The following is a 144179-nucleotide window of genomic DNA, read 5'->3' on the forward strand; positions in this document are numbered from 1 at the left end:
ACAGGATGCTAAATTTGATGCAGTTTGTGGCTTTGAAAATGAAATTTAACCTAAGCCAATGAAAGGATAAAAAAAATAAACGCCATTGCTATCGTCTCGGTAACAGTGCAGCCTCGACTAGCTGCAGTATGTTCATTGTTTCCATAAAACTTGACCTTGTGCATAGTTTTGCTTTTTGATGATTGCCTCAAACGATCTTAGTTTGATCATTTGTTCTTGTTTACAGATATTGACACAATTTCTGATAGGAACTCCAGAGAATCACTTAATGCAGCTTACAAGATACCTAGAGAAGTTATAGAAGCGAAACTAGTTGATCCGATCATGATATACGACCCCTACGTGAAAGTGCCCGCTTCAAAAGACAAATCAAGCACTAATACATCCGTGATGACTTCCACAAAAGCTAGCAATCCCAACAAGCTCAGTCTAATCGCTCTGCTTCAAATGAAACGAGATAATGTCCCACAACCGATCATAAGCAGCTTAATGGCTGATGGTAAGACTCATATCGATCTATCACTGCTGATAAATATACAGGGCCGTTGAGAGGAAATTTCGGGCCCGGTACTTATGAGATCTTTGAGCCCTAAATCAAGTCATAAGAAAAACGCACCATATCCAACAAACACGCTGTGATTTTTTCGTGTTTCACGGCCCCTTGAAAAGGTTTCAGGCCCGGATCCAAAAGTGTTCCCTGAACCTCCCTACCAATGCTACTGTAAACATATGTTTGAGTGAAGACATAACAATAAATTTAGAGTGAACTAAAATTTTTATTGATTAGCCTATACTGGTTTAATCAACTTTACATTTTTTTTTCAGCAATTCCAAATGGTGAATTTTTATATGCATTAAGTGATGGGACGTTGGACGCAAACGAAATTATCAAATTATCAACAGGTGAAGGAAGAATTCATTCATTTTTTGTTGCTTTACAAGTTATTACTAAACTTATCTTATAAATTACTTAAATTTTTTAGGCTCCGGCATGGAATTCAACCCTGTTCTTGTTCAGTACTTATCACCATCTGGACGAAAGAAAATCCTGTATGAAAAGCTAGCTCAGGCTTATAGTAAGAGGCTGCTTGGATCTTCTCACATTCGTTTTAACCTGTTAAGTGCGCATCACTACCATAGTTAATTGTTCAAACCATTCGTTTTCATCGCGCACAACACGACTTTTTCACTATCACAACCAGTCAATTTCACTATCACAACCTTTCAAGAAGCATTTAATTTCGCTTCATGCTTTTCGCGTTTATTTGAACGGTGTTATGATTATGAAGAAACCGAGAAACATTATTTATAATTGCAATTGCAGTCTGACAGAAATAATGTAGTAATAATGCGACTACATCAAAAAGGATAGTTCAACATTGACTTTCCCGGAATATTCAAGACAACAAAGTGAAGCAATAGGACAAATTAAACAAAAGCATGTTGCGCTGCGGCCTTGAGACTGCCCAATACGCTATAAGTCTGGAAAGTAATACATAATGCGACAAAGAAAGCTGCAAGTCGCCTAATTGAATACGCACAGCAAGGCGAGCTGCGAAAATTTAGTTATACACCTAAGTGGTTATGTTTAAGAACATTGCCATTACCAACCATGTATTGTTTTCGTTGTGATGGTCAGATACAGTGGCCACCTAACTGAGGATTCTCATTCACAGTTTATCAAATGAAGCTTTTTCCAGGTATTGACCCAATTGCTGTTCAGCTGATAATGACCAACAACAAAGACTCGGTGATGAAGCATTTGGCTTCTCAACTCTCAGGTAGGCAAGATAGGCTAATTGTTTGAAACATCAATAAATCAGTTTTAAAAGTTTTTCTAATTGTTAAGTGCTTGGTAGCCTACACATTTGCTAATAATTTTATATCAGTGGAGCAATTGAACGAAAGATACGTCCAGTAAGATTAACAGAAGTGTCTAGGAATTTTTTTATTGTATCGGGTGTGGGCCCCTGAAACTTTGTAAGTATTGTAGGGACCTGGACACTTTCCAAGGAACTTTAAAACATGAAAAAACAACTCGTGTTCTTTCACAATATCGCCACTGGATTTAAGCCATTTTTTAGAAAAACTATTTTTTTAAAGAAAACTATCTCTTTCCCAGATGATTTTATTACAGTTTTCGATTGTCTCCTTCTTTGAAGCAGTTTTTAGTTTTAATGGGTGACTTTTTTAGAGACATTTTGTTTTTTTGGGGCCCTGGGATTTTATTGATACCGGATCAAACTATTCTCGCAACGGCCTTGGATATATCACACAATTGCATATCCTACTGGAACAACTGACGTCAGTATCTACAGTACAATGATGCGGCAACATGGTGGCCTACTTATACATAAAAAAAATCGAACACGTTAGAGATTTTAGATATAGCAAGTTAGGTCATGATTTTGCTTAAACTTTCGTCGTAAACTACTCTGACTACAAGCAACGTTGGCTGGAAAGACGTTAAAAGAACAGTTGGTGAAGTTCAAAATACTCTTGTTGTATTCTAACTCAGCAAAGAACAACCTTGACCCAACGTCGTTGTTCGTTCTGACTGCTGTGACGTCAGGAGGTGTGACGAAAGATCTTAAAACTAGCTTCATAGTGGAACAGATTTTTAAAAAGGGTAAGTTGATAATTGTTGATGTTTGTGATGCATCTTCTTTGTTCTTTAATATTTATCATCTAACACATGCTCAAAAATTAAAACTAGGTTAAGAGTGACAGATTTAATCAGCAAACGTGTAACCGAAACAAGCATATGTGTTATTTATGTGCCGACATTGGTTTCGTTATTATGATCAAAAATCGTACTCAACAGTTACAGTAGCTTTGGTGTAATCCATCAGAAGTTAAATTTTTTCCCCGTGCTACTGTGTAGTATAATCAAATTTAATGGCATTTAAAAAAAAAAGGATTTGCAACGGCTTTTTTATGCTATCTCGATGCTTGATAAAGTGGTTTGTTTTTGATTGCATGAATCATAGAAAGTGCCTATTCACGAGAAGCTTTGAAAGCAATATTGCTGGGAGACAAAAACAAAGCAAGGAAATGGGCATTTTTGGCTTCAACTGAAAGATACATGCGTAAGTTGCCTTTTCACGATGGAACATGTGTAGAAAAATTCCTAAAGTGCAAACCAGTCTGAATAGTCGAAGCATTGTTTGAAAAATTTTAAATTTGCATAAACAGCAAAAAAATTTTACAGTGAAAAAAACTAACTTTATTCTAACATAGCTGCACTAAGTAATTATATGAATTCGTTGCTACAGTTTATGCTCATTTGGAAGTAAAGTAAATGGAAGTAAATAAATTGGAAGTAAATGGAAGTAAATAAACAATGCTTATCTTTTTCAGCTTTAAAGAAGTATTACCCCAAGAATGAAGCTTTGTTTGCTTATCTGGTAGACTCCCAAAAAAAATTTCCTGGAAAAATTAGCCCTTCAATCATTTTAGCTTTGGCACAAAACTACTCCATTAAAGCTTTAGGAAACCGAACTTTTTCAAGCATATTTGGAATGAAAGCAAACAGTAAGTCACTTACTTTGATACCTACGATGTCGGCTATTTATTAGGTAGGTAGGCCTACACCTATTTGTATGAAAGAAGTAAAACAATTACATAGATTTTACATTCGTCCAATAGGGAACAAGATAGATTTTACAATGGATGTCACCGCTGATATAACTTCAGGTTTATGTCAGGAAGCAATAGTAGCCGACTGAAATGGCTCTCTAGTAACTGTCAAATACCTTATTTTAGGCCCAAAATGTAGGAGAAAGAGAAAATGCTATTACATTTCAAGTCTCTCCTATATTGTTTTTTTTTTTCAGATAGACGGAAAGCTGCTTTTTAAAAAACAAAGACACACGACTTGTGATTACTATTTTAGTTCACAAAATATGAAGCAGTCAGATTAAATATTCAGTCTATGTTGATCCAATCTCAATGACATTGCAACGTTTTTGTTTATTGAGTGCTGGTATCTCACAGGATCAATAATAAAGGATTGAGTTTTGATTGGTTTTTACAGGTCTCTTTGTGAGACACTTTTTTAGACTTTTTTAATTTTTAGATTACGTGTGCCTGGCATTGGATTATCATTTGAAAGTAAGTTGCCAAGCATTGAAGGGCCAACTTTATCCATCATCGTTAGATTGCATCAATGCTGGATGTTGCTTGCATACCTCTTACCAATCCTCTCAAGACATTGAATGCCATCAAAACATCTTTGGAGACATTGGTAAGCAGCAAAAAAGAATTAGGGATCAGATGTGGTATGTTAATGAAAATAGCCTACTATATTGTGCTACCTTTTAAAAATAAGCCAAGATTTTCATTTGAAGATTACAAATGGGCTATATGGTACAGATTGAAAAACGTAGCCTTCGTCTATGGATTGTAACATTACTACTAATTGTTACATACGGAATGCCACTCTGACTTATCATTTTAGGCCTCGGAATCGCAGAACAAGTATGGGATGAGTCGTACATCGCCGATACATTATTTGGAGGAGCGTTACCGACACTGACAAACTTTTATCCAAGCGGGGTGCCGTGTGAGTGTGATACTGTGGAGCTCGATTGAGTGAACTGTATCAACCTTTGGTCTAAAAACATCCATTTGAAAGTTAAATTCAAGCAAATTTTCGCACTTGTAAAATTAATTCTTTGCGCCACTGGCACATGCTCGGTCACTACGACGAAAGTTTTCGAGTGATTTCAATTTACAAGCCAGGGCTTTGAGAAGTTAGGCTTAATTGTATTCAATTTCGTTTGGGAAGAATAAAGCATTTTGTGGACCATTGATAATATTTAAATTTATCGACGGTTGAAGAAGCTAACTTATATTGATGTTGTAATCACCATAAAATAACGTAAAGTAAGCCTCTTTTTAAAGTGATGTTATAACTGAATATTTGTTTAGTACAGAAAGTACATCCTGAGTGATTTTTTGTTTTGTTTTTACAGGAAAAATAAACAAATATAGTAGGCTACAACTTAATTTATTTCTCCAACAAAAGCCCAATCAGTGCTTACTTTCATTACTCATCTTTCCGGAGCGCTAAACTGTCACCGATCTGATACGCAGTTATTAGGCAAGGTGTATTTGCAAAATTTACAATGTCTTCTCGCCAAAACACCGCACAACAGTGCTTGAACAATTGCAGTATTTGCGGCAGTTGACGAGTCAAAATCAATGGTAAACAAGCCTCTATCCAGACAGAAAGTCAGCCCGTTTTTACATTGATTCAACGTCTGTAGACGTTTAATTCATGAACAGACAACTGGTTTTTTGATTGGATATTCATGATTAGATTCCATGTCTTGCAGGGTTGCCTCCTCCTATCACGAAGCCGGACTTCACAAACTTTTTGAACAAAGACTCCACACAACCAAGCTGGTTCAGTTTACTGAAGTATCGTGAAGGAATATACTTGCCTCCAAGGCCAACTTTAGTGGTAAGTATACTGGAAAATTTGTTTTATTTTAGTCTTAAACTTTCTGTGCACAGTTGTACAAAAATTATATCAAGATGTATTAATTTCTGCTTACTTTATCATACTTTGTATTTAAATCAATGCATTTACGGACCCTCGGAACCACTGATTTTGGAACTTTTTTACTTTCATCAATTTTGCAGCCCATCGGTCCAAATAAATTCCGACCGAATTTCGTATGGAAACCTCACGGAGCAACACCTTTCCCATCAGTCACAGACTTGCCTCCAGGTAAGATGATTTCATGTGTACCGAAGAATATTGTGTCATCAAGCATTTAGTTTACCAGAAGTATGGTGAAGTGCGTTTAATCTCATACGTGAAGTGTTAGGATAAATAGGCGTATAAAAATAGTTTGGCATAAAGATATTTCAATAATTTAAACCATAACTTGCTACATATCGTGATTTGTTTATTTCCCGTCAAACGACCAGGCATCAGTCCAATTGCAACCCAATCTCCGGGAATAATTGGTGGAATCGCAGTCCGCCCCAATCCTCCATACGCATGTAAGTTTCTTTCTTAAGTTTTTGTAGCTGTTGAGACCGGATCCATTTTCACAACTATGATCCTATTTTTTTTTTGGCCAAAATGTTTAAATTTTGGTGATTTTACCTGCTTTTTAGACTGTTTTTAAGTTTAGGCATTATCACAGCTGTGATTATTGTTCGAAACAAACAAAAGCCGAAGTTGCAAGATAGCAGAATGGTATAAACAAAATTTTACTCTCATAAAAACAGTAGGAGAGAAAGTTTAGCTGCTGGAACAGATTGAAGTCCCATTGAGACAGCAACAAACTGCTAATCATTATCCTGCTAGTTTAATTTTTCTTCATGCCGACCTGTTTTGCAATAAATGTTTTCTTAATTTTGATTCTGAATGCTGTAACTTTCTAGACGCAATGACACCTGATGAAAATCAAATTATACCCTGAGCTAGCCAGACTCCTTGTATGATAATAGACGACGTTCACGGTCGGCCTCTGTTGTTCAGTAGGATAAGGGTAAAACTTTGAGGACGAAGTGATGGCAAGATGTAGCAGCGGCATGGTTGAACTTTAGAGATGTGCGCTGAAGCAATTTTAAAGACAAGCTTTCTATTCGGCAGTAATAAGTGGATGGAAGAATTTACAGACAAAATACTTGAACTATCGGAAATTTTGCTTCAAATTTCTGTGACCGGGCCTACGTTAATAGTTCAGAATCTTTACAAGTATGCGAAACTTCCAGAATTAAGCTTCCAACAAGAATTTCCCAGTCTGAGGATAAATATTTCAAAATCAATCAAGTAGTCTGTAGTTGCCTATAACGCGAGTTTTCATCGGATTTTTATTTTTTTTCAGCTGTGTTTGCCATTACTCCGCCGTCGTTTGTATCATGCAAGGCTGTACTGCCAAAGGCACGGCGCCAGTGCATGTCTAATTACGAAGCTTTGACTGGTGGAGGCGAAAATACGTGTGTTTCTAAAGGCTGCTGCTACGATCCAGTTTGGAAAGACTTTAAAATTCCTGCTTGCTTCTTTAAACCTAACTCTTACGGTAATAAAAATCAGAGCTTTCATCTTTCATTACTTAAATGCGCTGTTTTGACAACGAAGAAAAAAAATCATCACTGCTTGCTGGTTTAGAATCAATTGAAGATACTTTGAACAAATATATGGGCCATAGATACTTCTTTTAATATCAAGATTTTCTCCGTAGGACAATGTTCAAACATCGCGTACAATGACCGAAGAGACTGTGGAAAAAAGGGTACGATGTAATTATTTACTTGTTGGTGTTATTTTAGTGTTGCACTTGATTATAGTTATACTGTATGCAGTAGCGTTGATAGGGGGAGGGGTAGAAGAAACATTTGGACCCATAAACCCGAAACCTTTTTAGGCGGCCAAAAATACAGTTTTTCCTTTATGAGGTGTTTTTATTATGCTGTCAGCAGGCCCGGAGGTTCGGGTAGTATCGGCACAAGTATCTTCTCAACGTTCTGCACTGCATGACTGTCATCATGAATCACTATCATGAATAAGCTGCTCAATTGCACACACTCCGATATCATGTACCCTGCTAATGCACTTTTCAGTAACAAAGCTATCGACAAATGAACTTGCTTAAACTGCGCCAAGTGGTGTAACTGGAGGTTTTAGCCAAGGGGCATACAAACTTAAAGTGCGCCCTTTAACAAAATTTTTAACCCAATTTGAGCATTTTGAAGCACTACATAGACAAAGTGGGCCAGTTATCCTAATTTTTAGAAAGTTTTCATTTACCCTTCCTAGTTGTACCTTTACTTACGGCACTGCAAGTTTCGTAGAATCCAAAGTTGATGCTTTTTAACGTTATTGTTTTCGTTATTTTCAAATTTTGTTTCGAACTATGCTTTTCTTGTTGAAAATACTGTATTATGCGACTCTCTATGTAAACTTTAGGTATCACAAAGACGGAGTGCTTAAAAGATCCAAGATGTTGCTATGACAGTACCATCAACGCTGAAACATGGGAAAATCCTCCACCGTGGTGTTACTTTAAGACAGGTAGCTGAACTGCAGCCGCCTGTACTTGCATTGGTTTTCCAATGCAGCCAGATATAGAGACGGTTACTTTGATAAAAGTGACTCCAATAACTTGAATCTACTTTGCGCAGAAATGCAGTTGACACTGAGTTCCCACTTCTTGTCGTATTAGTTTCGCTTATTGCAGTTTTTTTTAAAGTGGTTGTCTTTCAACATGGACAAACCAAGATTTCATAAACTTAATAAGAACTATGGACAATCGATCGTTGTGGAGACTCACGGTAGCCAACGCCTTATTCAGGCATGGCCGATGGTGATGATGTCTTGCTACAGTAGACAAAGGCTTAAACCTACGTTTTTAAAATAGTTAGTATTTAATGTTTCAATCTTAATTACTTTGTATCAATATTACTTATTTATTTCAATTGTTTTCAATATTTCAGAAGCTTACTATCATCCATCGGAGACCTGCTCCATGACACCTTATGCACAACGGCAGCCATGTTTTGTTGGTAAGAACAAGTATCGTTTTGACATTAATTTTAATTAGAACATTAAATTTAATTAAGATAACCTTTGGTTTTATAATCAACCAAAGTTTTCGGAAAACATCAAATCTAAGTTTGAAATAATTTGAGTCCTAGAGTATGTGAGGAAAATATTTCACGATTTTCAATGATCGACCATTGTTGTTGAACCAGCCAATAATATGGAGCCTAACCAAGCGTTTTTCTGCTTGTAGCCTGACCAAGCTTTTCTTGCTTGCAGACTACAAAAGCAGATAAGTCATAGAAAGTCCGATTATGGTTTTAGTGTTTAGTAAGTCAAAAAATTTCTCTTCAAAGTTGTTATACAATTAAATACAGTATGTGGTAAAATACACTATTTCGGGTGTGGTAAGAAAATGTGTTAAAGTGACAAAGTTTAACGTGCTTGTTAGTCCCTGGTGCTAGTTTTCAAACAACGTTGTAAACTTACGACGAGTTAAAAGTGTAATATATTAGTGTGGTATAAACCTATTACCTTTGCAACATTTATGTCTTGTTTACAACTTTTCCACGTCAGCATCAGTTTGTTTATAACTACTCACCAAACTATTTTGCTTTGTCTTTCACAATCCATTACCTCATTTGTATGCCGTAACGATGATTAAGGAAAGGTAATTGTCAAGTCTTCATGTGGTGTGATGTAAATCAAGGCATTGATTAAGCTTCTCTCAGGGTAGTTTAGTAAGTCAACCGGTTAGCTAAATAACTGGTTTTAGCGGATAATTTACTCGGTTAAGTTTTCTAAACCAGAAATTTATTAGATCATTTCTCATTGCTCAGATCAGCGTTGTCATTCATAATCATAAATTGCTTCGTTTTCGACATGCTTTCTATTTCAAAAAGTCTTCTTGGAATTCTTTTTGTTTGTTTATATAGCATGTCAAGGCAACAGCTTGAAAATGATATACTCAAAAAAACTGACAGACCATAGTAAACGTTTGAGCCGCGATTGTTTTTATTTACACTTCCCTTCCAAGAACCTGATTGGGCTGAATGCATTTTCCAAGAACACAGCAACAGGTTATGCGTTTCTAAAAGAAAAAAAAATCAAGTGCTTATTCAATTTGTGTGTTTCCCTTAATCAGTTTTCGCTTTGTTGCTGCAAATCATTTACGCCGAGATATTTTTTGCAGACAATTTCAAACATGTATCGAGTCAAATAATTGGAAAGCGGACTTGCGAGGCGGTTGGATGTTGCTACGAAAAAGTCAAATTTTCATATTTGCATCAGACATTGACAAACACATCCCCTCCTCCAGCTTGCTATAAATACATCCGTAAGAGCTTTTTAATAATTGCTCCAACAAGCTAAATTTTAAGAGCTTTTCGACCTAGGCCTACCTACAGTAAGCTATAGTTACAATAGATTACTCAATTGTTCTATTTCATGATTTGTTGGGTTGCCTAATGTGGTAAGTCTACAGCCACTATCTTTAACAACATTTTTTAAAAATATAAATGTGAATACCCAAATACCTAAAAAAAGATTTATCATCTGGTATGTTTGACTTATACATTTATACAAGTAACTGCAATGTTATTTAAAATAATTTTTTAATATTTCTCTTTCTGCTTTTAGCTCTTCCGCCTATTCCTACAATATCCACGACTACGACCGCTTCAACTGCTTCCACAGCTTCAACAGTCGCTCGTATGTATCTTAGTAGAAAAGTTTAGTTCAATCTTTTTAGGAACATGCAGTTTGTTATCGTCTCTTTTCTTATAAACCTAATCATTATGAAGATGTGATCATGATGTTACGTCTTTGTTTTTTGCCTGTTTTTCATGTCTGCACGTTTTTCATCCATGCATCTTGTAGAGAATGCATTTTTTTATTGAGTTACAACTAAGTTATACCAAAATTTGCATTCTAAAATTTTGAAAATCAAAAAAATTAATTTAAAATAAATCTATTATTATAGTTTAGCTCAATTTGCACCAGTAGAACATCTCCTATTATTTAAAAAAGTTAGTTGTTAAACCATTGTATTTTTTGTTTTATTGATCATTTTACAGCTGTGCCTAGTTGTGGTGCTTCTATGGAGCTTGATCCCAGGAAAAGAATTGATTGTGGAAAATATTTTTATCATACATGTGTTAACGTAAAAGGATGTTGTTATTATATCCCCGACTTTGCGTCGTATGTTCCTGGAGCACCATGGTGTTTTAGAAAAAGTAAGTTGTTCATAATGTTACACTTTATGTCGTTTGTTTTCCATTGATATGCGACAATAATGACAGCCTTTGTGCAGAAAAATGTGGAAATATTTATTCTGAACATAGCTTCTGAAGCGAGTCAGATGAAAACCTGCAGCTTTGAGCCACCATGAGCAACATTCTACTCGCAGTAGAAAAATGTCCACAATGAAAACGAAATTTTAGTAGGTTACCGATGCTGCTTTTTATTGGCCCATTCTAGCACTCTAGCCTACGTAAAAATGAAAGGCTTTTAAATATTTCTAAATTAATTTAAAAATCTCCGATAGATACTTCCAACTGTTGTCACTACAGTAGCATTGACAAGGGGGATCTTACTGTTAGGTTACTTTAAGACCCTGACATTCAAACAATACACACTGGCAATTTTTCCTGACTTGTAAGCCAGATATCAAGCAGAAATTTTTGATATTGTGAGTGGAACTTTTGGAATGAAACCTTGAAATAGAGTATTACCCTGCAGCTCTGAAAAATTTTATCCTGCAGATTACACCTCTGTGGATGTTACAAGTTACTCTGAGATAAAGCACTAAGTAACAGCGCTGTTCACATTTTAGGTTAATGACGCAAGATTCATCACAGTGCACAAGAAAGGATGCGACAATAGTTCTGCTTGCGAGGCTGGTTCAAACTTGTACAAGTTTACACCACAAGAACAAACTTGTTGTTGCAGACTATAGTACTAAAGTTTGCTGCAGAAAAACTTGTTTTACATTTTACTTTGCTATAAGTTAAGTTGCATATTCGAGAACCAATGCGCCTCGTTGCAGAATTTCTTTGTTTTCAAAAATAATGTTGATGTCTTGTCGTAGTCTTCACAATCGTTGTTACTTTCACAAGTATAGGTATACATTTGCTTTTACATGCCAAGTAAAATTTTTGTTTTATTTCTATGTCACTCAATCTACCAAGTAGCTGATAGCTACGTAGGCTACTTATGATAGCCTAAATAGGCACATGACGTATAATTTTTGTTGAACACTGAATGAATGTTAAGACTGGTAAAAATTGCTGTTCTCGATGATCAAATTTCAAATTGGTAGAAGTTAATTAAATCCTTGCCGGTCGATATTATAATTTGCTTGGTACAGTATAACCATGTAAACAGTTTCGTTTTATTCCTCGATTGCACATTTCTGTATAATGCATTGCTCAGTTTATATTTTTAGTAGTTGTATTTAAATCTACAGTTATCGCCAGTAAAATCTAACTGATTTAGGACGACTGGTCAGTGGTCACATTCTGATGCGTATCTAAACTCATAAGTTATGCTATGAAACCCGCCCTAGTCATTACTCCATCAAGTAATTTTCAAAATGACGAAAAGCTTTAACTTCATCAATTTTCAATTCGTAACTTGCAATGTATCAGACACACAGCAATACTACTTGCATGAAATACCTATCACATGTAATTCACTGCACAAAGACGACTTTCATGGCTTGAATTGTGAACAGATTTTTATAACTTAAAATTTTTCTCTATTAGTCTGCATCTGGACAATAATATCACTCATTTCAGTGAAGACAATCATGTACAGTAGAACACCTGGAATAGTAGCCAGGTGCGTTTCTGTTGCCATATTTTGAAAAGCAAAAAAAGAGGATCATTTCAAAAGGAAAATTGCTATTCTTGAAGGATGATTTGTTTGAAAAGGATACAGCTTAAGCCCCTTTTTTATTAATGCATACTTGCACTGGTTGGTAACGGTAAACTGACGTTGGGATGTGTACAGTTAAACATCTTTGATATAAAAATAAAAAATAAAATTGTTGGTTAAAAAATGACAGTAATTCCATGGAGGGTTAACTTTAATTTGTGTTGTTGAGCATCTGGTGATACATTTCCTTTCTTGAGGTATGCTGTTTGATTTACTGGATCTGGTTTTCAAAAAACTTTCATATGGACAGTTAATGAAGCTATTTTTAATTATACAGCAAATTCTATTGGAGTAAGTCGCTTTCTATGCATTATTAATTACGTACTTTTACGCAATGGAAGTTGACACGCTGAACAACCTTGTTAACCTATGAGAAACTAAATAAAATAGCCTAGGCTACAGTACTGCAGCTTAGTCAAATTGGCTAGTGCAAAACTCGCGGGCAACTCTGTGCACGACAAGATATTCCTTATGAATATTTAGAGTTTTGTTTTTACTGCTGAAAATCTATTTATTGCCTATTTTCTACAAAAAGTTGGCAGCCTACTTCTGAGCAATAAAATTAAAGTCTACGCCAGACGTATAAGAATTTTTTTTTTTGTATATTTTCGGATTAGTTTATCGTGATATCTATCCATTACTGTTATTGAGACATGCCCTTTTACCTTGGCGAGAAGTAGAAACTGTCAAAAAGGCGTCATCGATTGACATAGGTGTCAACCTTATTGATTATGCATGAATCTACTGTGTTATCGACAAAGTGCTGAGATGACGTAGTAGGATATTTCCCAGTAGCAAGTTCAGGCCTTAAAAAAAAGAAAGAAATAAAGTGTATCTGAAATTTTGGTTTTCAATATACTTAGACAGTTTACATAAACCAACGTAGCCGTAAGACTACTATACAACGTCGTCAAAGCAAGTGACAGTCAAATCAGAAGGATTCTCAATTGATAGTTCAAGAGCAGACAAATTTGCAGAAATAGTCTACGAGAAGGCAGGGCAAAGCTTAAATTCCAACAATTGAGAGTATGGCCTCTATTCAGCTTGAGAGAGGGTAGAAATATTATCTCTCTTGCTTAAGAACATTTGAATACTGATACAGCCTACCTGTAAGAAAAACCGATGTTGCAAAATTTTACTGAGAGATACGATTGCGTTTAGAGGCGGATGAGTTTCTAAACAAACAAAAATAATATTGCAGTTTCTCCAAAATAGCAGCTGGATACGCAACTCGATTCTAATGACTACAGAATTCAGATTCCAAACAGAAGTGTGGTAATTGACGTAATAACTGTAAAACGACAAACTGAATATCTCTTTACTTCACAAGAAAAAAAATCAAAGGTTTACCGAAGTGTTTGCGTTTCCGAAAATATAATTATGGGCTTATTGAATTAGGCCTGGTGCTTTAACAAATTCTATTTGCAAAACGAAGATCGATGAAGCTTTAAGATTATGTTCTTAGACAAAATAAGTCATACCGTTATGATAATAATCATAAAAGATCATTATCAATTCAAAGTGCTTCTTGCGATAACCGGCTTTTTTATAGAGTTTACAACTTTTGACATAAGCATAGGCTATGCTTCTATGGCGTGGCAGGGGTCTACAAAATGTAGTTTACAAGGGACAAAACGCGAATGTTAAAGCGTGCATGGTAACAAATGATATACTTAGGCTACTTGCATTGATAGACGTCGTCATACAGAAACATTGATGAAAAGTAGGTCTATAGTTTTGTTAAAGACTGGCTAACTATAGAGGTTAACCACAGTTGAGCGCCCTTATTAAATTTCATAGCCTTAGGCAAGCATAGAATTAATCTTTCACAGCATACATCACTCAAAAATATCGTCGCTAATTTATTTAAAAGTGTGTGAGTTTTTACAATTTTAACAACCTTTGTGTTCTTAGCATCGTCCAGGTAACTTTCTTGTAATGGAGATAAAATAATGACCCTATAGTTGATGGCAAAACCTTGCTAAATAATTTCCGGTCCTCGATTTAGAAGCGGAGATCATTGGAGTCCTACCAAGTTACGTAATCTGTCAGTAAAAGGCACAAAAACTTGCTTAACTTGAAATTTTTTAGTCCTGAGGTAGGCTATGGGAGTAAATTTCGGAAACGAAAAACATGCAAAGAAATTTTACTGACTTTGTAGTGAAGTGGTTAATGTCTTTAGTTTTGGTAGGCCTGAGTTCGATTCCAGGTCGGATCGTAGTTATACGGTACAACAGAGTACATTAATTGAATTGCGAATAAGGTACAGAATTGAAAAAAGCATATATTTACTAAAAAATCAAGCAGTTGTACAGCGACAATAAATAAACCAAACCACAACTATTTGCAGTCAAACATTGAGTTGGTTTTTCCTTGTATTCATTTTTAAGGGGTTGCTTTATAGTGTAGATAAGTGCCATGTTCTCTGGTGGACTTTTGTCTAGAAATTTAGGTCGGTCATTTGGGAAACGACATAACAAAACAAAAAAAAGCACCAAGCAACATCTAAGATCTAAAAAAACTACCAACACAAATTTGCGGGAAGAAGATCTGATAAACTGGAGCGAAAACGTTGATAAAAAACACAAGGTAAGTTTGTCTGAGAAATGTCTATATCAGTTTTTTCGCAATAATAGCTTAGATTTTCAAGGCAAACTGCAAAGCAAAGCTTCATTTTCATTGCTTCAGAAAAGTACTACTACATCTATGATGTTCATATTACATCTATGATGGAAACTTGTTATTGTCGTTTCAGTACTTGAATCCTATTCAGATCAAATAGTTGCTGTACAAATATTATGACAACTTATCATTGCCTATTTGGCATCTAATTATCATTCAAATCATATTTATTGTACAAACAGTATTATTGTCCTGACGTCTCTTGTAGCTTTATACTGTACAAAAAAGAACAATAGATCCTGGTTATCATTTTTAGTCATTGGGCATGCTGCGTGTACGCTACTATACACTGCCACGTCATAGCTACAACGGAACCGGCACCTATCAGAAGCCGTGATGAAGGCAATGTACACTACAGTATATGTCTCCGATTGCACGCTACTGCAAAAATAAATACAAATTTGCGGCCATCTTGTGTAACCCACACAAATTGCCTCTAGACTATTTGTGGCACTCCCAAATGTTCTCCACAATTACTTGCCTTTTTGCACCATAAACTATTAGATTATACTTTAGAAATTGAAAAAAAAAGAAATATGGCAAATAGGCTATGCTTTAACCTTGTACGATCAAAATGTTGTTCTGCAGCATAAAGCAAATTTGCGTCCATCCTACACGGTTGAAGTGAAAGGAAGTTTCTATTTGCTGTCAAAAGCTGGCTATGTGGCATTGCTTGGAATAGGAATCTTGGTAATAGGTAAGCAAAACAACTTTCTAACGTGCTTTGCTTCGAACAAAGTTTTCTTTCTATGTTTGTGCTTGCGTTTTTAAAAATTACTAAAATTCATTAGGCTACTGTACTTCTTCTTTTTTCCTTTTCCTTTTTCTTCATCTTCTTATTCTTCTTCTTCGTCTTCTTCATCGCCACTCCAACGGTTGAGAGACTCTGCCTTTTACCACCCCTGAACAGTGGTGGCGACTCGGCCCAGATGTTTGAGCACGTTCGAGCAGTTTAAGCATTACTGTAAGCTACTAGTGAGGTTTGGCCTATATATACGGAAGGTGTTATTCATGACCTTGGGTAACGTTGGCATCGAAATTTCTTATCTATTACGTTTTAGCCTGTTTAAATGTTATTTATGTTATCGCGTGGTTATATTCTTATACATCTTGCAAGACTATTAACGTATCTTTACGCTTTTGTTTGTTATTTATCTATGTAACATTAAACGCATTTTGTTGTGTATAATACAACAACAATTTTCATTTTAGGTAACCTGCATTACCGATCAAATTAGCCATTGCTTTTTTTTTACTTTTTGTTTCAACGTCCTCAGACGGTAAATCAATGCAAAAAGAATTGATTTGTTGGCTGGTTAAAGGCAATATTGAAAAGGCTAATTTACGATGTGAATAATCAGACTTTCTAAAAAACTTTTTGTTTTCAACTTTTCCATTTAATTTAAGGATCTTTATTCACTGGGTTTGGTTACACAAAAGTCTATGGACCGGTCGGCATTGGAATTGGATTATACGTCATTTTGATGGGAATTTGTTGGTTGTTTGACGACAGAGATGCTAGTAGGAAATTATACCACATCCATGATATATATACTCAACATGCGGTGAAACAGTTTAAAGAAAAAAGTATGTGGACTAGCTATTCAACAAATATTGTAATGTTGAGATGCTCTAGTGTTAATGAGCTAATAGTTTACTTTATTGATCCTCTTAGTATAGAGTTGTAGAATCGATTAGGAAATACGCAATAATAACTTTTTGCACGGTCTTTAGGTAGCCTAAGAGCAAAGTTTGAAAAAGGCGAATTTATAACTTGTATCACAGTTTTTATCACAGTTAATCAATTTTTTTTTCTGCTGTCATACTATACCGCGGGCTTTCTTAACAAATCTGTTAGACTGTTTGCTTTTCAAATTAGCCAACTATAGTCTCACACCACAAGCCTAGTAGACCAATATATTATTCTGTAATGAGTGATTCATTTTATTTTTTAAACTTCGACAAAACTAAGATGAACTTATTCTAGGTAGTGTTAGATTAAAAAAAATCCTCCGGTGTCTAAATCTAGGCCCACACAACACCTAAACTAAAGTCATATCTTTTGCTGACATTCCGTTTCAAATGAAATGAGATACTTATACTGTAGGTGTTTTGTGTTTGTTGTGTGAAGCTTTTATTTAATAAGTTACACATGTTCCTAATATCAGTATATCCTATCGACTTTTGATTTAGAATATAAGCAGCTGACTTTTTGGCCCTTAGGAATTGAAACTATGCATTGGTTGCGTTTCAATTTTTGCCACAAACAATAATTGAGAAGGCCTAATTCTAAGCATAATAGTTCAAAGTATAATCACCTACTATAGCCTATACAATAATAATAACTTTGCCAAAATACAGCCATTTTTTCAAAAGGTGAACACTGGAAGTATAGCCTACTAATGCAATTTCAGCTAGCAAACTTTACTGATTATAAAACTTGTAAAACTATGCGTAAAAGTATGATGTCAAATTATGTTCAGCTTTTAGTGGATGTAGAAGGTCAAAAAGTGGCGAACTTTTGTCCTCTTCTAGCTATTAGTGTGCACATTCGATTTAATAGGCAACTCGTGATTTTTTTTATTAGACTTCATTTAGCATTGTTTTATCCTTTTTGTTCATGTTAGAAATCGTGGAAGATCCCTCTCAGGACAACGGTATATCTTCTTCGACATCATCATCGAAAAATGACGCAACTTCTCTCATAGCAACTTGTGGAAAACGAACGAGTTTTTTGCCCGAGCAGGAACCCACCTTGCTCAAGCGTATCGATACCAAGTCAGACAAAGGTAGCATTACTAATTCATGACCACACAAGGCAATATTCAGTGAAGATTAGTCTACGTATTGATACAAAACTGTACAGCATTCTGCTTAAAAGATAGCTGTTGACAAGTTATGGTTTTTCCGAGAGTTTTTCTTTAGTTTTAAAGTGTAGCTAATTTGTTAATGACTTTATATTACGAATTGGTAGCAACCAGAGTTGAATCAATTACACGGTTTTTAGTTCAATCATATTACAATTCCATCATCAAACGTTTTAATTACATTGTTCTGAAACTTTTAAATTACAATTACTTCAAAATGTACTTAATCCCACGTTTTAATTACAAAAATTAAATGTTTTAATATTTATGTTCATGAATGATTTTTACAGTTTGATTTTTTCAAAGACAAGTAGAATTTAATAAAGATTTCGTTGCAATGTAGGTCCCTTTTGAACCCTAACCAGCGGCTGAACAAAAGTACTGATATCATGCGTGCAACTTACCAAATGTAGGCTAATTAGCATTTGGAAGAAAAAATTTTGAAATTACAAATCTACAATTACAATTACACAACAACAAAAAGTCCTAATTACAATTGAGTTCTTGTCTAGCTCAAAAACAGTCGTAACTTGACGTTTAAATTCTTATCGCACTTCACATTAAACGTACAAGGGTAGGCCTACTACAAGGGCACCACAAGGGCACTACAAGGGCACTATTCGCATTGATTGTTTTTCAGAACAATAATTATAAATTGAAACGAATTTCCTTGACGCAAAGTTAGCTTTTGTTGTATTATGCATTGCAGATTGTGACAGCTTTTCGGAAGAAGATAAGCTACATGTGAAACCAGTTTTATAAAGAAGGTCACATCTTTAATTTCAAAGAAGATTTTTTAAACCAAGCTCACAATGCACAAAAACGAGGTTGGAAAAGTTGAACTTCGAACACTGAGAGACCCTGACATGGCCGACAAGCAGTTCGGCCTTTTTGTGTTGACACCATGCAATCTCTTGCTCAGAAATTAGCTTACGGCCTGGTGTACCAAGCTAAAATTAACAGTTAGGCCTACCGAACCCTATCTCTCATTGAGCTTGATATCTTTAATATCGTTAATTATCGTGCTTTTAGTTAGATCATATCCTATATTTTCTTGTTATCCTTGTCATTACTTTTATTTGTATAGTACCCTACTATATATATTTTTTCTAATCGATGTTAGAAAAACGTAGTATTTTTGTGATAAAATAACCAAGAACGCATTGCGATGCAACAAACAAAATGCAGCTTGCTTGGTCAACCGTCATTACGATAATATTGGTTTGCAACCAGCAAATCAATTCTTTTTACAGTGATTCAACGTCTGTCTTTTCGTCCGCACAGCCCAGCAGCAAGAGCACGGATACCACACTTGAAAGGGGACCGGTTCGACACCGCTCATGAGCATGCGGCTGCGTCTTTGGCAGGACACTTAAAAGCACGCCTGAAGGTGGACATGAAGACTAAGTTTCTTGCCTTCCCGTTCACTTAATCTAAATCGTCAACCACGGGGCGTAAACCTCGATAAGAAAAAACGTCTACAGACTTTAAAGCGATGTAAAAAGCCTGATCTGCTGTCTGGAGAGTGGTTTTGTTGTTTAGTTAGCAGTTTATTTTAGTAAACAATTATGTAGGTGACTTTTTTAAACATTGCAGACGAAAAGTAAACTACCACCTTTCATACACGGTGGTCTTTTTACGTTCGTTAAACTGTTGTGCGTATAACGACTATAGTCGTTTGAGGCCACTTTCACGGCTGAGAAGATTGGTTAGAAAGGCAATGATACGTCTGGCGCTAATATCATAGATATGCTAATATCCAGCGCGGAAACATCGGCCACAAAATTTATTTAATAAGCAGGCAATATCAAAGCTGGATGATCTGATGGATAGCTAAGGTAACAAAATTTAATAAAACAACAAAGTGAAGATATTTGATATGTGCTCGGAATAGGCCAGTATAGGGTTAAATCATTATAGTGTTGTTCATTGTTTATCGTTTAGAGTTAAATTACCCTTTTTCATACATTTAAAAAAAAAATTCAAATGGCAATGTGTAATTGTCGACAACGTGGCAATTAACTAGCAGATCGTATGGTTATTTGTTTTACTGTCGGCATTCGGCATAGAAAAAATTGCGCAACTTTGTAGGCTATAACACCTAGGCCTATTAGGCCTATGTCTAGTTTTGGCAATATCCTGCATATTTCAAATCAAAACTTTAGCCTAAAGGAAAATAATTTAACATGGAATAGGAAATGCTAGAAAACATAGGCTACCGGTAGCCTACTGTTAACAGTGTTGCACAAAAATATGGTTTTAATATAAAGTTTTAGAACTACTTTACTTTGCTCACATACGAAATGATAACGGGAATACGCAACACAAATAGTCAAATATTTGAAGGAGGAAAAATACTAATCAATTTTGCTCTGATAAAAAAGTGCCCAAGCAGATTACACAAGATAAACAGAAATACAGAACGAAATAATTACACAAACAAAGCATAATAGCCGACACAAAAAAATCAACACAACACGTGAAAATTAAATTAAAGACAGATAAGAGGCTCCGCGGGCAAACAATTGCCTGTTAAGCCATAGTTTGAAAGATTTGATAGCAATTAGGGGCTTGTGAGTCTTGATATCACACTCGGACAAACAATTACAAACGATCTCGAAAGACTCCAATGAATGTTTAGTCTAAATTAGAACACGATCGACAGTTGCGAATGTGTCTTTAAATAGCACTATTTTTACCAAACTTAGTTAAAGCCTGGTGCCTTCTAACTCTCGTGGTCAAATGTCGCGTGGATTGATTGCTTTGATCTTTATCCTCGAAGTGGAAAAGCTTTTTTGAGAGCTTTATAATCCTGGCAGTTTCGTATACATGCAGAGGCTTTAAACTACTAATGCAGGCCTGGTCGCCGAGATTGACAGAGTGGAGTCGTTACCGGGAATTATTCCATCCACTAGGTGACGTTGAATGGAGAGCAGTCCTTGAAATGTGTTGCTCAGGCGCACACGCCCAGAGCCAAACCAGCGCCGCTTGATTTTGAGTCTACGTGGCCTACTAACGTTTTCAACACCATGGCAAAAATCTTTTAAGATCGAAAGCTCTCTAACACCTTAAAAATTCGTTTGTTAAAATGCTTTGTTTGGTCAATTTTGATGTACGAATGTGAAACCTAACGGTACTGGACGCTAACGGTAAAAACCCGAAAAAAGCTTGAAGCTGCAGAAATGTGGTTTTACCGAAGAATTCTTAAAATTCCATGGACAGCTTTTCGAACCAACAGAGCAGTTCTCCAACAGATGGGCCAGGTGCAGCAGATGGCTTATTAGTGATTAGTGTTCCGGCTCGGCTCGGTGGCTTAGTGCGCCCGCCTCTGAATTGGTGGGCATGGGTTCGATACCTTGTTGGGTCATACCAAAGACTTTTTAAAAATGGTAATAATAATAATAATAATCATGCTTTTATTTGCGCCCATTGCGATAACATACAGTACACTGCGATCACAGATGCGATACAACAGACGACAGGAAGCAGCGAAGTGACATATAGTCTTCGAGTCAGCTGCTTCCCTTATTTTGGCTTGCCTTTAAGTGTCTTTCGCCGTAACACAGCCGCGTGCTCTGGAGCGGTGTCGAACCCACGTCCTTTCGAACGTCGCGCAGACGTTCTCACCACTCGGCTACGCAGCCTACACAGCCGACGGTACTGAATCTAATTCCTGCTTGGCACTGAGCAATGGAGTGGATTCGGGTAATAATGTACTCAGTTGCGCCTCTATACGGCTGCATTGACACTGCCTGCTTTGTAAAGCGCTGAGGACCACCGCATACTGCGATGGATACAGCGCTATATAAAAACTAACATTATTATTCTTATTAATGAGATCTGTAGAAATGCGGCAGCTGAAGTTCTTGGGACATATCATAAGGAAAGGCGAACTTGAAGATTTATCTTTAAGTGGAAAAATACTAGGGAAACGGTCAAGAGGAGCTCAAAGATTCACATTTTTGCACAATTTTCAACCACATATCAAAAAACCATATCAAAATTCAAAAACATATCACATATCATATCACATATCACATATACCATATCACATACCAGGCCCGCAACCAGGGGGGGCATTGGGGGCATTTGCCCCCCCGAAATTTTTTGAAAAAATTTTAAGCGTTCCATGCAGTATGAATTGCACTATACGTCGTACACGTACAGCCATACTGTAGAGTGTAGACTATCGAAACCGAAAGTAGGCTACGCTGGTTGGAAGCTATGCTAACGATTTTGTTCGATAAATTAGGCTGGCATCCTGACATCCTCATTATCTGTTTCGTTAGCGTGTAGGCTACATAATGTCAGCATCCATCATCACCATAAAAAGCGTTTAAAAACAACTAAATAATTCGAGATCAAAAGCAGCTGCGATAGCGTGGTGAATAAGCTACTCAGTTGGGCTTCGGCATTTGTAAATCTGATTTTAAATGAATTCTTGAAAGTGAAAGGCCAGCAAGTGCGATTGATGCGGTGTCAGCAATAGAATCCCAAAAAGAGTTTTATCCAAACGTTTACAAACTCTTGATAATTTTGGCTACACTTCCAGTCACAATTGCTTGTGAAGAAAGAACATTTAGCTGTCTACGACGCTTGAAAAGTTACCTTAGAAGCACTATGGGGCAGGACAGGCTTTCTGGACTAGCTCTCATGCAAATCCATCGTACTCAAATTCCAAGCGCGGAATTGGTGTTAAACGAACTTGCCAAATCAAATAGAAAGTTAGACATTATGCCCTAAATTAAAATGTCATTTTGCATTTGCAAAGTCAATTTCTTTGGGCCTACAAACATAAAAACTTGTTGAGCCAACAAAATGTTTCAGGATTGTAATTTGTAATTACCGTGTTGAGTTTATTGATATGTATCTGTTTGTTTAAAACAATGAAAACTATTAATACTACAAAAAGTGCTCAATGCCAAGCAAAAAGGCAAAGCAGAGCAAATTAAATCAAATATAGTTATTACTATCTGAAGCCTTTACAAATTGTTTCACCTAACAGATGATTGGATGAAGTTCCGTTAGGTGAAACAATTTGTAAAGGCTTCAGATAGTAATAACTATATTTGATTTATCTGTTTGTTTATGTTGATGTAAATAGCCTATATGTTATTGATTAATTTATGACTCCAGTCGTGCCAATATGCAGTTCGTAGCCTACAGATGTTGTATTTTATTTGTAATCGACTGAACACATTACTGTAATATCGTAATTTCCTTCCTTGGTTAGTCATAGCTAAATGAGAAAAGGTTACAAAGGCTAGTTTTCTTTAATGCTGTACTAAACAAAAACGTGATTGACATAAGTTATGACCACTGAACTGAACCGTAACATGGTAGTGCCACACACTCTATCAATGGGCGTGGACATTAACATAAAAATGTCACAATGCATCATTTTAATATTTGTTCTTTGATAAAAATTAAATGCCCCCCCCCAAATTATTTGCTGGTTGCGGGCCTGTCACATACCATATACCATAAACCATATCACATATCAAAAACCCTACTAAAATTTGGCAAGACGCACGGGATCGATCAACCAGGAACATCATTGTACATCGAGGGCTGTATCAGCCATGATACCTACAGAGAGAGACTAACGTATATAGAACTTGCATCATGCAAGCAAGTGAACGTTCGAACACGACACGTAAGAATGGAGTTTTAGACTTCAACTGAAAATAATAACCAGCTTTAAATGTTTTATAAACGGGAAAAATGCATTTTTGAGTCCACCAATTCTTTCCGCAAAGTGTATTGATCCGTAAAAAAGTGAAAAAAGCAAAGCATGCGATTGAGTGAGATTTGACATTTTGGAAATTTGGGACAGTGGGGCTTGGGAGTGGGACCCCTTGGGTTGTTTATTATCAGCTGATTTTAAAGTGGAAGTTTAGTGGAGTGTATATCTCAAAAAGTCAAACATACACTGTGTAAAAAAGTCGAAAATCCCTCTATTGTTGAAAAAAAAACTCTATTGTTGTGTAATCAGATATGCAGATGCTATTGTATGTCATAAATATAATTGAAGCTGGTCTAGTCTCAACTCTCATCTTAGTTTTATATTATTTATAATAGCCTTGAGCAGCCTGTAGGGTAGGCTAAAGCTACTGAAGCCATTTTTTATATGATATTGATAACTTTATACTCACAGAACACCATGTCTTTTTGTATTTTTTAATGCATTACATTTAATGATTATTGCCCAGACAAGCACTTAGGCCTCTTGTATGTTGTGCATTCAATTGGGAGCTGGTATACAAGTCCCCCCTCCCCCCTTGGTAACTCATGACAAAGACAGGACTCGACCAAACATATAGGGTGAAACTACTTTACCTTTGCTTTACTGTTCACACACTTCAATCCACATGTTTTGGTCAATTCCTCTTTGTCGTTATGAGTTGGCAAGGGTGGGAGGGGGGACTTGTATACCAGCTCCCAATTGAATGCACAACATACAAGAGGCCTAAGTGCTTGTCTACTCAACAGGCTTTGATTGAAGTTTGTTAAATTCAATTTTTAAAAGTCTGAAACGTGTCACTTCACTTGTGTTTGCAAAAGGGTTGGTTCATGATAAAATTATCTTCATTTACAGAACTTGCATAAAGGTTTTAAGGGCATTTGGAAAAACTAGGTTGTTGATAAAAAACAGAAAGTTTGCTTTGATAAGTTTTTTAAATTTCTGGAGCCATGTCTTCAGATTATTCTGACGATGATTCTCCAGAAGGTGTTTCTTTTGCAAGTAGTAAAAGAGATGCACTAAACACCATGAAATCTGTCAATGAGGTCTTGTCGAGGTAAATTTTTGAAAATTTGTTGAAGCGTTTCTGTGTTCACTTAAGAAAAGTATTTCATATGTTTCCCATAATGTTACGTTTGCCTTATCTTTGGAACATGTAGTTTCGGACTTACAGTATCACAGAGTGGCTTCTTTTATCATTATATACCGGTACAACATATAACCTGCAACATATAAAGTTTAATTTTGACAGTTTGGTGCTAGTCATGTTTTAAAACATGCATTCTAACATCTGGCAAGTAATTCCTAATTATTTTGTCTTACCTAATACAGAGATAAGATGGCAAAGAAAGAAAAGCGTCGAGCAATAGAACTAAGGAACATTGAACAGAAGGTTTGTGCATCATATTTTGTCACAGTTTAATATTGAGCTTTCACAAGTTTCTATATCTTGGAATGCAAAGTGAATGAAATATTTATCTGCTGGCTAATGCATGGAAACTTCCCAGGCTAGTCATGTCCAGAAAGTTGCATTCACTCTTGACCCTAACAGCTGTGCTGGCAGTTTTTTGCTTTTGCAAAGGTCACCCATACCAAAGAATAGATGCCTGATAAGTCTAGTCCAATTGTCTGCCTGGCTGGCAAGCCAGTGTTATGGCAGTTATTTGAGTCATGTCACAAATTGCACAATTGTAACATGATGTTGTCAGAGACCAGGTATAATAGTTAATTTACTGTTGTGGGGTAGCTTTGTATTTGTCTTGAGTTGACTGTAATGCACATCATGCATCGCATTCGATTAGAATTGCATGGATGCTAGGCCTTGAACTGAAGAGTGTACTTGTCTTGAGAAATCATCAGATTTTAAATTTGACTTATTTGTGTGTTATTTTTGTCACGGGCCCTGTGTCACAACTTACAAATTTGTTTTATCACAAAGAACATCTTATTACAGAAGAGAAAAACAATTTCGCTTGATATATTGGAGGAGGCTGAAGAAATACTAGAGAGAAGAAAGGCATTAAAAATTGCCATGGATGAGAAACAAAACGTTGATTCAGACGATGAACATTTGTCAGATGAAGAATATATGTATGTGTTTGCTTATGCTAAATTTCTTCCTACAGTTCACCAAATGATAATGAAACTGATATTGACCAGGAAGATTTTTCCTATATAATAATGTGTTATTGTGAGGCATGATGTATTGTATTTTCCAAAAAATTATTATTAGGCCTATTGCACTCGTGGTACAGTAACTTACTTATAGATGCAACATTTGATATTGCTTCATCAACTATTATATATAGTATTGTTAAAATCAGACATTAAATTTTAACTGAAGTTTTTGACTCTGTACCGGTAAGTGTTTTACAAGTCTACAATTGTATCCTATTTTACTTCATAAGCAAAATCTATGCATCTAGTTTTGTGTGACCTTTCACGTTCCGATTGACATTTAAAATAATCTGTAAGTACGCAAATTCAAATATTTGGATCCGTTGAATTTTGTTAGGTACTGTTCTAATCTTTATCCAGACGTTGAAACCAGACTTTCCCTTTTTTACATTACAATGTCTTTAGATGTTGAATTAATGTAAAAATAATTGATTTGCTGAGTGGGTTAAGATCAGTGCAACTTCTCCAACTAATTTGAAAAAATGTCTTGATTTACTGGTGTGGTGGATAACCAGCGGTGAAAAAAATGTTATCAACGGTCACAACGGAATAGGAATAACTACAAGCAAAACTAGCATCGCATTTCCGAATGGGCAACAGGACACCACGTATTTGTTTCAAATACAGTGGAATTCAGCTCTTGCGACATTTTGCTTTAGTGGTGTTTGCTGCAAAGTCCCGCTTTTAAACTACAGGTAGAATTTGACTGTACCGCTATAAAGTATATTCACTTATTCAGCCATAGTAACACTTTTTTGAAGGTCCCTTTGTGTGTCGCTATAGGCAAGTTACACTACTGTATATCTAACACCTTTAAAACTAAAAAGAACGGATTTTTGTAGCTGATCTCCTGTTTTTAGTCGTACTCGTCCTCGTAAAGAAGATCAAGTTTTCATTTCTATTTCAAAAACAAAGTTATTCAACAAGCCAGCCAAACCAGATGTGACTAACTTCAAAAATGACCGTTTATTCAACGGAAGAATACGACGAATCGACCACAAAACTATGCTTTTGAAAAGAAAAATAGGTGCGGTACTGTAACTTTGTTTGGTTACTAGTTTTTGCTCACATCAGAAAACTAAAATCTATTAGTTTTGGCGCCTGTTCTAATACAGGAGATGCCGTGAGTTGTAGATAATATTTTGACGTGGGTGAAACAAGTGCGGAAAATGGCGTTATATTTTATTTTAATGTCCCTGACAGATTGCACTGTTTCGAGATCCGCAATGTGGATGTATGCAAATGATCAGCTCTAGACGTTTTCAAACGGTAGGCACTTTAACATTACCCACTCGTCGAAAAGCGTACTCGCGATTCAGCTGATTTCAGTCATGTGACTCGACACGTGATATTCTGATCGAAAAATTTTGATATAAAGATTAACTGAATGCTTCGCTACAACCAGCGTTGCCTAATGGTTAGGGCAGAGTAGTAATTTCGATTTCGTGGGTTCGATTCCCATCCTCTGCTAATACTATTTTTTCTTCTGCAACTGAACTGAGTGCAAGAAGGATCTTAATGACTGCAGTCAATGGAGTTTATAAGGAAAATTGTGACTAAAACACAAAGCAATTTCACATTGAAAAGCAGGCACTCTTCGACGAGTGGGTGATGTTAAAGTGCCTACCTTTTCAAACAGATAGGCTGGGAGAAATAATGTTTTTTGTACCTTACGACTTTTGACTGTTTACTAGCTATAACAGCAAAGATATTGAACCAACACATCTGCAACGTTCAAGAAGTTGATACAGCACAGCTTCTCTTGCACGTGAATAAAAACTGCTATATATGCGCTAGTACTGTGCCCAAAACTGTGGAACTGTTTGTGAGCTGTAAAAATAAGCCAAAGCTTTCTGTTCATCTTAGACTTTTATGTGGCTGGTTTACTTACATTTACAGTAGAACTTGGATATCTCGTCACCCCAGGGAAAACAGAAAAAGTGACGACTTACGCGAACTGACGACCAATGCAAACAGCAAAATTTTTCCATTGTTTTGCGTCGCATTAATTTCATGGTGCTCCGCGACCTAATAAAAATGCGATAGTAGTAAATTGAAACGAAGAGGAAAGCGAGAAAAGAATTTAATTACGGTGCACAATAAAGTACAGTACGGTAATAACGCACTTGACAGCTTAACTGAAGAACACAGATATTTTTGACTGCGTTTTGCTTGCAAGTGTCTTGTCAACCAAGTAGGCCTAGTCATGCATTTTTGATAGTGAGCTTGCGAATTCACCACTGTCTTCTTGGCATAACATATAGTGTTGGAGCTTTCCAACCATCAAACCAACATATTCCACGCAGGGGCGCCGGAAGCGGGGGGGCAGGGGGGGCGGATGCCCCCCTGCCCTCAACTTTTCTGCAGATGGAGGGGCAGGGGGGGCAATGGTGCCCTTTTAAAGTCATGTAAGCTACTGCACATTTTGCAATATAACAATTTCTGCTATTAGCTTTTAGCCTAATTATAACCTTTCATTTTTGCCTCAAAATAATATTTGCGGCACAAAATTTTGCAACACAGTACTGGCCTTAAAATTCGTTTTTTTTTTCGGCAGCCGCCGCGGCCTACCGGGAGCTCCTTCTCGGCGGCCAAATCTGCGTGCTTGGAGGCCAAAATACAAAATAAAAATAACAATAGCACAAGTAAATAGAATTAAACTTGCAACAATGCCAAAATGATCAATTAGTGTTGTTGAAGTCTGGGCGACGTCCTACAAATAGAATCGTTGCACCACGCAATAACTGCTTTATCGGGATTGTAATCGAGCACTGCGGGCCCATCTAACGACACTCGCACGAGTGTCTCCAATGTGGCTGATTTTAAAGAAGTTCGCCACTCCCCTAGAATTCTTTTTAGCAACGAAAAACAACGTTCGACATGTGCTGACGGTGACGGCAAGGTAATAAGTATTTCAATGATGTGAAGGACATTACTAAAAGAAGCATAATTTTTGCAAAATATGATCAAAAAATGTTTTCCCCTCGGATGTCAACTAACCTATTTCTCCTTTTTAACAACGATTCAATATCCTACAACATCGAATCGACATAAAAACGACAATATTGCCAGCCGATGTAAATTAGCACTGCGGATTAAGACTTTGTTAAAATAAACGTCGGGAATTACAAACAAGACTTACAGCGTTGGTGATCGCAGATGGATATTTTCCATCAATAACAAATATTCCCGAACAATACAACAGTGGTGATTATGACGTGCTGACCTAATTTTGTGTCACTCTTTGATACTACATATTGTCGACAGTTAATCCACGATCATTCTATTGCGAAATTAAATAATTGGCTAGAAGAGACCGGCGGTCAAACTTGGCCGATTGAGGAGGTAGCACCGACGGTCATTCAAGCACAACTTAGCGGCCATGTCCACAGGCTGCTTAAGGCTTGACAGTAGGTTACATCAATCATTATACAGTAACATAGCATGATGCCCTTCTTTGTATACCGGACACTTGTAGGCTATCATTACTCAATACATAGTGAGCTGATAGATTAGTATTATCGCTATATCTTATCTTAAAACTTGAAAAAAAATTGGCCTTTTAGTAAACAAAAGTGCCCTTTTTTCGTAATCTTGCCCCCCCAGTCAAAATTCGTTCCGGCGCCCCTGATTCCACGCAAGTGCGTGCACACGTCTTAGCGCAGTAATTTCTTCTCGAAAGAGTCTGTAAATGCCACGTCAGCATTTGGGTGGATGACAACTTAGACGAATTTTACATCCCAGGGGAAGAAAAACAATGACGACATAATCGAATTGACGAATTATGCGATGACCACTTAACAGAACTTGATTGTGTACAAAAGATAGGCTTTATGCCGGGAGCTGGCAATCATTGGCGACTTGGGCAAACTGACGAGTTTTCCGAAGACGAGTTATCCAAGTTCTACTGTATAAGTGTTAATTTTAACTGAAACTCTTCATACTTGCCTGGATACCACCAAGTGCATAAGTATTAAGTAACCATGTTTACCAGTTTCATTCTTTACAGCGAAAAGAAGATGACACATTGTGGCGCCGTTTATTGATCATTTCGTCTCGGCGAGGAACGACCACATCGTGATTTCTTACCATGCGAACACTCGTGGACGTTAGCCTTCAGTTTGTCATTATTTCTATTCATAACTCGATATCTGATGGTATGAGAGTGCTTGTATAATCTGGAAGTCTGGCGGGCCGTTCATGGTCGTGAATTTGTATGTCCCAGAACTGCGCTTGATCAGTTATAATAGTTACTGGTTGAGGTTTACTATTGAGCACATCGCCCTTTACTAATTGCCTGCCGGGTGACCGGCATTTTCGATGGTGGGTTTCTGCTGTTGGAGAACTTGATTGGTCCAAGGTGATGAACCTGGGCAGTAACCACCGAATTCAAAAACTTTAGTTTTGGTATCGTTTATCATTTTGCAAAGAGGTTGTTCAGTGTTCACCTAAAACTTTGTTTTTTCAAACTAAGTGTTGACACTGATACGTGAAAAACTTCATTAGCGGACGAGTTTGTGCTTTGACTTTTTCCTGTCGACAGAAACCCGCCATCGAGATCTCCCCAGACAGCAAAATCGGTCATTTTTACATTGATTCAACGTTTGCAAACGTTGAATCAATCATCAAAAGGTAATATACTTAACGGTTAAAACTTAGTTACGTTTTAACTGTTTATAATCGATGATATCGTACCTTCTACATAACTTGCCATGTAGACTTCCATAGTATATCTTTACCAAGGATGAATGCCGCTGTCTCCCATTGTGCTTGTCTGCTTTAATAAATTGAGCTGCCGGTCCATTGTCTGCATCACATCGCTCAGGAAACAAACCGTACTAATGCAATAGTTCTGTATTACAACACGAAAATCAAATTAAACAATTGAGGAAGTATCACAATAAGTCTGAAATAACACTTCAGAAACTGATGCTCAGTGTGCACAGTGGTAAGGGAGGAACCAATCACGACTCGTACTCTATCAGGAAACCTTATTCTCAACTTTAAATTAAGTAGGAATTTGCTGGACAGCAAACAAGGTCGAGCGTAACTTAGTGTAAAGCTATTTCACCATTGTCGGCAATATGTAGGTCGACTGACAGGTTCTGCAATTATGATGTCAATAACTTGTACCTTGCCAGCAAAAGTTGCCTTCACTTCGTTGAAACGATGTGAAAACGGCAACGTTTGTTGGCTGGGTGTGGCAATGGATTGCAAGGGCGTGGTTAAGGCCATAACAAAAACGCAGCAAAAAATCGCTTACAGCGAGTAGGTGCCACTAATGAAAGTAAACAAATGCAAAAAGTGTTCGTGATCTTTGATAAACAGGGTTGCTCGCACAAAAGATAAAGGATTGTCTCAGTGCATTAAGGGGCTGTGCAAATTCCAAACGACGTCGCTTTCTTCAGGCTCCCCGATGTGACGGTTCTGAACCCCCTCTCCTACGGCGTCATTACATTTGAAGTTTGAACAGCCCCTAGGAAAATCATGGATGATTTAGTTCTGCTAGCAAAACCTGTCTTTGTTACATTGAACATTGCCAAACGTCGAATTGATGTAAAAAGGAGACGGGTTTTGCCAAAGTAATAATTCAGTAATGTATGGTTGAAGGTACTTTACTGTACTGAAATGTCAAAGCGGGTCTTTGAATGTTGTACTAGAAAAGTTGGTCCGACAATAAATCATCCACTGCAGCTTTTACGACACGTAGCGGATGCAATTAGTGACAGTTGATGTTTTCTTCGGATAGCTATTTTGACGAGATTATGAACCACAATACTTTGATGCAAAAAGGAAATACAGTACAGGTATTGCAAAATAAACTCAAATACATTGCGTGGTGGTTTTAGAAATGCTAGAAACCACAAAATACCCACTTCAGAAATGAAACACGTAGGCAAGCAGATAAATAGAGTATGTTGACGAACCACAATAACTCATGGGGTGATTGGATTCTTTTCAAAGCGCACAATAGCAGTAACAGATATTTTAGGTCAACAATAACACAAACATAAATGAAAAATAACATAATTCGTAACAAAATAGCGCTATTGTAGACCGTCTGATCAAAGACAGTGTATTTGTAAAGTTCTAGTTTAGAAATGCATCATATTCACACTTGTTAGCAAAAGAAAGGTGGTCAATTCGGTAGCAACGATTGCACTGTTCTATGGTATGGAGTTGTTCCGATGTTTCGACCCGCTTGCGGGTTCCGGTTCCTGGAAGATTTGCCCACAGCTCGCCGAAGCTGGAAATACAGTATATAAGAGGTAAAACTTTGACATTACAGTACATTGTCACTATATTTCAATAAATGCATACTTGCAAAGAATAATTGTCTGTGTGGTGAATTAATACCCCAACAGGTTTTTGAAATTTGTGCAACTCGATGAGAGACTCTAACGTCTTTGTGTCAAGAACTGCATCTAGTGATCAGTTTCTTTCATACAATCAAACTAGACAAGCTTGACATCTCCACTTGCGCCATAGCAGTGGCCCAGAGATTGGCTACTGTTTCGGGCCAGAGTGCAAATGTCATTGACTTAATTCTTAACCAATGAGTAATGGATAAATGAAAGGATAGCTCCACATTCTCAAGACGACTCCACACTGGCGTCTTTTCCATGATTGCAATTTTTACGTCACTGTCTAGGATAGGTAAAAGATGACGCCAAAGAGTAGTCTGCCATGGGCTCGCTGAACGAAGAGCTGCTCATAGTTTAAGATTACTTGATGCTGACTGCTGTGCTTTAGGTACCCGACTCTTGTTAATGCTACAATGAGAAGTGTGAACTGATTGAAGTTATAGGAGAATGAAATCAATATTTTAGAAGCAGAAAAACACTTACGTCTAGGTGCAGTGACACTGCTTCGAACTTTCTCATTTGTAGCATTTTGAATTTCGCTTTCGTAATCCCGAATGTTTTCAAAAGTCATTTCTATGCATAAAGTGGTTAATTGAATTAAAATACTCAAGTTTTTAAAAAGCTTTGACTAAAAAGAATTGTGGAATATAGTAGCAAATAATATCACGCTAAAAAGATAATTCAGTTTTGATAGCTTCATCAGCACACTTTTCTTTATTCAAATGGCGTGCCTGGCGAAAAGTCTATAAAACAGCCATCAACTTAGCCAGGTGCTTTCTTTTATAGCGTTATTTATAATACCGTACATCAATCCACGAACGGATCATTGATGAATGCAAAAGATCTTAGCAAAGTATAGTGAAAAAAAAAATATTGGACAAACAGATAACTTTGTAAAATGAAGCCACTCACCATACCACGTGTCTATCCATGCAAAGGCTTGACGATGCCCAAGAAGTAGAATATCTCTGAAATTTAATCAAAACAAAGCTCAATCGAACACAAACACACATGCCGGAATTGTGAAATCCGTTTCCACGAAACAATATCACATTGCAATTCAATCGATATTTCTGCCATTTCATGCTTGATTATATTAAGTCTGGGTATGTTTTGGCGGTTTTATTGTTTTTCTCAGGAGTCGAGTGTAGCAAGAATTGACAGCGATAGACACGTGTTTTGCCGATGAGGCTGGGCTCATAGCAGACAGGTAGTGCTGACGTCAGGAAAATCGCTCCTTCTCAACGGTTTTGTTGTTGTTGTTTTGTAACCCTCAGTAGGATCATAATCGAACAGTTCGGCTTTTGGGACGCCATCCTATCAGCACTGGTTCGAAACCAGGCCGAAGCAACACATAAAATTACTCAAATTCAAAGCGGTCGTGTCATAAGTGACAAAAATAAAAATATAGGTGGGCTTCATTCTAGACCAGTGGTTCTCAACCAGGGGTGATTAACTTCTTGAAGATCTGTAGAAAGTTTCAAATGGACCCATGAGTGCATTAATTTTGTAATGTAGAATTGTTGAATTAAAATCATTCAAGTTTACTTTTCGAAATTGAAGGACCGGTGTTCTTAGGTTATGATGCACTGGTTTGAATTAAGACTTTTCCAGCCAGGATTGAAGCATTTCTACATCGATTTAATGTCTGGAAACGTTATTTTGATAACAGAGTATTACTGTATTGACAAAGCAATCTAAAACTTGGGACGTAGACATCCCATGAGAAATTAAACGGTGGCCTAGTCTACACTTATATAATCAACGTGTTTACACCAAAAGTCATCAGCAGGGTAGTTTGCGTATCAACCAGCTAAAACTTCATAGGTGATCGGTCAACTACAACACACTATCACAATGTTATTGGAAGTTTCGCAGTTGGAAAAATCAAAGTTTAACAATTGAAACCACATTTTGCATTCTCGCAACAAACACTCAAAAAATAAAAGTACTGAAAAAGTTCAGATTTGAGAAATTCTGAATGCAAAATGCAGTACGGCCCAACAACTTCGTTCCAGGAAAAATAGATTCAACAGGTAATCTACTCACCTCAGAGCCGACAAAGTGAAAAGAGGCAATACAATAGCTGGGAGAAAGCATTTTACATTTTCGAATTTTAACCTTTCGCTATGTGGCCTGACGTTGGGACAGGACGCACTAAGTGAAATATTTTAAACTTTGTGATTATGCAAAAAAATCCGTTCCACGGGATTTGGCTGGATCTAACATCCGTGGACTGTATAAGTGGCGACTATACTAAACATACAACAGAAAGTAATTAATGTATTAGTGATACGAAGGCTTTCAAGTCTTGAAGCATTAAATCGATGCAGGCGATTAAAGAAGCTATTTGACTCTACGCCTCACTAGCTGATATCGATGTTGCGCGGAGCAGTAAACCTACTAATTCACTAATTGCATTATGCTTGCGACATAAGATTGGAAATAAAATAAATTAGTTTTAGCAAGCAAGTGCCGTATGTGAACAATACAAAACCAACAAGTGGAATTATTTTAAACAGGTCGACCCCACTAAGTGATGGTCAAAAGCTGACTACATTACTTTAAAGTCAAAACATCATTGGAGTGCTCGATTCAATTATTACATGGCATACAATACGTTACTTTTTGCAAGTCGCCGATCAGTTGAATTTTTCTTGAGCTTCGTCAATGTTCAAAAGATACATTTTTATGACTTAATTCTGCTGGTACACTTTCGCCACTTGACTGGGTCATTTCATAAGCTAAACGGCATGTTGCAAAATATAGCATAAAGAGGGTTGCCACGTCACAGCAACTCAACGATTGCCACTAAAGAAAACATACCCTGGTGAAAGCACAAAATTGCGCCCTTTGATTCCCAACACCTCACAATGCGTCTTTTTAAAATATTAATTCTGTTATAAAAACAATAATTCCTAAGTTTCATTGACAAGAACACCAATCTGCTCCTGTCGAGGAGAGAGTTACTGCCATGGGTTACTATCGGTAAGAATATAATTAACTAAAAAACAACTGGCAACCCAGCAAAGCCATATGGAAATAAAGGTAAGCGTCAAATGATGCTTCAAAATAAAACAGCGGAAAGAATTCCGCAAAAAGAAATTAGACTTTGCAGTTAGTTGCCTAACACCCGCCTCAGGTAAAGAAAACATTTGATAAGATCAGGCAGTTGCAGAACTTGTATAAAGAAAAAACAATTAAACATAGTTATCAATGTGCGAGCGTTGTGCAGATACAACTGAAGCAAAATCTGGGATTCTGGACTGCAACTGCATTAGCAACAACTTGCTAGCCCAGTCAACAAATCGGTTCTTTCCACATCGATTCGAGGTTTGTGAACGTTAATTGAGGTAAACACGAATGATTTGCTGACTGGAAAATCAATCAAAATGTGGACGCAAGGTCAACCATTTCAGGAAAACTTAACACAGGAAAAAGCTGTGCAAAGAAGTCATACTCAATACTACCCTGCTGCGCAAAACACAGGCAACAAAAGCCGTCATTTTTGCATTGATTCAACGTCTGCAGACGTTCAAAGTAAAAATGATGGACTTTGCTGTCTAAGGTAATTCCAAAGTATAACTCAACGATGTCGGTTGCAAATTGAAAAATATACAGTTTTGCTGTATTGACAAAATAAGTGAAAACTAGCACAAATCGACATTATATTGATAGAGCCACATTGCAGATCTTACGATAATTGCAGCAGAAGTAGATACATTACTTACTTGACAACTTTTTGGATGTAGTTTTCCACTTTTGTTTGCATTCCCCATACTTCAAATTTGACATGGACTAATTTATATGAACACATGATAGGCTGGTGGGTTTCCTATATTAGAGTTCATTAACGGTATCACATAATAGCATGCAATCAAATACACGATGATGATTATGAGCGAAAATTAAGCAAATTAAATAGAGATGTTTCACCGTTGGGGAGATGGCAGCGTAAGTAATCGCTGTCAAGAGTAGGAATAAGTTAAACAGTGGATTTGGTCGGTTGGAGTGATAGATTAATCCATTGTACAAATAAATTTTAATAATTAAGCTATAAATAATTGAACCAACAGTCGACCAACATTGCCTAGTAATGCCAAAGAAAGCGATTGCTGACTTAAAATGTTAAATTGCATTGTTTCAACGAGCAGCATTGTTGAACAATGCTGGCGAAGTTATGCAACGGTAAGGGCAACATAACCTACTTCATTTAGCAAACACACCACTTGCTTTCAACTAATGTCGAGCTTTTCAAAAGCACGCAAAGTATCGATCACCAAGAGAAATAATGTACTGATTGCATACGAGTTAAAGTAATATCAAAAAGGTAGCACAACAGCCCGTTTTAACCTTTTTCATTATCAAAAGAGCCGAAATTTTTTTTGCAAAATTGTTCACTTAATATCAATCATTCTGTTTAAAACAAGAATAAATGAAAAGATAAACATGTATCTTGTTACCAATGACATGGACGGACCAACAGACGGCATCTATCAGGGGTTCTTAACCAACAGCGCTGCCACCACTTGTGACTTGTGGATACAAGAAGTATCCTAAAGGGGGTGTGTGGATGTTGAATCATTACTGTTAGTTATAAAGTGGTGTTAGAAGCTGACATGGTTAGTGGGGTTTTAACCTAAATGCTGCATTGTGGGTGATTATTGCTGTATAGCCATTTCGGAAGGGATGCGAGAAATGGTTGCTGACGTCACATTGGTGCCAACATGGAAAAAGGTTCAGTACCAGCGGAGAAAACGTTTTGCTGTTTCTGAACAGCAACAGCTAGTACCTCGAGGCGTGTCGAGTGACAGAACTAGACTCACCTTCCAATCCTTCTTCAGAGGTCCTCGTCCTGTTTTACTTGACTGGAATTTCGTACAATCCTGAAGAAAATAACTGACTTAGAATGTTTTGTATTTTTAATGGATCTCAGTTTTGTGAAACAGAAATCCTTTTGAATTCATTCTGCCATCGGCTATTAGTACTTTCATCACAAAAAATGCTGTATTAGCAGGTCAACAGGCAAAGAAATCCAACACGAAAATGAAAATGAGTACATTTTGTGGGATTTGCTCAACAAATCCCTTCAATACGCAACACCCGACCACCCGACACTGGAAAAAGTAAGGGAGGCTGTAAGCAAAATGCTCAGCTTGCAAAAGTTAGCTTGTATCTCGTCTGGTAATGCTGGAACGATGCAATAACAGGCCCGTAATTATACATTTTAGCTTGGGGGGGGGGGCTCAAAAGCTGTTGCGAAGTAAAATGCTATGCACATAACATTTTGTAGTTGCAATGAGTCTAATTTGCGGTTTTTCGGGCAAAGGCACGGCATATGTTATAAAGTCACAAGGTGCTAGATAGAAGTAATTTCGAATGATTGGGATAATTCCAGCCAAAACATGGGTAATTCCAGCCAAAATGATTGCAGAATAGAATAGATGCAATATTTTTAACACACAACTTTGTCAGGAATGACCCTCGTGACTTTGTCTGGTACAGGTCTCCACCAAACCAATTTATCCCCTTTGGGGTGTAATATTCGGCAGTAAACGTCAAAAAACACTAACAGCTATCCAAGATGATGCCAATACCAATGGTGATGGATTTGTTTTTAGGAGATATTCATGGACAATATTTCCAAAACCAGCATCTTACTCCATTGTAATTGCTTTTACCTGAGATGCCTTGCCAAAAAAACTCACACAAATTTAAAAATCATTATCGTGCAATCTGTCTGGAATAACCCTCGATAACTATTACCCTACCAGTACATAACTACAAAATTACAAGCAAGATAATTGTACAAAGTGACATATGAGAATCAAAACAAATTAAATATAAAAAGTCTTGGGTCTGGGATTACTCATTTGGAAAACCAAATGTAGCTTGCCTGGCAGAGTTTGCATTGATGAAGTCCCTTGATATATCGTTTACATTCAAGCTAGAGATTTCCTCCTGGTGTACAACTGTACATGCAACAGCAATAAATTGTACAATCTGTCATGAGACATAGATGTTCTTAAACAAGTTTTTAAACGCTTCATTGCTGAAAATGAACGCTCGCTGCAAGCATTAGTTGATGGTGCTAACAGAATCATTTTCACCAGTTTTTTGACTTCCCCAACAACGTTTTAGCTCATTCTACAATATGTATCTCTTACTTTGAGCTTGGGGGGACATCGCCCCCCCAAGCCCCCCACCCCCGGCAATTACGGGCCTGTGCAATAATGATAAATTATAACAGCGGATTATGATGGGTATAACACGGCGATTGGCGAGACAAAAAAACTGCTGAATGGTTTCGAAATCAAACAAAATTACGGGATATTGTAATAACTATAAAACTAATAGTCAGAGGCAGATCATATAGCAAGATATCAGGATAACAGATGGACTAACAAATTAACAACTTGGACAGTATGGATACCCTGGGAAAGCAAACGCAAACAAGAAAAGCCAAAAATGAGATGGAAAAACAAGATTGAAAAAGAATGTTGAACAAGCTGGATTGGCAAGAAAAGGCGAAGGCCTTCGCTCAGCAGTGGACTACCACAGGCTGAAAATGATTATGATAATATCAGCTGCAGCTGATCAGTCAAGCTTTAAATGAGAAAACCAAACGCCTTGTTACAGCCAACAACTCCAAAGGTGTTTGGTTAGAAAACAGATTAGGCTACATGACAAACCTAAGTTTAAAATGTATTTTGATTGCACAACAAACTCAAGCACTTGATACAGACCATTCTCCCACAATATAGTTGGATATAGTAAGATTCACCTATCAAAGACAACAAAATCAGTCAAGAATACCTTTCTTATATGGCTAGCTACCTGCTACAAACCTATTTAAGGCATACGGGTGGTCGGGTATTAACAAACAGGACTGACCTTTGTCACTTAAACCCATCGCGTACACAACAATTAAACAAACAAGGTGTCATAAGCGAGCAACTAATCAACTCCGCCAGTATGGTTTTTAAGTTGCAGAAAAATGGAGTTAATTAACGAGTGACGTCCGAGACAACAAAATCTGTCATCGTCGTAAACAAATCCTGTCTGCAGACATTGAATCAATGCAAAAATGACGAATTTTGCAGTCTGGCTATCACGTACAAGCCATGAAAGTCGCCACGACAAACAACAGTAGCAAGATCAATACTTGCAACGCTATTGCCACAATCTGTGGTTACTTCTTCGTCCCAGCTTCATCGCATGCTGAAGTCATTGGTGTCCTTTACATTGTTTACAAGACGTGGTTTGACTCACAAAAAGAAAATGCAGGCGCGATGGCGATAGGCTTAAACAGCTCAGTGCCCTATTCTGGGATTTCTATCAACCATTCTTCGAAAAACATGGGAGACTTTTTATAAACACGTTTTTGAAGTCAGCGAGTCAGTCGTTTAGACATTGATTCAATGTCGCAACAAGTTGAATTAAGAGCAAAGATGAACTTGTAGAGCTTGTAAGATTTCGCTTCATGCCATCACATAGCAATGAGCGCAACACAAATTCCCATCAAAATTGTCCGAAATAAATTGACGAGGCTACGTCTGCTAACTGCTGGCGTAGCTATGGATTATCACATATCTATTGTCTATTTGACAATAAGTGACATTATAAAATGTAATATATTCGATGCTTCGTCTACCCAGGTTTAACTGCACTTGAATTAAAATTTCAAAACATTTATGCAGTGAACGCGCAATTGCCTGTTCAAAATGCTGTGAAATGTCACACGGGCATAGGAAGATTTGAAGTGCAGAGTTTCGTGGGACATGCCTTTCATCCGTTTGAAACACAATCCCAGACAGAAAATCAACCGTCCGCAGACGTTGAATCAACGTAAAAAGCGGTTAATTTGCTGTCTGGCGATCCTTTTTGGTGCAAATATAAAGAAATGCACAATGAAAAGGGACGAAAAGCAACAAGATTGAGACTCGCAACAGTGAGGTAAGTCTTTGAATGTCTCACACATACATGAAGGAAAAGTTTGTAAACTATATAATAATAAACAAATTTTAAACCGCAAAGGATTACGACCAGCCCACTCACACCACGCTTAAAAACACTTAACTCATGATATTTTTGCTTGCTCAAGGGTATTACCGCAACGTTAATTCTGCGACCATCACTATCTTTTCAATGTATCAAACATAAACACAGAAAGGAAGACATTTTCACGACTTGTGGTGTAAGAAAACAAAAAGGTTCCCATACCAAGAAAGCAAATCACTGTATTATAGGTTTATATTCTTTACATGGTGCAGCGAAAGTATGACCAAGAATGACGTCACAAACGTCATCAGCGAGAACAAACAACCATGAACGATTCCATCAAGATACGGCTCAGACAGCAAAATCCACCATTTTTACATTGATTCAACGTCTGTAAAACTAACAGATTTTGCTGTCGGGGAGGGGGGTTTTAAAGCTAGCAAAAAACTGCAGCCTAAAAACAAGCGAGAAGCAGTGGTCAGTTTGATAGAAATTCCGTTCTTTTCATTGATTCAACGTCTGCAGGGCGCAGGCGTTAGACCGATCTGCTGGCTGATAAACAACACTTTAGGAAAAAGGACTTGCGGAAGTCAACGTCCAACACAAAGCTTTACTCATGAACGTAAACTTAAAAGGGAAGCGAAAGTCACTGAAAATATAAAACTCTTGTACGAAACACAAAACAATTTCATTTATTAAATGTTTAGCGTAAGCAAGCATTGATAAATTACGAACTCATCAGAACTTTATTCTCTATGGTTCAACAAAGCAAACTCTCTACCAAAGCTTTATTATCAGAACTATCATTGAAAAAAAAAATCACAGCGAGTGACAGCGGTCTAAGTTTCCTTGTATCATTACAAACTACCCTCAACTGGGCCAAACCCAGCTAACAAATCCGTGAGTTTCACATTGATTCAACGTCTGCAACGTAAAAAGAACAGTTTTTGCTAGCTGACAACCATCAAATTTTAAGAAACCCATCAACTCACGTAGCCCACAAATCAACAAGGTCTATTTTATCTTAAACGGAAATACAGAAATAACCCACGGCGGTGGTTATCAAGTCCGGCCTCTGATTCAGATATCGCAACGAAATTCAATCTCACTGAAACAAATCCAGACCACGTTTCGCTATTCTTTATTACTAGGGCCATTTTTATATGACCTTAAAAAATCAATAATATGACTTTATTTTTTGGAAAATATGACTTTATATGACTTTATGTGAAAATCTTTATTTTTACATGCGAACAACGTCACTCACGGAACTAAAGAGTAAAACATACGCAACATAACAGTAATACACATCCATTTTTATTTTAAAACACTGTTGTAGTACAGTTTCATGTAGTGTGGAATGTTGGAGTCTTTGAAGTTACGATTTGGACGTAAAAATGACTTTAGTAAGGAAAATGAGCGCTCCACAGACGCTGATGTGGGTTGACACTTCTGCAGTTTTGCATAAAGCGCTGGTGAAATGTCTTGTCTTTGTAGCTCCATAATTTGTTTCACATCGTTTTTGTCCAATCGCTTCTTAATGTAATTTTTGAGCTCAAGCGGATCTTTTCCGAAATCAAGGGCATTTAGATCAGCATGGGCTTCTTTGATGGTGTACGTACAACTTTCCATTTTGAGTATTAAGTTGACCTCAATGTGTGACCTCATAAAATATAGGTCTGTGACTATAAGTGTTATGTAGGCTAATCCTACAGTTTGCCTTCGTTCAATCAGAAATTGCCTTACTTTCTTAGTGCTTAATTGCTTCACCGCTTAAATTGGTATTTTTTATTTAAAGTATACAACGGTGTGACTTTATATCTCCAAAATATGACTATATAACTTAAAAAGCTGATTTATGACCTAACCAGGAAAATATGACTTTATATGACTTCATAACTTTCTTAATATACCTCATAGGGATGCGGTTTTTGCATTAAAATTGATTTCACGACTTACTGATGCATAGAAAAAAATATGACTTTAATGACTTTAAATGGCCCTATTTATTACACAGTTGGTATCGGGGCTACAGCAAGAACAGCCGGCCAGTAAATCTATCTTCACAATGATTTAACGTCTGCAGACGTTGAATTATTGCAAAAGGGCTGATTTGATGTACTAAAGAAGCCAGGGTTATAAATAACACAAGCATGAACTGATTACCTCACTTTCTTTGTAATGTTTATCAGGTATTTTGTCGTAGGCAATATCAAGATGGACGATTTCACGTTGTTGGAATTCGGCCTCGTCAACCCGAGTTTGCATCTGCCCAAGAAAGAGGAGTTTTTATAAAAAGGAGTAAAAAGTTTAAAAAAATGAGTTTATATCCATCGCTGTAGTGTTGAGTAATGTAAAAGTGTTAAAAAAAAGTGATGAGAAAGGTTGCAAAACAATATTTGTGTTGACTCGGGAGTTTTCGAATAAGAGAATGACCAATGAAAACAATCGATGGCTTTGTTGTTGTCTTTCAATTGAATAAAACCTTAACTTTGCAACTAACGCTTGGCCTCTCATTTCAAATACACAAATCTTTAAGCAATGCAAAGAAAAGCAAAAAATACAGAATAATATTAAAAACAGAGTGGAGGGTTGTAACATTAACGTCTGCAGACGTCAAATTAATGTAAAAAAGCTGATTTGCTCGTGCGAAAGCAGACGTAACAATTCATCTGACAAATTAAACCTTTTCACATTAATTTAGACGACGTTGAATGAAAGCAAAAAAAAAAAGATTAATTTTGCAAGCAGGGAAGAAAGGTCAACACAAACAGGTTTGAGCTGATACCATTCTTCGTTAATCCTGATGGTTTCATTGACAAAGGACGCAAGGTTAAGTGACACTTCGCAGCTATGAAGAACCAAATGACCTTTTCCTTTATGACTCAAAGGCTTTGTGAAACCGTTACAAACTGGTCAACATCCCAGAAAACAAAATCCGCCATTTTCACATTGATTCAACGTCTGCAGACGTTGAATCAATGTGAAAATGACGGATTTTGTTGTCTGGGATAACTATTAACTGTCCTGTCTCATCCAACAAAAATTGTCACTTTTACTTTTTTTGATGTAAAAATAGCAGCTTCAGCTGGTTGGGGTGAAATTTTACAAGAGATGATATTTCATTAAAACCCCAAAACTTGTCCAGTTCACAATTACAAAGAATTGGTATAATCATTAATAGCAAAAAAGTTTCAATTAAACATGAATTGATCCGTTTTAACTTGTGGAATCCTATCAAAGGCTATTATCCTGTCAAGCAAACAGCTCTTAAGCACTGAAGAAATTTTTTGTCCAAAATTTTTTTGGATGTATGTTTAACCTCTGGCATGAACTGTGCAATGAAAACATTTACTTTTTAAGGCGATTAGATCATGAATAATTCGAAGTCAATGCCAGCCACACAACTGCAGTGAAGCATGATAAAAGTATTAGGCATCTCTTTCACGTGTATTGGAAAATAAAGTAAAGTTAGTGAATTTAGATTTTCTCGGCGTAGCTTAAATCTTCAAAAAGTATGGCAAGGGAGAAGAAACAACATGTTCAAATTTTAATTACAAACCTTTGGGGTGAAAACAGAACTCCAGACTTTCATACATACCTAAAGTAGGTAGGCTATTATTGCTACACCTCAGCAAACTTTATGATATGTTTTAACAACTAATACCTTTCAGAAAGGGTATAATGTTATCATTTTCATGAGTTAATAAAGCAAAGACCAATTATAACATATTTTAATGGTGCCTTTTGTGACAGCTAAAAATTTACAAAAGTAACAGTATGTTAGAACTGTTTGCAAGTAACACATGCGGGAATAAAAATCCATGATTAAGTCATCGCAAACAGACGCAAGCAATGTAACGTGGTTGTAGTGCAATGGCAGACTAAATGTGCAATATTACAGGTTATTTTCAAATCTTAACCTATACACAATTCACCACACTGTGTTTGAGGCTACATTCCAGAACTATGCGGTCATGTGGATATTAATCACGTGTTCTCACTTTGCAGTTTGTCAAGTCGTCGTTGTGCCCGTTGTTGTTTTCATATCTCGTCTCTATGTAGATTTGCAATCGTTCTAACCAAGGACACTAAAAATGTGACAACAATTTGCAACATCAGACATCTTTGAAATTTGTGAACCAAAGTACAATAGAAGCTGGTACTTAATCTCAGTGAAGCTAATGACAACCAACCCATGACATACAATGATACAAACAAATATTTGTAGTAGTTATGCTGCACAGTTCTGTGATCAATTTGCAATTGTTCACATGTGATGGAAGTCACTTACTCACTTAATACAATGCTTGTTAAAATAATCGATCAGGTCATAACACAATTAACACACTTCCGCAATAGTTGGTGCAAATGGTTTGTCTTACCTTATACTCTACAAAAGTTGACAATGAAGAATGTTTGGAAAACATGAAAATAATAAAGCTGTGATTAATCAGATAGCCAAAAGTTTTATACGTCATTGATAATTAATTCACCACATAAAAAAAGCATCATTAAAAAATGTCTTTGAAAACCAGTACAAGGATAAATATTTTAAATGAATTTATGTTTAGTCTTTACCATAATTATGTATCCAAGCTGCCTATGCAAAAAGTTGATTCGATCAAAGTAATGGAGCCCCAACACTTGTCAAATACAGCTGTTAGATTTTGCACATTTTTATTTATTTGAGGAGTAGAAATATTAAATAGGATAGTTTTTTTTTCACTATTCTATTTAGTAGCCTACAGTACAATACATATAGTTGCTGAAAGTTAGGCCTACACAATATGTCCTAAAAAAAAACAAACATCACTGACACTAACCTGTTATTGTGTATGGGTAATAGTTCCATGCTTTTTCAGTAACATAGATACTTGGAAAAAAAGACACTGCCCAGCTTGGTAACCGTCTGAAATTGTAAGCAAAAGTACAAATCACTAATACTGACTTCTTTCATGAAACTAAGCAGCAAACATACTTCACACTTCTCACTTGTTCAAGTGAATTCTCTTCTCTGTAAATTGTCCATTTCCATATTTTTCATCGTGGCATGCTTCATTTGTAATAACCTCCACTCCTTCTCCGCTGTCACTTTGCTCATCACTGTGTCGGTTTATCATATACAGTTGTCCTCGGCGATACTGTAATTACATATATATAAACAACACTTTTAAAGCAAACTCTCAATAAATCAAGGAAAATTAACTAGAAAAAAAGCAGACTATAGTCAACTTTATTTGGTGAAATAATTTTTTTGAACTGCTCTTACGCCTCTACATAATATTGTAAACATCAAACAGTGTAAGTTAACCAATATATGTCAACTCACACATCCATGAATTGTGGTAAGACCAATAACATTGAAACACCAGCTGTAGCCTAAAAACATATTTTGGAAGCCAATGTAGATCTACTAATTTCACAGCTTAACTTGCAATACCAGCAAGTACATTACAGTTGCAATCACACCAACCTCCTCTACAGTTATTGGCATGCATATCCTGTATTCCTTTAACACCATAATGAAGGGAAGTGAGCAGCAAAGAAAAATGTTTTTATACTTTTAAAACAAAATGATTTAAGAAAGTATTTACAAAAAAGCTGATTCAGGTAATGTTACAAAGTTGTTAACTCACAGACGTACATTTTGTATATATAAGACTTATTTTTTTCTGCATATTTTATAAGCCCTATGCAAAATTTATCACCAGAGCAATTTGTTATTGCTAAAAAAAAACTTGAATTGACTCATAAATTGGTTTTATTAATTAAATCTTCATGTATTGGTTTGTTGACTTTCCCAAATAATGCAAACACTGAACCAAGCTCAAAAATACTGTATAAATATTAAAAAGTTAGTGAAGACTAGTATCGTTGATGTCTCTACTCTATATTATAATTTATAAGCACTTTCAAATAACATAATTTAACCTAGTATTGTTTGTCACAACTAGGGTTGTTCAAACAAAAAATTCTTTGAAAGTTGTTTGCTTTTAACACAACACAATACTTTTTGTCTTGAGTTTCATTTCATTTGAAAAAGTTGTGGTAAGGTTTTTACCACTACAAAGCTTCCTAAATTTGTGGAATGCACCAATAGATAAAACAAAAAAATAAAAAACTAGTTAGGCTGAAATAATTTAGAAAGTAAACTGTGTCAATGATAGTAAGCCTGGGCAACATTTGAGGTAAAAATCATGCAACTGCTTCCAATTCAGACCTAGTAAAATACTAAAAAACTGAAAGCAAAATGAACAAAATGAAGTGTTCAATAGAAGCATGGGTTCAAACTTTGACAGGGTATTATTTTTAAAATACATAACAGGGTAGAGATAATTTTTGATCATATCCGATCTGCATATAATTAAGTCTGACTTTTATTGACATATATACTAAATTAAAAATCTAAAACCTAGACTAGTCATAACACTCTTACCAAAAAGAAAAAATTAACATGTCTTAACAAGCTTAGGCCTACTCTATTTGTAACTTCATTATTACTGTTGTATTCCAATAAAGAAAAATAAACTGAATTGCAACAATAACAGCCTACTTTTGACTTTTAAGCATTGAAGGAACTTACTCTACTGATTAGCCTACCATAAAAGTTACTATTATACCCTATTATAAGCATGACTCTATTTAGTCTATTGACAGTGCATCACTCACGCCCAGTAGACATTAAGTTACTTGCTTTTGGCTGAAAAACATTAACTTTAGCAGCAAACTGCTTGACAGTGGTGTAAATTTAAACAAAACTGCAGTACCACATCCTTTGATTAATTGTAGTGATGAAATGACTGTGAGTCGTCTCAATAAAACTAAACAGCAAATATGTTCTAAATTAACAAGTTTTTCACATAAACTGTAGGCCTACAAATCTTAGTCAACAAACTATAGCCTAGTCAGTAGTCACACACAGACACTCAGACAGATGTCCAAACCGAAGTGCACTCAGTCACAACTAAAGCATGAAACCATGAAACCGGTTTGAAAATGAAAACATTAGGCTACGTAAAGTTAGCAACTGGTGCATGACTGATTCGGCAATCCGTGTGATTGCATTTTCATGGATGAAGAAAAAACAGATCAGTATTCCTTTTTTTAAAGCACATATTATTTTAATTTACTGGTCAACGAAGTTCTTTCAGCACATAAAAATAATGTCAATGGAACAGCTTTTAAATCTGCTTCGTGCATTGAGACATTTTGTATATTTTCCGCAATCGCAAAAGAGATAGGCTATTTGTTGTTGCTGCCAACCATGTTTGCTGTGGCCAGAATTAAATTATGTCAAGGGCTCAGAAAAAATTTATTGTTTTACGGTGAAAGTCTTAATTTCTAGCATTTCTAGTAGCCTAACAGACATCAGTGGCATGTGCATTCAGACATCATCATTGCTGTTTTTTTGTTGTTGTTTTTTTTATTTGTTTTTTTATATACGGTATCAGCTGCAGTTCTGAGCCACTTGGCTTTCAGTTGCAGTTCGCAGTGATATTAAAGGTTTCAAGATAAGGTTAGGGCAGGGCTACTCAACTGGCGGACCGCGGTCCGAATCCGGACCTTCTGGGTGTTGAAGGTGAACCTCGGACTTCTGGAAGAATAACCTCATTGCCACATTTTAGGACCTGTTTAAGCAGATTTCCGTTAGGGAAAAGCAGTTTTTTGTGATTATCCAAGGAGCTGGGGGCTTCGCCCCAAGACACCCCAATGCTTTGCCGTCTTTTCTGATGTGCGATCCACACAGCTACACTACAAAGAAACACAATACCGTACATTTTTCCTTTTGATTTCTTTGTTTGTGTCAGAAAAAAATCCAAGCCGCGTTATAGCCTATAGGCCTACTACCTGAAAAGTGTTTCGGTGCTCGTAGGCTACTGGTTGTTTAATTTTCGTGGTTGCATATGAAATATTCACCCGACCGCAAAGATATTCAACTTGCCAAGATGGACCTTTGCTAACAATAGTTGAGTAGCCCTGGGTTAGGGCCAGGAGAAAGGTGTAAACGAAAAATACAAAGAACTTGGTGGAGAGTGGTCATAACACTTTATTTTGAAGGAAGAAAAACTGTCTTAAGTTGTGACTCCGTCAGTTGCACAACTGCTTATTGCCTTATTGGGTAAGATGATCTATGGGGCAAGAATGCAAGATAATTACCCCCCGCTCGTAATGTTTTTTCTTTTTTTTGTGACAAAACGTGTTCAATAAACTACTGCCATTCAGCGGTTGCTTAACTCGTGTTGCATAATTTCTTATTTCTGATAGGTTACTGATAAGCCCTGTCTCGTGGGCAACACTGCAACATTAGAGAGCAGACATTAGGGACAGTGGATGGAACAATAATTAATTCATAGACAACACTTCAACAACAAGCGGAAACTTCACTTTGTCGATCTCGGTAACCAAGCCTGCGTCAGTGGTTGAAACTCTCTACAAGTACCGTAAGTCCGTAACGTATGCGAAACTGCAAGCAATACGCTTTCAAAGAAGCCTTCTCAGCCCGAAGATAAAAATTCGATCAGTAGGCTATCGTTCAGTCCAGTTAAATTAACTGGCTCTGGCAAGAATGTGTCCATACTCAATAGCGCTAACATGGGAGTCCAGGGGGTACTTTTGCACCTAGAATAGTTTTAGGCTAAAACCTTTCCATGAAACATAAAAAGCTAAATATAATATATCTAGTGAGCTTTTTTTTATTAGGTATTTTGTTTTGAGAGACCACAGACCTTGGTTGTTCTTGGTACCGGGCTGTCAACGTTAATTAAAATCTGTATTTTGAAACAGCAGTCATAAATTGCTTGGTTTTGTTAGGTTGTGAAAAATCTCGGTATTTTCAGTGCTAAATAATACTAAGAAAGACATAGCCTATGTGCCAGCTTGGTACCAATTTTGAGTCTCAAAATAGATAAGCTTAAATCCAAATAAACTTAGACTACTTTTGAAAATTGCGTCGCCGAGTGGTGAGAACGTCTGCGTAACGTTCGAAAAGACACCGCTCCGGAGCACACTGCTGTGTCTCCGCAAAGACAATGACATGCCAAATAAGGTTAGCAGTTAACTCAAAGACTACCGTATGTCCCTTTCCTGCTTCCTGTTGTATCGCATCTGTGATTGCAGAGTAGTCTACTGCAGGCTATGTTGTCGCGATGGGTGCAAAATTCAAAATAAAATCTGTGCCCAAGTTGCTACGACTAGCCTACAGTCTACTTCGTGTTGCATCAGCCAAACTGTGCAAGAAACTATTTTTTGGGCTGCGAAGAATCAACTCAGTAGGCTTAGCCTATGCCTACACTCCAGCACTGGTGCTGTGACAAGATCTGGCAGCAACAAACCGCGTTCTAACATTCCACCTAAACAGACCTATTCTTTTGCCTGCAAACGTTTTCATATAAAGAAATAAAATATTGTAAGTTTGACCATTCACCAAATAGTTTTTCAACAACTAGATTCGAAATCTGCAGTAGTAGCCTATGTTTGCATTCTTGGTGATTTGCTTTTCAGTTTCAAATAGGTCAAGATTAGAAAAGGCATAGGCTATTGCCTTGTGGGAATGTAAATTTTTTTTTGCAATTACATTTTGAGGTCGTGGCCGGTAGGGTTTTGCCAATTTTAGTTTTACAGCAGGTTACATCGTGCTTCTAGAATAGAATGTTATTTCAACATAAAAGGGCCTATGGGTTATAGGCGAAGTGAAATCTGCATCACTTCATTATAGATTGCCCAGGAGGCAAAACTTAACCAATAGTTGGCGCAAAGCCTGTTGCACCAACGTTTGGTAAGCAACAGTTCTATATTTGCTGTGATTAGGTCAACTTTTGTAGCCTCGGACTAAAATAACCTTTGGTGGCTGAATGTCTTTAAAAAAGTGGGGCTGTTTCGTGTTGCAAAAGAATTTCTCTGTGTAGCCTACACTAGGCTACTAATAAAATTTAAGAGACTCGATAAAATCAGTCAGATGACGAAGCTCAAGTGAATAGACATCAAATCCCAAGATTGAAATGTGTCACAATCAAAAGTCACCACAAAATATAGCGGGAGCTTTAGTGTTCAAAAAACTGTTTGAAGCAGTGGTTCTTAAACTGGGGGGCGTGTGAGCAGGCCCGTAGCCAGCCGGGGGCCAGGGGGGCCTTGACCCCCCTGAAAAAAAAATTCGCCCCCATAGCAAAATCCCAACATTCTCGAGCAACAGCTACAATTATAATGATTCAATTTTTTCGGCCCTCCCTAAAATAATTTGGGCCCTCCTTGCTCTGCGGTCTGGCTACGGCCCTGCGTGTGAGGTTCACAAGGGGTGGCGCAAGAAATTGAAAAACTCTGCATGAATTATGACTAAACATGTCTTTACAACTACGTTGGACAGTCGATTGTTGGAGATGAAACTTTGTGTTACAGCCATGGTTACAGCAGTACAGTATTTGTAAAGCGTGTTGTCACATTTCGCATTCTTTATGATGTTTTAGGCGTTGCTAAATGTTTGTATGACACCTTAACTCTCGTAACACAACGGTTTTCTGACACAGCAGCTTCAAGCTCTAATTGTAATAATAACGGCAACGACTGACCAACAAGTGACAGCAGCTAGAAGTACAGCATGCAGTAGCCTACCTATCCCGAACTCTACAACAGTAGGCTACCGTGCGTAAACCTTTTTTAATTTTAGCGTTGATTTAATTAGGTTTCTTTTTAATTAATCAATTCTATTGACATAAAGTCGGCAGCCGTGGCCGAGTGGTTAGCGCGTTGGGCTCGCAGTCGAGAGCCTGCATGTTCGACTCCAGCCACCCGCACTTGCTGTTGTTTCTCTGGGCAAGAAACTTTACGATAATTGCCTCTACCCAGTGATCGATTTCGAGTAATGGGTAGTACCAAATTTAAGTCATAAGTAAAGTAGACAACCGGAAACAGACATTGCCGTCGGCTGCAGCGTGGGTCAGGTGTACGTCGGAAGGCGTACACCGATGCAAAGCGCTCAAGTCCGCTTTCCCGCAATGCAGGATAAAGATAAACAAAACAAACAAACAAACAAACTAAATGAGTGGAAAAAAGATAAAGTATGACAAAGATAATCTTAAGTTTGGTTTTATAGATGTATTAGTAAATGACCAAATTGTACCACAATGCGTCGAATATTTTCAAAATCTGAGCAACGATGCAGGACCAACTCGTTTGCAGCGTCATCTTGAAAAAAAAAACACCTTGACCACCAAAGTAAACCTTTAGCTTTTTTCCAATGCAAGAAAGACTCTTTTAAAAAGCGAAGATTGCAAGTAGTGAATGCTTTCGCCAATCGTCGTCGGCGGAAGTTGTAGAAGCATCTTTCGGAATTGCTCACATGAAAGCTCGGAAGAAGAAACCCCACAGCATTGGCAAAACATTGATAAAACCTGGCCTACCTCGTTGACATCTTCGAAGCCCTTATAATAATTTAAATCTGCTCCTGCGGGGCAAGAATACTAATCGCATCAAAGACTATGATGCAGTGGCGTAGCCAGGAAAAAAATTTGGGGGGGGCCAAATATTTGATGAATTGAAGAGAACGACAAAGTGTTTGATTTATGTGCAGTGGCGTATGCACGTATGTGCACCTGATGTGCAGTAGCGTATCCTGGTGGCTTGAGCAAGGGGAAGCAATGAAACTGGTGGTGGTTAAAGCGTGCCGAAGGCACGCGTTTTCTAGGGGGGTCCGGGGGCATGCCCCCCCGGAAAATTTTTGCAAAATTACACTTGAATATTGGATTATAGCGCTTTCTGGAAACACTTTTAGGGTAATATTTGTATGAAATTTATTAGCAGATAAACAGCTATTAACTTATTAAAGGTAGCTCTTACACACGAACGGGCAACATCTGCGGCTAAAATTAGAGAACACCAAAAACTCAGCTACAGAAAAACCTAACAGAGTAAGCCATTCTGAAATTGCTTCCACAAATTAGTTAAAAGAAACGTAAATCCAGTAAATTTTGCGCGATTTACGATTTGCAAAATTTATTGGTGTCTTTCTGTGTGTCTAAAACAAGTCCTTGGGGTGTTAATAGCCAGATGTCTTGGAAAACGTTATAAATTTCTACAAATTGTATTATATTTTCAACAATGGGCTCAACTTCGGAATCCAAACTTCGAAAATTTGGGGGGGCCATGGCCCCTTTCGCCCCCCCCTGGCTACGCCTATGCTATGATGCCATCTCGGCTTTCATAGAAAAACTGGAGCTGTGGCGTCGTCGAGTTCAAAAAGGAAACGCAGCTTCAATTTCCAACCTTGATATTGTCCTTGAAAAAAATCAAATTGAACTGAAGGGCGAGTTTAAGTTAGAAGTGGATTGCACCATCAACAACTTTTTGAAACAAGAATTTGAACGCTATTTTCCAGACGTGGGTTGCACTGAACTTCCAGAATAGTAGATGACAAGGAATCCTTTTCGTCTTAATGAGGAAATTCTTCCCGACAATTTACAAGAAGATTAACTCTTGGAGCTAAAATGCAATTCTACTGCAAGGGACGACTTTGAAGCAGTGTCACTAATTGAGTTTTGGACGAAATATGTGCACATTTACAAGAGTGTGTGTGCTGTGGCTATACGCACACTTCTTCCATTTTCATCCACTTACTTGTGCAAAAATAGTTTTTCTACTCTCGTGAACATAAAAACAAAATCTAGAAAAATGAATTGCTGTTCTGCTTAATGTTTTTTGATTTTGAAACAAGGTGGGGCGCGAATTTTATTAGAATTGTAAAAGGGAGGCGTGTCTCAAAAAGTTTAAAAACCACTGGTTTAAAGTTTCTAATAATGCTTCTAGAGCAATAATTTCTAACATGGGATTTACAGACTGTTCACAAACTTCGGTAAATACATTGATTTTGAAAAAAGTAATAAAATTTAGTACAATTTTAACACTAAAATCAGGACTTTACTGAGCCTCGGATTGAACCTTAAATATTCAAGAAACCTTTTGCAATGTTAGACCTATACTCTGAAAAAGTTTAAGAGACCTTATTATAAGAAGTCAGTAAACAATTAATAAAAGCGTTTCGATTTCAATAGTGTTTGGAACTGCTATCCAAGATTATAAATGAATTGAACCAACCCAAGACTGTAAATCAATATTGTCTTTGGATTTTTTGTGCTAAACTTCGAACAACAATAAAAACACGTTGCTTGAGTTAGGAAGCATGGCTACAAACTTTAGAATCCCGTACATTTAATTAGTTTTAAATTTATTAGCCTGTGGTTTTTTTTTAGCTTTTTTAAAACAAAGAACATCACATTATTTCAATACGTGGTAGTGTTTTAGGTCAATGTTTCTTAACCTTTTTAGCGCTCGTACCCTATGAGCTTTCATGAAAATTTACTAATGCTTTGGTGCTTAACAAGGGGTACCTTCTTCGTACCCCCTGCTTTGGTTCTTCACAAGGGGTACACGTACCCCTGGTTTAGGCTGATGTCGTTGATCTTTTAAAAAAGAGTTTTTTGTGATTGATTCAAAAATGTCAATTAAGCGGTTGTGGGAATGTTTATCCTCAGACTCAAAAAGCCTTTTTAGAAATTTAGTTTACTCTTGCCAGTTTCGTGTACTCGTAAAAGATTAAATCACTGACACAAGCCCGAATTTAACAACGCAAATTTTTACTTGTTGAAGTAATGTTACTTATTTTGGTCTATGGTACTTATAAATTATTTCATCCACTAGGTGCTGCTGAATGTTGTTGCTCAAACAAACACTTCATCGAAAAGGTAAACAGCCATTACTTGGTAACTTAGTTAGTAATTGTTCCTTCGCACAGCCAAACGCTCATCTCTTTGAGCCAACGAGTCGGATAATAACGGGGAGAGAGGGATAACGAAATATCTATTCATTATGCTATTAATTGCTATTCGTAATGTAAAAACGCTATACTTTCAAAGGTCTTGGGTTGTATTGCATTTGCCGGTAATGTCTTTGAAATACTGGCAGAGGCCTGTTTATCAAGGTTGACAGGTTTTATTTTCCCATTTTTAAAAAGACGTTGTTAGCCTACCTACTATTTGTTTTTATCTGCCTGCACCAAATGCCACTAAATGGAAAGGTATTCTTGAAGTGAGCTGTTGAATAGCACTGGACAACAATCTCATGGAAAAATATTGTTTATTATAATTTTAAAGTGTTTTTTTTATCGCTGATTTCAAAAACAGCATTAGAACTTTTGCAATGTCGATGGCACTGTCGCAAACTATAATTTTAGGAAATCATCATTTTAAGTTAATATGTATTACAAATTGCTCTTGCATGGCGTAAAAATTGAGCAACACGTGTAATAAGGCAACCAGTATAATAGACAGCTAATCAAAAATAGACATTGGACAGAGTGATTCGTTTGTATGTTGTGTCTACCAAACTTCAAATGAAATTTCACATTGTGACCTTATTCCACCTTCCTTGGTAGCGTTTGTCATAACTTCTTCAACAGATTAATCATGTTTGATCAGCTGTGATCTCCCGTATGAACTGCCTCCATTTTGTTCTGTCTTGTTTTTATTAGTGCTTCCGGCATGCTTTTAATTCCCGTAATTTGCTTAATATTGTCAAAATATTTCATTTTTTTGTATAATAAGAGATAGTCTGGAGGTATGAAAATTATGGTGGTAGAGCCTTCAAAGCTTTTTCCACTATAGCAGTATCTCGCTAACTGGGAGTTTTTATCTTTGTTGTTGTCTACATGTAAGGATCTTCTGCCAAACATCTTATTCTGACCTTATCGTTGAACTCATCTTAGAGCACTTTCGGTAATAGCCCACAAGAAATCCATCACCCTGCTGCCAATATTTCATAACTAAAATGTCTTAATGAAATCTTTCATCATGTTCCCCCCTTACATCGCCCAAGTCATCACGGAAAATGTCCAAATAAAAATGCAAAAGAACAGTACACTGCTCAAGCGAGAAATTCCTACAGCCCTTCTTGGGGCTATGGCCTACTGAACTGAACATTACGTCACATTTCAACTCTTGTTCTTGATGGTATACTGCGACAGTTTATCGAACGACTATTGATCGAACGACAGTTAATCGAAACGACAGTTTATCGAACTACAATTAATCGAACGACGGTTAATCGAAACGACTGTTTATCGAAACGACTGTTCATCGAACGAAAATTAATCGAACGACTAACCCTAACCCTAGATAAAATTTGTTTCGGGAGATTTGTCATCCGATAAACTGTCGTTTCGATAAACACTGGGTCGATGAACTGTCGTTTCGATAAACAGTCGGTTCGATTAACTGTCGTTTCGATGAATTATTGTAGTTAGATAAACTGTCGTTCGATAAATTGTCTTTCGATAAATTGTCGCGTCACGGTTCTTGGTGAACGTGATGTTCACTGTGGACTCCACAATGTGGAGTTAGTTGACTGCTTATACAGCCTTTAATCGTGCGTCGTGCCTGATATATTCCGTTGAGGATTTCAATTTTTTTTGTTGATTTACATGTTTTTTGTTCAAGCAGCATTATTTTAAATATAAAATGCATGAAACAATGGTTTGTTTAGTCAAATTTTTGTTAAATCAATGAAGTCAACTTTTTTAAATTTTAAAGTCAAATTTTTAGATTTTTAGGTCAATAAAACCTTGCCCTAGTTATAAAAAAATCGAGTATATTGAAAAAAAAATCGCAAGTTAGGTAGCTTACTGCCAAACTGAGGCCCTTTGACAGAAAAGCAAATAATAAACAGCTTTTTAGATTGGAACTAAGAGGTATCTTCATTAGAACGTCTACGATATTACTGCAATTAAAAGCTTTCGAATATTAACTTTTAAGTCCTTATAATTATAAAAACCACTTTTTTTACCAGTCGTTTTCGAGAAGGTGGTCAAAAAAATGCTTGCCGTACTTTATATTGCATTTTTTGTTCTAATAATTCATTGAGATGATACTAATGGCTTTCCAGCCCACCCAGCGGTGGAAGAATATTAAAAAGATAGACTGTAGATGGTGCTAGTGATTTAAAACTGCAAATTGATTGATTGATTGATTAAATCTTTATCCTCGGACTGGGAAAGCTTCTTGAAGAGCTTAATCCTGGAAGTTTCGCATACTTGTAGAGGCTTTGAATCACTGACGCAGGCCCGGTCACCGAGATTGACAGAGTGAAGTTTCCGATTGTTGAAGTCTTGTTGCCGGGGAACTATTCCATCCATTAGATGCCGCTGAATGGAGAGCAGTCCTTAATTAACGTGCGTTGCTCAAGCGCACACCCCGAGAGTCGAAATAGCGAAACGAATTCATTCGACCATTTGAGCGTTTTTGTCCTAAAAACGAGTTCACTCGGGATAGCCATTTTTTCCGTCATCCGATTCCGAGTTAATTCAAGGTAGTAAGGCAAGTGGTTAATCTGGCCTTGTAGCTGCTACGGTTAAAATGTGATGCTTTTTTACTAAAATCAGAAACTATTACTTCAATCAATCATTCGAAAAGCCTTCTATAGTTTGCTGTAACTTCTGAACAACTAAATCTGCAAAATTCAATTTTCTTGTTTAAACAATTGCCTGCACGATATGACGACACTTTAGGAATACAGAAACACAAATGAAGTAAAACGTAATAAACTAAATGTGTATAAACTCATGATGCTGCAACTTATAAGATCGTAATTTTAAATTTCGGTCACTGTTAATAAATTTTCTTTTAACGGACTTTGGTTTTCATCTACTAAGAGTTTGAGGATGGACTTTTTTGAGGGATCACGATGGAATGAAGACGCTGGAGTAAGAGATGTGCGTTCAAAAGATGAAAGTGTATTCAATTCAACGCTATTAGATGATGATTTCGAATTCTGTTGAGAATTGCTGCAGCACTTGGGGCATTTGTTGGAAACGTATACTCCAAGCTTCCGTAACTTTTTCAGTTTTAATGTCACGTATACGCTGTGTCGAAAAGTGCTGACTCCAAATGTGTAGATGATGGGATTGACACAAGCGTGTGCGTACGAAAGGCAATAGCCACAAATCTGAGCAACCATTTTGAGTTTCAGGTACTTCATCTCCTGGTATTTTGGAAGCAACTGTTAAAATAAAAAACAATTCTACAATACATACACAAATTAGAATAAAATAAGCCTAGCCATTAACTACCGAATTCAAATGGACCAGGTCGACAATGAATCGACAGGTCGACAACTGGAACTACAACTTTTTCAATGTTCATTTGTCACAACTTGTTTTTCGGCATTGTAATGGTTGTATGACGTTTTTGCAAGAAATAAATGCCACCTTCACTACACTATATCAGCAGTTAAAAGATTTTGGAGATAAGATGAGGATGGAAATGGGTCATGAAAAACTTGAGGGAAAGCAGGTGCAATTGTGAACTACAGTACATTAAACTTTTTAGAGCTTGGTAGGCCTAATTGAAAACTTGAGAACGTGATACAGATACAAGACGAAGTGAGATTGTATTTATTTCCTATAGACGTTATCACGTGACAATAACGATGACGTTGGAGAACAGGCTTCATCGACGTAGCAGTTTTCACTAAAAGTTTTGTTTATTCCGTTTTACGACATTCAAAAGTGCATTGCGTGGGTGAAACGTACGTACATTGGTGATATATTTCTTCCATACGTTTAGCTTATAATGTTGTAAACTTTTCAACTTGAACGAAAGAGCATTTGAAAATTAAGCCAAAATGTCAGGGTACAGTTAGTTGTACATTGACACTGTTAGTAGTAAAAGTTTGACTTGTTTTTCGGATCAAGTTACAGAAAATATAAATGACCTTATCACTTTTTTTACGTTGAAAATTAGAACTAGTTCCAAAACAACAATGTAACAATATAGCTTTGAAACCGATGTAATTTTAGCATATACCATATAGACATATGGTAGACAATAAAAATGTGACAACAAATAAATAATTTGCTTCAACCAACAGTGTCTAATAAGCTGTAAATAATGAAAACGATATTGAAAAATATGAAACAGTAACCGATGACTACAGCATTGGCCGATTGTTTTTGTAAATCGATTACAGATGTTAGAATATCAAAAACTAATCCGCCTTGCTTTGTGACGAAACGTTTACTACCAAATTGGTAAAACTCACCATGAGAAGTAAGTAAAGATTCTGAGGGAACCAGCAAACGACAAATGCAATGACTAAGCCGCACACCAGCTTGGTCGTCTTCCAATAGTCTGATCGGTCTGCATCTTTGCTGAAAGATAATATCATGACAGCAATTAACACAGTTATTGCAGTTAAGTTTGTTGAAGGCGCTTGTACTTGGTCTGTACTTCACAAGTTTTAAAACAAATTTTCCTCGGTTGTTAAATATGTTAGATCAACTCTCTTATTTTTAAAACCCATGCGTAGTCTACATTAACAATGACTTCTTATGAAAATATAGCATGTGCGATTTTGTTGTAGCAAAAACACTTTTCCAATAAACTTCATAAAATATCAACGTTGATAAAACGTTTAATGATTTCAAAAACTTTGTTTCGAAACTTAATGCAAGAAATGCAATAGATTGAGTTTCGCTTTTAGCAGCATGATCGTTGCTTACTTCACAATGTAGATTATAACGACCTATTTTGGCGTGATGCTGCAAGTTTGCTGTGGTAATAGCGAATTTCATCAACTTTCGGAACACAGTTAGGGGAAGGCGGGGCAAAACGGACATGTTTATTTTAAAGTTCTTTAATTTAATTTCTGTTTACAATATTTTGCGTTTAATGCGTTAGGTACATTGAGGCACCAAACACGAACACATTTGCAATGTTTAAAATATGATTATTTATTCAGATCAATAATTATTTGCAATTCTTTTTTTTTGCTTTGGTGACCGTTTTGCCCCAGCCATGGGGCAAAACGGTCAGGGTGTGATGTTTTTAGTTTTTATTATGTTATTAGTATAAAAGGCTGGTTCTTAGCAAATGAATCTCACTCTTAGCATGCTTTTCTGACTAAAATTTGTTTTTACCTGCAAAGAAGAAACGCGAATGACGGCTAATTTTTATGAACCATATTTACCAAACATTAAAATTGTCAATAAGAAAAAAACAAGGTCACCATGATGGCATGTGCATTACATGCATTACATGTGCAAATTTTCGGGCTTTATTGATAAAATATGCAATCAAACATGAGATATCACGTGTTTTAAACCGGCATTCTAAAAACCAAGAACTTGCTGAGTGTGTCCGTATTGCCCCAAGCAGCACATGTCCGTTTTGCCCCAATGAAGTCAGCAAAAAAAAAATGGTTCTTCTGGCATTACTAATAAACTTAAAACAATATTTTTTTGCTACACACACGCAGAATTAATGCTAGTTTGAACAAATTAAAAAAAAATCCAAACGGTATACAAATCTCCTCAGAACACCTACTCAACCTAACGTACTTCTTTTTGAAAAACCAATGCAAAACGAGCTTCGGACTATCAGTTGCTTAAAACTGGCAGCACTGTTGCTAAACATTTACACACGATTTATTGGACTTAATTCCAGCTGTTGCGCAAAACAAAACGGAACCATCAATCCTTTCAGTATAAAAATAACGGGGTGTCCGTTTTGCCCCGTATGTCCGTTTTGCCCCGCTTTCCCCTACAGTCGTGTGCTATGGTTTGGTTGATTTGATATCGAATCTTTATTCTCGGATTGACAAAGCCTTGAATGGTTATTCCTGGTAGTTTCGCATACTTGTTTGAGGCTCTTGACGCATGGCCGGTTACCGAGATTGATAGAGTGAAGTTTCCGATTGTTGAAGTGTCATTGCCAGAGAATTTTTCCATCCGTTAGTTGCCACTGAAATGAGAGTAGTCCTTAGAATGCGTTGCTTAAGCGCACACCCCGAGAGTCGAACCAGCGCCGCTTGATCTTGAAGCTTCTTCGTTCACGAAGTGACGCGCTAACCAACTGAGCTATCGGGGCGGACTATGACGGATGATTTTGACTATGACGAATGGTGTTGAAGTTAGTGAGTCGTTGTTTAATGCGGCTCTTTTGTTTGGCTTGAGGCTGCTGTCTGTTGAGTTTCTGAGTTGTTGACTTGTTAAGCGTTATTGCTGTGAAATTTTGTAGAATCATTTGATTAATAAATTAGGTAACGTAGTTCTTCCCTTTCGGTACGGTTGTTGATTTTTGGACTTTGTCTGGTTATGAAAATGGCCTCTTTGAAGCGCAATTGTACCGCGTCATTTTCTCTGGCAATGATTGTAAGACCAAAGTCGGCAAGGCACTGTTCACAGCAAAAACGCCTTACAACACAGAAATTTTTTAATTTAACAATCTAGATCAGCGGTTCTTAACCTTTTGCCTAGTCGGCACCATCTTGAAATTAACAATCAATTCTCGCACCCCCTCCTAGGATTGGCTGAAAAGTAATAGACGCCTTACAGTTGGAAATTTTTGTTGAAACCTGGTAAAACAACAGTTGCTTCTTACGTCATATTATAACAAACCTTGATAATTCAGCATCGCCGCACCACCTAGGCACAGGTTTCGAACCCCTTAGTGGTGCGTGCAGCCGTGCACCCTTGGTTAAGAACCCCTGATCTAGATATTTGTTTTTGCTATCTGTTTACAAAGCGTAGATTAGTAGACCTAACCACAATTCCTGATTACCCTGCTGCTCGATTCGGGCTCATGACGCAAAGAAGTTCTCTCCCAACAAAGAAATACAAAATGGTTACCAACAAGAATGGAGCAAGAAAAGTTAAAATCATAACAGCAATCACATATTTTTTCTTTGCTTTGCTATCCTCCCAAGCGCACTCAGCAGCTGAAAAAGCATAAACACGTTAACAAAGTCGTAGAATCAAAAGAAAATGCTACGAAGGCAGTTCGTTTTTTTAAGTAAATACTAAATGATTGTATTTTACTGGGTTAGTCTATATTTTCATTGAATAAGTCAGCTCGATTAGGCTCACGAAAAAATGAAAACAAGAAAGGAATTCTCAGAAATTAATATATAGCAGGTAGCAGCTTATGACAAATCTTCTAACGTTGGTAATCCAGCGATTTAAATGCTTTATAGAGCAATATATATAAGGATTCGATAGTAGGTATTAAAAGCTGTAGGTGTTAAAATCAAACAAATACAGTGTTTCGCCTTGCCTGAGTGCAATGATGTCTCGTATTGATACTTTAAACGGTACGAAACAGCATCAGGAAGGGCCAAAATGGTGGCAAAAATCCATACAAGTCCAATTATCAGCCATCCTGTGAATTTTGCTGACGTTCTGATGAAACTTGTGTGCACTTGGAAAGGCATCATCAATCCAACAAAACGCATAACGGCCAAAGAGCATATTGTGAAAATGCTGGCTGCCATCGTGAGGGAACTCAAAAAGTAAAATATTGGACACATAGTGGAGCCAAAGATCCAGGAAGGAACGGAAAATGCGATTGCCTGTTGCAGTAATATTACATTTATTTTTCATGTGAGTTAAGTTGTTGTCGGAATTTAGGGAAAAGTCAAAAGCTGTATGAAGGCATTGAAAAGTAGTCTTTCATGTGAAATCTTACCCTTCGGACTTTTAACACACATCAGATACACATTTATCCGTACTTAAAGAATGTGGAAAATAGGTTGGAATAATTAAACATTTTAAATAAGCTTGTCATGTGATTGGCTACAAATAGATTTACTTTATTTTAAGCTGAAAGCAATTCTAAAACATGAAATACCGTGAAATATTTGGGCCCACTTGCATCATAAAAAACAGGTTTTGGAGCCGAATTAAAATTACTCCCCTTTCAACTCTTTTAAAACTCGACTAGCCTATGACTCAAAGCTTATTCCTGTCGGTAACTTCACATCGTCTTACAAGTAACTCACAACTCGTATAGAAACTGTAAATAAGTAAACAAAATCTCACCTGATAAGGAGCACTACATAACAGATAGATGATATCAGACAATGCCAAGTTGATAACAAGCATACTGTGTACAGGATGGTTTATCACTCGCTGAGATGACAAGCTGACATAAATCACCAAGCAGTTGCCAGGAATACCCAACGCAAGTAGAATGCTGATGGTGACTGCGGTAAATGTTGATGCAAAGTTGTGAATAGACTGAACTTCTTCTTCCAACTCTTTCATCCATTCCATATTCGTACCATCAACTGATGTAAAACGCTCTGAGTTAGTTTACTGCAAGCTGTGACGAAAAGGTCTCTCCAAATATCACACAGCTTAACGCAATTATTTTGTTACTTTTTTTACCGACCTGATATGACTTCATACGCAAAGTTTGTTTATGTAACACAATATGACAGTTTGACACCCCCCTCCCCCAGAGAACGAATCATAAGATACTTGAAGAGTCCGAACAGGCCAATATTATTAATAGGCCAGATTTGAAGTAAATTAGTGTGACTTAAAGTTAACAAAACTGTGCTAATGTGTCTTATAGGTACACCACACAACATACAGTGCAGTATCCTCGAGAGTTTAATTCAGACAAAGCTTTTCCAATCAAGTTTGGCTATATGGGCCAGATAAAAGCTTGGGTTAGATGACGTCAATCAAGGTCAATGGGATTTCTTGCCTTTACTAATTCGCTTCATTCACAAAATTTTTCTTTTGAAAGAGATCTCGGTATTAAAATAATTTATTTTGACTTAGGTTCGGCGCTGAAATATTGAGCTTACAATTTTAATATTCTAACTAGTTTTTTTTTTTGCCAGAACGTGCATCACTGCACCAACAGCGTAATGCAGTTTTAAGAAATATATGCAAATAAATTTTAGATTTACGATTACTAACACAAACCACTCCATTTACAAATACCTGGTTACACTACTATAAGTAATAAGGCCTCACCAAAACACAAAGTCATTGGTATTTTGGATTTTCGCGGTATATGAATTTGGGTATTTTTACATAGGAAATCGCTGTTTTTTATTAAAGGTAGATCGTACCAGACAACTTGGCAGAAAAAAGAAAAGCAAGGGATTTTGATTTAGTAAGTTAAGTTTTGCTTTTATGAGTAAGTTTTGCTATTATGTGCTTACTAAGTAAAGTGTTCGTTAAGTGTTGGACTATTTTCAATACTTTGATACTAACCGCAACAATTTTAACAAAATTGGTCGAAATTGTCTAAATTTACACAAGAAAACAAAAACGTATCACTCCTCAATTAAAGTAAATTCACTGAGATTATATTTCACAATAGATTCTGTATTTATCAATGTTGTTATAACCTAAGCGCCTGCAATAAAACTCGACGAGGAAAAATTGCGTGACTTTTGGGTGACCACACCCTCCCAAACAAATGAACAAATTACTTATAATGTCTTTGCCGTTTTTGGTCACTTTTGCGGTTCTGCGTTCCAACTCTAAGCAAATCTCGTTTTAGTTTAAACTTTAAACGAAACAAAAATCTGTTGTCAGAAATTTGATTTCAAACCAAAGCGTAGCATCAACTATTTGACTGAAAAATTGTTCCTTTTCAAAAAAATAAATAAATGTTTTTGTTCCGAACACCTTTAATTTATCTTGCATCACATTCTGGCAAGTAACACGCACAAAACTTTCCAAAGCTTGCACGACCAAGTACTTACCGCCATCATGTGACAAGGTGATATTTTCAGATAATTCACTTGAATTTGTAGACATAAGATCAGTCACCATATCCATTTTCACAGAAATTCCAGCGACCTACAAAACTAATCACTGGATAACGTTCATAAAGCTTAACATCCAAAGCATGCAAAATCTAAAATAGAAAATAAAATAGTTGCTAAAGATATTAGCATGCACTGGAGCTTACAATAAAATATTTTACGTTCACTTTGAAAATGTGACTAAAAATCTTAACGACTTACAGAATCTCTTGATCACTAATGCATTATGAACAAATAATACTTAGAAACATCACAATATTTAACATCATAACATTAACTTGGTTAAAAAAGCGACCTCCCTACTGAAACTGTATTAGGCTACATCATGTGTCATGTAATGTAGCCTACAACATAATTAAAGAATCAAATACTCCTTCCAGAACAAGATGCTTTTTCTAAACAATAAAACTATACTAATGAGCATTAGAAACATGGAAAAGGCACCTAACAATTAACTGACCACATACTCGCTTTGGTGATTATGCTTGAAGGTTGTTTTGGATTTGATGCTTTGACATTTTGGACATTCTATCATTACAACACTTAAAACGACTTTTTATAGTTCGAGTTGCTATCTGTCCAGATCTCTCAATTGTATTCATCTGTCGTTGCATTTACCGGTGGAGTCGAAGACATGCAACCTTTTGTTTATATCAGTATAATTGACAAACAAGCAAGCACAAACTGGACATTGCTGGCGGGACCATACATTACAAAATAGTAAAATACTGCACATTATTTGAACTTTAATATCCTCTGAAGCTTTACCAAGGTAAAATTATTATTGGATTGAGCTACAAAGAATTTTAATTTATTTTCTTCATTTTCTGACCTTTCAACACTCCAGCTTCTGCAGCTCTTTTCCTATTTAACAATGAAATTGCTTTTACTGACAAGCATAGGTTATTTTCGTTCATTGCAGCGCAGCACGCCACCACCTGTTACTATCAGTCTCCCAAATAAAGGAAAGTCTTCGACGGAAAAGGGGAAGTTTAAGAGGCGCTCGTTTGCCTTCAATTTCAAAAATCATTCTGGTCTAAGGTTACAACCAGTCGCAGTGTATTAATTCAGCGGTTGCAAATCTCAAATCAATCACTAAGTAACGTTTTGTCAATCTATCCCTTTCCAAGGAAGGACAAACGAAAAAAGTTTGTCCATTGTTCCGAACGAAATCTGAGCAATACAACGGCTCAGAAGAATTTGTTAGAGGCAGGGGCGCCGGAACGATTTTTGACTGGGGGGGCAAGATTACGAAGAAAGGGCACTTTTTTTTACAAAATGGCAAATTTTTTGTCAAGTTTTAAGATAAGATATAGCGATAATGCCAGTAGCGCACCCAGAAAAAAATTTAGGGGGGGGCTAATTCAGAAATGTCGGTCGAGTGATTTGCGATAATAGTGACTGTAGGCCAATGCCCATCAGTGCCGGTCTTTGGGGTGTGCAAACCGTGCGATCGCACAGGGCCCGCAAATTAGGGGGCTCGCAATCTACTCAGAAAATGCAGTAATTTTGTTATTTCCAATGGAAAAATTCAACAAAGTGAATTCAACAAAGGAATTCAACAAAGGAATTAGCAACAAGAAAACATAGAGACTCAACGGGTGCAACCTTTTTTGTCCCCTGAATGTTTCGTATCCTGAAAAGATCGAGAAAAAAAAAACAACAGAGCCGAAGTCGCTGATCGGAGTTGCCGCAAACATTTCAAAATTTCTCTCGATGTTTTCAGGGGACGAACTAAGTCGAAATTTGATTTTGTTACTCCGACTTCAGGGTACGGAATCGGGGTAAGAATTTTTTAGGGGACGAAATAGGTTGCATCCAAATCAACATAGAGACATAGCTTTATATTTCCGAAAAATGCTGAGGAAAGCATGATCTTATCCTTTTGCTATGCCACCGGACAGCACCATTTTACAGTAGCCTAATATTCATACCCAAATTTTTGATGAACATGCTCTCATAATGCCCCAAATTCAAAGTAATTTTTCAAAATTTTCTAGAGGAGAACCCCCAGACCCCCCGCCACAGGGTGGGCTTCGGCGATGACGCCGTCAGGCTTCGCTCGCCGACCGTAAGACCACGCCCCTTCCTTTTCAAAATATCTAGCTTCGCTACTGAATTGGATCATTGTCATTGGAGCCAGCAAAATATATTCCGCACAGGGCCCGAAATACCCTAAGACCGGCACTGTGCCCATCTCTTTGATTAATATTTAAAGGCACTCACAGCCCACTACCCACCGGTTTGCCGATACATCAGGATTCGTTCTCTCAAATCAGATTAGAAGTTGGCCTAGTGAACCCCACGCTATTAGAACCATCAACACTCTCATCCCTACGTCCACTCTCGCAATCTTCTATAGATCTCGACTTTTCGTCATCTAGGCTTATGACAAGATAAAATTAGCTTTCCGTTTGCCAACACAGATAAGTGCGAAACCAACAACTAGCACGAAAACAGTTTGAAACAAAACACTAATTTTGTAAACAGTAAATTTGATGTGGACGTTTTTCCTATTTACAAAACATTCAAAATTAGTTCGTATTTTCAATTGAAGTCCCAGACGCCTTCGTCTCTCTGCTCAAATGTCGTAGGCCTATACAGTTTTACATGTCCGTGTGATTCGGCATTGACGTATGACGCTATGGTACATCGGTATGTCCAGTTGTCCACCAGACATTTGACCACGAGAGTACAGGAGCATCTGAGCTTTAGGGAGTTAAAGAAAGGTGCCATCAAAGACCATATCATTGAGTGTTCTTTTTGCACAGATCAAAAATTCTCTGCTGACTCATTTATAATTTTAAGCAAAGGAAAATCCCAATTTGACACCAAAATTCAGGAAGCACTGTTAACGCTATACGCTACAACCCAAGTTTAAACAAGCAATTATTTGCTGGAGGCGCGTCCATTCTCCTCAACATTTACTTGATGTATCACGTTCCCTGTGGTGCAAATTTTTTGTAGTTATTTATGTAGTTGCCTTTTCCTAATGTAAATTTACCTTCAAGAAGTTGAAATTTATTGCATTTATTAATTATTTTCTGATTCTAGATTAGGGCTTAAAATTAAGCCGAAAACGTTCGACTGTTAAAACTATTTGTACGGTAATTATGTAAAATATATTGTTATAATGCTCGGGCCTGTTGTATTGTTGTGTCTTATTCATATCTAACCTGTAAGTAAAAGGTATAGCCTAGCCTACATAGGGAACATACAAAAACTTTATTTTTTGTGACGAGTTTGGGGGGGGCTTGAGCCCCCTTAGCCCCATGCTGGGTGCGCTACTGGATAATGCTAATCTATCAGCTCACTATGTATTGAGTAATGATAGCCTACAAGTGTCCAGTATACAAAGAAGGGCATCATGCTATGTTATAATGATGCAACCTACTGTCAAGCCTTAAAGCAGCCTGCGGCCATGGCTGCTAAGTAGTGCTTGAATGACCGCCGGTGCTACCTCCTCAATCGGCCAAGTTTGGCCGCCGGTCTCTTCTAACCAATTATTTAATTTTGCAATAGAATGATCGTGGATTAACTGTCGAAAATATGTAGTATCAAAGAGTGACGCAAAATTAGGTCAGCGAGTCATAATCGCCACTGTTGCATTGTGCGGGGATATTTGTTATTGATGGAATATATCCATCTGCGATCACCAGCGCTGTAAGTCTTGTTTGTAATTCTCGACGTTTATTTTAACAAAGTCTTAATCCGAAGTGCTAATTTACATCGGCTGGCAATATTGTCGTTTTTATGTCGATTCGATGTTGTCGGACATTGAATCGTTGTTAAAAAGGAGAACTAGGTTAGTTGACATCCATGGGGAAAACATTTTTTGGTCATATTTTGCAAAAATTATGCTTCTTTTAGTAATGTCCTTCACATCATTGAAATACTTATTTTATTACCTTGACGTCATCGTCAACACAATCATGTCGAGCGTTGTTTTTCGTTGCTAAAAAGAATTCTAGGGGAGTGGCAAACTTCTTTAAAATCAGCCACATTGGAGACGCTCGTGCGAGTGTCGTTAGATGGTCCCGCAGTAGGCTACTGGATTACAATTCCGATAAAGCAGTTATTGCGTGGTGCAACGATTCTATTGTAGGACGTCGCCCAGGCCCAGACTTCAACAACACTAAGTGATCATTTTGGCATTGTTGCATGTTTAATTCTATTTACTTGTGCTATCGTTATTTTTATTTTGTATTTTGGCCTCCAAGCACACAGATTTGGCCGCCGAGAAGGAGCTCCCGAAAAAAAAACGAGTTTTAAGGCCTGCAGGCTACTGTGTTGCAAAATTTTCTGCCGTAAATATTATTTTGAGGCAAAAATGAAAGATTATTATTAGGCTAAAAGCGAATAGCAGAAATTGTTATATTGCAAAATGTGCAGTTGCTTACATGACTTTAAAAGGGCACCATTGCCCCCCCCTGCCCCTCCATCTGCAGAAAAATTGAGGGCAGGGGGGGCATCCGCCCCCCTGCCCCCCCCTGCCCCTCCATCTGCAGAAAAATTGAGGGCAGGGGGGGCATCCGCCCCCCTGCCCCCCCGCTTCCGGCGCCCCTGGTTAGAGGCTGTGCAAATGTCAACTGTTCTAACGTCTTTTAACGATTCTTCAACTTATTTAACTACAACGAAAAAAACAAAACAACAATTTGATGAGGATAAGGTTCATTGCACACAAAGCTTCAAAAGTTGCATTTTTATGATAATCGTTGTTGATTTCTATCGCCACTTCAAAAGTCATCTACCGAAACTAGAAACACACTCCAGCAGTGGAGGTATGAATTTAAGCTTTCAATTTACAATATTACCTGAAAACAATATCAACTTTCTTTCACACCTTGCTCTAAATGGCATTACAATCATGAATCCCTGATTACAATTCACACAATTGCGTTGTTTCCGACGCATACTGAATGGTTGTCTTGTTCGTCATAGCACAGTTATTCAAGAATAACTAAAAGAACATCAACCAAGGTAAAGACAGCACGAAGAAATGTAGGCTACTCATCTAGCATGTGATAGCAGTGAATTAAGTTTAAAGAAAACTACAATTGCCGTACTTAAAATTGCTTAGGAAACTCCCAAGAGAACTAGGATGAGAGGCACAGGCATAAGCTGATCATTAAGCAAATTCTGATTTTGATTTTGTTTATATTGAGCTGATGATATTGATGAAAATGCCTTCAGTAATGCACTAATGAAACTACGACCAAAGATTGCTCAAGCAGGGTCTTTTTTTGTCGATTTTTTCTGCAATAATGCTTTGCCTTAAATACACTCAACAGTGTATCTAATTATTTTAGTGACGAAGATAATTCAACTTTTACGCCATGCCATGTTGTTTTTACTAGGGTTGTGGAGTGGGAGTTGCAAGGATTTTAGCGTGTCCGGAATCGGAGTCGGCTAGTTATAAACCGAGGAGTTGGAGTCGTATATTCTGATTTCACAGCTCTGTCAGAGTTCTAGAGTGGGAGTCGTGTAGTTAGAGTCGCAGGGATATTGGCATGTCCGGAGTCGAGATCGGCCAGTTATAAACCGAAGATTCGAAGGCGGAATTGTATATTTTTCGACTAACCACACAGCCCTGGTTTTACACAGACTTAACAAAATTTTCTGCCTTATCTAGTATCATGCTTTGTACTGTAGTATTGAAGCCCATACCATTTTCAAGTTTTTTAAACGTAAAAAACACAAACGATATGGCGCACCATAAAACATTGCTTTATTGATCAATGTAACAGAAGAGTTACAGTTTTCAAAACTATACGTATGTAGACTACATCATGTGGCTGGGGTGTAGGTTCAATGAAAGGGCTATAGGGGAACAACCTTCCACGAGAAACTGAACACAAAACTGGGTCCAATATTTTTCATATCCTGCAAACGTTACACAGGGAATGTACTCAGTAAGCTCACTTTAGTTTATTTCGTTGTCACTTTAGTTCGTTTATTTCTCTATGGTTCAACATGGTCTAACAAAGCTCACTTTAGTTGAGTTTTATTTAGACACCTATCTCTAAAACACCGCTATTTGTAAGGCTAATTACCAAATGCAAAAGCATACAGTAATAGGCAATTGTACAGTGGTTCCTTGTAGGCTACATCTTGCAAGTTGCATGTTGCTACAAAACAAAACTTAGCCTTAAAGTGCTCTTTCCACCAAAACGGCTCTTGTGAAAGGCTGCTGATAAAACCAGTTCGTTCTATAGCTGTGGTCTACTTTAAAAATGTTTATCGTTCAAACAGACTTATATACAATAAGGTTAACTGCATTTTCTATCCGTTAGCTTTTGTTTGCTTCGCATTAGTCTATCTCTCTATGTCAGCGGTCGGCAACCTGCGGCTCCAGAGCCGCAAGCGGGTCTTTTATCTCTGCGCTTTGGCTCATGTGATACTTTTTTATACTAGTTCGTGTCACAATTAAACCATTGAGAAATAAAACAGAGTAACCTTAGCGGGTTTAACATACTTTTTAACACACAAAAAATATAACAAAACTAAAATAAACTCAAACGTTTTCGACACGTATGTGTGTCCTCATCAGGAATTAAATCTGCAATATACATAAAATCAAAAATCGTAAGATAAATTTGACGATTTTTGACTTTATATATCATGGGTTCCCAAACTTTCTGTTCATCGGTACCCTTTGGTCAATTTATAGATTCGCTCGTGTACCCCCAAAATTGTCTCATATTTTTGGATTTAGAAAGTCTAGATATTGCAACCAATTAACAGTAGAGCTGCATTAGAAGACTGCATACATGATATTTTGTACCAATCAAAGCACACAAAGTTATTCATAACGATGTAATCCAAGGTTAAACAAACACTACAATCAATCAAACAAACAATATATCGGCTGAATAAGCTCAGCAATCCTAGCTAATGTGATGGATGAGCCTGCTTTTTAGCAACAAGCTCATTAGTACGAGGTAAAAAATTAGCAACAGTACAACGAAGATCATGTTCAGGTGTTTTGAGCTGTGATCTGTTTTTTGATTTAACTTCAAGCAGCACTGAAAATGTTGACTCACACAATCATGTTGATGGAAACAACAACAATGCATGAATAGCAGGTTTCGCAATCTTTTGGTAGTTACTGTTAGTTGTAGTTAAAGCTTCTACTGGGGTGAAAATGTGACTTACTAAGGAGTTCTTAATCTCAGGTCTTCAAATTATTAACATCATCAGGTGATAAAAAATATTTTAAGGCAGATTAGAAGTTATGGAAAGAATATCCTTATACTTAATCTAATGTACCCCTTGAAAAGTCAAAATGTACCCTTGGAGGTACATGTACCCCAGTTTGGGAACCCCTGTTATATATATTGCAAATTTAATTTCTGATGAGGACACACGTACGTGTCGAAAATGTTTGAGTTTGTTTTAATTATGTTATACTTTTTGGGTGTAAAAAGTATGTTAAACCCGCTAAGGTCACTCTGTTTTATTTCTTTATGATTCAACAAAGGAAACTCTCTACCAAAGCTTTATCAATTAAACCATTGTGGTGCCACAATTATCAAAAACCGAATAGTTGCGACAATTAAGGAGGCGCAACACTTTACCTTTGCACTTTTTCAGTTACGGTTTGCTTTGCAGCCAGTAATGGTAATTTGTAGCTAGTCAGTATAGATAAATATTGTAGCTAAATATTTAATTTCAACATTACTTCAATAGATTTGTATTGATTTAATCATAAATAATGGCTAAATGCAAGAAGAGAAAAATTTCTGACGAAAGCAGAACATCCCGAAGGCCTACCATGAACATACCGACCATGAACATACCGACCATGAACATACCGACCATGAACCGATTAGTTGTGTTTCCCAGTCATGTTAAGAGTTGACATCAGCTGTTGGAATGGTGCGGCTCAGAGCAGGTTTTAGTTTGATGGAGACGAGACCAAATGGCTCTTTCAATGCTAAAGGTTGCCGACCCGTGCTCTATGTGATACTTAAATTTTTTCCCTATCCAACTTTAAGGATTTAGCAATTTTTTTAGGTTAAACATTGTTATCTTTGAGCGGATCAAATCCATTTCAAGCCATTTGATACGATAACTCGGTTTCACAACCTTAAAAAGTACAATAATTGATGGTAATACTCGCAACATGAAAGTAAAAGTGTAATGGAAACTCTCTATACCGGCAAATTATAATCAAATGTCGAACCACATAATGTTTTTAAAATGATATTTCAATACTAACTATGGTTTGAAATAGAAAAGTGATGTAAATTATTTCATAACATGACCTGCTTGTATTTTCACCTTATCTGTTCCCTTTGGGTCTATCACCTTATCAAATGCACTCATCATACAAGTTTGGTAGACTAAGCAAAAACACGGCATTTGAAATGATATTAAAAAAAAATCGCAAACGTTTTCGGCTAAACAAATATCCCTTGTCTATCTTTTCAATGTTTGACGAGATGATCTGCCATGATCCACTAGACCAGCCAACATGATGATGCACTAAATACGAATAGTAAACAGATTGGACATGCTTTAATTTTTATGGTGCTTTGTTTATGTAAGTGTACCCTACAACATATTAATAACTTTGTAAAAGTCAAAAGTGAAGTGTGCTACAGCTGCAAGATTGTTTCAGTGAGAAAAATGATGAGTTGGTTTAGATCTCACAATAGCATCGAATCCGGACTTTCTGTCACTTACTGATATCCTCAAAAGCTCATGAAGATGAGCATATTTTGTGAGTCTCGTTTTATGCTTGTGTTTTTTTTTACAAAATTCAAGTCTTTGCATGCAGGATGCTCAAGCACATCGAGCCAGAATGCTTCATTGTCTTCACTGGTATCCCATCTTTTCCGTAGACATTGAAAGGTCCACACAAAAAGTTGAAAAGATCCGGAACCGGATCGAGATCTGCCATTTGAACACCACCGGTTTAGTGTAGGCTATAGCCGAAAACGTGTGTAATTTTTTGTCTTCTTTCATATCATGCCAAATATTGTGCTGCTGCTTGGTTTGTTTCGGTTAGGCTCATCATGTTTGTACCTAAAAATTGTTTATTTTTAAAGCTTGTGATAAGAAAGTGGATGTTTGTCATTAATTGACAAAAAAAAATCTTAAGACGAAACCATTTCTATTGCCAGCGACTCCAGTCCAAGAAATTATAAGTCGTATGCTGATGTGTGGTGTAAATAGTTACAGAAAATCTTATGACGAAAAACATTTCTATTGCCAGCGACTCCAGTCCAAGAAATTAGAACTCGTGCGCTGATGCGTGGTGTATGTGGGCTATGAAAAATACCCAAGCAAACGAATCATAGTTGACAATTCTCATGCAAATCAATTATTGATACCATAGTTTCCTTTGACATTTTGACGATATGAAGGACTACTGTCTTTCAGAAGTAGACTGTGAAACAAAATAATGATGGATGATACCATTTGATATTAAATATCATAGAGAAGCAAAACGTCTGACAGTTATCATCAATGGCGATCATTAAATTGCGTTTTACTAAAACAACACTAGCCTAGAAATCTTGTTATGACTCAAGGCATCTGCAAAACAAACATATCTGTCAACTCCATCATTGCAACGTCAAAAATGCTACGAAAGCGGAAAATAATTTACAAAAACAGATTGTGCTTATGCTAACATTCGTACGCTTTAATGCATCTACTTTCGTTGAATTGTGTGGAGGCGAGGGAAAAAACCAGAAGATAAGATTCTATAACGTGAATGCTTATAATGTTTGATTAACGACAAATAATTGCGGTGGCGAAATTGATATCGCGTGTCGGTGAACGGGATCAATGCAATTATAATTTATGAAAATTGATTTGTTTTCTTAGTCAAAGGAAGCCCAAGGTGAAGAATGAATAACGTCTAACACTCCGTTGAACGTCAAAACCGTTTTAAAGATATTACAATTATGGAATTAACATTCCACAAACATAATTTGTTTTCCAATGAGTCTACCATTCTCCACAACACAGATCAATACAAATGCGAAATCGATAAACTGGCTCAAAGATTAGTACAGATTTACAGATCTTGAATGTAATCTCAATGCACAAGGCTAAAAGTCAGTCTTTCATTGATTTCAAAGCATGTGAGCTTACCAGAGAGCAAACTCCATCATTTTTACATTGATTTCACGTATGCAGACGTGGAATCACTGCCACTGCTGCCTGTGCGCTAAACCAACCACGAAACAAGTTCATTCGTTCAACCATGCCATGGATATCGGCAATCGTGTAAAACGTTTCACTTTACATGCGGCTTTGCTTGCTTTGACAGTGCTTATTTACAGTGAAAGTACGACCACCATGCAAACACACACGCTTAAATACGTTTGTCATCTCTACAAACTGCCGAGCTGCTTTTTACGTGCATAGATTATTCGCAAACTTTTCAATGAATTACTGTACTTTAATTGGTCGATGCTGCATTTAATAGTTGTAGTAGACGCATGTTAATAAATGCAAACAAATCTGAGATATTTTGTTAGTTTAAATAGACTATCCTTACAGCTTGTTCGCGAATTCTCAAAGAATTAACTCTCCCCGATTTCAGACCTCTTGATACAGAGGAAAGAACCTATCCTACACCGAAATCTAGGCCCAAGGGAGATGTAGGTCTATGAAAACATAGAGCCTCTACGAAAATGTATAATACAAACGACATTGCGTAGCTTTATTTCTCAACATAACCACCGCACATTGTATTTTCTTTACTTTTTCTGTGCAACTCTTTTTTTAGGCTCACTACTTTTCATACGCACCTCATGAATGTATCTATAATTACGCTCCTTAGTAAAAAAAAACGTGTAGGCTACAATAGTTTATTGCATTTTTAAACAATTAATAGGAAACTTTACTCTGTCAATCTCGGTGACCGGGCCTGCGTCAGTAATTTAAAGCCTCTGCCAGAAACAGCCAGGATTAAGCTCTGCAAGAAGCTCTCCAAGTCCGAGGATAAATATTCAATCAATCAATTAATCAATTTTCCGTTCTGAAATTGTTGTCTACTTGACTACAATAGTTAGAGTCAAAGATTTCACCCGAAATTGCTATAGAGTTACAGCATTGCAGAGTGGGAAGTGGGGGTGAAGTTTGGGTAAATTTATTCCAACTTTACAGTCCTTTTCTATGTGGAATTTATAGTCGAAGTCGTAACGCTGGAAAAAGTTTGACGTTTTAGAGTCTTTAACAATTTCAGAGTCGGTGTAGTCTGGCCCACTGCCTGGTTGTTGTTTTCAAAGGCTGGCTGTGGTAATAGCAACAGTAAAGTTTTTCTTACGTTCAGCTTGTGATTTTAAAGCTAGTTTTTGAAAGTATTTCTGCATTGATGTATAATGATATAGCCACCGGGTAGTGCAGGTAAACTTCTGTAGTGACGATGAAAATGAAATGTGGCAGTGGACGTTTGTCCAAAGCCTTCACAGAGAAAAATCACAAATGATACTGGAAAAACTGCATTAAGTAACGTCTAACCTAAAAGGCTCAGTGCCAGTTAAGACGCGGTAAAATTGTAATCGAAAAAAGTCTTTAACAAATGAAAATCTATCCTCAACAAGATTTAGTTGAAAAAGTAAAATTAAATTTCAGTCACGTTGCAGAGTATTTTTTCAAATAAGGACGTTACTTTATTTTTCTCTAAATAGAACAATATCTCGTCGTCAGGTTTTGTACCTAATGGATACATAATCCGTCAGAATACTTCGAGCATTTATCACTGAAACAAAACTGAAAGTGTCTCAACGTTTCGTATGACTGACCCTGTTTTCGCGAAACGACTTCCTCTGACAAAGTTTCTAGAACTTCAATGGTAATACGAGTTTCAGTTTGTTGTTGCGCCGCTTGTGTGTTGTGAATGTTGTGATCTTTGTCGACCCAGACCGCAAATTTGTGACTTGCATACGTTAAATCAACGTAAAGATGACTGATTTTGCTGTCTGGGCCTGCACGTCAAACGTCAATCAATCGTACAAATGGAGTTGTGGCACTATCCTTTCGAAACACAAAGCAATTGACTTCTTACAAAAACTTTAAAACACTCAACATATTGACTGCAAAGCTCTTTATGGTAAAAGTTTCTCATAAAAATTTATCTACATTCTACAACCTACATTGTCAAGCAGTTTATTGCTAACTCAGTACTGAAGTTTACGTCTACAGACGTTGAGTCAATATAAAAAAAGACTGATTTGTTGTATGGGTGTGCATTGACACCCAGAGCTGTGGAGTCTAAATCGGAATAATTTGGCGTGTCCAGAGTTGGAGTCGTTAAAAAGAGGAAGAATCAGATTCCAGTTTGATACAAAACGATAAACAATAAATTTTGTTTGCAATATTTTTTCAAAATATTGTCACGTGCTCCCCGTATTGCGCTCTAAAACTTTATCTGAAGATAGAAATGTTTATTATTGTCAATTTTTATGAAAGTCGCCGTTTCAATTTCGATCACAATGTAAGTGAAATTCAGTTAAAAAAAAAAATTAAGTCGGAGTCGCATATTTTTCGCCCGACTCCACAGCCCTGTAATGTCACAAGCAAGGAGCAAAAAATGTTCATCCCAGGCACAAATTTCCAAGTTGTTCAGACACTATTGTGAGTAGACGGTTAGATGCAATACATCTCACATCGGTTGAATTTGTATTTTTACAGCACTGTTTCAGTAACCAACTTTGCAACGATGTGTATCTTTACAGCACTGTTTCAGTATTTTTACAGCACTGTTTCAGTAACCAACTTTGCAACGATGTGTATCCAATTATCATTATTGAGATTATTCTTCATTGGCGACTTCTGCACGAAAGATAATTAATTTTCTGGCGGATTTTGACCGAATGCCAAATGGGCATAGCCTACGAAATAGTCATTTCATCAAAAAGTAAAAAGTTATTTTTCCATCAAACGTAAAAAACGAGGTTCACACATCTGTTTTTGATGCTGATAAAGCTAACAATGAATTAAACAGCACGCAGGTAAAAATCCATACAGCAAATACCTTTCCTTCAAATTGGTAAACCTGAGTTCTACTCTTCTTCGGCCCATGCCAAAGACTTTTATTGTGGAACTAAACCTTGTCCCTGCTTGGCACTCGACCAAGGATTGAATTCAGAGCAATGATGTACTCGCGGTTACGTCTTGACGGCTGCACTGACTGACACTGTCTGCTTTGTAAAGCACCGAAAGCAATGCATATCTTCCATGGGATACAACGCTATAACAAAAACATTATTATTTGAGGCGAAGAAGCTTTATAGTGCTTTTAAGATTGCTATGGTTTTCAATATTTCCTCAGTCAGCAAAAGCTGCCTTTTTCAGATTCATACTACATTGAACATTTTGTTCTGATAAAAACTCTTTCGGCACGTCGCAAAAATAAAGCTTCTGAGAGATTGGCCAACAATGGCTGCATAATCTGATACGTTTAGTTTATGCCAATATTACGTTTATTCGAATGACCAAGTAAAGGTTTTTTTTTAAGGTTTGGTTTGGGTGACCGCTAAGTAGTTTTAAGAGACCGCAAGTGTTTCATTTAAATACCGTACCAAAAAATAGCCATATTTGCTTAAGACATAGCGAGAAACAACCATTACTTTTCTACTGTAGTTGCAAGTCCAAATTTTGGGAAACCGCTGAAGAAATTTGGGGGACCGTTTCGGTCCCCCAAAACACCTTAAAAAAAACACTGACCAAGTAATTGATGTCTTGACGCAAGCAACAAATTCTTTATTTCAATTTCTAGTTTTTTTTTTCCGAATTATGTCGAATTTGAAAAGTATCCGTGAAACAGATATTATTTTACAACACGCTGTCGTACTGTTGTGTGTTAAAATCGCTGGGGTAAATTATAGGCATTAAGTAGAGTAGAAAATTGGAGAGTTTTTTATTTCTTTGTAATAATGCTTGCGCTTCATTTGCTATAATACGCAGCACCTGCAAAAACGAGGAAAATATTTTTTGCGTTATAACAACCAGCATGATAAACAAGACTAAACCACCTTCAATAAATCATAGCAATATTCTTGAATGTTCGTTTCGATTGCATTGTGTTATACTAAAAGAATGTTGACACTACATGAAAAGAACAGTAGTTTTAAGCTATGGATCATAGCAAATTGGCACGTAAGCGTTTGACACAAAAAATAGAACCATGAATTGCTAAAATGTGCAATTGTGCATAAACCAGAAAGTTATTTTTTACACCACGTACTTTCGAAATTGAAATTCTGTAAATTCTACGCTTATAAAAATGTAACACTTTACCTTTACTGTGCGTTTTACGGAAGAGGTCACGGCATGTTTTTACTCTTCAACATTTGTTTGCTGAGGCGAACGACTTCTCACATACAGCGGATGCAATATCAAGCTATTAAATCATCATAGTATACGAAATGAAGCACTTGAACTACGTTGTAGGCTACACACCCCACAGTTCGCAGATATGGTTTCATGGCATTAACGTTGTGCATGCAATTTGTGTCGGTTTTGAATCAAATGATATTATTTTAACATAACTGTTTCCAATCAATACTGTGACCTGTGTTGTCATAATTGCGACCACATGTGTTATAAGCAAGTGATTCAACGTATACTTTGAACATATAATGTAGCATGTAAGCTAGCCTGGTCATGACAAAAAAGGCTTCAGCCATGTTTTAATAAAATGTATATTTATTTTGTTATTTTAATTTATTAAACTAGCTTGTCTCAATGCTTTATAAAACTATCAATTTCAGTGTTGTCCAAGTTCGCCTTTAACACAGCACTTTCAACGGCACTGAATGAATAGAAGTTTGAAATTACGAAAACATCCTTTCTAATGTGTATACAAAAACACCTTTGGTGGCCTTTGCTTAAAAAAATTAATTTAATTTATGAAATCAAGAAAACTTTATTGCTAATGTTCTCGACCGATGATAAAATTTGCATTTATCTTGCTGTGCAAAATAAGTTACTGTACCTCAAAAATTTTTTGTTTTTGAGTTTATTATCGCATATTGGCAGTCGGCCTAAGATGTTACAGTATAGCGGTTCAGTGGGTGCTGTTTTCCATCAACTTTGTGTGACGGAAACAGTGGAGATAAGATCATCCCAACAACGTTAGCGATTGAACTAAGTTAATTTTAAACTTAGACCTGTGTACTGTGACAACAAAAAACAAATATTTTAACTTTACAGACTGGTAAGTGTAGCCCAGCTAAAAAGGCTTAACCACGATTATGCATTGTCAGATATATGTTATTTTGAGTGGAATGCAAAACATGAAGCGATCAATTATTCAACAAAAGCTTATTTCTTAATTGTCTTTTAACAATGCTTATTATTTATTTATCTGTAATTCTGACGTACTTATGCACTTGAGGCCTACATCCATATGCTAGCAATACAAAGCACAGTTTTACTCAACAGTAGAGAGGTTAAAATAAATTATTAACAACAAACGTACTTTACAACCAATCGCCAATTAAGGTCACGCTTTTTAATATCATTTTTGGTGTAATAAAATTAAGAAAAAAAAAAATTTGACCAGTAAAGGAATAGACTATCAGCAAAAACTGCCACGACAAAACTCAAAAATTCCCTGATCGCCTAGTTTTGAAACCTGACTGAAAGGTTTTCACAATATGTTCGTGCTGTTGCAGAAAAACGGTTGATTTGCTTACTTCCGCACCGCTTCCTTACGTGGAACGCAGCAGCGTACGTCGGTTCATTTACATCTGACGGCTTTTTCCGTCAAATCATAAATCAAAAGTTTTGATGTCTATTTCTGCTCATTGCTTTGTTGTTGACAAATGAGCTAGTTTTTTTTTTCATTTTTCATTGGTTTAACATTGCTGGACGTTGATGTACCTAAAAGATATTTTCATTGCAAAGGCAAATGCTTGCTTTTTCTCAAAAATTGTATTTTGGACTTACAGTGAGTTATTTAACTTAGGTGTTCAATTTTCAAAGGCAGTTGTAGGAAAACAATAAAATTAACTTTCTATTTATTTTTTTGTTTTTAAGGTTTCAAAAGTTTATTTTAGTTGATTTCAATACGTGATTATTTGAGATCTTTTGATTTGAAAGTCTGTCAACGTGTTTTAATCAGTTCTTGATAAATGCTGACATACCCCAGCAAATGGCTTACAAACTGTCAGAAGGAAAAAACACGCTTTTGTCTTTATTGATTAAAAAAACTACCCAAACTCTATTCTGAAAAGTGCACATGACAATATTGCATCAGTCTAGAGTACTTAGAAGAGTATTGAACCATTGTGACAGGTCCGGTCACTATAGAATTTACAATGTAATTTGAATTACTTCTTTGAATTTGAATTTTTAAAAAATCTACGTTTTTTGCGAAAAGCCTGCTTGTCTATAAACTTGAAAAGCTAAACAACTTTGAACTAAAACTTGAATCTTGAAACAAATTGCAAAATTAAAAACAGCGTTCCGGTCGCTGTCGAATAGCCTATACTTTAAGTTACAACTCTTCATTTGACACATAAAAATAACCGACTAAAACTACATCTGGAACAAAAGGCTGCCAAAAGCATGGCAGCCTTGGTAAGGTCAGGACAAGGTATAAACTCCAAAACATGAGCATAGAACTGACAAGGAAGAAAAAAAGTATGAGCTGTACTGTAAGAAAAAAAGTGTGGGTTTCGAAAAGGTAAACCATTACACAATTAACAAGGAAGAAAGAAAAACAGGAGCTGTAAGAAAAAAGGGTTTCGAAAAAGGGTTTCGAAAAAGGGTTTCGAAAAAAGGGTTTCGAAAACGGGAAATTAAAATTTCTTTCTTGTTATTTCTATGGTTATGTTCTAGAGTTTCTATTATTGAACAACATAACTCAAAGGCAACTCAAACTTTTCGGTCACATCATCAGCAAAGAAGAATTCGAAAATCTTTGTCTAAGTATGGTCGCCTTTTCGGGAAACGTGCTCGTGGCAGGCAACGAACAATATTTGCATATAATTTTTAAAGAAATGCATCAATCAGCCAACCAAGAACACTTTGGGACACTGCACGACAAAGGGAACATTGGAAGAATTTACGAACTGAGCATCTAGTATTCTAGTTTATCAAAGGCCGCATCGGTTATGATACTGGAGTAGTTCTAAAGTTTACTTAAGGACAGTGATAAATCCTGGGCCGATACAGCGGAATCAGTAACATTTCGATTGACTGCAGCTTTGCAGCAAACGATTCCATTCATTTGATACTACTGTATGACATCACTTTCAATTTCATTGCACAATTGCAAACAGTCTGATTTGAACTGTTTTGCTTCATCGTGTTGCATCTTATTTTGCGGAGTCAAATGTTTATCAAATAATTTTTTTCAATAAACTATATGACTGGGAAACATAAATCAGAAAAAATCTATACAGAAAATATCTATACTGAAAATAACCCGAGTAGAAAATACCCATTTAGAAAATATTTTTTGTCAAATATATATTCCAGTCGGACTATTTTTCGTATGGACATATTCTGTATGGACTTTTGCCTACATTCCTGGTAACAGGTGAAACAAAGTGGCGTCGGTCCTTCTAACTGTGAGCGAACTTGACAAAATCTGACCATCAAATTTCCTGGTACAATTTAGTGTTATTTTTTCTCAACTCAGTCATGTAATAGTTTCAAGTTTATAGCATTTCCAAGCATTGTTGTTTGCAGTAGCCAACATACGAACAAAACTTCAAACCAACGTCGACGATTGTTTTGCTAATCAATCGCAAAACTTGTTTCTTTTGGTGTATAATTTGTAATTGTGAAAATAGCATCTTTAGGATAAAGTTTCACATTCGTCTTAAAACACTCGCTACATGAAAAATTTAAATGCACTGTCCGAGAGGAACGTTAACTTGCTTCATTGTATTCTATGCTTCCATACAAAAGGCTACACTTTATTTGGATAGCGCAAGGTTGAAGAGCATTCACTAGACTACCCACTGCCATGAGAAAAACAACTACTGAAATCACAAAAAGAAAGTGACCTTTTACTTATAGGTCTACAGATAAAGACATTATACTCTTTCTGTTTTTCTTGCTGTCTATGTCATACTTTCTTTCAGTGCATTTTCGTTAAACAGTTGACATGCTGTAGTCTAGTTTGACACATGCGTCTAAATTTTCTGTTTTAAATACAGGTAGGCATTGTTCTATAAGCCCTTTCGATGTAAAACAATCTCGCAATATGGCATTTTCAGTGCTCTCTTGAACAAAGTAATCGATCAATATCTATTGTCTGTGTTTTCATTGTCCCTTCTTTAGTCTAGCCAAAACTAAAAATGATCCCTCGTCCCTTGGCGGATTACTGTACAATCATTATGATTACTACTGTTTGGTTACAGATTTCTTTTTCTTTCCTTGGCAAAGAGAGAAGTTTTATGTTTCGCGGCAGCCGATTGTAGCAAGAATTGACAGCGATAATTGTCACCTTGTTTGTATAGATTTATCATCAGCAATCTGCCGGGCCTTTGCCTAATTTAATCAAGTTGCTTTCCTTTTCGCTTTGTTAACAGAACAAATCACAGCTCACAATTTAAGGCTAACAGCCAATTGCATGGTTGAAATGATTAAACCTGTTCTAAAGAAAATATCAATAAACCATACAAAGTTTCACTTGTTTCCAACTTAAGCATAAACCACTGAACTAATTTATCATTGTTGTTTCCTGGAAGCTATAATTTATTTGCACAACCACAGATAAGTTTTGCAACGTTCACTGATATGTAATCACTAAGTAACACAAAATCATGCTTCGACTACAGCTTCAAAAGAAATTGTAATGAAAGGAAACTATTCACTATCAGCAGCAGAAAAGGTAACTTGTTCGTTTTTTGCCTCACTGCATCAAGATTCCGAGAAGCCTTTTACTATTCAGATCGTGTCGACAGAATTATTATCACAGCGTTGTGTGCATTGCAGCATTCGAGAAGAGCTATATATTCTCAGAAAAAACGCAAAACTTTTTTCTTTCGCTGATCGGTTTTAGAATGTAATTGACATTTGATAAATTACAGATTGCCCAGTAGTTCTCCATTGGACAGCGAACCCTGTTGTGTTATTGTTTAATACGTAATAATAAGTACTAAAACTAATAAGAACCTTCTGAAGAACCCTGCTAGGGGTGAAATAAAATGTTGCGATGGCTTAATGATTTCATTTACATGAATTTTCTCTGCTTAGCATTGCCTTTACTTTCAGCATTGATAACATTTATGGCCAGGGCCGTTGAGAGGATACTTTGGGCCCAGTACCAATGAGATCCCTGTGCCCAAGTTAAGACACTTCTAAAAAATGAACTATATCCAAAGAATATGGGATGGCTTCTTCAAGTTTGCGGGCCCCTTGGAAAGGTTATCAGCCCCTAACATCATTCCGGGCCCGGGGTCCAAAAATACCCATTGGACCCCCTGTCAATGCTACGGATTATGGCAGTTCTACTTATTTGTAGCGAAGATTGTCGGTAAAAATATCCTATAAAAACGTTAAACTTGTCGCTGTACATCACTTAACATAGTATTTGCACGATGATGGTTTTGTTGAAGTAGATTTTTACTTAAATTTTAGATTAGACATGCTATGCAACGAAATGGAGAAGACAATAAATATATGACATGCAAGCTAAGTTCGCAGGATAGCTATGTGGAATATTGGAAAAATTCCTTTCATGCCATAGCATTCCCTTCTGTCTGCAGTAAATATTAAATAAAAGATGGGCGATTGTTATGACTAGCTATATTTGGCGTGTAGAAGCAGGGTCGTGTTACCTCCCCGCACCGGCGGCAAGGGGGAGGGCACGACTGATTAAGTGCCCCTCACTTTAGCCTGTTTAATGTTTTTGACTGTTTAAAAAATAAAATATCAGCTTTAGAAGCTCGATATTCAATAGGTTAAATCATGCAATGTCGTATTTATTGCTTTCCAAACTCCCGACTGGGGTCTACCTTTGCCTAGCCCACTCATATGTTAATCGTGCAGCGTTTTTCGGCCTGTAATTTCACATGTACCGGTAACATTTAATATGTACTTTTTTCCATTTTTGAATTTTTTTCGCTCGCCTCGCTCCCTCAACCACATTTTATTCACCTAGGTGATATTGAGCATGCATAGATGGGGACTATGGGAATGAAAAGTTAAAAAAAAACACATTGCTCCTAAAAAGTAACCAAAACAAGATTGTATTTCTCAAAGTTGTCTGGGGAGAAGCCTCCGACACCCCTTTTCAATTTTACTTTTTTCAGACAGTAAGTTTTGCATTGTTCATTTATGTTATAAATTGTGCTTTGTTAAAACTCTGATCCTTCCTCAACTTTTTCTAGATCCTCCTATTAACTTTTTTTTTCGAAAATCTTACCGTTCTTTAGGTTATTCTTTGCTAAAATGATGAATCTCAATTTTTTTCCCTAAATTGAAAGATTTTTCGGCCTTAAATGCTTTTTGGTTCTATTTTAAGGAGTGATCACTAAACATAGTGGCCCACTAGAGGATTATATTTAAAGGGGGGGGGGAGGGGCGAGATGGTACTCACATGGCCCTGTGTAGAAGAAAAGGTAAACGCTCCTGAAGCTAATCAGCACAATTTGATATTTGAGCCAAAATGATTGACATCAGTTGTTTGGCAAAGAAGAGCACGTAAGGGGATATGCAACCTGTGCAATTAAAACTAACCGTCAGGTAATACACTATAAAGTACAAATGAGTCGTTAAAGTATATTTATTTTTTCTGCGAAGTATCATTGTGTTTGATTGGGAGACATTTAAGGACACTTCCTTGAGGCTCATATTTCCCACTGGACTCAATTATGCATTGCTCCGAAAAAAAAGTAATAAATTAGCCTTTTATTGGACTTCTACAGCTAACAGCCAAACTCAAATGCTCTCCTGTCCCGGCTGACATACGTTTGGTCAATAAATTATCATAGGTTCTCTTCATGTGGCGAAAACAAGCTTCTATCGACAAAATTATTACCAACAACAGAATAGGTGACTTCAGGTGAAAATATTCCCTTCAATCTTTCCAGACGCAGAGAAAACCACACAAAAATCATTTTGCAAGTTTAGCTGAATTGTTTGAAAAGTGCATGAAATCCGTTTCTTTACAAGCGACAGTCTTGTCATATATTCTTGTAAACATAAAAGAGGAGACATTTTTGATGAAAATTTATAAACGGCAAGCCTACTTGTTGTTCTGTATATCGTCTGTACTCTTTAGAGCACGCGGGAAATGAGAACAATGAACAAACTTCACCCATTAAGTTAATTACTCAAGTTCTGTACATTCATAGTTTTAGCCAGGGCTGTAAAGTCGGAGTCAAAGTTGATGAGATTTTAGCTATACGGGAGTCCTACTCCGGTTTGACAAAAACGATAAACAATAAAAATTTTGTTTGCAATGCACATTTTTAAAATATTGTTTCTTATTCTCTGTGTTGCGCTCTACACCTTTACCAAAAAATATAAGTTTTGGTTCTTAATTGTCAGTTTTGTGAAAGTCGCCGTTTCAACTTTGATTACAAATTTAATAAAATTAATTTTTTTTTAAATAAAAAAGGAAAAATTTTAGAAAAATCTGGCAATCCTCTAAAATCTGGCAACACTGCTGCAAGAGAAGAGTCGGAGTCGGCCCGTTATAAACCGAGGAGTCGCAGCCTTTTTATTTTTGCCGACTTCACTACCCTGGTTTCAGCAACATAAAAACACAAAAAAGATGACCTGATTTAACTTATATATTGCACCGTTTCCTTGACGTTTTTGAAAATGTAAAATGATTTTTTACAATATCTGAGCAAAAGCATGTACATAAAGCTTTTATATTCCTCTGCTCTGTTGCAATTTTCGATGAACCAATGTGTTTCAAAATATGTCGGGTCGAAACACTCATCAGCCTAAACTCTTGTCAAATTCGTGTTTCATTTTCACTTCGAAACGTTTCGCTTTTCTTCGAAACGAAATCTTTTAAAATATCTTTGTTTCGAAAACTCATTGCTGTTGCTTATGCAGCACATTAGAAAAGAGAATTTAATTGCAGACAACTTTATCAATGTTAATGTTTTAATAATTTATCAAAAAATACCAATATTCTCATACCCCTTTATCTTTCTGTTTAATCACCCGTACGTAAACTTCTAATTAAAATTCGTTTTGGAAAATTTGTTTTTGTTAGATCGAAAAGTAATTAAATGATTTCCAATCCATAAACTTTATGTCAATCAATTCTCAATCGCGACATGATTTAATCTTTGGAGACTTGCTGTTGCTATCGTCTGAAATTTGAAAATAACCTGGTTCCCTTATGAAATAGGCAGGAGAGAAAATCGATGGAAAACCAAAACATTCGTTCTCAAACAAGAGTTAGGATTGCCACACTTTAAAGTTCTGACAAATTCATTGCTGGATATCTACAATATTCAAAAAGAGTTTTTGTAGGTTGCTAATTTTCGTTATGAATTTAAAAACTTGAATATTTTTGTTTATCTTATGTAGGCTTTTTTTTTATTACAGATCAAACTTCATAAAAATTATCTCAATTGGCAGAAACATTACTGAAGAAGGAATTTGTTGTTATCACAGCGAAATTTCGCTAATCGTTCAACCACAGCTTTTCATGAACCTTCTTGCCTTTGAAGTGCATGCTTGTCTAACCTGTGATTTAATTTTATTTTAATATAATTTTTTTTAATGTATTTTGACAAAACAACTTTTCTATTGCTATATGATAATTTCCATCAACTTTTTTAATTCTCACGGGCAGTGTTCTTTTTTTAGGCTTGTCTATGAATAATTATAATAGGAAATTATGAATAATTAGTTATGAATATTTATGACTACTCAAAAAAGCACATAAATAAACATGACATCAGAGCATTTTTTCAAGCAAATTTCAATGAGGTTAAATTTTAACTTTATTCACCTTTGTGGTAGTATGTGATGCATAACAATTGCTTTATCTCCAAATATTTGTTTACTTTGAAAGGGTGTCAATCTGTAAACTATCGATAATAAAATCTGTTTGTTCAGACAAAAGATAAACTTTTACTTTGAAACACCAACACGGCGAAAAATCACATACGTTTCAACATTTTTACCAAGGATATGATTTTTATAAACTTTATAAATGTTGTCTAAACTTATTTTGTAGCATTAAATGTTATATAACACAAAACGCAGTTCTTGAATAATTAGGACATAAAATCTTAATTTCATTCAAAGCTGCCACGGTTCGGTCGCCAAACATAGTTATGTCCAGGGGAGTTTTAAAGGGGAGGAGGAAGCAAAGGGGGAAATTGCCCCCTTTCCGGCATATTTTACACTCTGTCATTTTACAAAGTTTTACTATTGATTTAGGCTGAAAGTACTTTCAGAATGCGCAATTTGAAGGCATTTTTACAAATCCCGCTCTAAGTGCTCCGCCTTTGCTACCTTATTGTCAGACTCACAGACATGCCCAAAGATGCTAATTTTTCCCTCAAAATTTTGTGTGGGTTACGCCCCTGGTTATGTTGCCCAGAATCACATGTTTTTGTAGAGAAATTTTCTTAACTGAAAACATAGTAACCTTTTGGAAAATGAGTTCGCAATTCTTTGACGCTTTCAAGAAAAATTGCAGTTTGAAACAAGTGCTTATCCGTAGTTTAAATAATCATATTTTCCACAGTAATAGCCTAGTTGCTGTATCTCTGTTTCAGATAATATAAACTGCCAATCAATGTCTTACGATAAAATCATAGATCAATATGGTGCTTTTAAGTATAATTACTAGTGAGAAAACGATAACAACAATATAAGATCTAATAAACGCAACCAGTTTTAAGCCATTCCAACAGCTTTTCAACTCATTTTTAACATGTTTATTTAGTTAAGAATCAGTATCTATAAACGTATTTTCTGAATAGTATAAAAGAGTTTTTTTTTCGGTATTTCAATTAGCGACATCATCATGGCCAAGCCATGATTTTATCTGAATTACGTAGTTTTGCTCTTCACGACATTTAGCGGTCGTATGCAGTTACTTCATGCTTGAAAATTACTGATTTTAAGTAGGCCTATCACAAGTCTATTTAAAACGCATCATGACAGTCAAAATAAATTTTAGGCTAAAATAAAGAATGCATCAGTGACGACTATGCATGCTAAATCGGGTATCAGATAAGTTTGAAAGAAAACAATGTATCGAAATTATTTTGTAAATATTATGTGTTGTTTTTGATTAAAATTTGATTCGTGACTTCAATTTTCCAAGATATATGTATGTGCAAAAAAAATTTACCCTCAATTTTTGTTTCTTTAGCAACTCCCTATGACTTTTCCGTTTAAAAAATCGTTTGTTCAAATGCCAAAATTAAAAAAAAATTAACAGGTGTGGGTAGGGTTGCCAGATGTTCACTATTTTAGTGAACAAATCACTATTTTAAGAAAATGTTCACTGTAAACTATTTTGCTAATAGTGATAGTGAACATGTTCACTATTTTGACAATTAATTTTTGTTTACAATTTTGTCAATGTATTTTAGCCAATAGCCATGGATTAACCAGTGACTATACACTTCTGCTGCTTAGAGAGTAAAAGCACATGAGTCTGGTGCTTTGAGGAAAAACCCCTAATATGCTAGCTCAGTGTAATTTCGCCAAAGCCAGGCTTGGCCAGCACGAAGTCCAACAGTGGAGTGTACACTGTACACTTACAGCCTAGGTAGCTGACAAACTGAAAGCCACTAGCCTGAGCAACTAACAGCCTAGAAGTTTGGTCATTTAACTGTTTGTTTATAGACTGGGTAGGCCAGCTACTCAATCATGTGTGATGTGGCTAATAAGTTAAGATCATCGCTGGAAAAGTGGACTAACTTCTTTCAGAAAGAACTGCACCTAAATTGTTAAAATTTGTCCAGTATGCAATGTCTATCCCTGTATCTAATGCCAATGTTGAGAGAATTTTCAGTGTTATGGGTAACATATGGACAGATGAGCGAAACCAGTGGCGTAGCCAAGGGGGGGGGGGGGGGGGGGGGTTACAACCCTCCCCTTTGTCACGCGTGTGACGTCATGATATTGAGAATGATGCTTTCAGTCTCTATGCCTCAAAACAAAGTTTGCCTAATTTTAAACGAAACTGCATTAAAAGAGCGAGTTTTGCCAATACCAAACATTCAAATATCTCAGCTGGGAATTAGCAACAAGAAAACATAGAGACTTAGCTTTATTACCGAAAAATGCCCAAGAAAATGTGATCTTATCCTTTTGATATGCCACCGGACAGCACCATTTTACAGGAATAAATATACCCATATTTTTTGTTGAAAATGCTCTCAGAATGCACCAAATTCAAAGCAATTTTTCAAAAATTTCTGGGGAAGGCCTCCAGATCCCCCGCCGCTCGGTGTCGCCTTTGGCGAAGCCGCCATCGGGCTTCGCCCAACGGCCGTCAAACCCCCCCCCTTTAAAAATTTCTGGCTACGCCACTGAGCGAAACCGTTTAGCTGTTTATTCTGTTAAAAGTGAATTGTGTGTGTTCTTTAACATACCTTTTAGCTGCTTAGAATTTAAAGAACAAATTTCTGCAAACAAACCTTTATTGAAGGCAGCAGTCGCATGAAAAGAATGTTAAGTAAACTAAGTTACATAAGCAAGTAGGAGTGTTCTAATTAGCACCTCTAATCGTGGGTCTCTTTTCTTGCCATTTTAGCATCAGTAGGTATATCATATACTGTGTACACTGCAAGATACTCGCTAGCCAATTACCTGGATTCAACCTGTGATAAGTAGAGCACTATACTTGCTAAAGAAGATCAAGAAAGTAAAATTTTATTAATTTTCATCTGTGGTATCATTTATGAACCAAATTGTTATGTCAGACAACATCACATATTGCATTGCAACAATTTTTGCATATTATTTATGCAATAATTCTTTGCATATTTGGGCATGGTTGCACTCATTTAGGCGTGTGGCATGCGTTAGAGGGTGCAATTGCGCGTATTTTGGGCTTTGGCATGTGTTTGAGACAGTGGGGTAGCCAAGAGGGGGGTTTAAGGGCAGAGGTGGGCAGTAACTAGTTACAAAAGTAACTAGTTACTGTAACTAGTTACTTTTTGAGTAACTGTAACGGTAACTTCGTTACTATTTTCCAAAAGTAACGAAACGCGGTAACTAGTTCCTATTTTAGCACTTTTTCAACAGTTACAAGTTACTTTTGTATTGAAATTTCAGTTTTTAATTGCCGTTGATTTCTCTGCACGTGGTTGTGTCTTGCTTAGTGCGTGTTTGCTGAGTTTTGCGCAATAATGCACTTTTCTCGCAGATATATCGGCGCTGCACTGCGCATGCGCGGTTCTACTTTTGTTTTTTGTCTGTTGGAGAAGGGTTGCCATATTGGCGAATTTATCGCCAAAGTCCAGAAATCTGGCAATTTTTTAAGACGTTTAGCTTCATATTTATGATTTGGCTTTTTTTTGGCGATTTTTGATAACTGATTTGGCTAAATTAGGCTAATTGTTTTTGGCGATTAATCAATATGTACCAAAGACAGGCAAGACACAACAATACAACAGGTTTGAGCATTATAATAATATATTTTACATATTTACAAATGAGTTTAACAGTCAAACGTTTTCGATTTAACTTAAGCCCTCATCAGGAACCTGAAAATATTTATAAAAATGCAGTAAATTTCAACTTCTTGAAGGTAACTACAGTAGAATTCGCCTATAGTGACTTTGGCTATAGTGACACTTCGCCTATAGTGCCACCTGTTGCAAAGTCCCGTTTGCAAACCATATGTTTTGCATAGAAATGACTTCGCCTATAGTGACTTCGTGTATAAGAACACTTTGCTTACAGTGACACCACATTTCTGTCCCTTGGGCTCAAAATTTTTCGTATAAGGACACTTTACGGTGTATTTCAGGTTTAAGTTGGAATCATATTTTGTCCTTATCGGCATTCGCCAGTTCCCAGCCAGCAAATCCATCTTTTTACATTGATTTAACGTATGCAGAGGTTGAACCATAAAGGATTGATTTGCTGACTGGGTTTGAATTAAACCAACATGGGATGCGCATGCGCAGATACTGCACAAGTGACGTTATCAACGACGTCATCATTCGTCTATAGTGACACTTTTTCCGCGGTCCCTTCAGGTGTCACTATAGGCGAATTCTACTGTATAACTAACTGACTATTAGCATCAAGAAACACGCAGCGATTAAAAGCAATTTGTTGATGCTTATAGTCAGTTTGTTAGTTACCTTCAAGAAGTTGAAATTTATTGCATTTAGTGTAACGCTTGCAATGCCTCTAAAAAGATTGTCTGACATTTAAACCAGCAACAGCATTGCTGTTTGCTTGCCGTTGGTAGACGTTCTTGTGGAAGCTATACAAACCAGATTTGGTCATTGGTTCGAGGACAGCGACTTTCAGCTTGCGAGTGCATTCCACCCACAATTTAGACTTATCTGTGTTTAATGCCTGATCATTAAGCGACACTGCTGAATTGAAGACCAAAATAAAACAGAACATGCTTCAAGCAATTGAAGAAGCAAACTGCTCTGCTGAAGAGGGGAGTAGCAGCGACACTGAAGTGGATGGTGGTAGCCTAGGTAAAGCCACGGAAGACTTTTTGCACCACTTTACGCAAAAACCAAGAAAAGAAAGCAATGCGCGTTGAATCTGTTACAGGAGTATTTGGAAGCGGACCCTGAGGACAAGTTAAGCGGATCCAGATTCACAATTGGACCGATAAAAAAACTGTTTTAAAAACATAACACTCCCATTCCGTCAAGTGATGCAGTAGAAATACTGTTTTCATTGCAGCACTTGTTCATCACCAGACTTTATTCGTTCATCCCCGACGCCGACACACACTCCATCGACCTGACACTACCAATTAAGACAGGCATGGGTGTGCCTCAATCGTCTCCGTATGGGCGTCGGGCTTTTCCGCTCAACCATGCACCAATGGGAAATGGCCTCTTCCTCCTCCTGTGAATGTGGTGCCGAGGAACAGACCGCAGACCACATCATTGATTGATTGATTAAATCTTTATCCTCGGACTGGGAAAGCTTCTTGCAGAACTTAATCCTGGCAGTTTTGCATACTTGTAGACTAAAGGCTTTAAATCACTGACGCAGGCCCGGTCACCGAGATTGACAGAGTGAAGTTTCCGATTGTTGAAGTCTTGTTGCCGGGAAATTATTCCATCTATTAGATGCCGCTAGATGAAGAGCAGTCCTTAACGTACGTTGCTCAAGCGCATGACCTGAGAGTCGAACTAGTGCCGCTTGATCTTGAAGTTTCTTCGTTCCAAAAGTGACGCGCTAACCAATTGAACTATCGGGGCGTGCATCATCAATGACTGTAACATCTTCAAGCCACCTAACGGAGTGGAAGGTCTGCGTGTCATGAATGATGAAACCAAAGATTGGCTGCTCTCTAGTAGCCTTCCAGTGTAGTCCGAAAACATCGTGAATCTGGGGCGGTAAAAGGATAGACTCTCGGCCCCAGAGGCTCACACGACGACGACGATTGGGCAAGGACATTTTAAAGCCCTAAAGGGCAGGCCTGAGTGACCAGCACTTTGAAATGCTCGTATTTCTTAAAGGAAATAAACATATAAGCCAGTGATTATTTTTTTTAAATAAAACCTTGTTGGTTTTGTAGGCCTACTTGTGCTATTATGTTAGCATGGATGGCTCTAACACTATATATCAAACATTGCGGTTAAACTGGACTTGCACGCAGAGCTGGCCAGGTGCAGAATTTTATGTTCAGATTTGTGAGTAACTGAAAGTAACTAGTAACTGTAACTAGTAACGGTAACTAGTTACTTTTTAAAATCGGTAACTGTAACGGTAACTCAGTTACTATTTTGGCCAAGTAACTGTAACTGTAACTCAGTTACTTTTGAAAGTAACTTTGCCCACCTATGTTTAAGGGTTACAACCCCCCTTTTGGGATGCGTGTGACGTCACTATATTGAGAATGATGCTTTCAGTCTCTATGTCTTTAAAACAAAGTTTGTCTAATTTTAAACGAAACTGCATTAAAAGAGCGAGTTTTAGCCTACCAATACTAAACATTCAAATATCTCAGCCAGGAATTAGCAACAAGAAAACATAGCTCTATTACCGAAAAATGCCCTAGAAAACATGATCTTATCCTTTTGCTATGCCACCAGACAGCACCATTTTACAGGAATATTTATACCCACATTTTTGTTGAAAATGCTCTCAGAATGCAACAAATTCAAAGTCATTTTTCAAAATTTTCTGGGGGAGCCCCCCCAGACCCCCCGCCACTGGGTGTCGCCTTTGGCAAAGACGCCGTCGGGCTTCGCCCGCCGGCCGTCAACCCCCCTCCTTTTACATTTCCTGGCTACGCCACTGCTTTGAGAACTTTGAGGATGCGGTCGCGCGCTTTCAAAATGTTCACTATTTTGAGAAAAAAAATCTGGCAACCCTAGGTATGGGCTACATTTTAGAACAGTTTCGAAGCAGTGTTAATGGCTAGTTGCTAGTTATAGTTTTATGTTTCAACTGAACACTTTTTATTGTGGGTTAGAAAAAAGGTGTGAATGTTATGGAAAAATTAAACAAATAAAATAGCAAATTGTGTGACTTATCTAATTAGATTTCAAATGCATATTAGGATTGCAAAACTTCTGTTGACTTGACATCTGACTCTCTGTATTTTTGTCTTGTCTTTTTTAAAACCACGAAGCGCTGATATAAAAAAAAAAATTTACACTTCTTTAGTGATGTTCAAACAAACATGACTGAAGTTTACCAACTTGTCCTTTGAATCTGGTACGTTGCGTCGGTATTTATCAGAAACTTAATTGACAGAATGTCATTATAAATGTACAAAAAATCTGTTTAAAACCCAAGTAAATAATTCACAGCTCTTGATTGGAACAACTCAAAAGTTAAAAGTAAATACTTCGGATAATTTTATTCGACTGCAAAGTATTTGACATGACAAAAATAAAGCAACCTAAATTTTTGATCAGAACTCTGTCTTGTTAACTTTGGTTCAGTATAACTCTAACTTACCCATAGGCAATTCACGGTGTATATCGTTGTCAATTCATGCTATAGATGGCTGTGGAGAAACAACTTAGGCTAATCCCTGAATGTTATTTTTATGTCACTACAAATTTTATTTGACTGCCGCTAAAGCAGCGTCTGGTCGAACTCTAGCTGCATCTCTGTAATTGTATCTCAATTCAACTGACTAAATGATTTTTAAAAGCAATTTAACATCTTTACTCTCTAAGGGATTTCTTGAAGGAAAGAGAAATCGGATGTCACATTACATAAACAACTAAAAAATATATAAATAAATTCAATGTGCACGCCGTTTTAGTTTTCATCGGCAAGTAATGACATTACAAACTTAATGAAATTATATTTATAAAATGTTATATCATCTCCTTTTTCTGTCAAAGTTATATAAATCTTATTACTAGTTCTTTGACTGGCACATTCTTCCGTAGTGCTTCGCACTGAAAGGCCACAATAGCCGCACTGGGTAGTCAGCTGAAAACACATAAGAATGTGGTCCATTCTTTAAGGTTCAATACCACAGGGGCACGCTGTTGGGTCTTCTTGTGGCCCCCTTCCACCCAATACCGTTTCGGAGTCGGTTTAATGTTCTGTACTTTATCCGAGAAGTAAGCTTTTGCTAGTTTCTGAAGGACCCTGATGATAAAATCTTTACTAAGTTAAAACGTTCACAGTCTTATAGCCTACTGGTGTATTTGCTTTTCATGGACAGATGATTTCATCTTTTGCGTTTTTTTTCAAATGATTTTAATATTTACAAAATTATAGAAGCAGTTGTTCATCAGAATAAGCACAGAAACAAACACTTGGACGAAGCAAAATATTAGGCATTACGTAGGATGTAACGCTTAACGTGTTAGAGAAAATACATATTCTAGAATTTCGAAATATAGGTATGCTACAGGTTTTCCAAAGAGCTTCACCCTGGAGCTTCAGTTAACTTGTAGCATACTTGGATAACTGTAACTTTTCAAAGATTCAAAGCTTTCGTTATTATTTTCTACTTAAAATTGAAGCATAGCCTACCGTACAAGCAACTGCTTCAGTTTACTGATGGATTTTAAACAGAAATAAAAACAAGATAAAAAAACTAGATGCAGGACGTAAATTCATTCTCACAAATGCAGCTAACTGTTGCGCTAGCTTCACATCTTATTTGAACACTCGGAGTTAACAAAAGCAGCGTTTATCTTCCAAGTCTGCAGGCTTTGCTATTTTGCAAACAATAAAATTATCTTTGTGATTAAGAACTCTAACTGCAGACAGAGACTCTGTTTCGACCTTCAGGGTCTCATCAGTGCAGTGTGCTGTTGACTAAGCGCCGAACACACTCAAGAACGAACCCGTTGCATTTGGCCGGGTATGGTAACCAGTGAGTCCTTTTTACCTCTTCTTAGGAACCACAAGGGAAAGTCACACGGACTCCATTTCATTGAGTGTGTTTTGTACCCAGTCAACGCATCACTGCTCTGAGATTTGGAATATCATTACTTCTTGAAGAGAAGCAAACGCATCACTAATATAATACGTATTTAAAATCTTCCCCTTCAAGATGGTAGGTTTTGATTTTTTGTAATACCCTGCAAAAGATATGAATCGCGTTTATTAGTTTTGGTCTTGGAAAATCAAGCGAATGAATTCGTTGTAGCCAATTCGGTCATTTCCATTTGCAAATACTTCTTCCAGCATTTCGGTGACGGCGTTTTCGTCATGGTCTTGAAGAAAAGTTGTTAAAACTTTTTCCAGGCTTTGCATCCGAATGAAGCCTTGCTCGTCTGGATCAAACACCTACACAACATTTAAAATTACAGAGAATGTTCAAGATGTTTATTAGTTCAATTTCCTAAATTACTGCATAATTACCAAAGAAAAAGTAACGTTATTTGCAAGTTACAATAACCCAATCACCACATTGCACGCATGAGTGGACCTAGACAGCAAGTCAGCCGTTTTTTTGTTTACATTGATTCAACGTTTGCAGAGTACATGACGTCATAATGACGTGAACTCATGCAATTGGCTGTTTGCTACAAGAGCACGATAGCGTCGCAGGCGTATGTGAAATAAAAAAGCCTGCAACATTGCTTGCTAACCAAAAGAACAGAGCGCTCGTTTCCGAGCCGGCATACGGGAGTTCCATACCCTGCCAGGTCATAAAAAAATCTTGTACAAATTGCACTGATTTGAGTTTATCCTTAACATTGAGCTATGTGGGAATGGACTTGACGTAATAACGCTGGACTCGATTACACTTTTAGCTGTGTCGACGTCTGTCGTAGCTATGCTGCAATAGATAAAATGTTATATATCCTCATGCGTAGCCTTCATGACTTTTTTTGCCAAAAATTGAAAATGGTTTTGTAGTACCATCATCTTACAATCTGCTTGATAGACAGCGAACTTGATTTTGTTCAGCAAGTTTCAACAAAAAAGTAAAGCAGGCTTGGCAAAAATTTATTTTTGTATCAAACTTTTAATGTTGCTTAAAAGAATGTTTCTTTTCTGCAAATAGTAGCCTATCGCATTATTTTGCACTCACTGCAAGTATTGATTTTAGATCGACTTCATGCATTTGCGTAAGTGTTGTCAGCATATCATCAGCCATATTCTTAAACTCTTGGGGTTCCAAGGTTTTCTTTCCCTCCGTATCAAATTGGCCGATAATTTCATCTAATTCCTTGATATTTGGTCGCATGTCTAAGGCATTCGACATTCTTGCTAAATCTTCTGAACTGACAGATCCACCGCCTTTTCCATCAAAGAAATTGAAAATGTTTTCCATTGCGTCTTCATCAGATGTTATGGCACTGGCAACAGATTTGGTGTTTGCAGTCACTTCTGTATTCTGCTTGCTGGTATCCATCGTTGTACCTATTGTGGTGTTCATTTTGAAAACAGGGCCTCCACCTAAAGTATAAAAAACTTGGCTAAAAACAACACTGCTGTAATAAAAAGAAAGAAGTATTTTTTCATAGGTGTTAAACCCACAACAATGCTTGATATGAACGACTCGGTTGTATTGTCTTGTGATACTAACGAATTTAGTTTTACACGAGTCAGTTCAATCATTAGCAGCTAAAAATTGATTTCTATCTGCTAGCAGCTAGAGTGCTACTCAAACTTTTTTATGCCGTGTACCGTCTGAGCACCTTCCATCCCTTGGCGTCCCGGTCAATTTGCGAAAAAAAGACAAGAGCAAAGTCATTATTACTTTTGTAACAAATACACAAAAAAAACAGTAAAAAAACACTTTTATTAATGGTCTTTCGAATTTTGATGTGAAGTGTGCGCTTGCTCATTTGCAACCAGCTTATCCAATTGCGGTTCAATTTGAGACAATGCTACTCGAAGAGGAGCATGGATATCCAACGCGTATCTGTGTTTTTCCTTTAAACAGCTCATGGTAGAAAAGCCGGCTTCACATAGATATGTAGAAGGGAATGGAAGCAGTGTTTTAATAGCCAAGGAACACAGTCTAGGATATTCTGCATTTATTTTGACCCAGAAGCTTGCAAGGGAGTTTGATTCAAAAATTTTTCGCAAACTTTCATCAGCAGATAGATCCAATAATTTATCTTTTAAATCGACACTTATATTTAACTCTTCTACGTTTACAGTTGGTGCAAATGGGTTTCGAATCCATTCATTTCCTCTTCGTGGATCTTTTTGTTTCGGAAAATAATGTTGAATACGTTCCACCAAATTTGACAAATGTTCTGTGGCAGTATCTTGAACACATTTTACGTCCAAAGTGTCTCCAGCATCGTCAATAACAGTAGCTAACTTAGGAAACATGTCGTAACAATTGTTCGAGACTCGAATCTTCCATGCTTTCAGCTTTCGTTGCATGCCGTCAATTTTATCTGCTGTTGCAAAAAGTGAAGCATTTTTTCCTTGCATTGAAGTGTTAAGGCCATTCATAATAACGAAAACGTCAGTTATGTAAGCTAGTAAAGCAAGCCATTGTTCATCTAAAAATAGCTTCGCCCAATCTGGCTTTCTGTCACGCAAAAATACTGCCAGTTCGTTTCGGAGCTCATATACGCGTGATAAAACTTTTCCCCTCGACAGCCAACGCACACTAGAATGAAATAATAGTTGCCTGTGATCTGCTTGCATATCGTCGCATAAAGGGGCCAATAGTCTTGAATTAACTGCACTTCCTTTGATATAATTAACAATTTTTACGACCTCGCAAAGCACATCATTTAACTTCGTTGACAATTTCTTGGTTGAAGACTTTCCCTATGAATATAGCAATGCGTTGAAGCACATTCTGGAGCCAACTGCTTAATTCGTGTAATTACTCCCGATTTTTCTCCTATCATTGCAGCAGTACCATCTGAACATACTCCAACGCATTTCTTCATATCTAATCCTTTGTTTTCAATGTAATCAATAATAGTCTTTGATATTTCTGCACCAGTTGTTCTACGTGGAAGAGCGGCAGAGAAAAAAAAACTCTTCTTTTAATTTGCCTTCATATTCATAACGTACATACACCATCAAAATTGCCATGTTTCCAATGTCTGTGCTTTCATGTAGCTGTAAAGAATAGTACTTGGCCAGTTTAATTTGATCAACTAGTTGAATTTCCATATTATCAGCCAAATCAGCAGTTCGTCGAGCAATATTGTCGTTTGAAAGAGGAACTTTTGCTGCTGCTGCTGCCTCACCAAGTACTTCTAAACAAACGTCTTGAATGCAGCCTTGTACTAATGTCTCACCAACACTGTACGGTTTTTGAGCTTTTCCTATTCTTAGCGCCACTTTATACTGTAAGATGCACGTAACGCTTTGGTATTTACATGAGTCACGCCGTAGGCTACATCTGTTTTTGTGCACTTTTTAATTCATTTCGTTTCCTTTTAAAAAACTCTTTTGGCTTAGAACTATAATCTTTATGTTTGGAATGTAAGTGTCTCTTTAAATTTGAAGGTTTCATTGAGTCATTGCTAAGTACAACTCCACAAACAACACATTGCGGTTTCTGTACACCTGCCTCATCTGCGCCAATGAAGCCAAATTTTAAATACGATGGATCATATTTTCGAACAAATGTTGAACGACTTCTTTTTACAGTCAACACCTCAGTCACCTCAGTGTTTCCAGCATTACTTTCGTTTGAATCAGAACCATCATGTAGGTCTGAAACTGATTGTCTCTGTTTCATATATTTGTCCATAGGACCACGCTTTGCCATTTGTAAAACTTGCTGAAACTATACTTTTTATAGGCTAATACAGGCTAACAGCTAACTCACTTTCTAAAAAAGAACAAGGTCTATAGCTTCAACAAATCTATGTAAAAACATGCTCAACTCACTACAATCATCTGATATTTTGAAGTAGCGGTCGTAGTAGCAGGCCACCAAACAGTTTATAGCTGGGAAAGCAGATTGAACATTATCGTTGCCTAAAAATTATTATATAGACGTTCTGACCAACATAAAACAAATTACTCAATTTACAATTTCTCCTAACTGACTGCGTACCAGCAGCCAAGTGCTCGCGTACCGGCGTTTGAGTAGCACTGAGCAAGATCATCTTCAGTTACGCTTATTCAAATAGATTGAAATTCAACCACAAATGTAACATCAGCACGTTGTACCTTCTAGGCTAAGTGATGTCTGAGCAGTAATTTTCAGAAGATTAAATTTTAAACTTGACTTGAAAAAATATGCTATTTATTTACCAGTCTGTTCCATTTGCTGTGGGTCAGTTTTCGAGAGTTTTTTCTTTCGGATATTGAGGACATGGTATCGTATAAAGCTGCACAAGGTCATGGCGCAAAATTTGCTTGGATTTACAATATGTAAAAAGCAACTATTGCTGTGTGGAAAAAATAATCAACGGTTTAGTTCCAAGATGTGATAAATATAGCCACCTAAACAGGATATTAAAAAATTGCTGGTTTTTAAAAGGAGTTAGAACAGGGCTACTCAACCGGCGGACCGCGGTCCGAATCCGGACCTTCTGGGTGTTAAAGATGGACCTCGGCCTTCTGGAAGAATAACTTCATTGCCACATTTTAGGGCCACTTTAAACAGACTTCCATTTGGGAAAAGCAATTTTTTGTGATTATCCAAGGATCTGGGGGCTTCGCCTCCAGACCCCCCAACGCTTTGCCGTTTTCTCTGATCTGCGATCCATACAGCTACACTACAAAGAAACACAATACATTTTTTCCTTTTTTATTTCTTTGTTTGTGTCAGACACAAATCAAAGTCGTGTTACATACTACCTGAAAAGTGTTTCGGTGCTCGTAGGCTACTAGTTGTTTAATTTTCGTGGTTGCATTTGAAACATTCACCGGACCGCAAAAATATTCAACTTGTCAAAATGGACCTTTGCTAACATTAGTTGAGTAGCCCTGAGTTAGAATGTTGATTTTTAATTATTGGATAATTAACCAAAATTATAATAATGAACCCAATATTGTAAGTAAAGAAATAATGAAAAAAAACATCCTTCAACTATTTTTAATCTTCCTCATTATAGTGTTTCCAAAATACTGTAAAATGTAAAAATGATAGTCAAGCATTATTGAATTAGAGTAGTGGTTCCCAACCTGAAGGTAAATAACCTCCGAGGGGTACTACGCGACTCTTATGGGATAACACGGCACCACAATCACGCTAAAATTATATGTTGTTGGATATACCTCGCAAGATGCAGTTGCAACCGTCGCAATAAAAACAATATTTTTTTGCAGTTCTTGTTTCTAAAAACTTACTGAAGAGTTATGAAATAAAAGCGATGTAAATAATGACCGAAATAATTGAGTTTTTTTTACGATATAAAATATTTAAGGTAACACGCCATAATCGCTACGTGTATTTGGATAACGCTAAAAAAGGTTGGGAAACACTGATTAAGAGAATAGGTCATCTACATCGTTCATTCAAAACATAGAACAACCCTCAAACCACCATCCAAAACAACAAGTGATCTACATTTTGCTGCCAGGAAAATACGATTCCTTACAAAGTTTTCTTTAAATTTTTACACAAACGTGAATTAGCTAGGGCGGATAGGCTACTGTTATTTTGATAAGAGAGGTTGTATATGTTCCATCACATAATTTTGAACTTAATTTGAACTGTCTCTAGAAACCAACAGAAATTAAAAATATTTTTCATATATTGTTCAAATATACGTAGAAACAACGTTAAGTTACGATGGCCAAAGTTTTATCAATAAATTATACAAGTTTCCGAACTTGAATGATTTTCTTTTCTTGCTATATAAGAATCTGTTGAAAATGTTATCCGGTTCCAATAAACGCAAAAATGTTTAATTTGTCAGGTTCTAATTATAACTGAAGATTTTGATCTTCATAGTTTGTTCTGCTGATCCTAGAAACAACAACGTTCTCAGTGAACTCTTTTTTAATCAGAAAATGTCATGGAGCAGAAAGAGGTAAATTTTGCTATGACGGAGTTTCTAGGCATGAATGGGCAGGAGGTCTTCATAGGGCATTCATTCACTTTACCACCTCACAGTGTTTATGCAAAAATTATGCGATCACCCTGATATTCAACATTTGTCATAAAGTATTCATCATTCGATAATAAGGTTTACTTTTTACAGCTGAAAGAAAGATGTGGGCGTATTATGATGTAGAGATGCAGAATGAAAAGTTTCAAGACAAGAAGACTTTAATAGTCTCGGTATCAAATAAAATGGATGGTTTTTTCAGGTAAAAAATATGAAAAGTTTAATTCCATAATATGTGCCTGTTTGTTTGTGAGGGCTATTATTTTCTATTAGTGCTTTTTGGTTATTTGTAAACTATTTTTAACAAAACAAAAACTGATTGCATTAATGCCTATCCGGAATAGATAGATATTTTCAGTTCCAAAGGTAATTCATGTAAATTTTCAACTAACGTTTATTACAACTTGGTCTGTTGTCCATCATTGGCATCTGATGCTTATATATTTTGCATAGGCTACACTACATAGCCTAAGATAGCTTGGACGTATAGTTGTAAACTTCTATTAAATATCAGATCTGCTGTTACGACAAAACAGACCATAATTTTGCCAAGGAATCCATAACCAAGAACTTTTATGAATCACGGATATCATTAGAATAAACTCTTTTTTTAACTAGTAGCCTAATTTCTATACGATTTGATTGTCAAGCGCTACAATTATAAAGTATAAACTGTTAAAGTTACAAGTTCAAAAATAAAAGCCTAATCAGAAAGCATCCCTTTATATATGTTGTAATAGGTGGCAAGATGCTCATTTGATTAATATCAAAGGCGTGTTGTGTTTACCGTCATGTTATTTAAAGAATCAGCAAACAGGCCATTGGTCTGTTCCCGTGCCTCCACTGAATTGACAAAGAAAAGTTTTGGAAATACGCTGCAGTACATTAAGTTTCGTTTTACCCTTTGTTATTTTGTAACTCGGTCATATGCTTTCCCTTTAAAACAGAAATGAATATGTTTTTTTTTAATATTTCTGCAAAATTGTCTAGCTAGCTTTGCTACATAGAAATCACATTTCATTTACCCAACTAGCGGCATTGGGTACGCACGCGTGGTTTTATCAGTGGGTTTAAGAGATAGAAGTTTTATGTGCCCCTCAAAATCAAAAAAAACAATGCAATATTTTGAAGAAAATACATTGCTAACTCGATTATTTAACTTTAACCTATGCCAGAAGCTGAGGTGAAATATATTTTGCATGAAGCCTCCTTATATGCAAGGAGGCGGAGACACTTAAAACGGATTTAAAATTTTTTTCTGAAAATTGATAGCCTGAAAAACTATACAAGAATAAAAATAACTTTGGCAAAACATTAATCATAAATCCTTCTGTGGTCGTAAAAATCATGTGGATTTAAATGCTACTTTTAAACTAAACTTCGCAAGCTAACTTCAACTTTTATGGACATGAGTATAGTAGTTTCAAGTTTGATGAATTTGATTAAATACAAATCGAGTGCGTTTTGATCCATAAATCATCATTGAGTTGTATATTGTATAAGATACAACTTGGAATGAAAGCAAGGTGACTGCCTACAAGACTATTTGCTGTTTTGGACCTTAATTATTCAACGCAGCCCGGTTTAGCCTATCGTAAAGCTTATTTTCTATTGAGACTTATGCGCCATCCCCAAAACATTTTTTTATTCATGTTTATTTTTTCTGAGTATTTTGTATGACTTTCCGTAACCTTTTGATCGAAACTATTACGTTGAACAAAACATACAAGCTGGGGAAGCAATCGCCATCCCTCCCCTAAATTTTATCTTGCCCCCCTAAAAAGTACTTCAATGGGCCTACTATTACAACGTTTTCAAAACATTGAATTACATTGTGATGACGTTTGATAAATGTTTGGCTGCATTTAGTAGCTATATTTAAAAATTACTTTTATAGTTATCCATAATCCTACTCGGAAAGTTGGTGTTTTTTGCGTTAACTAAGTTGTCGCTGCTGTTTCTTGAAAAAGTTCATCCAAAAGTGGCTTGGTAGAGTTTGGAGCGCAAAGTATTTTTGGAACATTGTTTAACAGTTTTATTGCCGCAGTGTGGCATAAACTAAATTTGTATTTATCAGCTTTGCAGCTCACTCTCATGTTGACTCTAGTCTGGGACGATGTTTGCACTTTTTGCCTTTCTCTTTTAACCTTTGAAACCGCTACGTATGTGATTACAAATTCATCGCGTGTTGTTTTTGTTGTGATAGTCAGAAATTAAAACAAACGTAGCTGAAGTGTCTCAACTTTAGTGTTGTAATATTGCTTTGTATTTGCATTTGTACAAGCCTACTGTTTCTTTAACCTCATGCCACTTTTGCCTGGTGGCGTACACAAAAATTTTCTTGAGGGGGAAGAGGTTGAAAAACAATTGTTAGAATAGAGACCATGTTCAACTATGGTTCCCTACATTTACTTCAAGGCAGAAACGAAAGTAGGATCATGGCAGGTCACAAAACTTTGGCCTGTAACTGTGCTAATGATAAAGCCTACATGAGGAAGCAAGCTTCGCCAATATCAGGTTGTTCTTTTTGTTGTTCATAAAATCGTGCAAGTAAGCTGATGTATAAATTGACAGCTTTTGCAGTAGATTGATCTGAATTCAACTCTGACTTAGTTCGATCGCTAGGCTACTCTAAGTAGGCTATGTATGCCGATAGCACTTTTGAATACGTGAAAGAAATTCTGTTTAATCAAAAACAACAAAATTATCATAGCCTACGTCAAAAAAGTAGCATTTTTATACAAATAATCAAACACATTAATGACTCGTTTTCTGTTGAATATTTCTGACCATTTAGACACAACTTATTCTTTACCCACTAAATTCACTGAAAGTTTTTTTTTGTCGTACAGGACCTTTGTACACCCGGTAGTTGAAGATTTAGATTAAGTGGACGGAAGGCAAGGAAGCCAATCTTCGTGTCCACCTTCAGGCATGCCTTTAAATGTCCTACCAAAAACACAGCCACATGCTCTTGAGCGGTGTCGAACCGGCGACCTTTCGATTGCCGTTCCAGGGCTGTCACCACTCGGCTATGGAGCCGACTGCACTGAAGGTCAATCGTCGTTGAAACAATTCGCACGACAATTCAAAGTCGTTCCAAACCACAAACGATATGACGAAAAGTCGTTTCTCTCAAGTTTAAAAAATGGAGCAATCAAAATGTTAGAAAAACAACTCCGAAACAAAAATTCGGATGGTTCTAAGATGTCTTCTGAAACGGAACGATATTGAACAAGAATTTCCATTTTCTTCGAATACTGAAAATAATCCACCAAGAACGAATACTCCCAAACTCTTTGAAAGAATGAAGACAAGAATCTACCAAGACCGAATATTGGTACTTCTCCAAACCAGGCAATGTTAGAATTATCCAATAGGCTATTTGTGAAAACTGATTAGTGTTAGAGAATAAACAAGCTATCAGTTTTGTGGATCTGACTTGCTTCAAATGTAATAGTAGGCCTACAACAGTTTTCAACGTTGTTACACCAGTTCAAGCTGTCATTGGTAAGTAAAAAGTGGTAGATATTTTTGCAGGTTTCTAATTAGCTAGTGGATTTATCATATCCGTTTATTACTTTTCTGCAGTCACGCCACAGTTCTGATACATAAAAAGGCAGATTTCAGGTTTTCATTAGCCTAGCTCTTTTGCTTTAACCTTAGTCGTAAATCAGAACTCCAACTTAAAGTTTATAACATTGCCCTAAAACCCCACAACGCTCAGAGTTCAAGACGGATACCACTACATCTGGCCGAGTGGTTAGCGCGTTGGGCTCGTAGTCGAGAGCCTGCATGTTCGACTCCAGTCACCCGCACTTGCTGTTGTTTCTCTGGGCAAGAAACTTTACGATAATTGTCTCTACCCAGTGATCGATTTCAAGTAATGGGTAGTACCAAATTTAAGTCATAAGTAGAGTAGACAACCGGAAACAGACATTGCAGTCGGCTGCAGCGTAGGTCAGGTGTACGTCGGAAGGCGTACACCGATGCATAGCGCTCAAGTCCGCTTTCCCGCAATGCAGGATAAAGATATGACAAACAAACAAAACAATCTTACAGGTTTACAATTTTCCATATGAAATGGATTTGTTCCCTGTCTCATCATTAGTCTCATCTCAAACCCCAACCTCATCTATCACCCATGAACTCCACAAAACCAAGGTTTAAATCATTTTGCTCATGAGAAAACATCCACTGCCAAGTTGCTGGTTAGAAACGATAAAAAATGACTAAAATCCTGCATCAACTACATTATTAAGCTTAATCGAATTATTGCACATGACGATGAGTAAAATTCATACACAATTTTCATCCGCCTCATCCGCACCACGTTTGGCATCGGCATTGAAATTTTTTCATCCGCACAAATGCGTAGGCTACTATCCCACGGGTTGAAATCAGTACAGTGTACTCTATTTGAAACATGGACATCAAAACATTAAAATATAACACTGTTACAATCAAACAATCAAAGTTACAATCAACAGCAAAGGATACACAAAAGCGAGAAGAACAGAAACAAACTTTGCCAAGACAAAGCTGTTTATACATTGTTGTCCCACCTCGCAAGGAGCCATCCACTGAATAAGTTACGTCTATCAGTCAACCTCAGTGGTAAAGGTCTTGTCGCCTCTCCAAACATAAACCGTGGATGGAAGGGTTGAAGACTGACTTGTGAAGTATTACTGTAGTGTCGAATGTTTGTTTGCAAAGAGAAATAGAAAGTGGGTTAGGTTAGAAGACAAGCACGATTTGGACTACTGGTTTTCAAACTTGTTTGGGCTACGGCACACCAAAAAATTACAGGATCTACATTGACTTACTCCATCATTAGGCTTAGCCTATAACTTATATATATTTTTAAATATTGATTTTTCGTAACTTTTTGATCGAAGCTATTACGCTTAACAAAACATACAAGCTTTTATGGAAGTTCCTGAAGTTGGCTTTGTTTTAACCAATGCCAGTGAAATCATTTCTTTTTACTGCAATGTGAAAATGTGTCTGTTTTTGCGTATAATAATTTTGATATACTTTGTTGTTGATCAGCACAAGTGCAGAAAAAGTCGATTTGCAAATAAGTTGTGGCAAATGGTGATAGAATGCAAATCTGTATCTACTTGGGAAGGGTGGGGCCTGGGGCAGCAATCGTCACCACCTTCCCAAAGTTGATCTTACAAGGTTGTAAATTTTCTGCTTTATGAGAGCAAGCTGCAAAGCTGACAAATGCAAATTTAGTTTCTTGCCACAGCTGTGGCAAGAAACTAAATTTGCATTTGTCAGCTTTTGACTCTTGTCTGGGACGATGTTTGCACTTTTTGCCTTTCTCTTCTAACCTTTGAAACCGCTACGTATGTGATTACAAAGTCATCGCGTGTTGTTTTTTTGTGATAGTCAGAAATTAAAACAAACGCAGCTAAAGTGTCTGGACAAATACTACTTATACTGTAATTGAATACACAACTTCAGTGTTGCAACATTGGGTTATACTTGAATCTGTACAAGGCTACTGTTTCTTCAACATCATGCCACTTTTGCCTGGTGTCGTACACAGAAAAATTTCAAGAGGAGAAGAGGTTGAAAAACAATTGCTGAAGACCATGTTCAACTATGGTCTCCTACATTTACTTCAAGGCAAGTAAATATAAGTAAAGTAAATGAAAGTAAGTAAAGATCTTGAAATGAATGAAGGCAAAACATTTTTCGATTAAAATGAAACAAACTTTTGTTTTAAAAGCATTCCAACATAAAATTAAAGTTGTACGATAAATGGTATTAATACCACAAAAGAGTGCTCAATGCCAAGCGCAATTCTAAGCAGAGCTTCTGATTCAAGTAAATTGAATCACTATTATCAAAATAACCTTTACAGCCTGTTTCACCCTTTGCGGGTCTTCAGAAAGTGTTCATGTTTGCGGGGTCGTCAAAAGGTGTTCCTGTCAGCGAGCTGTCCCAACAAACTGTGGAAACTGTTGCCCACTAAAAATAACGCCAGCCATCAGCGAAAAACAGATCTGTTATTCAAGTAGGTGGTTAAAGACTGGATCTACAATAGTCTAGTTTTGCTTCAAGCAGCCTACTAGGCTTATAAACAACGAAAGCATAGGATAAGTTGAACAGCTAAAAATTAAAAAAAATTGATACCTTCTACTCAATTTTTTATTTTTTTGTTTTGTTACAGACAATTTCTTGGCTATGGTTGCTGTATCACAACAAAAATACGTGTTCATTAAACTCGAGTTACACAAAAACTATTAATCAACTGCGTTCCTAGCCAGCAAAATTGGTCGTCTTTACATTGAGTCAACGTCTGCAGACGTTAAAATTAAATCAATGTAAAAAGTGAGTGATTTGCTGGCTGGGTTGGTGAAGAAAAATAGAAGATACGCAGAGAATAAACATATGATAAGAAATAAAACAATAAAAAATTCCATATTAAGCTCAACGGGGGAGTTTAACCCTTAAATTATCCCCCTCCCTTACATATGCCACTGCTGACATCTTTCTCAGACAGCAAATTTGTCGTTTTTTACATTGATTTAACGTCTGCAGACGAATGTAAGATACGACTGATTTGCAGTCTGGACTGTTATAGATTTTCCATGTTTGCTTGTTAGCAATGTTACGCTGCAGAAAGAACAAAATGTACATTTACACAACCACAACTGAAGTGTTTAAGTTTTTAGAAAACGCCTCGTCTAATAACAGAGTTTTTACAGGTTCGAAGATTTATGGTATGCAGTGCAAATAAACCTTGCTGATGTTGACAAGTAAGTCTGGTAAGTTTTTGCAACTTCTGTAATTTTTTAAAGCTTGGAACAGCTTCCAAAATAAACAAAGTCAAGTGACCAGGTTTTTCGAGCTATTTTCATAAATTTTATAATGCAACTTTTTTAACTACAACTATTCGGCCCCGTATGTTCACACTAAGAGAAAACGTTGCAAAAACAATACGCAGCAAATATTCAGTAAAAAAGAAAACTGTTTGCCCTGCAAGAGAGCAAAGCAAATGGCCACAAAGCTTCCATCCAAAAAGCTGTAACCTACCGCTACCAACATGCTTTGAGCTTTTCTGAAAAAAGCTCTCACGCCTGCTGCTAGGGCTTGGCAGATTAGCTGCAATGCAATGGAAAGACAATTGATGGTTCGACTGTATGAAGATGCAATACAACAATTGAGAAAAGCATTACCAAACATTACCTCTTTTACACATGCTCTCAACTTTGGAGTGTCAAAAAAGAAAACGTCAAAAACGCAAGTATTGGATCAGTCCTATTCAAAAAGCGGGATTATGAAGATAACAAGTTTAGTGTATAGCCTACTTTGCAATACAGAAACATTAATGTAGAGTTTGGCTAATGTAGTTTTGCTCAAGTGTTGTTTTTCTACAAATAAATTATTCTAAAAATAATTAAGTAACTGCTCCTGTGTCTCTTGCTGTTGTTGTACAATCTATAACTTACTATCTCTAATCTGATATTTGTAGGTGATTGCTCCTAACTGACACTTCGCATAGCATCAAAAAGTTTCGACCAACTGGTTGAAAAAGTGGGTTTGACCCCAAAAAATTGCTACAAAAGGTTTTCCAAAGTTTTTTTCTAGTATATTTCATCAAGAATAATATATTAAAAATCTAGGAGCATCAGAGCACCGGAAAGTTGTCATTTTCAAGATGGCCGCCAAAACAGTATAATGACAATAATTCACTTAATATTCATGCTAGAGCTCTAATTCTGACGTCTATCCCTAGGTTTAAGGTTTTGAATTCAATAAGACAATTCAAAGGTAAGGAATTCAATAAGACAATTCAAAATGAAATTAACTAGTTAGTTTAATGGAAAGACTTATATGAAACAAAACCAATAGTGAAACACTGGCAGTACAAGAATCGCAGATCACTTATTAAGTTACAGTAGAACTCGGTTAATCCGGATTCGATTTGACCGGCGATTCCATCCGGATTAGGCGAAGATCCGGATTAACCGATGATGGTTCTATCAAACCTGACTCATTTGTACTTCCAGTTTCATCCGGATTAACCGAGTTCTACTGTATTTACATTCAGTTGCTTAATAAGTCCTGGTCTTCATCCAGTAATGACTCATTGTACGTATTGTCACAGGCATCAAGTTGCACTGTCCACATGCTGAGGTACAGGGTAGATTATTCTGCCTACAGCTACACCTGGCAGTGCTACAGGCAGTTGCAGTGGATAATCTATAAGAGGGAATCTGGGGCCGCATTCATGTCCGACTCTGTTGTCACAAACTGACTGCCTTTCAGTTTCCAACCCCACCCGTAAGTTTCCATATCACTCTTCTGTCCTAGCCAGACCATTATTTGGTAGTAAACCCTTAGACGGTGAAATTTTGTCGATGACTCAGCAGGTGGTAGGCGTTCTGGTGTCACAAATGATTGGGAAGAGACTACTTTTTTTCTTAGTACTCTGTAGTGCTGACGAGAGGGAATCCGTCCGCGTGCCCCCAAAAATCACAGCCATTGCTTGACAATCTTTCTTCACAATGGATGCTGCTGCCTGCTTTGGAAGAAGGAAGTAATTGGCACAGTCTTTCAGAGTAGCATCCCCCTTTACCAGCTTGTGAAACACAGATTTTCTTACCCACACGAAAGATTCTTGATGTTGTGTCACATCCAGTGTAGGCATATAGAAAAAGTAATTGGGAACATAATTCTTCACCCATCACCATTTTTGATACACTTTGTCAGCATTTTCCTTGTCGAAACGGAAATATAGATCTTTGTTTGCTTGTTGCGCATAATGAAGAAGCAGGACCAACAGAACTGTGTCTTCTCCAATCAACGTTGTCGAGTGTGACACTGCATTAAGAACAGTAGCCTTCACAATCGGCACATCAGCATCCCCTGGGGCATTGATCACTTTGCAGCCTTTAGACTACCCCGAAATGTTTTACTGATCAAGTCGATCATTTTTTCGTTTGTTTATGTTCATGCACATTAACGTCATCCTCGGCCACACCATTCACAATATTGCTCAGGGTTTGATCCTGAGAAAAAGGTAGGCTACATAACCAGCCAGTGATGTCTTCTGCGCTTCATTGGCAAAGCGGAGTTGCATGATTTCAATCCTAGTCTTCTTTGTGATGTTGAGTTGTGATATGTTGTGCCTTGGAATCACACGGTTTGCTTTCTGACCCAGTGTCAAGGCAGCAATCATTCCCTTCCCGTGGAAAATCCCCTTCCCATCCAGGGTGATAATATTATGATCAACATTATCAGCTGCAAATAACATTGTACTTTCGAGTAGGTCTATGTTCTCTAGAACAATGGATTCTGACGCTACACAATCAGCTGCATTCTTTTCAAACCTCAGGACTTCTGCGTAAGAAGAACAATATCCCATACTGTGTAAACTGTAAAGTATCAACAAGAAATCTCGACCTGTACAAATGATGTCCTTGAACAGCAAGACCAATTTGCAATGGTGCAATCACCGCTCGTGGTCTGACAACTTGGCCAATAGGCCTACTTGCAACATTTTGCTTTGTGTCTTTTCCTACTAATAAGGAACTCAACAGTGTTCGTAAAGTTTCAGGCAAGTGGGCTACATTAGAGCAGGACCGAGATTGAGTGTCGGTTGCGTAGCCGAGTGGTGAAAACATCTGCGCGACGTTCGAAAGGACGTGGGTTCGACACTGCTCCAGAGCACGCGGCTGTGTCTCGGCACAGACACTTAGGCCTAATGGCAAGCCAAAATAAGGGGAGCAACTGACTCGAAGACTAGGCCTATATGTCACTTGGCTGCTTCCTGTCGTCTGTTGTAGGCTATCGCATCTGTGATCGCAGTGTTACTGTATGTTATGTATCGCAATGGGGGCAAATAAAACACGATTATTATTATTATTATTGAGTGCGTCTGTGCTTGGATAGTGATCATTAACAGATGGAAACCCATTTTTGATGAGCTTTGTCGCAGTTTTAATTATTTCTCTCCTTTGTGACTCTTCATCATCCTCATGCCTTGTTTTTAGGAAATGAGATCGGAAGATTTCGGATGTCTTCTCTCTCATAGTGACAATGCAATGAAGGCCCTGACCTTCATTTACATAAATAGATTCACCGCACTATTTCTATAATTGGGTCTTCAGATATTTTGATCCATAAGGAAGGCAATCATCATTTACTAAAAACTCCTTCATTTTAGATCTGAGGTCTGATATCGTTAACTGTTCTTCATCATTCTGTTCAACATGGGAACACATCTTTAGCGATGCCTGGTCCTGTTCCTCATCCTTCGGTCGCCCAAATTTTCGACGTTTTGCCTCAGGTACTCCACCGCATTGCAAGGGTACGTTAAATCCATATATAAAAGTAACACTACAAAAATGATGGTATAAACAGTCTGCAGCATGCAAATCGCTACCGTAGTATTCAATACGACCTTTCACGGCGCATGACCAATCGTCAGAACGTCTCTCACAACACTCTAATATAGTCCTTGCAAAAACATCTGTTTTAACAAAACTAAAGCCAGGTCTATCCGTGAGAACTCGAGTCCCACAAAACAAACAATGAGTCTTACTGTGAAAATTGCCATCAAGAATTCGAACACTTCGTTTCCTCGTGACGCAGGACCCACTTTCCTCTCTGTTCTTCTTAAGCTGTACATCGATTGGCTTAGTAGGCCTATAACGTTTACGACAGTCTATGTGTACTTTTCGACCAGCTGTTGCAACAGTGTTGTCCCTTCTATTAGTATTGGCAGCATTAATCCCATCAGCACCCTTTTGACGCAGTATACTGGAGGCTTCAGAAGCTTGAATTTCCTTGTCACAGATCGTAATTTCTTTGCAGGCATTTTCCCTGAACTCTTTTTCCGTGTATCCGTAAACTTCCTCCGGCAATCACGGCGGACCACAACTTTGCAAATGTGAAATACTTGCAGTATGAAATTTACTTTTAAATGAGCACCAACACTAAAAATAATTTCACAAAAATTGAATAATTCAGTATTTGGACATCCGCCATTTTGAAAAAAATGGCGGAATTTCGAAAAAAGCGGATAACTTTTTTTCACCAAAAAATTTTCACGGGGATTTTTTTTTGGTCATTGTACACAATGAAAAGAACCAATGTACAAAATTTCAGCTTTACACCAATTAAGTCAAGGTAAAACCCTTCAACGACTGGACTATAGCCCATAGTGACGATTCTACGGGGGGTGGAGCATGACTCAGTGTTTTGACCTGGTCTCCACTTTTGTTGCTCATTATGTAGAGTGAATGCATCACCTTTTCTCATTGCTTTTTAAAACAATAATAGTTTTGAATTATTCCAAACTTGTCAGAGGAATAAAACCTCGAAGTTATACACTAAGTCTATACAGGGGCGGATCCAGGTATTCACGTTAGAGGGGGCGATGTCATTGACATTCAGGCAAGTGATCAGCCCGGCACAAACAACGACGGGGGGGTCTCCCATAGAAAAGTTAGATTGAATTTGATGCGTTGAGAGCATTTCGAACACAAATTATGAGAAATTGAAATTCTATAACTTAAAAAACCTTCAACAATGCTGTTGTTTAACAAAGGGAGGGATGAAGAGCTGATATGCCCTTGCCATGTCAAGTTGAAGCCTAAGCAACCTAGCCGCATTTATAGTTGAGACTGAAGGTTTCACTCTTGATTGTTTCACAGCAATTTAAAAATTAACCTTGGAAAGATAATAACAGGTTCTGTAATTCTGAAACACCACACACATTCGCAAAAACTTGTTTCTGTGGAAAAGAGAATTGCTGTCAGCTCGTATGTGCGACATAGCCATTCGTCTAAATTCGTGCAATCCACATTTGAAATGTTATGACGAACTTGGGCTTCCGAATGATAGGCCGCTTCCCGGTAACGAAGTTTTTTTTCTCACGGACTTTTTGTCCTCATTTAGTCATCTGTATACTGCGGTAAGTGTAGTCACTGTTGGTTGCTGCGCTCGGTAAGTATTGTTAGTCGGTTACCTCGATCATGGCTACCTAAAGATATGACCTGATTTGTCACATTTTGCAGAAATTTCCAGGTTTTGCTAACTTTTGGCAAATGTTTAAATAAATTTTTCCAAAAATTATATTTTTACGCTTTTTTTGCTCTTTTCCCCAGATGACACAATAGGTTTTAACATCCTTAGATGTTGAAAAACAAAGAAAATTTGATTTCGAAGATTTTAGCCAGACTGTTAATTTTTCAATAACAGTCTGATTTAGCGTTTTTCAACTTACTTTTTCTCATTTGCTACTGCTTCCCCAAGGCAACAAAAAGCTTTTATATCATTAGGAGACAGCAAAAAGTAAAAAAATGTCAGAAAATGTCAGTCAAACACCAACAGTAGCTGTAATCAAAATCTGCAAAATGTGACAAATCAGGCCGCATCTCCAAGTGGCCATGCCTCGATGTAACTACGCCACTGCTTCCTAGTTTACTGAATTAGTGCCCTGTGAAGGTTGGGGGGGGGGGGCTGTCAATTCAACTTTTTTGTATCAATAGTTGTATCTCTAAAACCACTGAGGCTGCGACTATGAGGTTTCTTGACTTTTCCTAATTTTTATTCACCTCTATTGAGCTGAAATTTTGAGCGAATAAAGGTTATAAATTGAGAGATATAAGGCATTTCTCAGCACATCCTCTGAAATATTTCATATTCTATTGTTCAAAATTTTCCAACCAGCTGGATGAAAGTAATTAATTTGGCCTCGTTAATCAAATGACTTGTTAATCAAATGATTCAAATTGAAATTATGTAAAAAAAATTTAATCACAACATTGCAATTGATGTTCTTCATTACTCTACCAAAAAATACCAAATAATCCAAATGTCATAAGTCACCTCAACATTTCAACGTATATGAACAGTTCTAAAATTCACATAATTTTAATTTTCGAATATGCTCAGCGTGAATAATTTTACAAAGTGAATCCCAAATTTTAAAACCGTGCCTTAAAAAATAACAGAGATATCACTCCTAAAGCACAAGAAGAATCGACAGCCCCCCCCCCAAACTGAGCGAGACTCCAGGAGCCCAACCTTCTAAGGTGAGGCACAAATAGCCTAAGCGGGCTATCGCTACAGCTGCAAGAGCGGCGCTACCGCTACTTTTACGCGTTACCTTTGTCTTAAATTGACACTGGAAAGCTCTATTCAAGCATCCTTGTGAAGTCAAAATAACCTTGAAAAGAAATTATATCACTATGCTCGTTTGCACGGTCATTTCAACGTCGTTATGGAAAACATATTCGAGTTGAATTTTTTTCTTATGTTCCAGTGTGTTTCCACTAAGAATCTTTAAAAAACAATTTTTGACACATTGAATTGGAAAGTAGAGGAAGTACGACCGAAGCGAATGTAGCGCTACTCCGGTACAGCTATACATTGGAAAAAAGTAGCTTTGCTACTGCAGCCGTTAACAGATATATGTTAAGTCGTGTGTTTAATCGACTGAGTTATCGGAGAGGATGGCAGACAGTGTTTCCTTGATAATTTTCTATCACTGTAGGCTATCAAAGCTTATCAAAATTTTGTGGAGGAACACCCCAGACTCTCTGTCTATTTTTTTAGCTTAAACTTATTGTTCAGTTTTTCAAAAGAGTACAGGAACGAGATTCCATACTAACAAAAAAAACTTTTTCACCCCGTTTTGAGATTTCATTTCGGTCATTTTCATTTTGCCTTTCATGTAAACTCATTTTGTAACCCAATTGTATGCGCATGCGCAATACTCAATCGAGGCCAAAAAATTTGTGGGAAAATTTTTTTTGCGACCTTGCGTCTCACCTGATGATGAAGCTCATCCCAAGACATTGATGTAAGCGAATCTTTCCAAAACTATTTCAATGAATTTGAAGCTGTTTCATGGCAACATGAAGAAGTTCTGCCTTCTGAGTAAGACATTGACTGAAAATAATCATCCTCGAGTTTGTTTCATCACAATGTAGGCTATTAAGCTACAATGAAAAAATAAAGACATCTGAAATCAATCATTACCCAACTCATTAAGACCTGACAATTATAATCTAATGATTCTACTTCTTGGGTGTATCATGGGTGTATTTAGCAAATACTTTCGTAACTTTTAAAAAAAAAAAACTCATTTTTATCAGTTCTGGCGTGTCTGGCCTCGTTAGCTTTAAATCTATAAATTACAAAAGAGCCAGCCAGAGAAATCACGCTTTTGTTTTGCAAAAATGAAAACTGATAAACTTCCACCAATTGTGTTTAAACTATTTTATGTGCTTTCACCTGCGTATGCAGTTTTTGAAGTTTTCAATATGGTAGGCTAACTTTTTCAAGTAGGCTACTGGTATTGCGCTAAAAGAAAAAAATCATAAAGAAAATATATTGTTTTGACTTTTAAAGCTATAAGTTTAGGATACAATTCTACTTGGATTATCTGTTTGAACTTAATAAAAACCTAAATGCAATTATTGTGGAAATGCTCCAGCCAAGCATTAGTCCAGTGTTATATGCAAATTATTACGTTTTCAACCAACTTCGTGTAGCCTAAATATTGACCGACGTTTCAGCAATGCAAGGTAACCAATTGCCAATTTTCAACAGAAAATGCCTGAAAACATTCGGTATTGTAGGCTATGTGAATGAATGAATATAGTACTGTTGTTTAAAAACAATTAAAGTATTTGTACACAAATGTAAATTTGATTGCCTTCCCTTAAAAAACAATTGCAACTTACTTATTTTTTTATCCGCAACAAAAATTTACCTTCCTAACACGTTAGATTAATTAGAGAATTTGTGGCAAATCTTTTATATATCAAACCAAGCGAGTACCGTACTGTAAAAAACTTACTAAGTGTATTTTTCGTGTAAAAGAAGTGACAATATTCCATGCTTGGTCGAACCGTGTCTTAAAATTATCAAAAACAAAAGAACCGGTTGTGAGAAAAGAATACGTTAACGTTACACAGATCACGATTCATGTTGAGTACTGAGCAAGTTCTTAACGTTTTTTAACGGTATAGAACCGGTTCGAGAAAAATTGGAATCACATAATCACTGAATATTGAAAACCATCACATGTACCAGCTGCTTACCAACTGATAAACTTACCAAAACGTTTTTTTATTCTAGGCCTAAAGATGTATGCCGCATTTGCATGATTTAGTAAGCTAGGCCTACATCTAGTGATGTGATAACTTACAATCATGTGATTGGAGCAAGATAAAAGTTGCAAGTTAATTTTTCGATTCTGATCAATTGCGAGGTGACAAAAATAAAGCAACCTACAATTAAATGTGATTTTCTAACTGAACTAATCCACTGTAATTCTTAAACTAGAACCACTAGAACCTTTGCCTTTTCGGGTTCGGTTCATTAGTTTAAACCATGTTATTTTTACGCCACTTATATTTACAACAAGTTACAAAGTTTTGTGTCACGACACTTCGTTTATTTCAGTCGAGTTATCTAATTTTACATTAAAATTTCTCGCACTAATACATTCATCTATCACAGAGCTACGCTTGGCAATGAAAATATAAAATTCGAGAAGCAATTGCTTATACGAACAAGTAGTGAAACACATTTGGAGGCATGATAATTGTCATTATAATGCAATGTTTAACATTTTGAAGAAAGTAATTACTAAAGCTTTGGAACAAACAGTTCATGATTATTTAAAAAGCTTTAATTATTCTATAACATATTCGAAAACCTATGATTTTGAAGCGTGGATTTTAAATACCAATCTTATGAGTAATGCTTTTGCTTTTATTCAACCAATTCATAACCTTCTGGATTAGCAAAATTACTAAATCATTTTGTCTCAAAATAGCAATTCAAAGTCGACAGAATTGTAAAAGCTCTGCTTTTGAGAACCCCAAGTAATAAGATTTAACCAAAATAAGATCTAAAGCAAACGCAATGGTTAGCTGTATGTATGAGAATGAAGTTAAGTCGTGCACCCAGTTTCTTCCGTCTTTTTTTCATCTCTGTTTAAAATGAATCATTAGACTACCGCAGGGTCGGACCTTCTGGGTGTTGATGGTGGACCTTGAGCTTTTGGAAGAATAACCTCGTTGCCTCGTTTCAGGGCTTCTTTAAACAGATTTGTACAGGGAAGAAGCAATTTTACTGTGATTATCCTAGTTGCTGAGGGGCTTCGACCCCCGGACCCCCAACACTTTCTCAAAAATTCAAGTCGAGTTACATTTTACCTAAAGAAAGGTGGTTTGGCACAGATAATTTAACTTTCGTGGTTGCGTGTGAAATAACTTATTCACCAGACTGCTAATATTATTCAACTTGTCAAACCGGACCTTTGTTAACATTAGTTGAGTAACCCTGGTCTACCGCATTTGCTTGTATGCTTAAATTATGAATGGAAAAAATTAATAAAAGTTTTGAATCGTTGGAAAGTTTTGGATTTTGTTTTTATAATATTATGCAAAAGGTAAATAGCGTTTATTAATTTTGGTCTTGGAAAATCAAGCGAATGAATTCGTTGTAGCCAATTCGGTCATTTCCATTTGCAAATACTTCTTCCAGCATTTCGGTGACGGCGTCTTCGTCATGGTCTTGAAGGAAAGTTGTTAAAACTTTTTCCAGGCTTTGCATTCGGATGAATCCTTGCTCGTCTGGATCAAAAATCTAGAAAATATTCAAAATTGCAGCAGAAGACAACCCGGATGTTAAGCACAGTAGCCTATAGCCTAAATCAAATATAGTTATTACTATCTGAAGCCTTTACAAATTGTTTCACCTAACGGATCATCAGAAGGTCTGCAAAAACATGCAAAAAAAGTAAAGAATCGATAATTCCTGAAAAGATATTAAATAATTACAACTGTAATTTAATCTGCAAAAAAAACCTTTTAAACCTGTACTTCCTGAAAAGATATTAAATATTATAACCGTAATCCAATCTGCAGTAAAAAAACCTCAGAATTACTAAGGGCTACCTTCATCCATTACTACAAAGTTTCAATGGATTTGTCCATCTGAAAACCAAGCAACATTGATGGCAACCTCTATGACATCACAAAAAAGCAAATGCAGTTTGATGATCAATTTTTGTTGAAAAAGTAGCCTATAGCCTATATATTATTAAAAAAAAGTATCTTTATTTGTAAAGTTTTCCCACACCCAAAACGACATTTTCATGGCATCTTCGTAAACTTGGGATCCTTACGTCATACAGTTACTGTATCTTGCACAAGTGCAATAGCGTCACAGGCGGCTGTAATCAAGAAACCTGCAACACTGCTTGCTAACTAAGGAAACGAAGCGCTAGCTTACGAGTCGACAAAAGGCGGTTCAATACCCTGCCAGGTCATACTAAAATCTTGTACAAATGGCATTGATTCAACTTCACGCTTAGCATTGAGCTTTGAGAGACGTGGTTCAACTGGTGCATTGTAAAGCGCTGAAATAGCGCACCACTGCAACGGATACAGCTGGATCTGGACTGCAATAAAGCATAGCCTACATTCTTATTCTAGATATGCTTTGCTGCATTGCTTTAAATTTTAGAGAATTTTTTTATTGTAGCTTTCCTACAACCCATATCAAATACTGAGAGCTTGGTTTTATCCAACTATGGCTAAGTCGTTAACAAAAATGCTACGCTTGCTAGTCAAAAGATTGGTTTTGTGATAAACTTTTAAATTGTCCTGACTCCTAAAGGTGGTAATGTTTCTTTCTGAACAGTGTAGCCAACTAGCCAATGGTATTAATTTTGTAGTTGTACTCACTGCAAGTGTTGATTTTAAATCGTCTTCATGCATTTGCGTAAGTGTTGTCAGCATATCATCAGCCATGTTCTTAAACTCTTGTTGTTCCAAGGTCTTCATTCCCTTTGGATCGAATTGACCGATAATTTCATCCAACTCCTCGATGTTTGGTCGCATGTTTATGGCATTTGACATTCTTACTAAATCTTCTGAACTGACAGTTCCACCTCCGTTTTTATCAAAGAAACTGAAAATGTTTCCCATTGCGTCTTCATCAGATCTCATAGTGTCGCTGTTTACGTTCATTTTGGTATTCTGGGCGTTGATGTTCATTGCCGTGTTCATCGTGGAGTTTGTTTTGAAGACAGAACCTCCACCTAAAGTACAACAAGTATAAATAACTTGACTGAAAAAGCAACACCGTTTATAACAAACTATTTAACAACTACCATAATTGAGGTTTCTATATAATTTCTAAACACTTAACTTGAAAAAAAATGTTTATTTACCAGTCTGTTCCATTTGCTGTGGGTTGACTTTTGTGATTTTTTTCTTCCGTATATTGAGGACATGGTACCGCAAAAAGCTACACAAAGTCATGACGCAAAATTTGCTTGGATTCACACCACGTGAAAAGCAACTATTGCTGGGTAGAAAAAATAATCAACGGTTTAGTTTGAAAAGTTGATAATGATCAACGCCCTCCAAACAAGACATTTACGGAAAATTGCTGGTTTTTATCAAAGGAACTTATATGTTTAATCAAGATAAATAGACAGATAAAACCAAGCAACCACACAGCATTTAACATAATGCATTAAACTGAACATAAACTGTATACTACAAACGCTTTCGACAACACACATGTTATCTGTCTATGGTTAAAGAAAGTCGCCTCTTCACCAAAATTGTATTACAAAGATAAATATCCCGACGTATGGATACGAAACTCATATTCAGCAAACCTTTTGAAAACAAAACTGCTCGCATCTTCACTAATCCCTATGCAATAGCAATGAAAATATAACTTCACTAACATAGCAATGAAAATACAACATTCTAGTTTTCAAAACTGAACATGCTGATTATGAGTTTACCAACTACATTTTGTGATTTTTATTCTTTGGTTAGATTGACCAAGCGTTCTAATCCAACCATTTTGCTCTTAAGCTTACATGTTGGTTTTAGATAATTTGATATCATGGTTGGCTGGCTTTGAATCTTTATTCTCCGACTGACAAAGCCTCGATAGGTTATTCCTGATAGTTTCGCATACTTGTAGAAGCTATTGACGCAGGGCCGGTTACCGAGATTGGCAGAGTGAAGCGTCCGATTGTTGAAATGTTGTTGCCAGGAAATTATTCCATTCACTAGGTACCGCTGAATAGAGAGCAGTCCTAAGAATGCGTTGCTCAACACCCCGAGAGTCGAACTTGCGCCGCGTGATTTTGAGCCGGCGCATAACCACTGAGCTAACGGGGCGGACAATATCATATCAATAGATCATATCAATAGGCTACCTAGTAGCCTATTGTTTCCAAAGTAAAAATCATGTCAGAATGATATTTTGGACTTTCGTTATTTTCTATTCGATAATCAATAAGATAAAACAATGGCTAAGCACTGTCGACTAAGAGGATAGCTCCCTACATTATTCATTTAAAACAAAAAACAACCCTCAAACCACATTTTACAACAAAATGTGATCTCCATTTTGCTGCCAGGAAAATGCGATTTTGGCGATAGCTTCTCTGAATGTTACCCAAAGTTGGGTTAGCTAGGGGAGACTTATTTTGGTGACCGAGGTTGTATGCTTGCCATCACAGAGTTTCAAATTTATTTACAACTACTTCTAGTTATCAGCAATAATGCAAAGTTTTCGTTATAGCCTATATTTATTCGTGTATAAGTAGACAAACGTCGCTTAATTTATTTTAAATCGACCTCATGAGTTTTAAAAATAGAAAACAAGTCTGTTGAAAATGTTGTCCAGTTCCGATAAACGTAAAAGAATCTTTAATTTGTCAGGTTCTAATTATAACTGCAGATTTTGATCTTCATAGTTTATTTTGCTGATCCTAGAAACAACAACGTTCTCAGTGAACTCCTTTTTAATCAGAAAATGTCATGGAGCAGAAAAAAAATTAAATTTCGCTATGGGAGGTGGAATTTTCTTAATGTAGAATGGAAAAATACTTTTATACCTCGTCCATATTTTGTCATACAGTGCCGGCAAAAAAAATCTTTACATTCAGTCGGCAAAAACAAAACTTTACATGTAAAATCTGCAGAAGTTCTTAGCTTACTGTTCCCGCCAAAAGCATTGCGTCACAAAAACACTTATAGTTACATCATTAGCTACTCTCTGGCAACACTTCGCCATAAAGCCATTGCTCTGCGTGCGTAGTGTTGCTTTCCAGCTTCGTGAATAGTAAGGGGGGTGAAATCGCACAAAATTTTTTATTTTCTTAAAGTTTCAAGATCTTGCAAAAATTTTTCAAAAACTAAAATGGGTCGAAAGAAGAAGAAATTGGAAGAAAAACCTCGTGCCTTGACTTTGTGAAAGAAGGGAGATTTTTTGATTGCTGTAGCCAGAGATATTGGGGTCTCCAGAGAGGCAATGTATCACCAAAATCTTTGCAATGAGTAAATATTTCACCTTTTTAATTGATAAATTGCCTCTCTTGAAACCCCAATATCTCTGGCTACAGCAATCAAAGAATCTCTCTTCTCTAACAAAGTCAAGGCACGAGGTTTTTCATCCATTTGCTTCTTTTTTCGACCCATTTTAGTTTTTGCCGGCACTGTAGCCTGTTATAACATTTAAACAAAAGTAAGCTAGGCCTATATGACCACAGAATTATTTGTTGGGGCCTAAAATGTTTGTCATTCGATAATATTTTGACGTTAAAATAAAAAGACAGTTCGTTTAATTTCGTAATGAAACAACTAGGCCTACAATATCCCTTGCAGACATTGTTTGAGGTTTATAATAATTTAACAAATGAAAGAAAGCAAGGTATAGAATACAAAAGTAGAGAATGTCAAATTGTAAGTCTAAAAAGTTTTTCAATAGCCTAATGTCCAAAAAAATGGAAGATTTTACTGCATAGGATACGTGGAAATTTTAAGAGTAATTTCACATAGGTATGTGCCTGCTTTATTGTACTATTATTACTCTTTGCTGCTTTCAGGTTATTTCTAAATGCACTTCACATGCTAAGCGAAACATAAGTCGGTTGTGCTAATGCCTGTAGCATAAGTTTGTATTTTGCAATTCATATAACCCCCCAGACTCGGTTCTGTTTTCCGTCTGTTGATCATCTTATGACGCATTCTTGACATGAGATACACTAGCTGCTGTATATGTTTCTTACATAGACCGGGCTATATGGTATCAACTATAGTTTAGGTCCAAACACTTCCATTGAAGGCCAGATACGGCTGTACGGTAAAACAAACCATAATTTTATGAAGGATTCTACCAGCGAAAGAATTCTAACTAACGGCGGTCGGGAACCATAGAGATCAGTAAAAGAAACTCTTTTCAAACTTATGGTCTTTACCCGTTTAAATTGTCAAGTGAAGAACTACAAAGTATGAGCTGTTGAAGTTTATAATGACGACCGAATCAAAGGAATCGCTTTATATATGCAGTAGGTCAATAGGTGTAAGGTAACAATACGTTCACTTGATTGACATCAAAGGCGTGCTGTATTTACCTAGAATGAGTCAGTAAATAAGTGGTGGCAGGCGCGGATTTATGGGGGGGGCCCAGGGGGCCCGGGCCCCCCCCGAAATTTTGTGAGGAATTGTTGAAATTGTATGTTTCCGCATCAAATGGTTTGATATGCTTCTATACAGCTGATGTTAGTCCCACGGCGGACTTAACTTATCTCGGGGGGAGGGAATAGTTTTTTGTTGTTATGGTTGAAATTACCCATCGATCAGACTCCGTTATTTTCTTTCATACAACTTCAAATACATTTTAATAGCAACATTTGTTGGGGCTGAAACCAACGCTGAACCAAATGGCGTCAGTTAAAACAACCTGAAACATTGAATGGCTCAGTGGCGTAGCCAGGGGGGTTTGGGGGTTACAACCCCCCCCCCTTTGGCACGCATGTGACGTCACGATATTGAGAATGATGCTTTCAGTCTCTTTATGTCTCTAAAACAAAGTTTACTTAACTTTAAACGAAACTGCATTAAAAGAGCGAGTTTTGCCAATACCAAACATTCAAATATCTCAGCCAGGAATTAGCAACAAGAAAACATAGAGACTTAGCTTTATTTCCGAAAAAAGCTGAAGAAAACATGATCTCATCTTTTTGCTATGCCACCGGACAGCACCATTTTATAAGAATTTTCATACCCACATTTTTGTTGAAAATGCTCTCAGAATGCACCAAATTCAAAGTAAATTTTCAAAATTTTCTGGGGGAGGCCCCCAGACCCCCCCGCTGCTCGGTGTCGTCTTAGGCGAACACGCCGGTGGCTTCGCCAGCCCGACGTCAAAAAAAAAAAAACATTTCAAAATTTCTGGCTACGCCACTGGAATGGCTGTTTTCTAGTTTTTAGTCTTCATTATAATTTCAATCAATTACCGTATATGCCTGCAAACATAAAATAACTTATATCCAATTGGTCATGGATAGGCATGCAGGGTTTTAAACCAGATTTCAAGTTTACTTTGCATGCTTAGCAATTTTTATTGAAGCAAAATTTATTTTTTAAACATTCACAATTGATGAAAATGTCTGTTTTAATGTCTATTTTATATCATATCTAGGCTATATGTCGTAGTATCATTGTTCATATGTGTTTTATCTTTTTCTTTCTTTTTAATTGATTTTCAAATTTTCTGGCCCCCCCCGAAAAAAACTCCTAGATCCGCGCCTGAGTGGTGGGTCTGTTTTTGCTGTCCCATAGCAAAAGTATTACAAAGTATCACCCAGTGTTGTTTGTAATGCAGAACCCGATTTTGTAATCTGTTAGGCTATACAATATGTCGAGTTCATGGAGTATTTCACGCGTTTATCAAAAATATTTGTTTATCAAAGGTCCAGCTTAGCCGTTCCAATATTAGAGTTCGGACAGAAATTGCAGAGAATCCGCAAAGCAAAAGCTCTTGACACTTTTTTATCTGTTTCAATTCGATGTTTAGTTATTTGTTTTGTGATAGGTAGCTGCGCATGCAATTTAGAAGGTGCATGCAGAGTATCGACCATCCGCCAAGAAATCTCTCAGCTAGCGCTTCCTAACTAGTGCGCGCTTAAAATATCTGTTTTATTTCTAGAAATAAAAAGTATGTGTTCTCTAAATCTGAGGCAATGAAACGGGTAGTTCAGTTTATTAAATGGTGTGATATTTTGTACGTCAAAGGCCAATTTTTCTCAATCAAAGGTTCTGTGTGTTTTTATAATTTGAAATTATTATAATATTAAAGGCTTTATTTCTTAGGCTCACCGGTGCGCCACCTTATTTTAAGAGGTCTGCAGGTGAGCCCTGAGATCAAAAAGATTAAGAAACACTACATTTAAGCAGTTATTAAGTGGTAAAGGGATGTAGTTTCTTAGATGTGATCATGCCATGTATGTGATTGTATTTTAAGTTTATACCAAGGCTATATGCTAGTTGAGAGAAAAGTAAAAACGGTTTAAAATAATAGGAACGACTAAAGGCATGTAATGCTGCTGCCTGTTTCTACGTTTTTTGTAATCTGTTTTGTAGAGATGATTTGGTAGCCTGCTGTTGCCAGGGGCGCCGGAAGCGGGGGAGCAGGGGGCCGGATGCTCCCTCTGCCCTCAATTTTTCTGTGGATGGGGGGCAGGGGGGCAATGCTGCCCTTTTAAGGTCATATAAGCTACTGCACATTTTGCTATGCGATATAACAATTTTAGCTATTCGCTTTTAGCCTAATTAATTTCTGCCTCAAAATAATATTCACGACACAAAATGCTCTATCTCCAGATTTCATTCACGGTTGTCTCATGGTATGATAAAACTATCTCGTCTATAGGCTATATAACAGCAATTCGATTTTTTTAAAGATCAACTCAAGCTAAGTTTCACTATTGCAAATCTACAATTTCTGGAGTCCAGAGATATAAAGCTACAAAAGCACAAAACACAGTCACCAAGTTTTTGTACTTATATGCTCAGTGCAAACCAACTTCACTACGTATAACAATAAGCAAAAAAACACCAAAAAACAACAGTTCAGTAGTCGATTTACTGTAGAAAATTGTTTACTAGTGACTAGGATGCTCTTGAACTTTCGCAACTAGTTTTTCAAATCGTGCATGTAATAGTCTTAAAAGACTAAAGTATCAAACAATTAGTTTTTGAAATTTATAAAAGAATCAAACGATAAAAATATTGAAATTTATAAAAAACAAGTAGTTTTGATTAAAAAAATGAAAAACTTAGAATTGATTTGTTTTTGGAAATTCTCACCTGTTTACTGAACAGGTTGAACATCCGGAATATCCGCCCTGCTCGCAAGCTATCATCCATTTCTGACGGTTCGCCCTTATTCACCCCTTTTGATTGGTTCACCCCTGCAAAAAATTTTTTCACCCTGGGATGAACCATTACCACCTGATTAAGAAACACTGGGTTAGCCTACATCATTATAACATAGCATGATGCCCTTCCGTGCTATTGTTCTTTGTATACCGGACACTTGTATCATTAGCCTACTCAATGATGAGCTGATGGATGAGCATTGTCGCTATATCTTATCCTAAAACTTAAAAAAATTAGCCTTTCAGCAACAAAAGTGCCCTTTTTTTCATAATCCTGCTCCCCCAGTCAAAAACCGTTCCGGCACCCCTGGTCCTGTTGCTACTCACGGTGAATTGTGCCACCGTCCAATACGACTCGGCTAGTAGCCTACTTAGCTATAGGCCATCTTAACTAATTCCAGCTGATTTTTGTTGATTTTTAGAGGGCTGCAAATTATGAAAAAGTGTCCGCCGACTATCACGTAAATTTTATCTTGTCCCAAAAACTTTATCTTCCCCCTTCCAAAAAAATGTTTTAATAATATTACAACGTTTCAATAACTTACCTTTCTAATTCATGTAGAATGACGAATGACATTTGAAACCCCCCCAACAATTGCTTTTTCCACCTAAAGTTGTATTTGTAGTTAGCCAACGTCAAATATCGGTATTCGAGCAACTTTAAATAAATTGTTTATTCGAAAGGAAGATAGGGCGGATAAAACTAGGGGTGGATCGACCAAATACCTTTAGGAGGGGGGGGGGCAATTTCAACAAAACACAAACATATGTAGGTTCTCATTAATTCGACCTTGAAAATACACCGTGAATGAAGTTACATTTTTGTGTTTTAGGGGGAAAATGGCCTCGACCCTCCTCCTGGACCTTCCACTGACAACATCTACTGGTCTCTGAGCAGGCTTTGTTTTTATTTTTAGATGACTTCGTAAATTGGTCGGAACTTTAAAGTGATTTTGGAGTTTGAATTATTTTTAGAACACTGTTTAACATGTTTCGTTGACAGAATTTAGCATGAAATTAAATTCTTATTTCTTATACGTAGGCTTTGGCTCCAGCAAATGATGACGTTCGCACTTTTTGCCTTCTAGCTAACCTTTGAGACTGTGACTTAGGAGATTACGACCTAACTACGTGTTGTTTTCGTTGAGATGGTCGAAAATGAAATAAGATTAGCTGGAGTACTTCTACAAGTATTATTTGCAATTGAATACATGTAACTTTATTGCTGCGTCATTGAGTTATATTTGCATTTCTGTGCTGTTTTGCTGACGTCATGGCAGTCACACCTTTATTACGGATTTCCAATATTTGTCCGTTACCAATATTGCTCTGCGGTGGTGAAAAAACGAAATGAAGCCTACATTTGCATCATCGCAACTGAAATGCTTGGATCATTGTCTCATTCTGTGAAGTTCCAAAGGTCCAAAGGTTGGTAAAGTGGAATAATAGATCCTTCTGAAGTAGGCTAATAAGTTGATTAGGGCGATGTGACAAAGCGACTAGCCTACACCCAATGCCTAACCTAAGTCTCGTGCAATTTAATGTGTTAAAATGTAAACACAGTGATAGAACTGGTGGTACTCAACTCAACCTACTAAAGGTAACGTAATGCTGATTTGTAAGCTACAATTTTATATGCTTTGCAACAGCCTTGTAAAATGTTATTTTTACATTATACTTTTTCAACGATTTTAAATGCAAAACAACAAAAAATAGTTGGAATAAAACAAATGACAAAATATATATTTTTCACAATTAGTTGTTTTATACAAAAAGTTTGAAAAATTGTTCACAATTATATTAGTCTTGAAAAATCAAGCAAATAAATTCGTTGTAACAAATTCGGTCAACCCCATTTGCAAACACTTCTTCCAGCATTTCAGTAATACAATTTTCATCTTGTTTTTGAACGAAAGGAGTCAAAACTTTTTCCAAACTTTGCTTTCCAATAAATCCTTGCCCTTCTGGATCAAAAACCTAAAATAAGTGTTAAAAATTACAACCTAAATTAAAATAACCTTATTTTTTTTGTTCCCATTGCGGTAACATACAACTGCCACACTGCAAATCAACATGTACAACAAAACAAAATGCTTGAGGAAGCAAAAGGTAGAAGGTTGCTCAAGCGCTTTCATTAGTCGACCACGCAGTCGGCAATCCTTGTTGTTCACATATAAAAACTCTATTTCCACGCATTGAGGCAAATTACTTTGCAATGTTTACTATCAAAGACCGAAATTTTGTCATGGCAAAAGTGGATCTAAAGTACGATAACCGAGAAGATCAAACGTTGAACAGCTTCAAGAACAATGTGAGGCACGGTCCATAGATATTTAAAAACAGTATTTCTATTGTGAGTTTGGAGTTCTGTTCATCGGGAAGTTTTGGCTCGTGTTTGTGTTCAGGATTAACTGGGATTTCACTTCATCTTCGCCTTCGTCCGCCCCGTTAGCTCAGTGGTTACTCGCCAACACTTCAACAATCGGAAAACTTCACTCTGCCAATCTCGGTAACCGGCCCTGCGTCAAGAGTTTCTACAAGTATGCGAAACTACCAGGAATAACTTATCAAGGCTTTGTCAGTCCGAGGAGAAAGATTCAAAACCAAACCAAACCATCTTCAGTCAGGTATTTGGGGATTTGCCAAATCGATATTGACTAACTTGCAATAACCTAAAGCAAATCAGATATGTCAAATATGTCAAACTTCAAATTTATAACAGTAAGTTATAAATTAGATCGCCTGATGTTATTCCAAACAAGCACGTAATGAAAGCATTACAGCAAGTTTGCTAGGCAGAGTTTTTTGGCCCAAAATAACTTTACGTTTCATGTAGCTTATAACCTACTTGATAAATTTTCGCTTTTACTTACTGTAAGTATTGGTTGTAAGTCATCTCCATGCATCTGCATAAGTGTTTTCAGCATTTCATCTGCCATGTAATTAAATTCTTGCGGCTTCAAACCTTGTTTGCCAGTGACATCAAACTGACCGATAATTTCATTCAGTTCTTTAAGACTTGGTTTCATATTCAAGATATTTGAAATCCTGACGAAATCTTTTGAACTGACAAATCCTTTACCATCGCAGTCAAAAAAATCGAAAATGTTTTGCGTGGATTCATCTTTAGATCTTAAAGAGTTGCCGATTGCATTCCTTGTTATAGCAGTTGCTGGATTCAATTTGAAGACATGACCTGTACCAAAAGTACAAAAAATCAATTTGATAGCAAACGCGTTAAAAAAGTTGTCCACTGAAAAAAATTGGTGAGACATCTCACTTTTATCAAAGCAGGACCAAAATGTTATATACCGAGGTAAAATTAGGATAAATTATAACTTATAAAAAGTGAATCCAAAACTGCATCAAAAAGATCAAAAAGAAATATAAGTATGTGGGACTGAGGAAGCCAAAAGAATTCGCTACATTTTGCCACTCACCTCAAGTGACGCTTCTGCTGTAAAACATATTTCTCGCTAATAGTAAAACTAACATTAATAAGCATTAATGGTAAAATCACTTTAAGCCTATATTAGAATTAGATTTAATTTTTTTACAATAATTTAGTAGCTTTTTGTTGTCGCATTTTTAATTAATAATTATAAAGTAATTTAATTGTCTTCGTATGCAGTGCCAGATTATGGGTATTGTAGGCTTGAAGCTCAAATCGCTTGTGCACCTATTTTACACGTGTAAAAACTTGTAAGACCTATATTTTCTGTTTTGGCTCGCAATGGGAGTACTAAACTATTTCAACTAAACCTCGAGCAGCTATCAGGCCGCTATCATGGGACCGACTGCGGCCACAGGTTTGGTAATTGATTCGAGCTACGGATACGACTATTATGATGCTTTCACCTAAAGGATTACTATAAGCACTGCTTGCAATTTCTCCCAACATCATATTTTACAATAGGCTTGCTGGCGTTTACATTTTTTTTTATTTATTTTGTTGTTTTTACAAAAATTGATAGACCAAATTTATATCGCAACATGTTATATTCCTGAGGTCTTATTAGCTTCTGTCTAGGTCAGCGATTCTAAACCTTTTGCCTTGTCGGCACCACCTTGAAATTATCAATCAATTCTCGCACCCCCTCCTAGGATTGGCTGAAAAGTAATAGTCGCCTTACAGTTCGAAATTTTTGTTGAAACCTAATAAAACAACTTTCCTTCTTACGTCATATTATAACAAACCTTGATAATTCAGGATCTCCGCACCGCCTAGGCACAGGTCTCGCAACCCCTTAGTGGTGCGTGCACCCTTGGTTAAGAACCCCTGGTCTAGGTGAATTAAACTATTGCCACTCAGTCAGTTGCAAGAGCAAAAGACTCTCAGTGCAGAGGTTGTAGTCAGTTTAGTGCAGTAAGCGTTGATGTATTTACAAGTTTCTGTTAAAAGTTGGTTTTGTTTCTGTACTTTTATCGTACCGTAACAGCTTTGTTTGTTTGCATTCTGACAAAAAATGCATTGCATTGGTAGGCCTGGCTGTGTATCAACAGTACATCAAGCGATGATGTATTTACACGATCCGTTTATACTTTTCGATTTCATTTTGGTGAAATGTGATAGAAAAGTTGTGCAGGTTACGGGTGTATAGTTAAACAAAAAAACAAAAAAAAACAACCCTGTTTCGACGCGTCATTATAAGAGTCGCAATAATAGCCCGCCAACGCCCAAAAAGTTGTAAAAAGTGCCAACTAATTGTTCCATCAACGTGATGTCAATCATTCAATAAGTTTGAAACTTCATAGTTAGACTTTTCAAGGTCTATGTCTACTTTGAAACTTTGTTATGTGGTAACTTGGTCTAGGTAGTTTTGTTGGGCGTGCCAAACTTAAATTTCCTTATGCACACAGACTTTAGGTCTCCATCATATACACCTCTTAAAGACTTAATTAAATCATTGTGGTTTTACTACCTGTTCCTTTTATTTGTTTTGTTCCAGTACTTTCATTGTACCGTAACAGCTTTGTTTGTATAGCTCAGTTGGTTAGCGCGGGACCTCTGGAACGAAGAAGGTTCAAGATCAAGCGGTGCTGGTGGATGGAATAGTTCTCCGGCAATAAGACTTCAACAATCGGAAATTGCACTCTGCCAATCTCGGTGACCTGGCCTGCGTCAGATTCAAAGCCGCTACAAGTATGCGGAACTTCCCGGATTAAGCTCTGCAAGAAGCTTTTCCAGTCCGAGGATAAAGATTCAATCAATCTCAATCTCAATCAATCTTAAACGTCGCGTCTAATGTGAACAGATAAGTCTATAGTTTGACAAAAGGATCCATCGTCCACGTTTCGTAAAGTTAAACCAAGAGGCTATAGTGTGGACAAGCAAAACAAATTAATTGCATCGACCAGCTTTCAATAACCGCTTAGTTAATTTCAGCCGAATTTCAGCCAAATAATGTCACAGGCAACATATAGCCTACATAATAATTAGGGATCATGGTTTAGAAGTTAAATTACTGATATGCAGTGAATAAAAAGTCAAAAATTTCAATCAAAAAAATATTTTAAAGTTTTTACTTGGACAGATTGTATTATTTTTATACGGTAATGCTGACCTCCACAGACTACTACAGGGCTGTGAAATCAAGCCAGAATTACCTCACTCAGAATCCAAAATCGTCAAAAGATTGACTCTTTAGGCTACGACAAATACCGTAGGTCTTTTTGTATTTTCTGCCCATACTCTACTACTTTTTGCCTACTACTAGTCTTACATACAGTAATAACAAAAGAACAAAAAGGCGAATAAGCAGCGTTACAGCCTACTTAAGTAAACAATTTTTTTTTGCCAAACGAAGGCTACCCACTACCCAGTTACCAATTCGTTCTCTTTTCCTTTTGTTTAGCTTCCGTTTCGTCTTTTTCCATATAGTGAAGAGATGACAGTCAACGAAACGGAAAAAACTCATAACACAAAAGTTAACTCTCAATTATATACTGAAAGCTATGCAAAAATATATGTAATATACGGTAAATATTCTTTTGAATAGTGGCACTAACCTTTAAAAGATTTCAACTTGTTTTTGCTTTAAATGTCAATATCTGTAATGTATTCCTAAAAGCTTACCGTACATAACACCACTAGCATTATTCACAAGAGGTTAATTTTCTTCTTGTACAACTTGTGTGAGGTCATGAGCAAAAACACCAATATAATAATAATAGTAATTATGTTATGGTTTTATCTATTTTCGCTTTACATCAGCCATGGCCACCTAAAGATACGGCCTGATTTGTCACATTTTGCAGAAATTTCCAGGTTTTTCTAACTTTGGGCGAACGTTTAAATAAATTTTTCTAAAAATTAGATTTTTACGCTTTCTTTATTCTTTTCCCCAGATGACACAATAGGTTTTAACATCCTCACACGTTGAAAAACAAAGAAAAGTTGATTTTGTAGATTTTAGTCAGACTGTTCATTTTCAATAACAGTCTGATTTTGCGTTTTTCAACTTACTTTTTCTCGTTTGCTATTGCTTCCCCAAGGCAACAAAAAAGTTTTTTGTCATTAGGAAACCACAAAAAGTAAAAACATCTCAAAAAATTTCAGTCAAGCACTAGCAGTAGCTGTAATTAAAATCTGCAACATGTGACAAATCAGGCCGCATCTCCAGGTGGCCATGCATCAGCTAAGACCTTTTAACGACAGGGCTCGTTTTTGGTTTTATGTCAGGTTTAACTTTTTAAGATATCATCACATGGTTACCCGACTTATTCTCACTGCGTTATGCAAGAAAGAACACAATCAGTACTGTTTTTAAAGTCGTCGGTTTGACCAGACCTCGAGCACCAATATAAAGACTTCTATCAATAGACTAAGTACGCATTAGTTGGCCACAAACCAAGTATTTGAGAGCTTTCTTTAGTTTGTTCCAGTATCAGATGATTTCTGGGTGTAAAAATAATAAAGTATTTTTATGCAGCGCTATATCTATCACAAATATTCGTCGCTCTCAGCGCTATACAAGGCAGAAAGTTCCATATAGTTCAGAACAGCATTGAAGAGGCGTGCATTAGTCCTTTAATAAATCTATTCCGCCCCCTTAACTCAATGTTAAGCGCCCAAAATCAAGATCAAGCGGCGCTGGTTCGGCTTTAGGGGAGGCATCGCCTTCAGCACTGCTCTCCATTCAACTGCTCGATGGAATGATGCTCCGGCAACAACTATCAAAATCTTCACTCTGTCAATCTCGCTAACCACCCTGCGTCAATAGTTCAAAGCCTCCAGTCTACAAGTAAGCAAAACGGCCAAGGATAATCTATCAAAGGCTTTGTCAGGCCGAGGACAAAGATTTAAAACCGACCAACCAACTTCTTCAGTCCGTCGTCCAAGTGAAAACAAGACTGAATGTGCACACGAAGGTTGAATTTGTCGCTTTTCCATCCACTCAATTAAATGACCTGAACATTAGCCCAGATAATAGACATAACTCTGCATCTGATAAACGATACTAAAATTTACAAGCTGCTTTTTGATCATCTTGCGCATGTAACTTAGGTTCGTCGCGTTAAACCTCCCAAATCTGAATATGAAACGTATGCACAACCACTGCAGAATATGCACTGTTCTGCAAATGCGGCGCTGACAATGTCGTCTTTATTAAGTAGGCTACCTCATCCACAACGCACACTAAACAGAGTTAGCCTACTACCAGGAATAAATCTGAGATCTTCCAGCACAAGAGCCGAAGGGCGAAACCACTTGCTGGTTACCGTACTGATCTGCAGTTGGTGTCACTTATCCAAACTGAACACATTGTTACGTACAAAAAAAGAAAAAGCCTAGATATGGCAAAACCGTTGATTGATTAGGATACAAAATGCAATAACCCAATGTAGCGCATACCTAACATAACCCAGTCGACAAATTAGTTTCTTTTGACATTGATTCGATCTCTGCAGATGTTGAATTACAAGAAGTTGATGATACTGAGGCTCAGATTGCAGGCGATTGACAAATAATTCGCATCTGCTTGTTTTAGGTGATGATGGACCTTTTTTTTAGGCGGTCCATAATCTACATTTTACTCACGATGGTCACGTATCTTTAATTGTTTTGTTATGGGTCAAAATTACTCCAACAGTGTCAGTTCGTTTTCGAAATAGGCCAGTTTCATCACTGATCAAAAACGTAGAATTTGTTCATTTACGTATACTCAGTTAGATACTTTACTACATCACGGTTGGCTGCTTGACTTGAAGACGTTTGACCTTTATTGGTCATTTTGCAGCCCATCAGTTCTTATGACGTTGCTAAAAATGCGTAGGACATCTAAATTTTCACTACTGTCAAATGCTTATTTATACAGTTGTGACGTATTGTACAATATTTGCATTTAATATTACACGCTTATCTGCGGCAAGAAATAAGTTATGTAGCTACTAAGTAAATGACATTACATAACACGATAAAAAAACATACACAAATAGAATAGGGTAATAGCCCATGTCGTTGGCTTATTGTATTTTAAACACAAGCTAGTACAAAAACAGAGGACTAAGAACTTATAGTAAGCATATTGATTTTATTCAAGCACGTTTCATGGTAAATAAGAAGCAAGTACCATGCCATAAACTACAAATCTGAATTTTCACTACTGTCAATGCTTATTTCTACAGTTGTACCGTATTATTTGTACAATATTTTCATTTAATATTACACGCTTATCTGCGGCAAGAAATAAGTTCTGCTGCTACGACTTAAGTGACATTAGAAGACACGATAAAAAATATACATCAAGCAGATAATAGGGCAATAGCCCATGCCGTTCGCATATTATATTTTAGACACAAGCTAGTACAAAAACAAAGGACTAGGAACTTAATAGCATATTAATTTTACTCAAGCAAGTGTCATGGTAATTAAGATGCAGGTACCGGTATCATGCTATAAACTACAACAGCACTTTCTATTGTTAAAAACTCATTTTCGAAAGAGATACAAAATAAACTTGTTGTAATCGACTTGATCATCTCCTTCGTCAAATATTTCCTCCATCATTTCAGCTATCTGTTCGTCACTGACATGCTGCCGCATAAATTGCTTTATTACTTCTTGTACGGTTCGTTTACTAATAAAACCACTTTCCTCGGTATCGAAGACCTGTTATACATAAAACCATGCAACTAATTTATCAACTTCAAGGGTCACTAAACTACGGTCTGAGGGCCATATCGGCCCGGAAAGTCCGTCCATTGAGCCACCTCACTGTGCAAAGAATGGGATATAAGTTAGCACTGTATGAAAATGCTGATTTAAAGTTAAGCTACAAGAAAAAACAGGTGAAATGTTGAAGTAGCTTATTTAGTTTTGCGTATTGCATCCTTATTTTTTATTACAACTTTTTGAAAATTGTTTTATTTCTCGAAGTTTCTTTTTGAAATGTCGTTTTACAAAACAGTGCTCTGTCAATACCACAGGACAAAAGTCAATTCTCCCAACATCAAAAAAGTGCTATCATGGTGACATCGACTTCATTTTGTACGCTGATATAAACTTCTGGCAGTTAAATGTTTTTAAATACTTTAGCTTGTATGCATGTATGATCGGATATAGACTGTCAGCGTAATTATCGGCCGACTAGAAAATATGTGGTGATTAAAGATTTGCAGAAGAATAGATCTATCCAAAAACTGTTTAAACAATGCTTGCTTTAGTAAGAACATGATTCATGGAAACTGATCTCAGCCTCCTGTTTAGCAAGTAGCTTAGAATATTCGCTAATCTTTACCAAAGTTTCAAGAAAAAATATATCAAGTCATGTAAAGCGATAAAGCAGAAGATATGACTTTGAACAATCACAACACAAGTTGCAAACCTTCAGCATTGAAGTCAGATCCTTTTCCTCCATCTCGCTGATTGGCTGAAAAGTCGAATTTACCAACGAGACAAATCTATCGAAATCCAATGTGCCATGTGTATCCAACTCTATCATGATATCGTTGATTTCGTCTGGTGTTGGATGAAATCCAATCAATTCAAACATGGCTGACAAGTCTTTGGAGTTAACACCGCCGCAATCATCCTGATCGAAGAAGTTGAACATCTCTCGAAGACTATCCAACTCATCTTCGCTTCTTGAAGCTCCTTTTAAAAGAGCTAAACAAGAGCGTCGTCGGTTTCTGTCAAACACGGTGTCTTTTTCCTTCTCACTTGACATAGTGAAACATAAGTTATATAGCCTACAACTACAATCTACTATACAATAGATGCAGGTTAGATTTGTATGAGGAGGTACCTTTGCTTTTAGTTAGATAAAAACAATCAATCAATCAATCATAGTCAGCATTAAACTATCGGTTAAGATACTGCACAGTAGGTAATAATTTTGTTAATTTACACTCAGATTTTGAATCACCAATTTCTACAGAAACACACCTCTTCTGTCAGCTACCATATCGATGTTCCAATACACTTTTAAGAATTTAAAAAATTAGAAGGTAAAATTTCGACCATAGCCATCGGATAGGCGTGTGTGCGAAATCAATTTTGTTTAATCTAAATGAGAAGGTCAATTCGAAAAAAGTTTAAAATAAAATGATACGAAAGTTTTCACAAACCCAGCTTGATTTCAAAACAAAACGGAAAGCATTAGCTTACACCTGGGGTTACTTAGAAACGTTTTCCAAATGGAAACAAGACGATATCAAAGCATTTTCTAGTCAAAAAAAAAAGAGGTTAAAATTTTGAAATATTTTTGTTTCAACCAGCCTCAGCATCTGATAGCTCTCCTAGGGCGAATAGTTTATTGCATTGCACAGCGACTTTCAAAACACTGTGTAGCCAAATACCTACATAATAGCTGCTAGCTGTGACTGCAAGCTAGTGAAAGTTATACTTTTGTGCTTAAAGTGAACTGGAAGTCCCCGTTTTTGTCTCAGCCACGATTATGAGTTATTAGGCGATATCAATCCCCAATGCTTCACGAACTACAGCAGCGCTCATCATGCAATCCAATATACGTTTTTTTACGTATAAATTGCACAAACAATGAAAAAATCGTGGTCAACAAGATTTTCAATTCCTGCTGGACCATAGTGGATACTGAGCACTTTAAATAAAGATTGATTATTCTCTGTGCACACGATTGGGTCAGCATAATCGATAAAGGTACACGAGGTATTTAAATGATTTATGATATTTCAATTACGATGGTAACTTTAACAAAATAATAAAGAGCATAAAATGTAGATAAACTAACTCATGTTCAGCAAATGTTTCTAAAACTAGACTGTCTTCATCTTCAGTGCTATAAATGTGACTTTATTCATAAACTGTAGTGGCAAAATCAAAACGTCAACTTTCAAGCAAATCAAAAATGGATTGTCAAAAGTTACAAGCAGCCTGAGTAATGAGTATGTTAATTAGACCTACACTAGCTATTGTTCCAATATTTTTGTTTTCATTGTTGCACAGTTTATTTTAACAATATCCTTTGTTAATCCTCGTTAATTTTTTCATATTAAAAAAAAAATAAAATTTTTTACTCTATTTCTTCAAATAGATTATGCATGCGTGATCATATACATTTTATTTTTGGGGCTATGCATACTAACCTTGAAATAAACAAATAACGTTTCTAAGTTTTTGCAAGCATTTTGAACAATGGCATACTCGAACAAAAGAGAAACACACTTTTTACTAAAAAAATACCACAAAATTTAAATTTTCAACGCTCTAAATTCCAATCAATAACCTTTCAAATAACATGTCATTTTCTACGCAATGTTTGTGTCTGCAATATTGCTGTTCCGATGAATCATTGATTTCAAAGGGAAAATGATTAGCCTACTCTTAAATGACGCCGCAGTATAGGGTGACATTTCAACAGTTTAAGTGTCTAAAGCAGCGATTTAAACCGCATACGGTGCATGAAGTAATGGTAAGCTTGAAATCTGCATTTTACATGACAACAAAAGGCCTATAACAGAAAATATGACTTATTATGACTTTATAACGTCCCACGTCGAGCTCATAACAACGTCCCTTTTTGCTGTTATAAGTTTGGCAACTCTTCGTAACAGCAAATGAAACTGTTTGCGGAAAAAGTTGATAAGTTACATTTTGGCATCTTGAGAAAACAACGTTTGCATTTTTAATTGTATGCTAAAAAATTTATACATTGTATGATTTTACTGAGGGTATGTAAGTTTGATGGAGATTTTTGATACATCCTTAATTTTCCTTACAAAGGCCGAAGAACAAAAATGAGAAATACCATTCAAAGTTTGTCTATAGTTGACTTGAGATAGATTTACCTTTGTGCGATAGCTGTTTAATTGCGACAAGCTATAGTTAATGCTCCAATGTTTGCTTGCCTGCTTATTGACGCCATATGGTTGCACTGGGTTAGGGTTAAAACAACATCTGTTCTGGCAACATACTTTGTACTGACTGCATTCAGGACGTTGCGAACATCCTTTGCATTTTAAAATAACGTTTGGTCTTTTCAGGCTATGAAACAAGAGTATAATCACAATATCAAACTGCTACTTTCTTGAAAGGTTTCTTGGAAGCTGGGTCGTTGAGTGAAACAGTAGAACAGGCTAAATCACAGCACAATGAGAATGGCAGCGAAAAACCTAAAGGTGGTGATGCAGTCAGCTACCATCCAACAGGCCGGATAGTGAATCTAATTTAAATGAGCACCTTCTGACGATCAATTGAGGTTGAAACAGGCTGTAAAGGCTACTTTGATGACTGTTATTCAATTTAAGCTACTTGAATTGGCTCTGCGTTAAATTGCGCCTGGCACTGAGCACTCTATTGTGATATTAATGTCATTTATGGCAAGGGTCTCAAGCTCAAATTACTCTGAGGGCCAAATGAACACTTGTAAATTAACTCGAAGGCCGCAATACTTTTTTTTGCATTGCGGAAAGTTGAGCCTGTCTCCTTTACCCGTTCCGCCATTTTAAACTTTCCACATTTTAAACTTTCCACGATTATCTCATACAGTGAATAGTGAATAAGAGTGAATTTTAATTGTTAATTATTTGAAAGTTCAAAATTGCATCGCCGGTCGCACCAATACGTCCTCGCGGCCGAGTGTTTGAGATCCTTGAGTTATGGTATCATAATAAGCCATTGGCTAGGCCTAGCAATCACACACACAGATGCACTGAAATAGACAAACTATTTAAATATTAAAAAATATATATAGGAAACCTGTGTAATTTGATACCATGTGTAGTTTTATCCACCCCCTCTAATTTGGCACTAATGCATCAAAATTTTTTTTCTTTAATTAAATGTTACAATTAAATGTTAATGCCAGATGCGTTTAATTTTTTGCAAATGGCAAAAACAGCTTTTTTTAATTTTACAAAACATGTTTTTGTAAAATTAGATATAATTTTGTTATGGCAAGTACAGTAATAAGGTATTATACTGACGACAAACACGTTTTTTCAGACACTTTGTGTCTGGCTTGGTTAATAGTTTACTTAGGCTAAATGTACTCAGTGCAAAGAAAATTTCTGTATCAACTCAGTTTAAGATGTCAAACCATAAAAGAACATTTAGAAAATGTGGCTCGTTGTGTAATTTGGACAACATGACTGTGTGCAATTTGAACGTGTGATTAGTAGATGAAACTGGTAATTTTGACCTGTAACTTTCACTTTGACCTAATAACTTGAGACCTGTTTGTAATTTGTAACCTGTCGACCTGTGTTCACTGTTTAACACTATTTCGATTTCAAAGGTCCCTTTTCTGCAAATGACATAATCTCTAGCAGTTCGGATCCCTTTTTTTCTTAAATCCCTTCAAATCCCGAAGAGAAATTAACCACAGCCCAGGCGCGAATCTAAGAGTTTTTTTCGGGGGGGGCCAGAAAATTTGAAACTCAATTAAAAAGAAAGAAAAAGCTAAACAGATATGAACAATGATACTACGACATATACGATATGCTAGAAAACAGACATTAAAACAACCATTTTCATCAATTGTGATGCCGAGGGACTAATATCAGCTGTTTAGAAGCATATCAAACCATTTGATGCGGAAACATACAATTTTTCACAAAATTTCGGGGGGGGCCCGGGCCCCCTGGGCCCCCCCATAAATCCGCGCCTGCGGCACAGCCCATCACTATTTCATCACTATTTACGCAATGATGAAATCATTATATATGGCATGGTTTCAGAATTTATGAGAATTCTATACTAGATCAAATTACACATGCCTGTGGTTCAATTTACACTTGGCATGTGTAATTGGACCATAAATTTTTGATTGTTTTGAATATTCTTTTCAAAAATTTTTTTTTGCCTGTGTAGCTATATTCTCAAAAATACTAAAAAAGAGAAATGATTGGATATGTAATTGCTTAAAGTTACAGAATTTTTTTCTTAAGTGGTTCAAGTTACACAGCTTATTTAGTGGTATTGAAAATAAGCTGTTAAATCATTGTGGACTATAAAGAATATACTGATCATCGCTGTTTCACTAAAGTATTTTTTTCTGCTGGCAAATAAACGCAATAAACAAAAATAATTTGCACAGCAAGGATGGAAACGAAATACCAAAAGGTCACCAAAGTCAGCTGCCACCCGAATGTAATGCCAAGAAACAATGCCGAAAAAGGTAGCCTATATCAAGAAACCACTGCACAGTTTTTAATCAGCTATCAGCATGAAACCAGTTTAGATACATCAGACGAGCACTTACAATAGTTTTTTTTTTATAAATGGTTTGAAAAAAGATGCCACTATTACGATTCATTACATGGAGCTTTTGATTGACAAATTAAATTGACCAACCACTGGCAGTCACAATCAATTTTAGTCGAATGAATTTTTAATTACGGAACAGCTGATATTGCGGTATTTTGAGCTCGCCATTTCCAAGAAAAAATCAATAGGTATAGCCTTAAGAATATAGGCCAAAAGGTAGCCTATAGAACAGCGGTTCTCAATTGGGGGGAATTCCCCACTAGGGGGGAATTTTGCAATTTTTAGGGGATGATTTGGTTTTAGGATTGTAAATCTTTTTAGGCCTAGTAAGTTGGCCTAGACTATAGAGCATTGAAGAGGAAATTATTATTAGATTAACTCCCGATTATTTAAGCAACTGTGCACTGACATGGATGCAGACCATCACGTAGGACTACTTCTTTTTCATTTAAATACTCGATAGCTTTCAAGAGGAAACGTAACCAAGCGAGTGTTTGAGCTCAGAGACGAGCTTAAATTATTTTTGACCTTTAGAAAAATTGGAATTTGTTTCATTGCTGAATGATGACAGATGGATTAGATTCCTTGCTTATTTGGTTGATATGTTTGATCGTTTGAATAAACTACTGTAAATCTGAAAATGCAAGGGAAAAACACCAACATACGGTATATATTCAATTGCCATCTCCGTTCAAAGCAGATTGCGCATCAACCTTGTCCGCCCCGTTAGTTCAGTGGTTACGCGCCCGGCTCAAAATCACGCGGCGCTGGTTCGACTCTCAGGGTGTGCGCTTGAGCAACGCATTTCAGGACTGCTCTCCATTCAGCGGCACCTAATGAATGGAATAATTCCCCGGCAACAACACTTCAACAATCGGAAAACTTCACTCTGCCAATCTTGGTAACCGGCCCTGCGTCAAGAGCCTCTACAAGTATGCGAAACTACCAGGAATAATCTATCAAGGCTTTGTCGGTCCGAGGATAAAGATTCAAAACCAAACTAAACCAACCAAACCTGTGTTATCTGTATCCATGAGCCATTGGCATATTGATACCATGTGAATTTACAAACTGTACTGCTTCCATGCTGACTCAAGGCAGGTTGGAAGAGATTGATTGATTTATTGTCTGGTCTCTACGTTTTGTCTGGCCTCTACCTTTCGACCACCCTGGCTTGGGTGGCCCTTCCAAGAGCAGATGCCAGTAGGCTACTGGCTACCGCTCAGGATTTAAAGATGCTTTGGAAGCACTCACCAGCAAACTTGATAATAATTGAAACAGAAAAGTTAGAATGGACAATTGAACATGTTACTATCTTTAAAGAATTACCAATTATCATCGGTGCTGGTTATTGACGGCAAAGAACAACTTCTTCCAGAGTTAGACAAAGAATTGATTTTGCAACATCTCACAGCCTTAGAACTGGAATTCAATCGATATTTTTATCAAATTTATGACGATGATCTTGATTTAATACGAGATTTATTCATATTGTTGGCGGAAAAACTTCCCGATAAATTGCAGGATGAATTTTTAGAACTCAAAACGGATTCTTGCAAGAGACTATAAAGGGTGGGTTTAGACTACGTGCGTTTTCCATACGTTTTTGTTGAGTTGCGATTTTCTTGGTTTTGACTCAAACAGCTCGTGTTTACACTACTTGCGGTTCTCATGCGTAGGCCTACTGTGTTACGTCATTTTGAAAATATAGGGCATTTCCCTACATTGCAATGCAATGATCAGCTGATGTAGTTGGTAACAACTAGAACATCACAAGCCCAGGGCGAAAGAGAAAATTGAATTGAGTCCTGTCTTTGTCATGAGCTACCATGGGGGTGGGGGGGGGGGGGGGGGAACAGGTTATACCTGGGACTGGTATATAAGTCCCCCCCACCCCCCTTGGTAACTCATGACAAAGACAGGACTCAATTCAATTTTCTCTTTTGCCCTGGGCGTGTGATGTTCTAGTGGCTCTAGTCTTTTCCGATGTAGTTGACATCACATCAGTTCTGTCGATGCGACCATTGCAATAGCCTACATTTTGAGTTTTGCTTTCTCTGCACAAATGACTTTCACAGAAAGAAACAAGCTATAACACAAGAAATCAAACTCTAGCCTACACTAGCTATCAGCACACTATGATGAAAGTAGAACACTGTTGAGGGTCATAGACGATGGGCTATTGCGAATGGAGAAACCAAAACAAATATTTTACTTAACAATATGCAGTGCAGAGTGGCATCCAGACTTTTAATGTTTCAAAGCAATGCCAGAAACATTTAATTGCACCGAGTGGGTTCTTGTGGTAAGATAAACTTTGTTGCCTGTGGACCAACACCAAGATGTGCCACTGTAATTTTTTGGACAGGCTATGCTTTTAGATTATTATTTTTTTTTAATAACCTTGGAATCTAAACTCATGTTTAGCAAACATTTTGAAAACTAAACTGTCTATTTCAGGTCTACATATTTTTTGATTAGATTGACCTTGCAAATCATTTTGCTCCTGTCTCCTGACCTTGGTATCTTTGTTCAACAACCTTCCTTATTTTATGACCTTTGTAAAATAACTTTGAATTCTTTGTTCGCTTTTTAATAGATTGGTTTCTTTATTTAAACGTTAAAACTATACTACAAGTCCAATACTATAATTGTGGCCTTGTTTATAACTTATACAGTTATACTGACATTTAAGTCAGTGAAAATGACGAATAGTCCACCACTTGGGGTCATCAAAAACCTTATAAAAATTGCTTTCCTACTTTGCACTCAGCATAAGGAGCACTGAAAATGCCTGCATTGTAAACCACTGAGCAATGCATATTTGTGATAAATATACAGGGCGTATGAGACCTCACAGATCACTATCTTCTCTGAAAATATTATGACAGGCTATGTTTAATAGCTGTTTATTTTCTGAATTCATAAAACATTAATAGGCTATTACAAAAAAAAACAAAAAATCTGAATGCAATTCAATTTTATTTGTTACCAACGAATCAAAAAGATACAATTTTGCATGTTGGCAGTTTTCTGTATAATTGTTTATAGGCTATACGCACAAATAATGAAAAAATTAAATGCTACAGATTTGGTAGAAGCAAATAGAATAGCACTAACATAATTAAAAAGGTTGCAATGTCATAACAATGAAAAATGGACAAAGAATTATTTAAAGAAAAAAAAACAAAACACATTAGACGTGGAGAATGATATTCGTTGCGCTCTTTCTAATACTTTGCCAGCATTCATGAGTTGTTGAAACAAAAAAACACAAGCTTCACACGACTGTTAAATGCATTGACTCTTATATTTTGAATGTAGGCTATTCTTTGAATAAGATACTTTTCGGCAACGTTTCTTCATTCATTAAATTATTTTAGTATACGAGAAAGTTTAGTTTATCTTCCAAGAGTTCGGTTAAAATATTAACGTAAACGAGTTTTTAACAAACTAAATTTATAGCGGGGGAATTTAAACTTGAATATCGACCAAAAGGGTCCACCGGATAAAAAAGGTTGGGAACCACTGCTTTAGGCTATGGGCTACCGCTATAGCTTGTTTTTTATTTTCACTTTTTGCATAATTTTTGATTTGAACACCTAGCTTCTTAACTTTCATGGATCAAAAATAGTTGAAATTAATTTGGACGTCCAAACAGACACCCAATTTATATTGTTTGAAAGAAAAGTTGAAAGTGGTTACTTAGCCCGTTAGGCTACGATCAGGGGTGTCCAATCTTTTTGGCCAAAGGGCCACATGTAGTTTACGAATGGTTGCGCGGGCCACTTGAGTATTTACTGCTAATTTGTAATCT

General features: G+C 36.8%; 9 protein-coding genes across 10 annotated transcripts; 3 read left to right on the forward strand and 6 right to left on the reverse strand.

Moving 5' to 3' along the window:
* The first annotated feature begins 417 nt into the window (after positions 1–417).
* Positions 418–11341, forward strand: LOC145780569 (uncharacterized). The gene is made up of 20 exons (XM_082592194.1): positions 418–499; positions 826–903; positions 984–1076; positions 1701–1781; positions 2519–2629; positions 2991–3089; positions 3361–3534; positions 4079–4246; positions 4460–4564; positions 5340–5467; positions 5650–5737; positions 5941–6015; positions 6849–7043; positions 7206–7256; positions 7931–8035; positions 8458–8526; positions 9696–9839; positions 10142–10213; positions 10579–10737; positions 11337–11341. Exons 1-20 carry the CDS (start codon positions 448–450, stop codon positions 11339–11341), a joined length of 2052 nt encoding a protein of 683 aa, XP_082448320.1. The 5' UTR covers positions 418–447.
* Positions 11342–14857: 3516 nt separating this feature from the next.
* On the forward strand, positions 14858–19498 carry LOC145780570 (uncharacterized). Its single transcript, XM_082592195.1, has 5 exons — positions 14858–15028; positions 15710–15818; positions 16529–16708; positions 17749–17910; positions 18698–19498. Exons 1-5 carry the CDS (start codon positions 14858–14860, stop codon positions 18748–18750), a joined length of 675 nt encoding a protein of 224 aa, XP_082448321.1. The 3' UTR covers positions 18751–19498.
* A 5092-nt stretch (positions 19499–24590) lies between these two features.
* On the forward strand, positions 24591–30704 carry LOC145780785 (uncharacterized). The gene is made up of 5 exons (XM_082592422.1): positions 24591–24788; positions 25064–25124; positions 25686–25822; positions 26770–26936; positions 29919–30704. The coding sequence occupies exons 1-5, from the start codon at positions 24682–24684 to the stop codon at positions 29930–29932; spliced, it is 486 nt and encodes a 161-aa protein (XP_082448548.1). The 5' UTR covers positions 24591–24681; the 3' UTR covers positions 29933–30704.
* Positions 30705–30748: 44 nt separating this feature from the next.
* LOC145780784 (cytoplasmic phosphatidylinositol transfer protein 1-like) lies at positions 30749–45975 on the reverse strand. Its single transcript, XM_082592421.1, has 11 exons — positions 45752–45975; positions 45271–45419; positions 45102–45187; positions 44661–44668; positions 44280–44366; positions 42442–42543; positions 37101–37160; positions 36006–36109; positions 33187–33242; positions 32758–32847; positions 30749–32156 (listed from the first exon to the last, which is right to left on the reverse strand). The coding sequence occupies exons 1-11, from the start codon at positions 45797–45799 to the stop codon at positions 32077–32079; spliced, it is 870 nt and encodes a 289-aa protein (XP_082448547.1). The 5' UTR covers positions 45800–45975; the 3' UTR covers positions 30749–32076.
* Positions 45976–56765: 10790 nt separating this feature from the next.
* On the reverse strand, positions 56766–78291 carry LOC145781349 (galanin receptor type 1-like). 2 transcript variants are annotated; one of them, XM_082593132.1, is made up of 8 exons: positions 78145–78291; positions 76880–77095; positions 63820–63916; positions 62132–62379; positions 61368–61662; positions 60876–61032; positions 58357–58465; positions 56766–57315 (listed from the first exon to the last, which is right to left on the reverse strand). In XM_082593132.1, the coding sequence occupies exons 3-8, from the start codon at positions 63893–63895 to the stop codon at positions 56908–56910; spliced, it is 1293 nt and encodes a 430-aa protein (XP_082449258.1). In that variant the 5' UTR covers positions 63896–63916; positions 76880–77095; positions 78145–78291; the 3' UTR covers positions 56766–56907. The 2 variants fall into 2 exon arrangements, with proteins under 2 accessions (XP_082449258.1, XP_082449257.1); XM_082593131.1 differs by having other exon boundaries at positions 63820–63974.
* A 16329-nt stretch (positions 78292–94620) lies between these two features.
* On the reverse strand, positions 94621–99759 carry LOC145781016 (uncharacterized). Its single transcript, XM_082592724.1, has 3 exons — positions 99628–99759; positions 96473–96840; positions 94621–95721 (listed from the first exon to the last, which is right to left on the reverse strand). Exons 1-3 carry the CDS (start codon positions 99716–99718, stop codon positions 95539–95541), a joined length of 642 nt encoding a protein of 213 aa, XP_082448850.1. The 5' UTR covers positions 99719–99759; the 3' UTR covers positions 94621–95538.
* A 16489-nt stretch (positions 99760–116248) lies between these two features.
* Positions 116249–119787, reverse strand: LOC145781017 (neo-calmodulin-like). The gene is made up of 3 exons (XM_082592725.1): positions 119656–119787; positions 119168–119523; positions 116249–118064 (listed from the first exon to the last, which is right to left on the reverse strand). Exons 1-3 carry the CDS (start codon positions 119744–119746, stop codon positions 117882–117884), a joined length of 630 nt encoding a protein of 209 aa, XP_082448851.1. The 5' UTR covers positions 119747–119787; the 3' UTR covers positions 116249–117881.
* A 7689-nt stretch (positions 119788–127476) lies between these two features.
* On the reverse strand, positions 127477–129580 carry LOC145780571 (troponin C-like). Its single transcript, XM_082592197.1, has 3 exons — positions 129439–129580; positions 128550–128872; positions 127477–127653 (listed from the first exon to the last, which is right to left on the reverse strand). Exons 1-3 carry the CDS (start codon positions 129578–129580, stop codon positions 127477–127479), a joined length of 642 nt encoding a protein of 213 aa, XP_082448323.1.
* A 4467-nt stretch (positions 129581–134047) lies between these two features.
* LOC145780488 (uncharacterized) lies at positions 134048–135611 on the reverse strand. The gene is made up of 2 exons (XM_082592100.1): positions 135504–135611; positions 134048–134788 (listed from the first exon to the last, which is right to left on the reverse strand). The coding sequence occupies exons 1-2, from the start codon at positions 135534–135536 to the stop codon at positions 134609–134611; spliced, it is 213 nt and encodes a 70-aa protein (XP_082448226.1). The 5' UTR covers positions 135537–135611; the 3' UTR covers positions 134048–134608.
* Positions 135612–144179: the final 8568 nt, after the last annotated feature.

Source organism: Aplidium turbinatum, chromosome 12, assembly GCF_918807975.1.
Source record: "Aplidium turbinatum chromosome 12, kaAplTurb1.1, whole genome shotgun sequence".
NCBI lineage: Eukaryota > Metazoa > Chordata > Ascidiacea > Aplousobranchia > Polyclinidae > Aplidium > Aplidium turbinatum.

Bases quoted from the DNA above. Each gene is read 5' to 3' on its own strand.
- LOC145780784 (XM_082592421.1), bottom strand. From the start codon at position 45,799: ATGGTGTTAAAGGAATACAGGATATGCATGCCAATAACTGTAGAGGAG. The intron at 45,188-45,270 runs GTGAGAAGTGTG...TTACAATTTCAG, and splicing joins AAGAGAATTCACTTGAACAA to ACGGTTACCAAGCTGGGCAG. The intron at 37,161-42,441 runs GTAATCAGTTCA...TATTTTCTTCAG, and splicing joins AACATTACAAAGAAAGTGAG to GATTGTACGAAATTCCAGTC.
- LOC145780785 (XM_082592422.1), top strand. From the start codon at position 24,682: ATGTCTTCAGATTATTCTGACGATGATTCTCCAGAAGGTGTTTCTTTT. The intron at 25,125-25,685 runs GTTTGTGCATCA...ATCTTATTACAG, and splicing joins TAAGGAACATTGAACAGAAG to AAGAGAAAAACAATTTCGCT. The intron at 25,823-26,769 runs GTATGTGTTTGC...TCCTGTTTTTAG, and splicing joins TTGTCAGATGAAGAATATAT to TCGTACTCGTCCTCGTAAAG.
- LOC145781016 (XM_082592724.1), bottom strand. From the start codon at position 99,718: ATGACCTTGTGCAGCTTTATACGATACCATGTCCTCAATATCCGAAAG. The intron at 96,841-99,627 runs GTAAATAAATAG...TTTATACTTTAG, and splicing joins ACAGCAAATGGAACAGACTG to GTGGAGGCCCTGTTTTCAAA. The intron at 95,722-96,472 runs GTGAGTGCAAAA...AATGTTGTGTAG, and splicing joins ATCTAAAATCAATACTTGCA to GTGTTTGATCCAGACGAGCA.
- LOC145780488 (XM_082592100.1), bottom strand. From the start codon at position 135,536: ATGGAGGAAAAGGATCTGACTTCAATGCTGAAG. The intron at 134,789-135,503 runs GTTTGCAACTTG...TATGTATAACAG, and splicing joins ATCTGACTTCAATGCTGAAG to GTCTTCGATACCGAGGAAAG.
- LOC145781017 (XM_082592725.1), bottom strand. From the start codon at position 119,746: ATGACTTTGTGTAGCTTTTTGCGGTACCATGTCCTCAATATACGGAAG. The intron at 119,524-119,655 runs GTAAATAAACAT...GTTGTACTTTAG, and splicing joins ACAGCAAATGGAACAGACTG to GTGGAGGTTCTGTCTTCAAA. The intron at 118,065-119,167 runs GTGAGTACAACT...AATATTTTCTAG, and splicing joins ATTTAAAATCAACACTTGCA to ATTTTTGATCCAGACGAGCA.
- LOC145781349 (XM_082593132.1), bottom strand. From the start codon at position 63,895: ATGGATATGGTGACTGATCTTATGTCTACAAATTCAAGTGAATTATCT. The intron at 61,663-62,131 runs GTGAGATTTTGT...TTACTGCAACAG, and splicing joins TATGTAGTGCTCCTTATCAG to GCAATCGCATTTTCCGTTCC. The intron at 61,033-61,367 runs GCAAGGCGAAAC...ATGCTTTTTCAG, and splicing joins CGAGACATCATTGCACTCAG to CTGCTGAGTGCGCTTGGGAG.
- LOC145780571 (XM_082592197.1), bottom strand. From the start codon at position 129,580: ATGATGTTGGGAGAAATTGCAAGCAGTGCTTATAGTAATCCTTTAGGT. The intron at 128,873-129,438 runs GTTTAGTTGAAA...CTTTTGGTACAG, and splicing joins CGGCCTGATAGCTGCTCGAG to GTCATGTCTTCAAATTGAAT. The intron at 127,654-128,549 runs GTAAGTAAAAGC...CACTTATTTTAG, and splicing joins ACTTACAACCAATACTTACA to GTTTTTGATCCAGAAGGGCA.
- LOC145780569 (XM_082592194.1), top strand. From the start codon at position 448: ATGAAACGAGATAATGTCCCACAACCGATCATAAGCAGCTTAATGGCT. The intron at 500-825 runs GTAAGACTCATA...TTTTTTTTTCAG, and splicing joins AAGCAGCTTAATGGCTGATG to CAATTCCAAATGGTGAATTT. The intron at 1,077-1,700 runs GTAAGAGGCTGC...AGCTTTTTCCAG, and splicing joins AAAGCTAGCTCAGGCTTATA to GTATTGACCCAATTGCTGTT.
- LOC145780570 (XM_082592195.1), top strand. From the start codon at position 14,858: ATGTTCTCTGGTGGACTTTTGTCTAGAAATTTAGGTCGGTCATTTGGG. The intron at 15,819-16,528 runs GTAAGCAAAACA...ATTTAATTTAAG, and splicing joins AATAGGAATCTTGGTAATAG to GATCTTTATTCACTGGGTTT. The intron at 16,709-17,748 runs GTATGTGGACTA...TGTTCATGTTAG, and splicing joins GAAACAGTTTAAAGAAAAAA to AAATCGTGGAAGATCCCTCT.